Here is a 121,896-nt window from a genome sequence, read left to right as displayed (position 1 = left end):
GAAGAATCAACTACTTGAGATCAACTGGCAGCAGTTACTCAAGGAGAAAGTTTAGAAAGTTAATAAAGGAAAAAGCAAACACAAGGAGGAAGTTGTTACGTGGCATTCAATGGCCTGAAACAAAATGTGCATGGACTGCGGAATGGAAAATCGGTCTCCCCTGTAAACCTTCACCCGATCACAGCAAAACAGGCGCCAGTTAAGTCGACTGGGATGGCAGGTGGTGCGAGTCTGTATTTGTATCGTGTGCCGTGTGTGTGGTGCAATTCTGGATGCTTTCGCTCCAGACACCAATGAGGAACACATTAAAACTTTGAAAAGTTCAGTGTATCGAACACAAGAGTCATACTTGCAAAATTATTTATTTACATTTTAAGCTCATGTTCAAATCTTTCTAAGACAGAAGGGCCAAGATAAACGATAGGAAGCCAATATGCATCTATCCGAATCTTTATCTGAACAAAATTCAAGAGTGACTTTAGGCAAACTCAGCTTACCCCTTAGACTCTCCGTCATGAAGAAGAAAATGTCCCCGTAAATCATGTGGTCATAATGGCACTCCCCGATAAGAACAAATTTAATTGAGATCATTCAAAACCGAGAAGTAAAAAGCTAACTTTGATCATTTGTTATTCAACAACCGCTGGTAGGCCATAAAACCAAAATTACTTTACAATGTTGAGGTGGTCAAGCAGGCCTAAAGCTAGCACAAGGATAAGCTTTACTTATGGAATGACCCGGTTTGGGAGACAGTCACTGGTTTTTGGCTTTAGTTGTATAATTATATCATCCCCTTGAGGCATTATACGCAATCTACTCAAAACACGGCTTCCTTAATACTCTTACAAAGCTCTTAGCTTTGCCCGGATTGGGAATACCTTTAAGATGCTGGCAATAACAATACCTTTCTCTTTTTCTTCCTCTGATGAAAATAAAAGAGGAGTCAATCATAAGAATCACAAAAATAAATTCATCTTCCACATTTAAAAAGCAAAGTCCATCATAAAGCCCTATTCAGTCTTTAAAAATAGTTCAACACAATACCTGCCTTGGGTCCTGGTGCATTATTGAAATAACTCCACCTGTAAGATTTCTTCTATCCCCAGAAAGCCTATGACATAGTAATGTATTTGTGTAAAACTTCTTAAAAGTTAAATATGTATGCAATGCATCTGAAGCTTCCAGGAAGGATTCAGACTTATGACAATTTTTGAAATCTGGATTTAGGAAAAGTGTCATAAAAAATAATCAAAATACTGTGGTCAGGGCTGTCGTTCCTCGTCTACTCCTACTTAAACATCTGAGCGGAAGCGCCCAGGCTGCTAAGAAGTACAGGAAGGCAAAGTAGAATTATGTCTCTTTTACTTCCAATGTTTGCCTATAAAGCATTATCATCACAAAGGCAACCTTTATCCCCTTTCCGTGAAATGAAGATCCTGTCTGCCAGGGCTATTTTAGATAATTGTCCTTAAGAAGTTAAAAATAAAAAGAAAGAAAAGGAAAACGTTAAAAACAAGACAAAAACAAAAAAAAAACACACAAACAAACCTAGTGCTTTTAATAAACAAACAGCTAAATGTCTCAGACATACAACTTGCAATTATAGAGTTGCTATTTAATCACTGAAAGCGCACACTAAGCATTTAACATTTTAAACTTAAGTCTTTGAAAACCTGTAGACTATCTCACAGATTGTAGCTCTCAGTCTAGTCTACTGCCGCACAGGGTGAATTCCACCTTGATAGCAATTAGCAGGCCGATCCCTTATGCCCAATCTTTAAGTGGAGAAAAGAAATAAAGCACATTGGTTAAAGAGCTCTGGCGGTGCAGAGGTTAAAGCACTTGGCTGCCAAAAGGTCAGTGGTTTGAAGCCCACCAGCTACATCGAGGGAGAAGCCCTGCTCATCTATTTCCATAAAGATTTACAGCCCTTAATAATTTATGAATTATGAAGGGTTCATGAGGTAGGGGGCAGTGGGGAGGGAGGGGGAAAATGAGCAGCAGATATTAAGGGCTCAAGTAGAAGGCAAATGTTTTGAGAATGATGATGGCAACAAATGTACATATGTTCTTGACATAATGTATGTATGTATGGAGTGTGATAAGAATTTTATGCACCCCAATAAAATGATTAAATAAAAGAAAAAAAGAAGAGAAATAAAAGCAAAAACGGAGGCAGTTCTACTCTTCCTGTAGGGTTGCCATGAGACAGAACTGAACCAATGGCAGTGGGGTTTATGTTGGTTAAGTTAACTTCCATTTGCACAGGGATTGATCTTGGATAAAAAGCTTTTAAATGTAGTAAAAAACTTCTTATAAAATCATATTTACAATCACTGTACAATATTCTATACATAAACACAAGTTTGTAGGAAATAAGCAAATTTAAACTATAGCTTTCATAATAAATGACAACCAGTGTGATCACATGCTAAGCCAGCTATGTGATAAATATGCTGGGCAATCACTGAATAAGTTGCAGCATAGCACATAAATCCTCCATAGATGCTCAGTTTTATTTTTGTTCAGAGCCAAAGCCTAGCAGTTTTAAGATTAAAAAATTCTGGTAAAGCGAATGCCATGCAAATAGTTGGGTTTAGGAGGAATATTTACATTGGAGAAGAAGATTTAGGGAGACATGATAGTGGGTACATTTTAAAATGTCATTATAATGATGAAAACTATTTTTTCGAGGGGAAAGCAGGATGTTTAGATAATACAAGTTGTCTCCAAAATGAGAAGTTCAACACCGGGGTGACCTCTCAGAACTATGAATGCTGCCTGAGCAGAGCTTAGAGCACGTTGGCCTGCCCCAAAGATGTCGGAGGCTCCCTGACGGGGTTTAGTTTGAGGCTGGGTTTCTGTCGTTGTCTGACCCAGTTGGCAGTTTGCCATCCGTCCCTGCTCAGAAAGCAGGGCTTAATTCTCTCGTTAGATCTCAGGTCAACAGATGGCAGGGCCTTCCTCGAATGCGTCAAAGTGGGACTTTCTAATCCAAGTCCTTTCCTAAAACGCCAGGTAGGTGGGTGGTCTCAGAGAGCTTTGTTCGAGTTCTGATCTGTCAGGTTCTCCACCGACTTCTGACTGAAGTAGTCTAGAAGCTGAGACAGTTCAGTGTCACCCCCCCCCCACCCCGTGAGAAGCGGTCCACAACTAGATCGCCTGGTTTCTCTAGGTCTCCAAGTCTTGCAGCTGCAGACTTTCCCTATTGCTCGGCTTACTGAGTGTATTTGAGTTTTTCTCCTGTGCCAGGTTTCCGCCTTACGCAGGTTCTGTCTCCTGCAGGTTTTACTGTGCTTGGAAACAAAAGGTTAGTCAATCACCAATGTCTGTTGTGCGCTAAAGCCCTGGTCTGACACTGCATGGAAGTTCCACTGGGCCCTGCTTTACTGTAGGTGCCATGCCAATGCTCACCTCCGTTAGAGCTTCCATGGCACAGAGGATAAGTGTGCAGGTCTTCTTCTACATTAACACAAACAATAACAATAAAATACCTCTCCCATTAATAACAAGAAGTTCTTCATTCTAAATAAGTGTTTCCCCAGAGGTTAAATTCATTGTGCAGAAATAACAGTTCTACTATGGCTGGACATACTTCAGACAGACAGATAAGGTCACTGCAGTTTGTGCATTTCACATATTTAGAGAGGTCCTACAGTAGTTCAGGAGTACAGGTGAAGAATTGTTCCCTGAGTTCTCGAGATAACCCCAAAGGTTAAGTTCATGGACTTTTAGTGATAAAACACCCCCCCCCCCACATGGTTTGCACCTCTCGCTCCAAAAAGTAGCTGTTTTCCTGCAAAGTAGATTTTTGTAGTGTTTTCCCTACATCTCAGATGCTTTCAGACGGTGGCTTTCTAAAACATCCCTTTGATAACAACTCCCAAGTTGGGGAAGAAAAGGCTGTCCCAAGCAAGGAAAGCTGTGAAACTGGTCAGCAGTGCAGTGGAGTCAATCAGTGACCTCTGTAGAGTCTCACCTCCAGGGCAGTAATACTGTCATTGAAGTTAGAAGCTGAGTTCATATTACAAACACATTTTGCTGACTTCAGTGGTTCACCATTAGCTCCATTTCCTTTTCTTAAGAGTTTACTGATTGAGTCACAGAATGAAGACTATTAAATTCAAACGGCGTTTCAGTATTTACATGTACGGGGCACCTACATTTGGTTTTTAAATAAATAAAGTTTCTAATTGGATTAGAAACGTAAATACCTGGAACCTACATGTAGATGTGTTCATAGCAACCATTTAAAAAACTTTTATCCAGAACTAGGGTTTTAAGATTCTTGGATAGTTTTCATATATTTGCCTTCTTGGCATCAGCATGTTGAAAGAAAGCGAGAGTTTAAGAATAATTTAAGCAAAGAAGTGACTATTTGTTCAAAACATGTTTGAGAGATGCCAATCCTTTGCTGGCAGGTTTAGGTTAGACTTACTTTTAAGCCATTAAAGGTTGGGGGAGGGGTGTGAACAGTGAGGGGGTTTGTGAGAATGCACTGAACGCTCCATCCATTTCACTAAAGTGCACAAGTGCTCTTTGGCGCGGCTATGACCTCAGAGGAGGTGCAGAAGTCAGCGGCGCTGGTGTCAGGCTCCTGACTATATTACTGAGGCTGGCAATCTTCTCTTCTAGGAGGTAATTCTTCTTCTCTGCTGTTTTCTGCCGCTGTTCAGTCATTTCCAGAGCTTTCAACAACTGGGCATTTTCAACATACAAATCCTTCACCATCGCATCTGCATTAGTGTTCTTGCAGAGCTGGAAACAGAACCAGAAACATCTTGACTCCATTTCTGTTCATTCTGCTTGTAAGCTTAAGCTCGGACATAAAGACAGTTGTCTATCAAGGCCAAGGGTTTCTGTTCATTGCATTCTTTTATTTACAGTAGTTTTAACATCGGCACTGGCATCAGGGGTACAATAAGAGCAAATTCATTTTTAGCCCCCAAAGTGTTTCTTTGTACAACATGTCTGTAGAAGTTACTGATAAAACAGATTGATAAATAAGGGGTCAAAATTGGAATTTTCCCCACCTATATGAATTAGATGTTTTATCCTTACTCAATCTTAATTTTCTAAAAAAATATCAAAATACTTATACAGCTTAAGTTTCTGAGGTACACAGTGTGAACTACGTTTAAATCTGCTCTTAACAGCAGATGCTTGGTCTTCCCATTTATAATATACAGCCCACTGATTATTCCCAAATGTGGCTCATGTATTTTAACAGAGATATTCGAGTAGTTACTTTATTTAATTCTTCCTCTTTTGCACAGTGCCTTACTATCCCAATCTTATGATTAGAATATCTGTATATTCTAAATTAGAGTATATAATACTTCTATAGAATATATAGGTCTATGGAGATATACAAGTATATTAGAATAGTCTAAGTTGGGGTAACAGAACTTGTCAGCAGACCTTGGCATCATTTTATTGTTGCTTCTGTGGTAAATAGCATCTTCGAATCCTTTCCCTCATCGTATTCCGACTCACGCGATTCTCCCAGACTCCCTGCCTTGGCGTCAACTCCGACTCTGAGCAGCCCCCCCCCCCCCACCCGGGGGGAGTTCCAGAGACTCGTACAAGAGCAGAAAGTCTCCTCCTTCTCCTGTGGAAGCTGATGGCTGTTATAACTACTGACCTTGTGGTTAACAGCCCCATGGATAATCACTATTTACCAGGACGCCTGCCCCCAGGTGATCTAAAAGCAGGCAGAATATCTAAAAGTGTAAAAAGTTAAAGGAATCAAGAGCAACTTGAAGAGTTGCTAATTAACTGATTAGCATTTTAAAGAGCAAGGATCCGGACTGAGACTCTCTGAAGCCCAGAAAGTAAGGGACTGGCAGGTGCAAGCCCCTAACAACACCTCTGACCCTACCAAGGATGGGACACTTCCGACACAGCTTCTCTCCCCTCCCCTCCCTTCCTTTCCTTCACAAACCCTCCGGTGGCTCCTCAGCACCCACAGAAGGAAACTCGCTCATACACAAGGCCTCGCTCGCTCGCTCTTCTGGCTCTCCCCGACAGCAGGCTTTGCCACTATGAGAGCGGTGCTACGACCACGGCCCCAAATGCCCACCCCACACGTCTGCACGGGTCCGAACGTCAACTCTCAAGACCCAATTGAAGAAGCCTTCCAGAATATTCCTGGGTGGGATTAAGACTCTCTTCTCTGTGATCCCTTCTAAAGAAATCTCAAGGGGAAAACCCTATTCTCTGGGTTTTTGAATGTACCACTGGCCAAATGCTTGGCCCCTGGGGTGTGTTGCTAGAATGTGCGTAGCTTCTCCCTAGAGAAAGGGACTCTGTTATGTCCACTGCTGCAGCTCCAGTTCCTAGAGCAGCCCCTGACACGAGGTGTCAAATGAGCAGATGAAGGACGGAGGGAACGAGTGCTTATTGAACAAGACTTCCCATTGCTCTCCAATTTGGGTGTTAAAATACAGGACAAAGAAAAGATCCTGCCTACCTCTGCATTCAGATTCTCCTGAGATGGATTAATCTTAGGTTTCTTGTACCTTGCAAACCAATTTCCACCTCCCTCCTCGCTAGTCCATTTCCATTTCTGCAGAATTTACCCAACTCTTCTGGAGGGAGCCTTCCTACCTGTGTACTTGGTGGACATGTAACTGATTTCCAAACGCTAAATGTAGCCTGCCTGCTACCACTTGGTAAGCACACTCCGGCTGCTCGGTGGTCTTTGAAATTGCAGTGCAGACTGCCGATTCTAAGTGTGTGCGCGTGTTTTGTTTTGTTCTTGAAGTCTGGCTATAGTTGTAAGGTACTTGCTGAGGTTGTCACAGGAAGGCTAAAGTTCCATCTATCACTATTACTATTTTTCCTGTCTATTTAAATAGGAACGTTTCCTGACTTGGGCCAAGCCCTCCCACCCCTCTGCAACGGTAAATATTAAATTTGAGCCGTGGAAGCGTCACTAGAAAGGCTTTAGAACTATGTGAGGCGTTGCTGTTAGCAAACACAGTTTCAATTGTGAAAAACAAACACACACACAAACAAACGTCTTAAAATAACTTGGAGGGAAAATGATGTAGAACACAGAATTCATATTTCGAGGAGAGTGGGCGAGCGAGTTCTAAGTCGGGCAGGCATTAGCAGAATTGGCCTTTATTAGTCGCCGTGCTAATGGCAGTAAAGGAATGGTAGAGAGGGGTGAACAGTGGAAGGTGGAGTGGGTGGGCAGAGATGATCAGGGAGGCTCACTTGTTCTTTAAGCTGATTCACTTTCTCCTGGAGAAGCCTTTTCACCAATTTCAGTTTCTGTTCAATTTCCATCATTCGTTCTTCCATGACTGTTACCACTTGCTCCTGGTTTCCCTGAAGAGAAGGGGGAAAAGGGTGTTATCCTTTAAAAATCAAGTCACACTGAGAAACACCAGGTGTATCTATTCCCCCTAAGATGCTTAGAGACAGGCGAGCAAATGCTTTGTCTTTGAGTGACTTCTGATGACATGGGATTACTGGATGCACATGTTAGAAAAGCGATTCTATTCAACAAGGAGTCAAAGACAACAAAAACAAAACACAGAAAGCCAACCCCCAAGGTATCTTACCTTTGTTACCAACGTCTTGAGAAAAAGCAAAATTCTTAATGCCCATTATTTAATACCAACTTGTACTTCCAGTAAAATGGGCACCCAAAGTAAATAAAAAGGTGGTTTTCCCTCATTTGCCTGTGATTTGGGTTTTTGCAATACTGTGGGCCTCCCGACAACGAAACAAAGACGGAGTTTTCAGGATCGCCTAATATGTCCGGGCAACTCGCAGGTGCGCGTCTGATGCCCGCTGCACAGGCTAGTTGCCGTAAGGGGTGTGCGCAGCTTCCTTGACACAATCAGCGCTTTCTGCCGGCGATTCCAGTCGTCTGTTTCCCAATTTGACTTGTCAGTGGGAAACAAACATCTGGCTTGGAGGATGGGTTTATCATCGGAATAGATTTAAAATTAAAGATCTCCTCCCGGCAAACAGCTCTAAATAAAACAACGGGGCAGGAAAAGCACCCCAGGCTTTCCTTCCTCCCCTCTGCACACAGCAGTGGTGGATTAAGGGGCACAGGCTCTCGGAGGGCAGCCAGGCCTCCAGAGGGCTGACAGTGGGGCTGCCTGCCCTGCCCCGACAGGGTCCAATAGGTTTCGCAAATGTTTAAACAAAGCGCAAAAGTTAATAGCATAACTTGTCTTTACAATATTCTTAAAAAGGTATCCTTTAAAAAGCAAGCAAATGTGAGCTGAAAGTCAGCATGTTTGGACATTAAGAAGTGCCAATCATAAAGGAAAAAAGAAATCACATGACTAATTTAAAGACAAAATTTGTAGTAGACAAGAATCTAGGCTCTGAGAATATTCAGTTTTTCAAAAATCCCCGTATTTTAAAAAATACAATGGTTTATTAAAGTTCAAATGTAAACGGAAAGTACCCAATTTCCACACGCTAAAAAAAAAAGAGTAAAAAACCAAAACAAACAATGTAAAAATGAATGTGAATTCGAAGAACATGAAACATGGCAAAAACATGGGAAGAAGAGGAAGGACAAAAGCAGTCATATATTTAAAATTTATTTTATTGTTCATCAAAAATTTATTTTCCCATCAAAAAGTATTGTACAATGTATACAAAACAGTATAAATAGTCTGAACTTCAAATTCCATATATAAAAGCAAAATCTTTTTTAAAAATAGTTACAGCATAGGGAATGAGAAAATAGAAGACATCCTTTCAAGATTTCCAGATACACACTTTAAAAAGTATAAATAAAATGATTTGTAACAAGCTTAAATTTGTGAATTCGATTCACAAAAATCTGTCATTTCTACGTCAATAAATAGGAGACATAATACTGCAAAGGCTTAACAATAGTAAAATAATTTAAAAGAGCACTTGATTCCAAAACATTTTCTCAGCTTATGTCTCTGCATTTGTGTGTGTGTGTGCGTGTGCACGTGTGTGCATTTGAGTATCTGCCAGGGTAAGAAATGCCATCAACAGAAGCCCAATTTTCACAGGTGCCCAATCCTTCTGTAGGAATCTGCATGCACTGCTCGCTGCTCCGGTAGCAAGGCCTAGAGAAAGAAGGCAAGTGGTACACTTCACCCTGATGTCGAGATTGTGTGGGGGAAGAGTCTAAATGCACACATTTATAATGCCAACAATCGTTACTTGAACATACGTAATGCCACACGAGCAAGCAAAGCAACAGAAAAGCAAAAGGAATCACATCCGTCCACACACACAGACACTGTGCAGGTTCCAACACTATCCTGTAATCTTCCCACTGGGTGGCTCACGAAGGACCGGGGCCAGGAGAGCCTGCGGGTGGCATTCTGGAGTGCAATCCACAGACCACCTTGTCACCTGGCTGGAGGATTATGTTTTAGTCGGAAAAGGTTTTGTGTCTCTAACCCTGAACCAACAGGACTCAAGGGACGTATATATTCATTGTTAAACATTGATGGCTGGGCTGGGAAGAGAAACTTTTGAAAATAGCAGTGTGGCAGGGGAGAGCAATGGGGAGAATCCTGGCTAAATCATTTGGTTTGGGACATCCATCAATAACCGAGGTTGGTCAAGGTTTCAGATTTTCCTTATATAACCCTTTTAAAAGTTTTCATTAGAATGGCAGTATCATGACAATGCATAGCTATGCAGAAGGAGAAGACTGTGAATTCGCAAAGCCACTTTGAGCAGACTTGGAGAATGGGGTGGGGGCGGGAGGTAGGAAATTCCTAACAGACCTTTACTTAGCAGCAAGGCATTTGAAAACAGGAGAACATTCAAATATTGAATTTACATAAAACTTTCCAAATGTATTTAGAATTCAGAAAAATCAATTTAGAATTTTGTAACTAGTACGTTTTTGAATTTCTAAATTTGGATAAATTAAATGGCAGGAGCATAGAGTTAATTTAAGACTTCTAAAATTTGATCATGAATGAACAAAGAAAGTTAACTTGAAATATGAGGTAAGATAAGACCGAGTGTGACAGTGAGCACGGATAATGTGAATTCAAAGGGAAGGGAATAAAGATCTTTATTTTCTAAAAAAAAAAAACCCCCAAAACAAAACAAAACCAGGGCTTTCAAATGAGATAATTGAAAACAAAATTTAATTTAACCTATGCCCATGGAAACATTTCTCTGACTGCACATTCTACTTTATTTAAGAGTTGTGAAAAGTCTCTCCTTATGAATTCCAAAGAACTCAGCAGGCTACTCCTGGCTGGTACAGGAAAACCAAAGATGCTTTGCACGCCCAAATGGTCCTGCTGCTTCTTCACCTATTACATGTGTAGGAGGAGCCTCAGCACGCTTAGACGGGGAGAGCGCAACAGTAGCACGGCAGGAGAAAAGTGGCATTGCGGTTCTGTGGAGCTGTCATACTGTAAGGGAGTAACTCTCTGATAAGATATTTAGGTTCTTTGCCCCCATTTTTGAACCAGCATACTTTGCAAATAAACAAGTAAAACCCCCCAAAAAAACCCGGCCAGGCAACTCATTGGATGTAAGTTTAGTACTGAAGAACAAAGGAGCGCCATACCTGTGGAGAGCTGGTTTCGGAGGTCCTGTTTCCAAGTTCCTCCTGCAGGTGCTGGTTGATCTTCTCTGCCTGAAGCAGCTGGTGTCGAAGCTGCAGAAACTGCTCCCTGGGCACCGTCGGACACGCTTGCTGCTGGACCCGCTGCAGACCCCACACAGGAGGGGCTGGACTAAGCATCCCAGTGGACCTCAGGGGCTGCATCTGAAGGACAAGGGCAAGGACAAGGCCCGGTAAGCTTTGGTACCTTTCGTCAGAGAGCTGTTCTTGCAGGGGTCAAGCAGGGAGTAATGAAGTCTATGAATTCACAGCTGGTAACTCGGACACTGGACAGGATATGACCCCGAGTCAGATGTAACCTGAAGAGTCAGTTTGCTTAGGAGAGAATAGCATTCACGGGGAGGCATTCCTTCATAACAGTTGCAGACTTAAAAAGTAGCTCTTCCTTGGTCTGAAATGACTCTAAGGCATGCGGCTCGTGATGTCAATGGTGCTGGTGCTGTCAGCTACTGCCATCGAGTTGCTTCTGCCTCGGACGGCAGTGCAGAAGTTTCCTACAACGTTATCTAGGCTGCAGGGCTTATGGGAGCAGATGCCCAGGGCTCTTCTCCCTTGGCGCCACAGGGCAGTTCAATCAGCCAACCTTCCCGTTAGCAGTTGACCGCTCCACAAAGGTGCTACCGAGGTGCCTTCACGATACACAGGAGGGCTGCAAAAAGTTTGTGGAAACCTTCTATTATCTTTTCATTTCATCCTTCCACGAACTTTTTGAAGCCCTTTGCACACATCTTAATACCACTTATCCCTTATTCTTTTTGAAAAATTATTTTATTCTTTATTTTTTTAAACGGGTTGAGGTAGGAAAGTTAAGCGAGAAAGTGGTCATCACACTTTAGGGGCTTGTCACTTAAAGAAGCAAATGCTTAATGCCAACCTATCTCCCAGCCCCGCCCGCACCTGTAACGGTTTCAGAGAACCTTGTCTTACATCTAAAAATAGTTGAACCGGCCTTAGTTTATCACGGTGCAGTTCTACCCATAAATAAAGTAGAATACGACAGGCAATTCCAGACTATCTGGGAATATAAGTCCATAGACGCATTCGTTCAAGACCACGACAAAAACGGAACATGTATGAACATGCCCATCAGAGTTGGGGTACCGAAAGGGAGCAAGCACACTTTGCCTTTTGACCCGTCAGAAGCATGCCCCTCCCACCTGTCCACACAGTCAGCACACACGGCTCACAGGAAAACATGCAACAAACACGACCGAGGACTACAGGCAAGAGGAAGCATGTCAAGCTTTCGAGAAGGGTCAAAGGCCCTTCACGTCACGGCACAACGGAAAGGAAGCTTTTTCATGAAACGGCAGAGCCAATATCCATTTCCTTAAATCTGAATTTCCGAGGGGGGCCATCACCTGCTTTAAAAATCACTTCTGGTTGAAGATCTAAAAACCCACCACTTTATTCTCAGCAACAGACGAGGGAGACGCACACGCCCTAATTTCTTATCAGATAATTCTCCCCACACAGAGGATAATTCACCTTTAGTATGCTTTCCATACTGAAAAATATTCTGTGGGAAACATAAACGGAGGCACATTCCGCAGTCCAACTGAAAATGAATGCTGGCTCTGACCTTAAGTACTTATTGTGATAATCAGTAGAAATGAATAAATGAACAAGAAGTTTCATGAGATGTCTGCATGCGATGAAAGTTCATTGAAAAGAATGCTCTACCTTCACACACTATCTCGGGCAGAGAACTGCGCCCTTCTCTGCGCGTTCCGACCACTGAGGTCTAGGTACAGGTTAGCCACAGGCAAGAAAAACAAAAGAAAATCACAGGAGTTACAAGCAGAGGAAGAAAAGTCCGAGTTATGAAAGGAGAAAAAGCAGTCCCGCTTGGGTCTATTGCTTCCAGGAGGAAGAATGCTCTCGTGAGACCGAGAGAGTAGGAGGGACTAGCATCGACCTTTCTTTGCATTTAAATTTTGCAGAAAAAATGTCTTACACCTCTAATTCTGCACCTGCTTCCTCACGCACTGTAATCTGGTTAGGTTGTGAGCTTACCGCAGTTTTCTTCCACCCATCTCAACCGACTCGTTTAGAAGCTTCCAGATCCAGTATGGGTTGGACCTGACACTCGCGCCTTTGGCACTTGGAGGTGTGGGATAAGTTACTAGATATTTCTTGGTTGTTCATGAGTTTGAGCTATTGTTTGGCACAGAGATCTGTCAGCAGGCTTGAGAATGGCTGATCGAGTCTATAATCTTTTTTCAGTGTGCAAATGATTTATGCATTCCTTCACATGGTTGAAAAGTCCCTGACATGGGCGTCCAATTCTGGCTTGAGGTCTTTGACTTTCTAGCCCAGTGATTCGGGATCTTTGGCTACCCTTGGCTATGTATTCCACGTGGCCAGTGACTTTTAAACTGGTACACAGGGGTGAGGGGAGACCCTCTCCATAAGGAAGCACATCCAAGGTCACGGTAAAATGGAATTAAGTGAGAATGGAGTGTTCCCACCAAGCTGTGGAAGCTCCCTTGTGACACCAGGCAAGAATCACCTGGAAAGCTTTTCTCAAACGTCCTGCTTCCCAAGGTTCGAATGGAGGAACGTCTCCCTGCCTGCCCACCGCTCTTCATCAGAGCCAGGTGGGAATCCTTGCCAGACTGAGCACAGCCCTTGCCCGCCAGTGAAACGGGCATGCAAAAAGTAAAAGCCACTGTGGACTCCGCCCCTGCCCCCTAAACGGCCACAAATTGGCCTAATCTATAGATATAACACAAACCCAAACCCGACTGTGTCACTACATACAGAGTTAATGACCCAGCCTTGCTTCCGAATGGTAGGGCCGTTACAGTAGATGGTGCGCGTTGCTCTTTTCAGAGAAAAAACTTAACTCACTGCCAGCAAGTCGATTCCGACTCACCTTGACCGCAAAGGACAGGTGGAACTGCCCCTGTGGGTTTTTGAGTATGCAGCTCGTTAGGGGAGGAGAAAGCCCCACCACCGTCCTCCTCAGCTTTCTTTCCAGAGGCGCAGTTATGCTTTCTCCCTTAGCGGTGCAGCTCCGGTGCCAAGAACACAATCTCACCCGTCCTTTGGCAATATTGACTACCAGCTTACGGAGAGAAATTACAGGGGGAAACAGCTGGCCATGCAAACTGGGGCTGGAGAGGAGGAGGCCTTGGAGACTAGCCAGAGCAGGTGGGAGGAGAAGTGGGCCTGTCGTGAGAGCATCTGGAAAGGCTCTGGCAGTGATGAAGTACACCCTGCTACTCTTCAATTTGGACTACACATTGTTGGGCTTGGCTCCAGTTATCTTACCCATTAGAGTATATAATTACTTCATCATAAAAGCATATCTACACCAACACCGCTCACGGCTCAAGGCTTTGAACACATGTATTATACACTGTCAGAAAGTGAAAAAAAAAAAAAGAGGCCTGAATCTCACTATTTATAGTCTTACTAATCTCCCCATTAGTGGATAAATTACACATGTAATCCACTGAATTCTCAGTGGTCATTTAAATGCCAGCATAATGTCTGCCCATATTTCAGTATATGTGCTGCCGAAGCGAGCACAATGTCTGCCCATATTTCATATTTAAAACCAAGCATCTATTTAATGCCACTTTTGTACGTATTCAGCTTCAAATGAGAAAACAGAAATCTCTCTTCCTTGTTATAGTCCTGGCTTCAAAATACACACATACACAGTATTTTTAAGAGCACATTTTATACCCATGCTTCTCTACCTTATGTAAATTTCACAATTCACTAAGTATTCCATCATTAGCTCACTAATATTTTCATCTGCTTAAAGCAAAGTATCTCAATGAAGCTTTTAGTCATTAATGATTTGTACATGCTTTATATCCCATAACCGCACCCAGTGTTCACGAAGCAGTTTGTCCAAGCTAACACGCCCAGCATACCTAGTTTTGAATTTATCAGCTATGACTCTTAAAGGCAGTTCTGAGTTACAATGTAGTAAGGAGCACTTTAAAATAAGACTTCCAAATGCTAATGCTCTCACATTCCTGGCTGGACTTCCTAATTCCAGAGGTTGCTGGAGAGGAAGTGAGAGTGGCCCGCCCCTCCCCTTCCCCAGAACAATGTAGGAGACATCAGGGCAGCCACAGGGGTGGCCTGTCCCTTGGTCAGGATTAGATTGAGTCCCTGACATCTGAATCTGCTTCAGGTTCAGGCCTTTGCATTTAAAAATAATCAACCTTCTTCCTTCCTCTGTAAATCCGTATGGTTTCCTACGACTGGAAATAAGCAAAAACATCTTTGTAAGATACACCAAGGAATTCAGCTTGGCAATTAAGATTTTCCACATTTTTCACAACAGGAATTCAGTGCCATGTCTAGCCTCTTCCAACAAACGGTCCATTCACGGATCAACATTTTCCTAATAACTAAGGTTGATTGCTTAAAAACATACCCCCATCAGCTGCTCATCCAGTTTGACTTGCTTCTGTTTTAGCCCTTCAGTTTCCAAATGAATTATTTCTAATTCTTGTTCAAGGGAATTTACTTGACTGACCTGTTGGAAAAAAATATTTCCTTATAAACAAAACGAAAGCAACCGAATTGCTCTCGAACTTTACATGTTCACACATTTGTGATATCAGAAATCTAAACTCTTGGAGGAAAACCAAGTTAATTCAGTGATGGAAAACAAAAAGCAATAGAATTTAGAACATAGGTTGCCAAACAGGTTGGGCCTATCACCCCCTTTTCAGAAAAATAAAATAAACAAATTGTGGCTGCTGGCAATGAAAGCCTTCTGTCCTTGAGGCCATATTCCAGGATCCAGGGGGGGCTTCTGCATTTGCAGCTACCCTGGATCCTTCCGGTGTGCCCTAGGGGCTGGACCGTCCACTTTGGGAAACAATGACTTGGAGCATTGCTTCCACTTAATTCTACCTTCACCTATTGCCATTGAGTTGATTCCAACACACGCTGACCCCAAGTATTTTAGAACAGAACTGTGTTCCATGGGGTTTTTAGAACTGAGACTTGTTAGAAGCAAACCACCAACCTTTCAAGCTAGTTGCCCGGTACTTGGCTGTCTGTGATAATCAGAGACTACTTACACATACATAATCTAGTTTTTTAAAAAAATATTTTATTAGGGACTCATACAACTCTTATCACAATCCATACACACATCAATTGTATAAAGCACATCTGTACATTCTTTGCCCTCTCATTTTCAAGGCATTTGCTCTCCACTTAAGCCCTTTGCATCAGGTCCTCTTTTTCCCCCTCCCTCATGAGCCCTTGATAACTTATAAATTATTTTGTCATATCTATAATCTAGTTTAATCATCAATTCTCACATAGAACAATTTCTCAAGGGATCTGTCTTTGAACTTTAATGCACTCACTGTAAGACAGACATTTTACACAGTAAGCGAGTATATACGCCTGTACCCACATGCACACCTATATGTATAATGTTCTACGCAGCTTCAGGTGGTGTAGTGGTTATGTGTTGGGCTGTGATTCCCACAGTCGGCAGTTTGAAACCACCATGCAGCAAAGGCAAGGCTTTCTACTCCCTTAGTTACAGTCCCAGAAACCCACAGGGCACCGCTACCAATCAGCATTGGCTCGGTGGCAGTGAGTTTAGTGGGATGCCACTAAAAGAAAAAGTTTTAAGAACTAATATCTATCTTTACTATAAGTCATGCACTCTGACATTGCCTAGTATGTACTACTAATTTAAAAATACTGATGTTTCATTACATCTATTTTATGATATACTACTCTAAATCTGATATGGGAAAATCCGTCATAAGACAAAAGTTCAAAGATTCAAAGTCATAAAACCTTTTGCAACTTTAAAGATGAAATTTGAAGGTGTTAGGAGTGTCCATTTGGGGGACTGTCTTCACAGCAAAAAGTATTCGGTGACCCAGGGGACACTGGAACTCAGCCTCTTGCTAAGTGGAAAGCGTGGCACCTGCTGGACGTATTCCAGAACGCTGGTACTTGCCTCTATCAGAGTCACAGCCCGAGGAGGGTGCTGAGCACTGCAGTCGTTGCAGGTGCACCTGAGGTCCGCGCTACTGAAACGCCCGCAGCTGGACGGACGCTCTTCTTTGAGCGGTCGCGCGAAGGCAGACTCGTGGCATCTCAGTGCCCCAACACGGCTAGCCTGCCTACTGCCCACGCCCGCAGCAGCTGCCGAAATATGTATTTGTAAGTAATATCTAAGCTTTTAAATTACAAAAGTAATGTTGTCTACCCTTCTCAGAAAATAAAGTCATATGCGATGTTAGCCAAATCTGTTAATTCTTGAAGCCTGCCTTCCTGCATTTCAAAAGATACTTTGAGGTAAAGGCAGCGCTAACGTGGCCGGGTGTAACCCGGATGGCTGAGGCCGAGAGCAAGGTTTCACTGGCGCGCCTGACCCGCCTCTGGGCCTCAGCCGTGCCAGGGGCTGTGCCAGGGGCTGTGCCAGGGGCTTCGCCGGGCCCGGCCCAGTGTGCGGGCGGGTGGGCGCCTCTGCTCTGACGTGAGAGCACGAATGAGGGCAGTATCTCAGCCCGTGCCTGGACAGCCTCAGCGATCAGTCCGAGCTCAAAAGGAGACAAGTAAAGTACCAACAGCCCCCAGTGTAACTCTGATCCAGGACTCTAACTTCACGGGAAAAGCATGGAAAGCAAACCGAGTTCCACTACAGAAATCCAACCACACGGTAGCCAGCTTCCACGATGGCCTCAGGGGCCCCTACCTGCGGCTAGCCACACTCTTGTGCAGCCCGCCCACGTCATGCCACAGGCAGTCTGGGACCAACAGAATGCAGCAGAATGAGGGGGCTTCAAAAAGTTTGTGGAAAAATTCCATCTCTGAAATTTTCCACAAACTTCGGGAAGTCCCCTCTTATATGATTTCTAAGAAGATTAGGTGGGATACAGCACTTCAACTATCATCTTGGTCTTCTGGCCTGGTTAGTGTCTCTTTCTCTCGTCACCCACTCTCCAGGAAGCCAGCCATCCTCGACGGGGGAAAGGCCCGGCTGGGGAGGAAGCGGCATCAGCCAGCAAAGATCCGAAGGCTCCCTCTCACAGCCACGATGCTGAGGTTGGCAGTGGGTCATGCAGCCACGGGGAAGCCTGCAGATCTTGCAATCTAAGTGGACGACTAAGAACCACCCCGCCAAGCTGCTTCTGAGTTGCAGACTCATAATTCTTGAGGTGATGAACAGTAAGATTCCTAACATGAGGGACATGTATATAGTATTTACTATCTTCCCAAAGAGCAGTCGTGGTGGCACGGTACTCACATGCCTGGCTACCGAGAGGGCAGTCGTTTGAACCCACGTGTTGCTTTACGTGAAAAAGACGTGGCAGTTGGCTTGTGTAGAGATTCACAGCCTTGGAGACCCTCTGGAAGTTCTACCCTGCCCCATTGGGTCATTATGAGTTGAAATCTACTCAATGCAATTGGCTTTGTGGTATCTTTAAAACAAAACAAAGAGCCCTGTAATACTAATGGTGATTTTAAAACTTCATTAAAAAATCTTTATGAAGCCATTACTCCAAAAGAATGCTAAAATGCCATTTTAACAAGGTTACAAACGCACGAAGAGAGAATCAAAATGCGCCCTTGTATTCATTCCCTGGTGGAAATACGCCAGGGTGCAGCACAGTGAGCACAGAGGAGCGCAGTGAGCCTAGAGAACTCACCTTCCTGTTAGGAGCGCATTCTTCCTGAACCGGATCACTCTCTCTCTTTAAGCGCCCCTTCTCGTGCTCTATGGGTTTCACAGTACCTGATGGGTTTAGAAGTTTTTGGTGCTTTGGGGGAAGAAAATTGGATTCCAGTTGACGGACCTAATACAAATAAATGCAAATAGTTGAAATGCTAATATAGTCACCCAATCAGAAAGACAATCAAGAAACCTAAGAAAAGAATGAATTCAACACGGGTTCTGTTGAAGTACTACCCTTTTCATTCCAGCTAAATCTGCCAATTCTTGAAGACTACCTCTCTGGGTTTCAAAAGGTCCTTCCTAGATTAACATATTTCTAATCTGGTTAGGTCTAGCTAAAAAAAAAAATCAACCCCCTTACTGAAGGGTTGTGGGGAGGAGATGAGTCACTCAGGGTGCAGGGTAGCAACGATGAAACATATAACTTTCCCCTAGTTCTTAAATGCTTCCTTCTCCCCTCCCCCCATCCACTATCATGATCCCAATTCTACCATACAAATCTGGCTAGACCAGAGGATGTACACGGGTACAGATAGGAACTGGGAACACAGGGAATCCAGGACAGATGATCCCTTCAGGACCAGTGGTGAGAGTGGTGATGCCTGGAGGGTGGAGGGAATGTGGGGTGGAAAGGGGGGACCAACTATAAGAATCTACGTATAGCCTCCTCCCTGGGGGATGGACAGCAGAGAAGAGGGCGGGGGAGACGTTGGACAGTGAAACCTATGACAAAATAATAATTTATGAATTATGAAGGGTTCATGAAGGAGGGGGAAGCGGGGAGGGAGGGTAAAAAATAAGGAGCCAATATTAAGGGCTCAAATAGAAGGCAAATGTTTTGAGAAGGATGATGGCAACAAATGTACATATGTGCTTGACACAATGGATGTATGTATGGTTTGTGATAAGAATTGTGTGAGCCCCCAATAAAATTATTTTTTTTAAAAAGTCAAATGAAAACATAAACAAAGAACCCCAATGCTGTAAGGACAAGATAATGAAGAAAGGAGTTCTGGTTCTTACCCTGGACCCAGACTCTAGACTCAAGGATGTGGTGTGGATGTCAAGAACCCAGACACAGTCTGTCTGGGCACCTTTGCTCTCACATGAATAAGACTTCTGGACAGTGAAGGAGGTACCATTCTCATCTATTCTATTATGGGCTATTCACACCTGAACTAAAGCAAGTGTCTCAACTATGTTCCATGGGGCCAGGGACCAGGTCTTCCTTGTTCACTACTGCCTCTTCAGTGACAGCAGCCTCTCTGACACACAGTAGGTCTCCTCCAGGAATATGTGTGACCTTCAAAGTTAGAATTCCTCTCAAAAGAGGTGCGTAAGCATCGGTCAACTACTTGGGAGAGGTAAAGGGAATTTAAGCATCATCCTTTTTGTTGTTGGAAAAGATACCTTTAAAGACCACTTTAAACTTCAAATGCTAGTCTTTAAAAAGGGGGCCCCCTTTTCTCAAAGGAGCCCTAGTGGCACTGTGGGTTAGGCATTGGGCTGCTAACCACAAGGCTAGTATTCAAACCCACCAACCACTCCATGGGAGAAAAATGAGGCTGTCTATTATGTTAAATATTTACTGCCTCTCCACTGACACTGAGTTGATTCCAATGCATAGCGATCCCCGAGGACAGTGTAGAATCAGTCACCCCTTTGGGTTTCTTGCAGTGTTTTCCTTGACTTCTATTTTGTCACATCTTTACAGGATCAGATAGCCCCATCTTTCTCCCAATGGATGATGGGTGAGTGCAAACCACTGCTCTTGCTGGCAGCCGCTGAAAGCATAATCCACGAAGCCATCAGCGCTCCTTTGCATAGTCTCAGAATCCCCACCTAGGGTCACTATGAGTCAGAGTCGGCTTGATGACAGTGCCTTTTCTCACACAGGGAGTCCCCGGGTGGTGCGTATGGAAAGTACACTAGACTGCTGTCCAGCAGGTGGAAGGTTTGAAACTACCCAAAAGACCATCAAAAGAAAGGTATGGCTAACAGAACGTGCATGAATTATATTTTTGATGTGAAGCCCAATAGATGACAATATAAAAATGCTTATACAAATGAAAAAGTATTTCATAAGCACAACATAAATCTATATGTATGCGAATGACAAATTCTATATTCTCAACACAAGTCTACCATGAAACTGTTTCAGTCATATCAGACGAATCATTTTCAAACGACGCCAGCACGTGCTACCTTCTCGCGGGAGTGCGTGAGTTCCGCGTTGGTGCTCCGCACCCCAGTCTGCAGTCTCTCATTCTCTTGCGACAGCTGCTCCTCATTCACCAAATGATCCAACTTGTCCCAAGACAGTCTTTTCTGCTGGCTGTGGAACCCGGAGGGGTGTGTGGTTATTTCTGGGGCTCTGTTCTTAAGAGAGAATTGCAGGGTAAAGTTTTGAAAACAAGCAGGTGGGTAATTACTGGCTTGAGAAAAATTTACCTAGTGATAACAAATTCTTAGCATCATTTGATCTCCTTCTTTCTCTTCTAGTGGGAGTACAAGAATGTCAATAAAGCAATAGAGTTTCATTAAAAAAAAATCTCTACTGGATGAAGAAGAGTTTTCAGCAGCAAAAAAGATTCTAGAGCAAGTTCCAGTTCCATACAGGACCCAAGTGCACCCAGACTGGTGACATGAAAAACTCGCTGCTTCTCGCGAGACTGTTTTGAGCCCCGGGCACGACTCCTTTGGTTAGCAGAGGGCGCGGGGAGCTCGGACATGGCTGCAGACTTGAACGGTTTCCTAAGATATGCCTCACTCTCACCGGGTAACTGGGACTTAAGTTTAGGAATATATTTTAAGCTACCAAATGTGGCCTTTTTTAAATCTGGAAAGTGCACAATAAACAAGAAAGGTAACAGTTCCTAAGTCTGTCTTCCCAGTTGAAACATCACAAAGGAGAACGGCGGTCAGCTCGAGGAAGATGTCAGCCCAGAAGTAATTTTGGAAATGCAAACAGCTCTCAGTGAAAATAAACTACAGTTAAAGAAAACCAAGTAACTGAATTATTGACTACTCTTATTAAAGGACAAAATCTTAAGATCTATCCCAAGGATGGATGATACCCATGCCACTGTGTTGAATTTATTTGAGAAGCGATTAAGCAGCATTGTGATAAGTAAGACACCCCTGCAGAACATCACCATAATGGGTTAGCTAGCTGACACTTACCTAGCACTCCCTGGACTTTCTGGTATGGTCACATAGCCCATCTGGTAACAATGGACTACCTCCTGAAAGTCAGTACTATTGTGTGATGACATAGCTTGCCTTTTCATAGAAGTTTTACTTTTTTTCTGCTTTGGTATGTGTGCATACCTGTTGATTTCTTGCAATGTTTCCTTAACTTCTAATTTGTTAGGGATACATGAATGTTGTATCTGCTATCACGTAACTGGGAAAACGTATTTATTTATATTACTACAAAACTCATTTTAGTATGGTCTTCTAACGCTCTGTCAAAAAAAAAAAATACAACCAAACAAACCAGAAAACCTTGCCGCTGCAGCGGTAGTGAATGATTTAATGTGGCTCTTCTAGCTGAAAGTCTCTAACTCTCACCTAAGGACCATTCCCTGCACCTGGTAAGAAGGTGGGGAAGATAATGATAAGGTTTACCTGTGAGTAATTTCAAACAGGATTCTCCAGAATGCCATCCTGCTTGGTATAAAATGAGCCCACTGAGAAAGGGGAGGGGTCTCATTATCAGCAAGAGTCCTCTGGACCTGAGATCCCCATGCAGGGAACAGAGGGGCGGACTTATAACCCATAGATGAAGTAAAGTTGAGTTCTTGTGCGTAGAAGGCTGGCTTGCTGGGTGGGGTACCTCTGGGCACTTAATTAGGGAAGGTGAGCTTGCTGGCCACTGGGAATGGAACTGAGTGCCTTTAGGCTAAGGCTCACTGGAGTAAGGTGCCTCTGGGCACCTAATTCAGGGAACTGCATCTACTGCCCCACAGAGCTTGGGCTGAATGTCTCTGGTTGAGGCTCACAGCAGAGCGGTATGCCCCTTTGGCATTTATTAGCAGACCTGAAAGACCTATGCAACACACCTTTAGTATTTCCCACTGGCGTTGCGAACTGGAAGTGAACTGCTTGTTCACTTCCTTAATAAACACTTTAATCAATAATTTTGTTTGTGAGTTCTGTGTCGCCATTGTAATGAATATTAGAATTAACTGAACCAACCAAACGACTATAGTTCTGTTTCTCTAAATGTCGAAACAGGGAACTCTAACCTCTTGTTGCACAAGTTATAAAAATGGTTAACTTGGATTGTGTCAACTAGAGTGGGTGCAAGCATGTCGGTGTACTATAAAAGTCATATTTTGACCTAGGTAATGGTGTCTCTCTCTCACTGTCAAATCAATGCTGACTAATCGTGAGCCTATAATAGGACAGAGCAGAACTGCCCCCAGGTTTTCTAAGGCTATAAATTTTTATGAACGTAGACTTCAATCTCTTTCCCTTGCAAGTAGACTCGGATAGACCGTTCTAGTTAGCAGATGAGCACCTGACCAATGTGCAATGAGGGACCCTCTTATCCAACACATACGTAAAATAGCACATCTTAGGAAAACACTTTTAAGTTACAGAATGATTTAAATCCTGAAAATGCTTACAAAAAATTAAGAAAGGCAACTACTCTATAACCCTCCTGTCTTTTAAGGGGAAACACTGAAAGGAGCAATGTGTATTTGTATATATGTTTATTCATAGATACAGGTAAAAGGACTAAGTTATACTCTTAAAACTTACATACCCTATTACATATATTATACCCCAATAAAAAGGAGGTTACCTTGTTGCCAGCATTCTGAAGTTGCTTATGTAAAGACATCACTTCTTGCTTTAAGGTCTCCTTTTCCTGCTGGGTTACCCGGAGGTCAGAGTTGATCCGGGACATTTGCAGATGCACATTCTGCAGAGTATCTTCTAAACTTTGAACCTGCAACACAAGAATAATTTTACACTATTACCCAAATCTTCCTGGTCTCACCTGCAGCATGTCCGGGAATGAATGGGTAGAATGCCAAGGTCCCGTGCCCCTCCCCACAGTCCCTTTTGTTTTTACTTATTAAACCCAGCTTTCTTTTCAGAAGCTCGGGGGGAACCTAAGGATAGTATGGGCGTTTATAGGCTAACCAATCATATTTAGGGCGACGTCGAATGATGCCTGGAGCAGCGGGTGGTCATGGGGGGGGATTACCAACGATGTTTTGCAGAACCAGCAGGTACCACTGGCACCACAGAAAAGGCCTGAGTGATTTCACAGAAGTTATATTTCAGCCTGTGGTGATGGTTTGTAAAGGAACTCTTCATTAACGAGAAAACTACATTGCATCCTTGTAGAATCCTAGTGCATACTATTATCTGGTAAGTTATATAAGCTTCAATTCTTTTAAAAATGTACATCTAAAAGAGGAAGCTTGATAGAGAGTTCAATGATAGGGCATAAACTTGCCTTAGAAAACCCTATTTCTAAATTAGGATCCATTTTTTATATGCTTTTCTCAAGCTTTTAAAAATAACTTAATCTCATCATTCCTAAACGGTCAGGTAAACATTACTATCTCACCAGCCTATCAACGTGCCGCAAATGAAACATTGTTATTTCACCAGCCTATCAACGTGCCTCAAATGAAGCATTGTTATTTCACCAGCCTATCAACGTGCCTCAAATGTTCATCAAACTGACAGAACCATCTTTCTCCTGGACCTCTTTCCCCTGGAACAGCTGTGCCGCAGGGACTTGTGCTGGCAGACAGACAGACTGACTGTGAAGAGGAGACAGAATTGCCACAGACCTTCCCCTGAGAAGCCACCAGCTGGGATTTAAGGCTTTCATTCTGGTGCTCCCAAGACTTCTGCTCCTGCTGCAGAGCAGCGATTCTGGGCTCCAGGAGACTTGATTGAGCCAGCTGTGTGAGGAAGAGGACCGTGTTAACAGAGCAAGTTTCCAAACATCTCCAGCCCGGCTTAAATGCCTCTACTTGTCCTGCTGAGACCCCGCTAGTGCCTTGGGGGACAGAGCAAAGTGACAGAAAGGAGAGAACTTCCTTTGACTCCCTGTTCCATCTCTCTCTCTACACACATGCACACACTCCTTAATATTTGTATAAGGTGGGAGCTGGTGGGCTGAAAAGCACCAGGAAGTTCAGGAACGTATGTACCTTAATAAGAGCATACGGCATGCTCATGAAGGTAGGAAGGAGGGGAGGGATTAAATTATAGAAAAACTGCTATTCTATGAACTGCATTTCAGATTATTAAACAGAATACCCTATATACTCACGTATAAGCCAGGCACCTCATTTTACCACAAAAAATGGGGGCTTTTTCAGCAGAAAAAATGTGCTGAAGAACATATCTGATCGGAGCACACGGGAGCAGATGAAGGGGCAGGAGGAGAGAGTGGAGCACAGCCTGGCCCACCAGGCCGTGAGGATGATGTTCCTGCGTAGAGCAGCCAGTCCACAGAGAGAACAACATGGCTGGCCGTACTATGAGACATGATGCCCCTCAGTGACTAAGGGCGATACAGGGGACAGCACCGGAGACACAGTGTGGGAATTGCACCTGACCTGATCCCACCACACCGAGGCAAAGCACTGGAGGAGTGCAGCGGAACAGCAAGGGAATGGAGTGGCAAGGTCCCCAGGGAATGCTGAAAGTGGACTTTGGGGCCAGGGCGTGGTGCCCCAACAGACTGGACTGGAAAACACTCCTAAAGGCCAAGAAACGATCCTTGAACTAAAAAAAAAAAAAAAAAAGTGCTGAAAACTTGGCTTATACTTGAGTATTTACAGCACTCATATCATTTGCATTGCATGTAAGCAACAGTGACATATATCAGTAGCGTCATACATATATGAAGTGCTGTGGTCATTAAAATGAGACAGACTGCATTTTGGTATTTAATATAATTATTAGACAATGAATTTAGATTCCTGTCACAATCTTGGCCTCGGGAACTCTGGGGTCATGTCCTGCCAGCCAAAATGCTGTCCAGGAGCCGAAGGAATAAGTAGGCTCATAGGGCCAATGCTCAGTAGTGGTAAAAGTCTTACTTGTTTTTCCTACCTTATCAATGCAGCTCCTCAGTTCTTGACTCAGTGCTTCCTTTTCCTCCAGCAGCTGTTCACTGAAGCTCAGGGCACTAGAAACCTTTTGCTGGAAGTCCGAGAGCTCGGGGCATCGGTGCAGCTGGAAGAGAAAACAAACGAGCCCGCCCATCAAATCTCAAGTTGTATTTACAAAGAGGTATTCATAAACAGGACATCTTCATGCCTGCTGTTTGCTCCCTATCTGCAGATACTTCAGATGACAAATTAGCCCTAACAGGATGTCCCCTGCTGGATTCTCCCAGCTCCCGCTGGAAGGCTGAAGCATCCGCTCAGAGATTCAACCAGATAAGACGTTGTCCTCTCCACCTGCCCTGGCTAAAAAGGGGTCCTAAATGATCATTTTACCTTCAGGGTACAATAATAACATACTGCCACACTACCATCAGCTTACCCTGTGCACACAGCATAGTGTTTTCACCCTGCTTTTTAACTAGAAATTCATTTTCAAAATCCTCATCAAGACTTCAGAAGTGTATGAATCTCATGGTATGCACTGACGCCAGGACACGGTTAAAGATAAAAACTATCAGTGCTTTTTAGTTGGTTTTATGTTCCTTGCCCTTTGGAAGATGCCTAGATTGACTCGACAGTAAAATGTTGCTGAGGTTAAACACACTGGCTCCCTCCTCCCGTGGAAAACAAAGCCTGTTTCCGTTCCTTTTCAGCAACAACCTTGGTCCTACTGACCTACTGAGCCGAATAATCCTTCCTGGTGCCTACACACGGTAGGAGTCCCAGCACCATCCTGGCTTGTTGCCCACCGGCTTGCTGCTAGTTGTTGTGGAGTCAGCTCTGAGGCAAAGCACTGAATGCACAGCCGACTGAAACAATGGCTGGCCCTATGCAACTACAGTCGGAGGTAGGCTTGACTCCACCACTGCGGATAGGGTGTCGTCTCACTGAGGGTGTCTCTCATCTTTATCTGACCCGCTAGTTTACCAAACACAGCATCCTTTTCTGGTGACTGGTCTTTCCTGACAACATGTCCAAAGTAAGAGAGCTGAAGTTTCCCTTCTAAGGAGCACTCTGGCTGGCTACGAGAACCAGTTTCAAAATACAGCACTACAAAATATACAAAGGAGAACAACAAAACCAAGCTCACTGCCACTGCGTCCGTGCTGACTCAGAGGGACTCCATAGAGCAGGCAGAACGGTCCCTGTGCATTTCTGAGACCGCAGGAAGCCCATCTTTCTCCTGTGGAGCGGCTGCTGGTTCTGAACTGCTGACCTTGCAGTTAGCAGCCCAACTCAGAACCATCACACCACCAGGACCCATCACGAGGCATAATAAGAGACAGAGACACTGAGAATCTTAAACCATGTTACTAGAGTAAGGTTTATATGACTTAATCAGTGATATACACATCAGGCAGACCATACAGACTAAATGGCACACAATCCTGCCTGCGTGCTGCACTGTCCCAGCTGAGAACCGCTGCTTTCCAAAGACTGACTGTTTCGCACACTTGTAAACCCTTCCTAAGCTGTTTGACTTCCTCCATTTTACTTGACTGTCACATTTTCACCTCTCTTTATGGTCATCTCTCTACGTCCTGCAATCTCTCACATGTAAGTTCAAGAACAGCGTAACAAAGTAGACTTTACGGGTGGCATCTTGTCTTCAACTGCCAATGAATCCAGATGCCTTACAGACCAAACGAGTCAGGAAAGTGGGGGCAATGGATTTTAAAGTCTCTGGCACTGGTTTGATTCAGGGCCTTCTTTACCCACCACTCTAAAGCATGGTCTTATTTGGGGAGCCTACCACCTGGCTTGTGATTTCTGCTGATGTTCTTGTGCTTCATTTCACTGTAATAGATAAATCCATCAGAATGCTTTGTGAACTACAAATCACACTTCCTAGTGCCAAACTCCACGGCAGCAATAGTGAGCCCACACGCTCCTACCCTTGTGGTCCATCCAAGAGCTCATGCATCTGATGAAGTAACTTCCCACCAAAGGCAGGAAGAACTCAAGTTTTCCCCCCTCACCATTCATACCACTATTTCTATAAAGAGTGTGCCTGAACGAGGTGGTGAATAATGTTCTTCTCATCTTTTTACTCCCAGCTCCATCGCTTTTCTTCTCTTCTCCTGCTTCATGAGAAAACAAGGCACACATTTCTCAAGCGATGGGTTGGGAATTCATCATTCTCAGAGGCTGAGCAACAAAGGCTTTCAAAATATAAAGGGAATAAAACCATGCCCATGTTCATCAGAGTATACTTGATAAGAACAGCTTTGGAACATTTATATGCTACACAAGCATCCCATTGGTCCTAACGTCTGGCATATTTATATGGAACAGATACCTTCTTTAGTTAAGGCAGAACAAATTTCATTTTGCATAAAAGTATTAAATGTAAAAAAAATTACATTATTTGAAAACATTACAGGACGATGCATATGAGGTGGTACGTACCCACTCCCCGCAACCCCCTCCCCAAATGGAGAAAAACTCTGCAAGGTGGAGCTTTTGTAGTATGCATTTTTCCCACCAGGCAAGCATGCGGCAACTCTCTGAATCAGTGCACCCAGTGGCATCGCATGGGAAGGTTCTCTCTGGTCACAGTGAATTTTTTCGTAAAAGTTTTGCTAGAACCTCGCGTTTTGTTTTGGGTTTTTTCCGTGTGTGATGGCTGATTTAAGGAACAGCGTGCAGCTGTGAAATGTTGTTTCCTGCTCAGGAAAAGTGCTGCAGAAACTGCTGTGATGTTGAACACAGCTTACAAAGACAGTGCTGTGGGGAAAACTCAAGTATACAAATGTTTTTCTTGTTTCAAAAAAGGTGAAATGTTGATTGAGGGCAAACGTCATCTGGACCTCCATCAACTTCCTGAACAGATGAAAACATCGACTTGCAGTTTGTTCCACCAGGTCAGACTATTAATCAAGCTTTCTATTTAGAAGTTCTGAAAAAACTGCACAACAAAGAGTGACATAAAAAGGTCTGATTTGTGGCAGATGGGGAACTGATTTTGCCAGCATGACAATGCACCTGCTCATCAGCCATCTCATGGTCCAGTTTTTGGCAAAAAACAGCATGGCTCTCTTGCACCACACCCGACCTAGCTGATCTCGCTCCATGTGACTTTTTTTTTGTTGATGCAAAAGAAAAGGGGCAGGAAAGGACAGTGCTTTGATGACCTAGAGGAGGTGAAGGAAAAAATCGAGGGAGGTGCTGTCAGCCATCCAAACAGATTAGTTTGAAAAATGTTTCCAAGAATTAAATCTCAGATTTGACAAATAAATGTATTGAGAGTAATGGAGAGTACTTTGAAGGTGATAAGGTTGTTTCATAAAAAAAAAAAAAAAAGTTTAATACATAACTTTGAAAAAAAATTCCAGTTTATTTTTGGGTACCCTCTTGTATATTTTAAGGTGAACCCTCTTTTATAATTAAGATTAACTTTTTGCTGGGAACTTAATTTGCTGTGTAAAGTATCTACTGAAAATGTAGTAAAATATTATTTAAAAACCAAAACCTTTGCTTGAAATTTTGAAATAGAATCCTTCAAACCAAATTCATTAAGTGAGGCAGCATCTTTGATAATGTTCTAGAAATAGCCAATTAGAGAGATTAATACCACAGCCACCACAATAGACTCCCACCATTGGCCATGAAGGTTGCGCAGGGCCAGCCAATGTTTCCTTCTGCTACACATAAGGTTGCTATGAGTGGGAGCCAACCCCACAGCAACTAACAAGCTCCTGGTGGCTAGTGAGCAAAGCGGGGATGGTGCTAGAGACTTAGAGGGACCAGCTTCGCCCGTGCCTCACAACCCTGAACAGAGTACGGAAGAACAAGAAGTCCCCACTTCTTAGACACACGTCGGTTACTCTGTCACCTGACTGGGAAAAAGGAAGCTCAAGGTGGCAGATCGATTCTCTCCTATAGGGTCACGATGAGCTGGAACTGGCACAATGCGATTTCAAGGAGACCTGGTGGTGCAGTGGTTAAGCACACTGACTGCTGACCAAAAGGCAGATGGTTCAGAGCCACCAGCTGCTCTGTGAGAGGAAGAAGCGTCCGTCTGCCTTCACAAAAAGGAGCAGCTAAGGTCAGGGCCTAAGTGGGGAGCAAACGTTCTGAGAACGATGGGGCAGCGAATGTACAGATGTGCTTCACACAACGGATGCATGTAAGGATTGCGATAAGAGTTGTAAGAGCCCCCAATAATAAAAGGGTTTAAAAAACCCCAACCCAACAGCCTTGGACACCCTCCAGAGCTGCTCTCCTCTGTTCTTCAGGACCCTGACATGAGTCAGAACTGACTGGATGACAATGGGTTTGGGAGAAGCAAATCAAACAAGTTTCTTAAGCTTAAGTGGTGTGATTTCCACCCGAGAAAAGAATGTTAGAGTCAGAAACAGAAGTAGGTGACTTTAACAGCATTGAGAGAATTAACTACCGAAGCCGCACAAAGATCTCTGTGTTTCGCGTTACAGGGCTCAGTAAACAGGATGTTTGGTGGCTAGAAAATCAACCATTTCTGTTTCCTGAGCACCCGGTAAGCAACAAATGGCCTTACTTGCTTCATCTTTTCCAGCTCATCTTTGAGGAGGAGGTTTTCCTGTGCCACAACATGGGTCTGCATTTTGACTTCCGAAAGTTCTGCCTCCAGGGACGAGACTAAAGTGGAAGACTACGAGAAAAAGAAAAACCCAAACAATGGATATATTCATTTAGCTGGGGGAAACTGACCTGCTCAGAAAAACAAGTATTAAGGAAACACCAAAACAGATTCAATAGCACTCTGTTTTATGACCATTTGTTCAATACTCAAGGGAGTTAACCAAAGCTAACTTTTTAGACTCAACCTAATTGGCACGGCCATGATTTTTAAGGTAGTTTTTGCCGCTTCCTCCACTGTGAAGTTATTATTGCTCTCTCTGTAGTTCGCAAACTTAGCAGAGATACATTCAAACTTCCCCCCAACTTCTGCCCATTCTTTTAGTGTATCTTGTGGAATTTGTTTACAAGTTGTTGCTGTAGTGTTTCTCTAATGATAATTTTCCATTTTCTCTTTTCTTTGAATATCAGTTATAATTCTTCTGTAAGAAAGCACAGATTTTTAATAAAGACCGGCAATAAAAAAGAAAGAAGTCATTCTTCTTCCATTTTATTCAATCAAGGTTTATATCAATGTGGATTCACAGATATCTTAATCTACATTTAAAGTTTAATCTTTATTTTACACTGTACTATCATATTTGTATTGCTCAAACGGCACCAGCTTTGACCCCTGGAGGCCCCTTCAGATTGTAGCCTGCCCTTTAGACATGCTCCATTTATTATCATCGCCTCCTTACTTCTTTCAGTTAAGGAACTCTGACGGTATGGTGGGTACACGGTGGGTTGCTACTGCCAGGTCCACAGTTCAAAACCACCAGCTGCTTCACAGGAAAAAGATGGGTCTGTACTCTTAGAAACCCACAGGGGGCAGCTCCACCTTGCTCTCTAGGGTTGCGATGAGTTGGCACCGACTGACGCGATGACAGTGAGTTTGGTTTGGGTTTACTTTCCATTCCTATGAAATGTTCTAGTTTCATCTTGCATTTTCTCTGTCCAACCCTGGAATCAATCACGTTTCCAAGAAATCCTGGTTCCTTTTATGAGAATGGCATTCAGAAACCAAGGTGCCTTCATGACTGCTGCCAGAACCTTGTTTTGAGGCTTTCCAGTGGACAGAAGGAGGAGGACACACACACGTGTGCACACCCCTACGCTGGCGGTGCAGTGGGGGAAGATGCCGGACTGCTAACCCACTGATCCCGAAAGAGGAGGTTGGCTGCTCTGGGAAAGCCATGCAGTCTCGGAAACCCGAGGAGCAGGCCCTGCTGTCCATGATTTTATGAGTCAGAATGGAGTTGGTGCCCATGGGTTAACTTCCACCCCCACACGTCTACATTTCTCTATCGACTTAAACCATGCATTTATCCTGATGCTCTGGATTCCAATTCAAGACCACAGGCTCACTTTAGCTTTCTCGCTTTCCTTATTTGTAACACCTTTCTCCAAAAGTGGCACATTAAGTTCTTCTGGTTGACAATAGACAAGACTTCAAAAAATTTGTGGAAAAATGAAATCAGAAGATAATGTAATTTTCCCACAGACTTTTTGAAGTCCCCTTACATCTACCGTATACATTCGAGTATAAGCCGAGTTTTTCAGTATATTTTTAAGGCCGTTTGTGTGGTAAAATTTTAGGTGCCTCGGTGGATATTTGGGTCAGCTTCTACTTGAGTGTATACGGTACTTATTTGCTTAACTCCAGTAGTCACATAAAGTAGTTTCAGAGATGCTAACGTATACTCACATGAGAAATTTATTTACTGACTAGAATATAGTATGTATGCGTGTGTATTTTTGCAATATTTTGCCATTAAAATGGTTTGCGATGTTTTGCCGTTAAAAACAATACTGGATTGAATAACCTTCTGCATATGAATTTTCACACTGTTGGGGTGTTGCCTTCAGAGTTGGGGAGAGAGACAAAAACAACTCAGAGAGTTATCCCCACCAGTATCCAGTTAGGTACTACTTTCCAATTGCTTAAATAATCTCTCCTTCCCCAATCTTGTATAGTGTGTTTATATTCTCCACTTAGGAGGCAGTTAGATTCGTATGTGACTATTTCTGTCTCATTTGGGATCCGCCCACATTTTGATTGTCCGTTGTGGGCGTCTGGCGGTATGTGAGGCCCTGCTGTGCTCCCAGGTATCTGGACTAAAGGGAAAGCTGTACTACAGGTGTGTGGCTTTCTTCCTCACCCTCTCCACCCTACGCCCACACTCCTGTTTTCCTTTCCCACCCATCCCCCCACAGCCAAATAATCCCTTTAAATCCTGGTTCACTGTTCCTTCACATCTTTCACCAAATTCCTTCACATCTTACGTCACACGGAAGGCAGTATATGAAAAGGCACATTGCAGTTTGCGGTTTGCACTTCACACTGTCTTGGAGAGCTCCCCCTCTGCGCACACAGGCGTAGTACTCCGTGGCATGGTGGACCATCATTCACTCACTCACTCACTCACTCCCTAAGCATGGGCATCTCGGTGGTATGCGGTATTTTGCCGTTAAAAACAATACTGGATTGAATGACCTTCTGCATGTGATTTGCACACTGCTGGAGGGTTACCTGCAGAGTGATTTCTAGGACTACTGTCTGGGATGAAAGTACACACGTTGTTTTCTCAGGCAATGCCAAAGTCTCCTCAGTAGGATTCCACTAGTTTGCAGTCCCACCTGGAATGGAATGGCAGTGCCTAATTTCCCACAGTCTCATCAACAGGATGTATCGCCAGAGTTCAAAAATTTACCAGTCTCGCAGGTGAGGCATGGCTATCTCAGTGTGGCTTTTTATCTAATACATGTGTGACTTTGCAAGTTTCCATTTAGAGGTTTGAAGCCCACTTTAATATCTTCTATTTCCCCCCGAATTGTCCAGGTGTTTCCTGTCCCCTCTCTTGTTACATGGTTTTTGGTCCCATGAGCCTCAATTTTTAAGAGTCCCTCATTTAACAGGGATATTCGTTATTTGTTTGTGGTATATGTCACAGGTATTTTTTTTACGGTGTAGTATCTTTCGGCATTGTTTATAATATTTTTCATCATGCAAAATCTTCTCTAATATTTATGTACTTTAATGTTTAAGAAATGCTATGTGCTTATCATGTATTCTATTTTCTAGCCTCGAGATTCTCAATCTTAGTGAGGAAACTACTGTCTACACCACGCAAGGCTAAAGGGGAAATTTACCGGTGTTTTCTTCCAGCACTGACGTCGCTTTATTTTTATACTTGGACTCCACATCCACTCGGGGGAATTCTTATGGAAGAGACATAGATGCCTTCTCACCTCTTTTAAAATGACACTACAGCTGTCCCAGCACCATTTATTAAAAAGCCTTTCTCTTGCTCTGTGAGAGTTGAGAAGCTACGTTGTTTTACCAAGTTTCCATACATGTTTTGATCTAATTCTAGGCTTTCTCTGCTGATCTGTTTAGTCACCTGCCAGTACTGCATGGTTTGAGTTATGGCGGCTGTATGTGTTAGAAATTTAACTTTCTATGTAGGCATTTCTTCTATTTTTGGGAACTCGAGAAAAAGAAAACAGGATGATGGCAACCCATACCTGTACTTTACAATGCTCCAGCTCTTTGTTCAGCCCAGACGTTTCTGGTTCCCACTGCTGCAGCACAGCGTTGCCCGGCCCCGCTTCCTTCTGGCACAGCGCTGCGGACAGACGCTGATGAAGCCTTTGCACCTCTTCCTGACTGTGAGCGTTCCTTTGGAGAAGCTCGGTATTTTCCAAGTCCAACTGTCGGTTTTTGGCTTTTAACTCTGAAATCTAATTAAAATGGGAATACGTCTTAAAAACTAGTTACCCACTCTGCTAAAACACAGATTTAGACATGGATTGTTTTATCTCCTTTCTGTATAGTTTTAGTAACAGAAACACATGCTCGTTATTACAAATTCGATCCATTTGGAAGTGTATGAAGAAGGATGAAAAATCAATCCTATAATATGCACTCTTCACAGCTGAGATCTACCTCTCCAGTTCTTTTTTTCTCTGCATGTACAAAAACCCACACATACACGTTTTTCTTAACAAAAAGTTAGGTCATTTTCCTGTTTGGCCAACCTATTTTACCCACTTATAATGCCTATAGATGTTTTTCTTTCCAAGTCAATACTAGTTCTGAAAGGACTACATAATTTTTTTAATGGCCAGTCAGTATTTCACTGCATCAAGAGGTTTCATTTATCTATTCCTACATTGATAGACACAAAGGTATTTTATTTTTTTCATTTTCATTATGAGTAAACAAAGCACAAATTTGGAAAATACCTCTACACCTGACAGCATCTCGTTTTTTAAGATCATTTCTTTTAAAAAAATCATTTTATTGGGGCTCGTATAACTCTTATCACAATCCATACATAGAATCATTTCTTAGTGGGACAGCTGGGCTAGAAAATATGTACATATGTTACAATTTTGATGGCTATTGCCAAAATGGCTTTCCCACAAGTGGTGTCAATTTATAATCCTATCATTGTATGAATTCCTTCTTTCTCATATCCTTTCTAATACAAGTTACTCCCCCCCATTTGATAGGTGAAAAATAGAAATTCATAGTTTGCACGTCCTCAATCACTAATGACATTCATCACATTTTCAAATGTTGTATTTTTTTTCCTGACTGACCTACTTACATTGACTGCCCATTTTTCAATTGGATTTGTCATTAATTTCTAAGAATATGAACTATATTTTGGATGTTAACCGCTTTTCCATATCAAGTCTTGAAATGCTCTTTTCCCTACTATGCCCTTATTCTTTGACTATTTCAGACTGATTCTTAATTAGATCTTATGAGATTATGAAGATAGGGTGCTGAATATGTCTGTAAACTGAGATACTGACTAGTAGGGATCCTCTATCTGTGAAACTCTGTCCTTAACTTTCTGGTTTCCACCATGGTGATGAAGGCGGGGGAGCTGCCATTTAACGTGACTCCTTTAAGCAGGATGAATGCCCCTGAGACGTCTTATTTCTGACCTTTCTACTCTTCCACCAGATGGCATGAGGGATAGTCAGTTTCATAGGTCTGCTCTGGCCTAGCTATAAAGCATGTATTGAGTCCTCGTGGTCTAGAAATAATATAGACATAATTTAAGAGAAAAAGAAACCTACTTTGGGGTCAGCATGAGATGGATTTCTATTTTAAAACTCAAGATTTACAACTTTACCAGTATGTGCCATGTTTTATCCTACTAGCACATTCCATAAAACTTAAAATTTCCAGTAAAAAAGCAAATTTTATCGCACAGTGAATACCCAAGTGTGCCATGTAGTTCCCTTGGCCGTGACACTGTGCTAGAGCGATGTCTGGCTTTTCCTCTGCACTGAAAGGCACATTCATCCTTCCAAATGTATCCAAAAGGCCAGCACATCTTAAAAAGATTTTTTTAAAAGAGCAAATTTTAGAATAAAGAAATATTAAATATCCCCTTACCTGATTCTTTAAATTTTCAACCATCTTCTGAATGATATCTTTTTCCTTTTTTACAGCCTCTATTTTTTTCCTAAAGGGATACAGAAATTATCATTTAAAAGTCAGGCTTTAAAAGTTGAATGGGAGAGTAGAGGGTGAGTGGGTTGGAAACGGGGAACTGATTACAAGGATCCACATGTGACCTCCTCCCTGGGAGATGGACAGCAGAGAAGTGGGGGAAGGAGACTCCGGATAGTGCAAGATATGACAAAATAACAATCTATAAATTATCAAGGGCTCATGAGGGAGGGGGTAACGGGGAGGGAGGGGGAAAAAAGAGGACCTTATGCAAAGGGCTTAAGTGGAGAGCAAATGCTTTGAAAATGATTAGGGCAAAGAATGTACGGATGTGCTTTACACAATTGATGTATGTATATGTATGGATTGTGATAAGAGTTGTATGAGCCCCTAATAAAATGTTTAAAAAAAGGTATCAAAAAAAGTTGAAGCAAAACTGTCTTAGGCCTTTAAGTATATATCTTACCACATTTCTTCCTGAGATCCATTTAATTCCCCTAATTTCAGGTTAGAAGCGCTATCTTCTTCATTTAAACTGGTCATTTCACTTCTCAAAATAGAATTCTCCTCTTGAAGCTTCTCAGATTCATATCTGAAGCACGGAGATTTAAAAAAAAGGGGAAAAAGTCAACAAGGCAGTCATCTGGCATTTTTGGAAAACACTTTCTAGTGACTTCCAATAAAGCAAGTACGCCATGCCAGTTAAAAAGAAAAGTCTAAATTAGCAGTCTCTCCGTACTTAGCAACCCGGCTACGCCATATTGACTCACTTCATTTGGGAAGAATGCCACTAACAGGTGTGAAGCAAGTGAGCTGAGAAAGTTGAGCGTGGAGACAGCAAGCCTCCTCTGTTGGCTTCCTCAGCGGCCAGCACGCGGCTCTGAGCAAGGTCCCCAACTCCTCAGTCTCGAGGCCCGCCTACGGGGACTTGATATAGCCGTCTCACCACGCATTACAAAGATGCACAGCTCTAACTTTAGATCTCAAGGGCCCCGGGAAAAAGACATTTTACTACATAAATCAAAAACCATACTGAAACATGTACACTGATGGCTACTTGGAATGTTTTCATTTTATTCTACTTTGACTTTTAGACTGAAATAGGTCAGACGCATGGGAAGAAAAATTTAGTTAGTATTAAATTAGGTTTGTTTGCTGTCATTCAGATTCTTCAGACGTGGCAATACTTTCTAATTTAAACGAAATACCATGTGCTTTGGACTAATGCGATCGTGTTAGTGGTTCGAGCTCTATTTGACTTTATTCTTTAAGCACAGCGGTTGAAATCTAGCCACTCCTCCATAAAGTTATACATCCTAAGATAACTGTCCACTGCTTGCAGGATCCCGGCACCTATTTCAAACGATGTCAGTGGAAAATGGTAGCCACAAACCACGTTTTCTCTGTCCTGACACAGAGCTCTTATCTACCAACGCAGTTAATCACACACAAAAGGCAGTCACACTTCCGCGTCCCTGAAATGAGACAAAGGTCTAATGTTTAGCTAAAAGGAAACGCACCAACTATTCATCCAAATGAAGTAAGCGCTAGCACAGTGGAAGGCCCGGATGGGTCGGAGGGTAAGCCGCAAACCCTCGCCATCCTGAACTGTCCGACCGGGGGTGCACGGTGCACATCCCACTGGGACGGGGCGCCTCCGTGTTCAGGCGACACGGGGTCGGAGGGAGCTAGGGGCCGCGCTCGGCTCCAACACTAACAGGTTAGTTCGCCAGGCTCAGCAAGCAGCGCAAGTTAGGGTTTGTGAGGTGTCCGTGAGATTCCCGGCTTGGACGGCACATACATTACCTCAGAAGCTCAACTTTTTGCTGCATTTCGCTGCATGTGGTTTGCAAGTCAAGCATGGCTGACTTCAGCTCTTCCTCCTGCTCTCCTTGACGAGGCGCGGCTCTCTGCTTTCCTAGAGTCGCCACTCTGGCCCTCAACCTTCTAGTCAGCTCCTGCAGCTTGTTCTTCTCCAGCTCCAGCTCCGCTATGGCGGCCTGCCGCGCCTGCGCCCGTGGCTGCTCGGCCTGCGTCTGGGCTGTTCCTTGCGGCGCTCTCCTTTCCCCCCAGAGTGGCGCGAGCTCTGGCTCAGGGGACCCGTGTCCGCCTGCGTGCTCTTCTTCAACACCAGGCGCCGTGCGCTCCTCTAGAGCCTGGTTCAAGTCACATCCCTTTGCCCCAGGTTCGACCTGCGTGCTCTCTACGTGGCCTTCCCACAGGGAGCCGCCGTCACACGGCGGCTGCACTGAGCTTCCATGCAGCTTCTCGAGCTTTCCTTGAAGCCTCAAAACCAGAACTGCCAGCTCCTCGTTTTCTCCTTTGATGTCATCGTAACTCTTTTCCAGGCTAAGGAACGTCTCGGTCACGTCCCCAGCTTTCTTGAGCTCTTCCTGAAGCCGGACCACTTCGGAAGTGAGGTCTTTGTTCGTTTCTAGTGCTTCCTCGTAGTGGCTCGCCATCACTCGCAGCTCCTCCTGAAGGCAGCCATTGGCCCTGTTCGCTTCTTCATATAACAACTTATACTTGGGAGAAGCCTCTGGGATTCTCGCAAGCATCTTCAGTTTCTTTTTCAGTACCGAAATATCAAAAAGAAGGTCCTGTTTCTTTTCAGAAGCTCGCTCACAGTCGGCACGCAAGGCTGTTAGCTGGTCCTGAAGCTGACTCACCTGAATCTTTAGGTCCCAGGACACAGTCCTGGTCTCTTCACTATTTTCAAGCTCTGAGAGACTCTCTATTGATTCTTCAGACTCTATTCTGGCCTCCTGCCTCGGAGGGGAACTGGTGTCTGTACTTCCCAGGTCCCGGGTCTCCTCATCTTGCAAGTCACTCAGGACACGCCACTTGGTTACACCTTCCATTCGCTTCGTTCTATTTTGCAGTACACACGGCTCTGTTTGTCCCAGGGAATTTCCTAAAAATTCAGTACTTGATTCATCTAAACAGGAAGATATTACTGATCCAGGCTCTAATCTTTGCAGCTTTTTCTGCAACCGAGAAATTTCGGCCGCCATCGTCACATTCTCCTTTACGGCTCGCTCATGAGCTCTCTGCAGGCTCAAGAGGACATCTCCATTTTCTTCCAGCAGCTGCTTCCCTTGCTGCAGCAGGGACAGGGCACCGTTTCCGTCAGCCTCCCTCCCTCCCATTGCCTGGCAGCCACTCTCCAGCCTGCAGGGAGGAGAGGCTGCCAGCTGCACTTCCTTTAGTTTCATCTCCAGCCTGGCGATTTCTGCGTGCATCTCGGTCCTCTCTTGATCTGCTCTCTCACAGGTCACTCTGTGCATCTTCTCCGCAGTCAGCAGCTTCACGACCAGTTCCTGTCTGTCCTGCTCATGTTTCATCTCTAGAGTCTCATGCTGCTGGCCGGCCCACTGCTCCGAGGCCCCTGCCTGGCCCAGGACCTGTGTGCAGTGTTTCAGCTCTCTCTCGTGATTGCTCTTCAACTCAAGTATCTGGTTGGCCAGTAGACTTTGCTGATTTGCAGACACATTTTTCAGATCCTCCAGGTCTCTGAGTAGCTGCTCTTTCTCGACAACCATACTACTCAGATGTGCTTCATGTGTCTTCTCCAGCATCTCTCTCTCCTGGGCCAGGACCAGAGCGACGGCCTTCTCTCTTTGAAGAGTCTCTTTCAGCTTCTCCTGGGCTTCGGCACACTCCTGGGTGAGCTCGTCCTTCTCAAACTCCCACTGGGCTTTCTCTTCCCGTTGTTGTTCAAGCAGCTCCTGGAGCTGCTGGCGGCAGCCCTCCTCCAGGCTCTGCAGTGCGTCTTCGTATCTCTCGGTGACTTTCTGGCAATCCGCCTGAAACTGGGCTTCTAACTGAGAGGTTCTTCTATTATACTCAGTTTCCATTTTTTCCCTAAATGTGGTCAACATACAGCATTACTGATACAGTCGCCAACTCCGTAAGCAAACAAAAAAAACATTTTACCATGCACAGAAGAGGCTGCTAACCAAGCCATTTAAGTACTTTCTAACCACTGGCTTGACGTATTCCTATGTGATTCATAGGCGCTGGGACTGGATCTCATCGAGAGAGCTCGGACTGCAACCATCACTAACTTAGGAGACACGTGCCTGCTCTCTGCACGGAGGGGGTGAGATGGAGAAACCAACTCCTTGGGCATATTCCTGAGATATATTTCCAGGAATTTTAAGCTAAAACTTAAATTGGTGTTTCATAATCAATGATAATATGCATATTAACCTAGCCCATCACTTAGGAAATATGTAAAGTTCCTTAATTTTAATTAAGTGATTAAGATAACAGCATCCTTAATAAGTAGGATATTAGTCATATAAGCCCTACATATTGACAGATTCATTTTGTTTTTGCATCTTACTTAATCATACTTTTAAAAGTTTTACTGGCACAGAATCCACATCTCATGATTCCATTTCTTACTTAATAATACTTATAATAATATTGAGTACTTATTAAATAAGATACTTATATATGCTTACTTAATAGAATTGCGTTAACTGAGTGTGAAACACCAATGTTCCCAAATGTACCTCAGGCCTTGAGCAGGACTGCAAACAGGTTTGAACCAGTCACGGCCGATGAAATGAGATGGGACACATCCCCAAATTCTTCAAGCTTAGGTGACGTGGAAGAGTAACCTGACGGGGAAACTCCGGGTTGTAGCCCCGGAATGGAAGACTCCGAAGAGACGCAGTGAGCCCTTTCACAGGCTGATGCCGGAGCCTGGATTGTTGCTAGAACTGTGGAGCGCTAACTACATTCACAACAGGGTGGTCCCCCTTCAGCAGGCCAGTGCGGCTTCTGATCGCCAACAAGAGGTCTGCTGGTGGTCACCTGCCTTAGTTTTGAAGAGGGAGGATGAGTTTCCAGTAGAGTGTCACCTGTACGTCTTCCTGCCTGATTACTGTTCTAGTTCACTCACATTCTACAAATCTGGATCCATTTCAGGGTTACTTTGCTGGCTGGGAGTGAACCTAGAACTGGCTTGAGGCCCTAGTTTCCCACGAGGAAGGCAAGTACAAGATGCTGCTTCATGACTCTGGGAGGACACAGAGCACTCCCAGAATCCATCTTATAAACAGTCTTTCTCAGAAAACAACAGGACTGAACTAGGAAGGAACTATGTGTGGGACAGTCTTATCCTTACTGGTGCCTTAAAAGACATGGTGAGTCATGATGCAGCAAGTACTTCCTTTTGTAAAAAGCAACAACCAAAGCAACGTTTCAATTAACCCCAAGTAGGCGTATGGCTAAATAATAGCAACAGCACGTGACTGGAACGTCTAGTGTCCGCGAGCTGCTGCCCCAGGCTGCTCCAATCCCTCCTTTCCTTACCTCCCCTCTCGAAGTTCCCTGCGGTGCTTTTCCAAGAGCTCCTTTTGCAGCGCCTCTTTCTCAAGAGCATGCTTCTCCACCAGGCTCTTCAGCTGCTCCTGGTGAACTTGCTCTAGTTCCTGAGTTAAGTCTCTCACCTGCTCTTCTGCCCAGGCGCCATCGTGAATGAATCCTTCCCGTTCTCGGTTAAAGCTTTCCTCTACCTGCTCCAGCCTAGCCTTGAGCTCTACTTCATGTTCCAGTCTCAGCTTCTCCTGCAGATGGGTCTGTTCTTCGTCAAACTGCCGTTGCAGTTGGCTTTTCTCCTCCTGGTGTCTGCAGGTAGTCTCGTGCTGTGTCTCCTTTAGCGCCACTGCCTGTTCCTGAAGTTCGGTGATTTCATTTTTAAGGCCACTGATGTGCTTCTCCAAGGCGTGCACTTCACCCTCACACTCTTGTCTCATGCGCTCCTGCTCCTTTCTACAGGTCACCTTGGTTTCATCTAGCTGTTTTTCATAATGGCGGACCTAAAGTTAAAAAGTGAAAACACAACAAGATGATTTAACCCATAGGGTGCGGAGTAGCAAGCATTTTTTTCTTTAAGATTCTCTTCTGTTTTCCCATTTCGTTTTAAAAATCAACTTCATTAAAGAAAAATTAAGTTGGATAAGCTTTCTTTTTAAATTAGGCTGCATTTTATTAGTTTCTGGACATCCGTATTAAAAATTGAGTGGATCTTCAAACATACCATTTGTCTTCCAGTGCATCCTTTCCAACAGTGAGCATAAGGGTGTAAAACAATTAAATTCAAATATTTACTGGATACCTCTTGGGCCTCATGGGAACACACAGTGGGTAAGACATAGTCCCTGCCGTGAAGGCACAGGATAGACGTGGTTATTCTAACGACAAACAAGGATACGACACAAGGCCGAGTATAAAAATAGAAGGCATGAAAAAAGATAAAAAGCTACAATGTAAAATGGGAGCTCAACGGAGAGGAAAACCACATTTGGTTGAGGAAATTCCCAACAGTTTCATGACAGACGCGGCCTTTGATATACACGCTGAGTGGGAGTAGATTTCCAAGAAGGATGAGGTTGAGCAAAGATAGGGTAGCACAGGAGGACGGGCTCTGATGGAGCCTTATTTGGCAGGAGGCTAAGTTAACTCAAACGGATGGTGACAGAAAGCTGGACGGGTAAGTAGAGGAGCTGGAAGCCCACGCGTCACAGCCTGTATCGAACTCAGTAGCTAGCGCGGTCTCAAAGGCACGAATCCACAGCAGCTACCTAGATGCAAGCTTGAGTATTAGGAGTTCATCAGGTTCGCCATGATAGCATGGCCTCTAAGAGTCAAATTTCACATTGGCCAGAGCTGACGGTATTACGAATCGGGGAAATCTTCTCCCAGGAGGACCAGGCCTCTCACAGCCCACAGGACCAGTCTAAGGGAGTGGCTCTGGGTGGCTACTAGACAGGACATCACACTGTGAGGAATAAACACTGGGAATGCCCTACCGGCAAACGCCCATTCCAACCCAACTTGAGACTGGAAGGGCAAGGGACTTACTTTCTCTTCAATCTCCAGTCTCAGGCAACACACATCCCTGTGGTGTTGTTCTTTCAGCTGTTCAATCACCAGCTCCGCCTCAATGCTCATATTCAGGGGGCTGCAATCTTCCGAACCACGCCCTGGAAACACGGGGACCCACGGACTCAGTAATACAACCTGGCCTTTGACGGGGACATCGAGTTAAACTAAGAAAGAATTAGTCACCTAAATTGCTCCAGATGTGATTTACAATGAATCCGTGGCTGTTCAGTCGATTCCCACTTAGAGAGAATCCCGCCACAGAAGGGAATTGCTCCACAGGGTTTTCATTGCTATTGTCTCGCTGCCTGGAAGCTAATCTCTAGAGAAGCACATCTTCGGCTCCTTCTGTGGTGTCACTAGGTGGACTCAAGCCAGAGCCAATCTTTAGATCAGTAGCTGAGCGTAAGGCATGTCTGCTCCCCAGAGCCCTCTCAAGGGTGAGGGCAAGCAAACAGAAAGGAACGGGAACAGAGCCTTCCCTGCAGGATTCCTTCCTTTCGCCACATCACAACACAATCCCTCTTTTGGAACAGCAGGTAGGCAGAGGTCGATATGAAACTGCTGCTTAAAGAAGACCCCTAAGTGAAAATGCCACATGATGAGGTCATTTGGTGAAACCAGCCAGTCATTGGCCTGTCCAACAGCACTAAGTGACAAGTCAGTAACAGGGTCATGGGCCACGGGCCATGGGGATGGAAGGCCGGCAACATACTTGCTGCTCTGTCTAAAAGACTTCCCTTCCCAGGGCAAGAGAGCTAATGTTCCACTCAACATTCCAGTTACCTAGGCATTGTAATACATTTTTTTTTATGATGTGGAAGGAACTATATCATAAATTACCATCTAAATTTAAAAACAGGGTATGGGTTAGGGACCTGGTTATAGGCAGTTTATGCATGAGTTCACTTCTGTAACTCCCCTTGATGACGTCTAAGAGGGACACTGGTTGAAATGTGAAGCCTCTACTGGGAGCTGACCTAGTGTAGAGACACAATGATCATGTGTAGCAGTATGTAGAAACTAGACCAGTGGGGAAAGGCACAAAGCTGCTGCAGGTGGGTGGTGCTGAGGGGACACTTTCAGATGGACAAAGAGACTCTTCTTGGACTGGGACCGACAGTTCACACTGGCGGTCTTACTCTGACCTCTCTCTTCCTCTACGAGACACCTGGGTTATGGGCCACCCATGATGGTGCAGCTTCACCCCAGTACTCTCTCATTAATGAAGAAGCCTCCGAGTTATATCACCAGTTGGACTCCATCCTTAGACTACAATCAGTGAGTCAAGAGCCAGAGAAAAGGCCTTAAGGCTTCTGCCTTCCTCCTCCCCAATCTCTTATTTCATAGTAAAACAGGAGAGGAGGGATCAGCCACCCTGCAAAAACTTATGTAACTACTGGTCAGTCGGGAAAACTATTGGTAACAGAGAAACCTGGTTGGAAGCCCTAATGCGGGTTTCTGAAATGGAAACTCAGTACACCCGAGGAAAAAGGCAGGCTGCCAGGAAGGAGGAAAAGGAGTCTTGGTGAATGGAGGCGAGGTCTCAGCAACTCTACCTTCTGACCGCCCGCTCAAACTCTTCCTCAAAGGCACAGGGAGCCAGGCCTCAGTCCTCCATTATCTTACTGTTCTGCAGAAGCGCCACTGACACTCAGCAGAGCCAGCACAAGAAACCAGTTAGGGGTTCTGTGGTTTCTGGCTGGCCCACTTTCCAAAACTATTTTCATACCAGCTACACACTCTTAGAAAGGGAGGATTCAGCAAGAACTCATGCCTAAATTCTAACACTCCAAAGGCCTGGAGTCTCAGATTTGTAACCAATTTTGTTGTTGGTGGTTTGTTTTGTTTAAAAACTGAGCAAATACCCTTGTGGCTTGATTTTTCCATTCCTTTGGTGAAGCTCATCAAAATCAGATGGAAATATTTTCATGACAACTTCAAGGACAAACTGAAAACAAGACCTCAAGCAAAACAAATCAAGAACATTCGATTGGCAATTTTTTTTTTCCTTGCTTGCTAAAATTTTGCAGTCTAACATTCAACCATAGTTCTCAAGACAAAGGCCAATGGCAGGGATTCTGGAAGGTGGTTGGTGTTTAAAGATATTTACCCTGGTCAGGCTCAATGCCACCGCCGGTACCTCCCAGCTCTTCCGCTAGGGAGCTCTTCCCGGGGACGCTGAGGACTCTGCCTTGTGCCCGGTACTCCTCCAGCTCTGACTGCAGTTCATCCACTTGGTCTTGTAACACCTGGGATGGAAAAGCCAACACAGGGCATTGTTGAACCTCTGTGCTGAAAGGACACCGTCCATTTACATGAAGTGTCTGGAAGAAGTAAGTCTATGGGGCGGCACGGAGAGACTTGGTTTCGGAGCACGGGGACACAGCAAAGATCACAGTTGAGGAACAAGACTTGCTTTCTGGATCCTGAAAATGTCCCCGAATGGCTTTAGGTGACAGTTGCATAACGGTACCTATGAGGAGGCCTCAAGAAGTTCCTGGACAAAATGCCATCATCATGGAAGTCCATTGTTTGCACGAACTTTTTGAAGGCCCTTTATACAATGACCTTTGAAAGGCTGAAGTGTACAGTCAGCAAAGCTGTGGGGCAAAAAGAGGTGGGCAGAATTGGTGCCTTGGGTTGGGAAGAGCTGACAGAGTTCTATGAAGGGACACGTAGGAAAGCAGTTCTATGTGATCAGAGTCAAAAGTTCATTGGAAAAAACAGCAGCAATGTTTAATTTCCTGTCTCAAGATGCAAGCCCACATTTGCTGAAAAAGCAGGCAGCGAGAAACCACATGAAAAGGCGTGGTTTCCTTGTCTCTCGTCAATGGCAATTGTCGTGGAAAGCAGTTGGAATTCAGTGCTACTTACCTTGTTAAAACAAGAGAGTGTTTGCTCTTTGGGAGAGGGGGGTACAAAACCCACATGGCTAAAGTCTGGGGAAGTGCTTTTTAAAATGAAGCCAAAACAAGCTGCCAGCATGGAGTCAATTCCTGCTCAGAACGACCCTGTCAGGACAGAGTAGACCTGCCCTGGGGGGCTACCAAGACCATAACTCTTCACAAGAGAGAAAACCTCATCGTTCATTCTCTTGAGAAGCAGGTGGCTTTGAACTGCTGACTGTGTGTTACCAGCCCAACACGGAACCGACTAACTCCCAGGGCTCCTCTTCACAACGAGAGGTTCTTGTTAATTACAAGCCTATTTTGTCCTCCTGGGAGGCATTTGCCACCTCCAGCCTGGCTGGGTGGTTTCTGTCGCCCTGGCATCTTGCCAAGCCAGTAAAGGATGGCTGTGGAGAGGGGAGGGGGAAATGTCCAATCCTAGAAGAAGCCCATTAAACAGGGCCACACTTTCTCCCACTGGGAATAAAACTCTATTTTCCCTCCAAACACTTGCAGGTTCTGACCTAGATAAAGAAGACTTACAGGCAGTTTGCACGATTCCTTAATACTGTGGTTCTCAACCTGTGGGTCACGACCTCTTTGGGGATCGAATGACCCTTTCACAGGGGTCACCTGATTCATAACAGGAGCAAAATGACAGTTATGAAGTAGCAACAGAAATAATTTTATGCTTGGGGGGTCACCACAACATGAGTAAACTTAAAGAGTTTAGGAAGGTTGAGAAGCACTGCCCTAGTACCTCAGGGTATTGAGTCATGACATTAATAGCTAATGTCTGAGCCAGTGCCTCCTAAGGGCCTGGCACTGTTGTACACGTTACTCAGATTATTCACTCACTGAATCTCCCCAACAGCCCTTCTCAACGGACTCTGGGTTTTTCCGTGTTAAAGATGAGGAGCCGAGGCCCGCACAGATCAAGCGGCTCGCGCACAGCCCCGTGGCTGGGGAACGGCGGTGAGGGGCCACCACTTACCCGGCACTGCTGCTCGTATTGGTGCCTCAGCTGTGCCAGCCTCTCTTCTTGCAGAAAGAACTCAGCACTGCTGGGATCAAGGTCACCAAACTAGAAAGAGAAAAGGCAAGGCTGTCATCTCCCCTCCCTTATCCCTCTCTGACCTGTAACATGCCCTTGGGCCCATAGCTGGCCCAGCTTCCTCATGAGTCTGAGAGGAGTGTGACACTTCTGCCAAAGCAGCGCCGGGTGGAGAGCATGCAGAGCAGTTTTCCAAAGTGGGCAATGCCACCCCCTGGAAGCTCCCCACATTTTATCCAGGTTTATGGGCTATGAGACAAAGATGTTTAATTGCCGGGGGGTGGGGGGCACTGAATAATATTGTTTCTGGAAAGGGAGTTTGAGAAGCTACGTGCTAGCGTGCCAGGCTCAGCCACGCCAGGACCAGGAAGCTGTGCTTCCCAGTGCCGTGCGGCTGTTTCCCTCCACCCAGCGACCACATCACCCTTCCTTAGCTACGTCCCACAGCTCCTCCGGGAAGTGTCCCCAGTGCTCTTGGGCTGCACACCAGGAGAGCAGGTTGAAACAGACTTACCTTCTCTGCTAACACGTTGTCCAAATTCCTCTGCAGTCTGTTGGTCAGATGTTCATATTCTGCCAACTTCTCTGCGCTCTCCACAAGTTCCTTTTCCAGACGACTGTTTTCCTGGACACATTAAATTGACGTGGATGGAAAAATAAACAAACGTCTGTACCAGCTGAGAGCAAGCACACGCCAGTGCTTAAGGGCGCAGATTCGCCCATCCCCAGGAGCTCCATGGGCGTAGGAGACCAAAGTAAACATGAAATCTGATATCGATCTGAGAACCCCAAACCTGCCTCTTTTTTCGAGGCTGTCAAATTGTACTCTGTCCACTAGCATAGGAACCCTGGCAGCCACGTGTGGGCCAGGGAGCACTTGAAATCTATTTGGGACAAAGTAAATAGGCAGTGCACACTAGGTTTCAAATAGTACAAAAATGCAAAACATTTTTTCTATTGTTTGACTACATGTCAAAAATGGTAACATTTTGGCAATACTGGGTGAGATCAACAGTTTGAAATTAATTTCACTTGTTTCTTTCCAGCTCTTTAATGTGGCTATTCACAAATCTGATTATCTATGTGGCTTACATATGTTTCTGCGGAACAGCACTTTCGTAGAACATTTAACGACATGAAATACGTTCTTAAATAGATTGTCAAGGAGAACTAATGATAAAATCCAGGAACAGGAATGGGAGTAGCGAAACCAGGAGGGTGGGGAGAGGAGGGAGGATCGCTTGACGGACACATAACTGCACCCCTACACCGAGAGGGAAGAACAACAGAAACTGGGGGAAGGGGGACAGCAGATGGTGTGAGATAAGACAATTATAATGTATAATTGATCAAGGGGCCACGAGGATGGAGGGGAGTGGAGTGGAAGAAGAGGAGCTGACACCAAGGGCTCCATAGAAAATAAATTCTAGAAAATGATGATGGCAACATATGTACAAATGTGCTTGGTACGATTGATGTCTGGATTGTTATAAGAGCCCTCAATAAAATGTTTGTTTTCAATACTTTGTTCAGCTGACAGCAAAAAAAGAACTCAGAAGAAACTTTATAAAATTGAGTAACTATAGCCAATTTCTAGTTCATTTGGTTTACAGTTAATTTATACATTTATTTTGGCTTTAAATATCTAAAAGCTACATTGTAAGTTGTTCATAAATTTTTATGTTAATGGAATGCATGATTTTCTCCCACCAGGTTTTACTCCTCTTAACTTTTTCTTAGGAATTAGGTAAAAGTTTACAGACCAGATCAGTGCTCCCTTCAAACAATCATTTCATTGCTTGCAAGCCCCACAATATAGCAACACGTATCCCTTTCCTTCCCTATTTCCTGTCCCTCGTCCTTTCTTTCCTAACCCTTCTGAACTCTGTCCTGGGGTTAATGCTTCTTTGATCTCAAATGGTTTATTATTCTAAGGTGTGTGTATTTCCCTAATGTTATCGATTCCTTCGTTAGCCTGTCCTTTGGCTGAAAATTGAACTTTGGGGCTGAGTTCCTTCGTAAGGGTCTTAGTCTTGGGAGTTTCAGCAGTCTCTGTCTGACCAGTAACATTGGTCTTGATGATTTTGAGGCCTGTTCTACGTTTTCCCTCCCACTTATGCATGACTGCTAATGTAATTCCTTTCAGATCAGTGAGTAGCGGTAGCTGGTACCACCTTCTGGTCAAAGAGTTGCGGAGACTGATGTCCACGGGCCAGTTCACTAGTTCACGGGACTAATAGTTTCTATGTGTCGTTAATGTTCTTCACTTCTCTTTCCTCCAAGCAGGGAGAGATCATAGTTTCATCTGAGGTGGCTGCTCATGAGCTCTGAAGACCCCAAATGCTACTCATCAAAGTGGGATGTCGAACAATGTCTTTGTGGACTCAAAAAAAATTTTTTTTAATTTAAAAGTTTGTCTAAGGGCGTGGGAAGGACTACAAAAAAGTTCATGGAAAAATTCCATTACCTTTCAATTCCATTTTCCCACAAACTTCTTGAAGCCCCTTCACCGAGCACTGTTCAGTCTGATTTTGACACACATTTGTACAAAAGTATACTTGAGTACAACTAGAGACATGCCAATTCTTTGACATATTTTCTTCTCCAGTGTTACAGACTGACTAGAAGAACATTAAAGTGTATTGTGCCAAAGGAATATAAAGCCAGTGTATTTTTAATGCATCCTCGTTCACACTCTCACATAGCAATATGGAGTGAAAAAATAATGTATTTGAAACATTAAGAAAAAAAAAACCCATCTTCCTCTCCAAATGCCAACTCTACAACTCGAATCATTGAAAGTACATCTAAGTTCAGATGTGGAAACAGTAAGGAACAATCAGTGTGTGCTGGATGAACACTATGCCGGGACTCTGGAAACAGACACGGCGGGCAGTGTTACTGACCACACGGACTACCCGAGCTGGGCCCGAGGAGGGAGACAGACAGACAGGGAGACAGACAGGGATGGCACCTCCGTAAGACAACAGGAAATGCACTACTAGCTCTGTGTGCGGAGCGTCTGGGGACCCGGTGGGTGGGCAGTGTGCTGGAGCGGAGGTGCGCGGGGCTAGGTTGCTGGTACGAGGTGACACGAGAAAGGGGTGATGATGAGCCCCCTGGGGTGTCAACGTGTTTTCCCAGCCAGCATTCTATGTGATTTCAGGGAGGCAACTCGGGCAGCCATGCTGTTGCTGAGTTGATTCCAATTAAGGAGACCCCATGGACAAAGAGCAGTCTGCCCCATCGGCTTTTCCAGGCTGTGATCCGGGGAAGCAGATCACCGGGCCTATCTTTCAAGGCACCTTTGGGTGGGGCCAAAGCACCCACATTTCCCTTAGTAGCTGAGCGCTTCACCTGTGGGAGCCCTGGGAGCCATAGGGATGCTATCTACTGGACGGAGGGCAGAGGGAGGGAAGGACGGGCTAAGATCGGCGGGTTTCTAGGCTTATTTCGGAGCATGTGGAAACGGGGAGAAAAGGGATAAGGGCGAGAGATCCCTGAGCACCGTGGGTCTTAGGAGACCGATAACGTCGCCCCAGTGAAGGCGACTGCGGATTTTCGTCTGTGACAAACAGCGCACGGCACTGATGCAGATGGGGGAGAAGAGGCAGGAGAGTCTGCAGTTTGCTGGCTAGCGAGACAATGAGCTCAGCTTCTGACGGGTGGCATTTCAAGAACCTTTCATCGAAGCTACAAAAGAGAACATCTCACCTGTTTTTCTTACTTTCCAGACACTGCAGACGTAGCATCTCGCTCCATCCCCACATCAACCCCACGGGGTCCTCATCATTAGGGGCCCTTTTGTGCACTTGTAACCAGGGCTGGTAAGTTGCTCCAGGTGTGATCGTAAGTGGTTGTTGGCGCTGGTATTGGAAACAGGCAGTCTGGCCTGCATCATATAACCTGGCACCAGAGTGCGGTCAACAGAAGGACCGCTCCCCCTCAACTGAGGCAGAAGGAAAGGTGGGAGGGTGTATCAGGAGAGAGGCTCATTTGGAGGCAGAAAGAAGCAAAGGTGACTGCTTGTCTGTGGCGGGAAGTGAGGCCATCTGGTAAGCACTGGGGGCGGGCTGCTGGAGCCACAGCTGGGGGGAATAGGGAGAGGCTCCCAGGTGCCAAACAGCCCAGAGGCCTCAGAACACCTTCAGGGGTAAGTGGAACAAGGTGCTCTACTCAACGCAGTTGGCAAATCAGAAGCCTGGATACCCCTAAAATCCAGATCCTAGCAGGTGCCTTGTCTCGGCTGTGGTCCAGCTGACAAACTTGAAGGAACAGGTGGACGGAGCCCGTGCACACATGCCCTCCTGACACTCCAGGTGTTCCACGTTAACCCGTGGAACACAGACTACAGAGCGCCCAGGATTCTTACCTTTAATGAGAGGGTGAGGCGGTCCCGGATGTAGTTTTCTTCCGTTTTTGCCTTTTCGATTTCCTGTTCGAGTTCTAAACGCTGCTTGCCGACCTGCTGCAGGAGCTGCTCTCTCTCCTTCCGGAGCTCATTCTTCAAGGCTGCTATTCGCTCCTTGTACTCTTCCTCCAGTTTCCTGTGGGGAGGGCCGACCAAGACAGCGCCATCAGCTCCCCCAGATCGGCGCCCCAAATGGAAAGACAAGTGCAAAGGATCCTGAAAAATGACTGCACACGGCCTGCTTTTCTTTGGGTTCGGACCACACAGAAAACACTGCAGTTTGGTGAGGCCAAGCAGGCAGGAAGCACCCGCCCACCAGGGTGCGGGATGGGAAGGCCCTACGCCGACCAGGCACACCTGAGGTTGTGCTCATTGCGCCGCTCGATGGCCGCGTGGTGATCGTCCACCTCCGTGGCCATTAGAGACTTGAGCTTCTCGGCCTTATCCAGATCCGACCGCAGCTTCTCTTTTTCTCTGACCACCTGATCGACTCGCTCCCTAGAATCAGAAACAAACGGAGTGAAAGGAAGACGATTTCTTTCTTTTTTTTTTAAAATCGTTTTATTGGGGGGGCTCATACAACTCTTATCACAATCCATACATGCATCCATTGTGTAAAGCACATTTGTACATTCACTGCCCTCATCATTCTCAAAATATATGCTCTCCACTTAAGCCCCTGGCATCAGCTCCTCATTTTTCCCCTCCCTCCCCGCTCCCTCATGAACCCTTGATAATTTATAAATTATTATTTTGTCATATTTTGCATTGTCCGACGTCTTCCTTCACCCACTTTTGTGTTGTCCCTCCCCCAGGGAGGGGGTTATACAAGGTAGATCCTTGTAATCGGTTCCCCTTTTCTAACAAAGCCCACAGGGAAGAAGCACCCCAGCCTGTGTGATCACGAGGTGTCAAAGGGGATCAGGTATCAGGCATCATCAGAACAAAAAAATCTTATCATAGTGAATGAGGGGAGTGCGTAGTGGAGACCCAAAGCCCATTTTCAGGACACTGGACATCCCCTTACAGAAGGGTCTTGGGGAGGAGACCAGTCAGTCAGGGTGCGATGTAGCAACGCTGAAAAATACAACTCTCCTCTAGTTCCTAAATGCTTCCTCCCTCCCTCCTCCCCCAACAATCATGATCCCAATCCTAGCAAGTCTGGCTAGACCAGAGGATGTACATTGGTACAGATAGGAACTGGAAACACAGGGAATCCAGGGCGGATGATCCCTTCAGGACCAGTGGTGTAAGTGGCTATACTGGGAGGGTAGAGGAAGGCTATTTCTAAGCAACGAGTAGATCCAAAAGAGCTCTCACCTGACGAGCTTCAGCACAAAAGCAAAACGAAGACAACCAAAGCCCTCATGAAGCAGGAACGTGAGAAGGCAGTCCACAGCTCCCTTCAAAAGCCTACTCGCAAATCTAAGCTCTACCTCATTGTCCTACAGTGGAAGACGTATGTATTACTTAGAAGTAATAAGAAATTAGCCATATTTGCATAGAGGCTGGGAGAGTGTTTGTCACAGGCATCGGCTGGAACTGCTGGACCATGAGGAAAGGGACAGAGCAGCGAACAGGCTGCTGGACTCACAGCAAATGCCGGATCTCCGCCTTAAAGCTGGCCAGCGCCGCCTGGTGAATGCTGTTCTTGGTGACCAAAAGTTCATTTTCAAAAGCCAGGGTCAACTCCATCAAGTTGACATTTCCATCAAGACTGAAATCCAAGGCCTAGAAATCAAAGCGAGGCATAAGTTTAAGACAATTACACATTCCATCCTCTGAAAGCAGGAAAGCTCACAACATTCAGATAACAATTTACGGTCAAATGACTGGGCTGATCACATTTTAGTGATTGCTTAGTGTGATTGTGAAGGTTTATTGTGCCAACTTGGCCGATGGAAACTTCTGGGATTAAATGAAGAGCGGAGAGATAAATGGCTCAGCAAGCCTGGCCTTTCTTGTCTCTTGTTCTCTGCTGGCCGGATCAGTGTGTGGCAGCCTTAGCTAGTTCTTTGCCTCAGCTGGCAAGGCTCACTTCCTGCAAGACATCCCTGAGGAGAAGCCACTTGGACCTTCCCCAATGCAGCCCTGGGTGCTGGAGCAGCCACGTGGAGACCCCTGCCAGCACTGAGATGCTGACACGCTCACTGATTCCACTTTCCTCCTGCAGTCGGCATCATTGAGTGTGTTTTGTGAGATTGAGGAGGACTTTGTAGAATTGGTTTCGGCCATATGGGCTAATGTCAAACTTATGGGCTTGGACTAGACTGGGTTGGGATGCTTAATGTAGAATTACCCTTTATATAAAACTCTCTCTTAAAAAATATGAGCATTTATGAACTTTGTTTCTCTAGTCTACCCAGACTAATAAACTTAGGAAGAGTGTTTATATTCTAGAACATGTCTAAGTTCTCTGTATGGAAACAATATAAATGTATTTGTATGTTTGTTAAAAACCATATCAAACACTGTAAGTAAACTGAGAAGTATAATTCTAATCTTCCAACAAGAGAGCGAATCAGAGCCTTTATCCTTGTCAATGGTTTGGGACATAATAACATGGAAGCCAGTCTGCAAGAGGTTCTGAAATCATTGAGGAAAAAATCAAATAAAATCGCAGCGTTTTCAAAGAAACGGGAGCTTTGTCACTCTTCCCCGACTTGTCATTGTGGAAGTCTTCTAGATGCCACACCTTCAGGATCTCCTGGCTGTTCTCAATGCCTTCTTCCTGCCAGGTGTCAAGGATTCTCTCCACCGACGCAAAGCCCATCCCATCATCCAAGCAGGAAAAGACCCGGAAGCCAATGGTACTTGTCATTGCCGACAGGGTTGTGGTGCGCCGTCCACTCTCATCAAAAGACTGAAGGAAGACAGAGAATTGAGCAAGATTAGCTCAGTCCAGGCATTCCAATAAGAAGTTGGCCAAGGGTAGAACAAATCAGTCCAACCCACAATGAGCAGCAGGCACGTTTCCATAATACACACTGCTGGAAAAAGGAGTCTGGCTCCTTCAATCTCTCCTAAATGGACCAGGAATGCAAAGTTTATCAGAAACAACTGGATTGTTAGAGAGATGAGATATGTCCCTGTTCCACATAAGGATTTTCAAGACCCACAGATGACACTAAGAGGTAAAATTCGTGGCTTTTCCACACTGTAATTTACGGTCTTTTCTCAAACCCAACTTTCCCTTCCCAGTGGTTTAGTCTTTTATCCCCTTCAATTTTCTTCTTTCCTTTTAAATATTTTGCTCCAGATAACAACTTCATGGAAAACGATCCCCTGAGTTCTAGAGTCGACACACAAAGAAGCTGCTTCCTGCTCTTTCTTACCTGCACGGAGAGGTGCCTTTTCAACCGTCTATATGGAGTAGATGCCGATGGTGTAAGAGACTTTCCATTTTTGAACAGGCCGTAGAAAAACTCTTCTACACTCATGGTACCATCAGGCTCAAGGTTATGGAAGACATCCTCCAGCATCTGGAAAAGGAAAACCACACACAGCGTGAGCCTTTCCCTCACAGTAACTCCAATGGCATATGTGGTTAATAGAAACCAGCATCCTTACTGATTCCAGGCACCCGGAGGTGGGTGGGGAGGGGGAGGTGGGTGGGGAGGGGGAGGTGGGTGGGGAGGGGAAGGGGGAGGGGAGGGGGGTGGGGAGGGGAGGGGGGTAGGGAGTGGGGGGGGGACCTTTCACTGAGTTTATTCATTCCCCTTTCCAGAAATGGCATGTCCTTTTCACTCGCGCAAACTACATCAAAGTCAGTTTTCAACATCTTTGTGGTCTCATCAGTTTAGCAATGATCAGTCTGTTTTCTCTTTCACTCACACTCCTAGGACAGGTAACTAGACAGGTAAATAGAAAATGCACCCCTCCTACATTCAGGGGGCTCACTCTCAACGAAGGCTGTTCAGATGTGTCTCTAGGATCAGTGGACGGCTATAGACAAGGTTCCTCGAGAACACACTTGCCTTAGTCTCCAGGTTGTGAAGAAGAAGGGCGGGGAGTCCAACTGAAAGAGTGGCTTCCAAGGGGATCTGCTGGGCCAATTAGATTCAAGCCAGAAAGGCCAGCACAGGTGTGGAGGCTGTTTGGGGGACTCCCAGTGGATAATGCTGACAGGGTTCTCAAAGGGCACAGGATGATTATGGGGCTTCTTAGAAAGAAATTTTAAGAAGATAGAAAATTCCATTGGTGAGAAAAAGAAAATGCTAGGAGAATTGCACCATGAACTTGAGGTTCATTACGACAGTGCATCTGCTCATTCTCTGAGTGTTGCCAGGCCTGCCCTGCAAGAACCGTGTTTGACACCTCATGCACCCCGTCCTTCAGCTCTGATCTCACCCCTTCTGACTGCTCTCTTGTTCCTCAAACTCAAAGGACATTTAGCGTGAGTCCTTTGCGATGCCTAGACTACTATCTTGGTGTGGTGTGTCTCAGAGTGTGGGATTCTTTGGGGAAGGCTGGGAGATGGAATCACTACTTTCAGGAGTATACAGACCTAGATGGGAGGGATGTTGGGAAGTAACACATTTTGATGTTTTTGGTTCATTCATTTTGTAACAATACTTTTGGACTTACCCTCATACACAGTGTTGTTGCATGCTACTCTTAGACACAAAAAAGATTTCTGTATATACTCGTGTAGAATCAGAGTTTTAAGCACATTTTTAATGCAGTTTTGTGGTAAAATTAGGTGCCTTGGCTGATATTCAGGTCGGCTTACACTCAAGTATATACAGTACTTAAAAATATATAAAGACATAGCTCCCCAGCATTGAGAGACCAGAAATTAGTTGGATATCCTTTAAGCCTTTTTTACTGTGGCGACTTGCAGGGTAATTTTGCTTATGCTGAGATTTGAAATGGGTATGTTGGCACAGCAGTTTGGCCTGGGACGGATGGCAAAGATGTAAGAGTTTGGCTCTGAAGCCCATTGGAACAACGCTTCATGCACATCCTCTTTCAAGACGATTGCTACAATTACCATCACCTTGTAATTGTTGATCTTACTCTTTATGTGTTTCAGGAATTTCTTTTATCTCAAAAGCTCCCTCCCTACACCCCAATTAGCATTCAATAGAAAACATGTGTCTTTTTTTTCTTCTTTTTTTATACTACTTTCTCTGGAGGGGGCTTTAGGATACCCTGAGACAAGAAAACCATTCTAAAGAATGAATCTTTGGAAAAAGCAAAAGTTACTAATAGTGAATCTTATGATCAAACCACGAAAGTGATATGTGGGGAAAAATTCTGAGATCCCAAGATCCCTCAGCTCCCTTCCTTGTTCTCATAAACCAAAAGAACGCTTTTTTAGAGGAATGCTTTCAGGACCACCAAATTAGAAATTACGGTAAAATTCAGCTGTGCTGATTGGAGTTAACAAGCTAATGTATGAGAATCGACTTGATGGCAGTGGGCTTGGTTTTTCAGTTAATCTCAGATAAACACTTTTTGGCTAAATCAATGCGCAGCCCCCAGATGGCCTAAAGGCCAATCATCTGATCTCTTCCAAGTAGTGGAGCAGCTGAGTCGTGTCATTGATTTTAGAAGGGGGAGAGGGCAAGGGGTGAAGAGAAGGATATGGGTCCAGAAGAGAGTGGATAGGCAGAGATTGGTTAGAAAGAACTCTGGTTAAATGACTATTGGGGCGCCCCGGCAAAAGCAATTCTCTAGAATTGTGGGAGGAAAGTTTTAGTCCCCATGATACCAGCCAGGCCTTTGGGTGGCTGGTTTCCCAGTGTGTGAGTTGGGAACCCAGATATCCAGAGGCCAGGAGGTGGGATAAATCAATGCGAGAGGATATCTTAAAAACACTAGATGCAGCAGGGAAGGAGATCAGAAGAACGGGATGGTTCTGGGCAACCTCACTCAATGTTTTGGTCAAAGACTCAACAGATGGGGGAAACGTGGGGACCAGCTTTTCAAACTCCTCTGGAAAGCAGACTAGCTGCATCCATGCTGACTGGGGAAACCCTTGAGTCTAATGCTGGGAGATAACCTTTTGACCTTGAATAGAACGATCCTGTGAAGCTGTCATGAACCCAAATATGTTTAGCCCAATGATAAAGGGCATTTTCCTTGAGCAAAGCACACTGAGCAGAATTAACTGTAGCGTTTAAAGCGACCCCAGTTCATCTACAGGCCAGCTGAGAACTTCAGAGGGGCCGAGAGGATAAATTAGCAGGGATAAAACAACATGACCAGCAACCGTGAGGTGAGATATGTAACCGAAGTCAATGAGGCCAAACAAGTATGGGTGCATGAGCAGAAACTAGCTGCTTCTCACCGGCAGTCAAATGGAACCAAATCTTGTAATTTCAAAGTCTCCTACATTTAAAAATCTTCCAATTTTTGAAATGTTGGGTGGGCTAAATAAAATAGCCCTTGGGCTGGGTTTGGCCTCTAGGCACTAGGCCTGCCCCCTGCCTGCAGTGTCCTCTCTCCTAGAGAGCAGCTCTATCCGGGGCAGTAAGCCAGTGGGCTGTTTCTCTTTCATGGAGGCAGCAGTGGGCAATGATGACCTCACTGTCCTGTCTGTAAATGAGGAGTGACTCAGACTCAGACTCACACTGCTGTCTGTGGAAAACCTCTGCGATCCCAAGTTATATGTTGATGAGGTCATCTTGAACGCTCAGCTCCTTTGTGGTCTAGACTGAGTGAAACAGAGAACTAGAGAATTTCATGATTTTTCTTTTTTTAAAAAGGGGGAAACTACTAAGTAAAAGCTAATATCCAATGACATAAAAAAAAAAGTCAGCCTAAGATGTAAGGAAAATAACTAAATGTGCTACTTCTTGCCCTGGATTTTGGAAATGGCTCCACAAGAAAATACGACTTCCCCACAAATGCCTCCTGTCTATTCCAAAGAATTAGTTCTAGATAAATAACCCAAGTTTGTGTAATATTTCTTGGCAAAAACAACCCAAGGTTCTTTTCATGGCACCAGCTTGTAATTTAGGAGGGTGACTTTAATCTTTTGAGTCAACAACCACCACTGGCAAAAAGTATTACCCCTCAGCCGTGCCAAAGACAATCAAGGGCACAAATGCCAAAGAGGAGGAAGAAAGTATTTGTGTTCACCAGGCCACTTGGAAGCTGATGATAATAAAATTCTTTTGCCACTTATCCCCTGAGGAAGCAGACAGAACGATTCAAATATTATCTTCCAAGATTCCTAAAGGCTACAACTCTGGCTCCAATTCTTGTTTTAAAAGACTTGGAATTATATTCTTTTATTTCAAAACTACTCACCCTTCCAGTTGCCTCTCTTAATTTTTCAGAACATATGAAAGTGTCTTACTAAGAAGGTAGAGATGAGTAGGGGCTTCTTCAAGACTTTCTTTTGTGCTTTTGAAAATCACTAACCTCCTTCATTTTCTCATGAGTACAATATAAAGACGACTACTTGGCTGGGTTTCCCGATCCTAAGTCTCCTCACGTCCGTATGTCCAGTAAGAGCTCAGCTCGTCCTCTGCACACGGTTTTCCCCCCTTGTCTGTTGCTCAACCTCCTTAAGAAGCCAGATGAGAAACTCATGAGCCTTCCAACTCAACGCAGATGTGCTGAGCTCTTCGCTTATTCTTCTCTCCTCACTTTGCCCACATTCGCTCCATCAACACCACCGTCATAAAAGCCCCCATCTCACAGCTGCACTGAGCGAGCGTCTGATCCTCTCTCACGGGGCACCACACTCAGTTCACTGACAGCACCGGGAAGGGGCTCAGAAAGTGTCTCTGATCACCACTTTTTATGCGGTTGTTCCCACAACACAATGTGAACTCAAACACAGAATCTTCCTGGCTGACATCCTTGGAGACAAGAGCAAACGGAGCCCCTCGACTGTGCCAGCGGCTAATGGCCTTGGCATTGGGGGTCTGAGGCCATCGGAGGCCCCCTGATAGAAAGGGTGGACAACCAACTGCTGCAAAGCAAGCTCTTGGACACTGGTGGGGGCTGTGCTACGCCGACGCACATGGAGTCGCCGGGGCAGGAACTGACTCGAAGATCGCAATGTGCGCGTGCGTGTGTGTGTTTAAAACACGAGAAGCTTCAGGAAGCCACAATATGGCTATTCGTAGGCACAGATGGGCAGTGTACCAATGGCCATGCCTTGTATTCCTGAACAGAAAACCCCGGGAGGTTACCTCTCCATCGACGTTCTGTAAACCGTACTGCTCGCACAGAGAGACCAGCTTCTTCCGGTTCAGGTGGCCGTCGCGGGTGATCCCCAGGTCTTCACACACCTCCTGCAGCTTCTCTTCCATCCAGTCTTGGGGCGCGGAAGGCCCATTTTGAGAGGCGTTCAGGTCATCCGGGTTCCAAAATCGTAACTGGCCTGAAACAAAGGCATGGATTGTGTTGTCTCCGCAGGAACTGCAAAGAGGGAGCGCCTGCTCTCCAAGGAAAACGTCCCTTGGGAAGGGAGGTACACGGCTAAGAAACAAAGGCTATAAAGGCTCATTCTGTCCGGGTTTGGTCCCGGAGTTCAAATGAAAGGCAGCCCCTGGTTTAGAGCGACAGCAAACACACACTGCTGACCATCGCTTGTGCTGCCCTGCACCAGCGTCTACGCTTTGTTCCAACGGCATCGAAGGAGGCAGAGTGAACCTCAGAGGGGCTGGGTGAGAACTGTTCCAGGCAGCTTTAAACCCCAGTCTCAGCTATAGCTACCAGTCTCCATTATCTCCATTTTCTTTCTAGAAAAGAGCTGCTATTTCTGAGAATTCGCCTACTCAGAAGTCTTCCAGACGCAAGCATTCTGATTTACAGAAGCCAAGCAATCCGACAGAAAGCATGATTACAAGCCGGACGCGCCTCACTATTCACATGGTGAGGAGAAACTCTGTTCGAAGAGGTACACAATTTCAACTTGCTAATTGAAGAGTAAGAACTGCATCTTTATCTTCCATTAAATGTGCCTGCCTACTCTCTCCTTAAGTGTTTTCCTTCATATAGTAGAGATGGTGCAAAGTCGTCACTTAAACATGAGCTCATTATTGCTACCCTAGGTTAGCCTGACAGAACCTTGCAGCGTTGAGAAGAACACAGCCATTTGCTGACAGAAACGAAACCAATCACCACTGTGCTGTCCAGGCTGAGAGCTGGAGACCACAGGACACTGCCGGCTCGGAAAGGCTGGGAAGCAGTCTCTCAGTACCACACTGCCATCTGGTGGCCACCGAGTCAATGCAGCGGGGCTTAATCCAGCTGACCCTGTTCAAAGCACACGTTCTAAAAAGATGGCGGCATCATCACCGGATGGTGCGGTTCATGACGTAGGTGCTCACCAAAGGACTGACAGTTCAAAGGTGCCTTCGAAGAAAGGCTGGCAATCTATTTCTGTAAACTCGGCCACTGCAAACTTATAGAGCACAGTTCCTCTGACACGTGGGGGTGGGAGGGTCCCCGAAAGTTGGAATCTACAGGGCTGTAACTAATTACTTAGTTCAGGATTGTTCACACACTAATTTAAAAGCCTAAATAGGAAAGCGATTATCCTGTGGATGGAAGTCTGCATCTCAGTCACCACCTCTTGCATTATGCTAAATGCTCACTCATATTTGACCACCGGAGTTGACGGCGATTTGAACGGCTTTTTTGTAGTTTCTGCGGTTACTTCTATAGTTAATTCCCAGCTGGTTTCCAGCCCAGAAGGCTCTGGGCCCGGCTGGAAGACACGGCGGGGGGGTGGGTGGGTATGGAGACACCCTAAGTGCTTACCTTCTGCTTCGTACTCCTCGCTGTGCCGAGTCTTCCAGTGCTGAAGGAGGCAAGAGGAGAAGGTGAGTGTCCCAGAACTATCCGGAAAGAGCGCCTAGGTTCTCCCAGAGCAGGCCACTGCTGGGCTCTGAAGCAGGTTGTTTTTGCCACACAGAAAACACCAGAAGGCCATTACCGAAAAAATATGTAAGTTCAAACCCTCAGGACTACTAATGAGAGTAGCTATACCAGGAGGGAAAGAGGAAGGTGGGGGGAGAAAGTGGGAATTGATCACAATGATCTACATATAACCCCCTCCCAGGGGAATGGACAACCGAAAAATGTGGTGAAGAGAGACAGCAGTTGGTGTAAGACATGAAAAAATATAAATTATCAAGAGGTTACATATGCGTTTGACACAATGGATGTATGTATGGAGTGATAAGAACTGTATGAGCCCCCAATAAAATGATTTTTAAAAATTATCAAGAGTTCATGAGAGAGGGTAGGTGGAGGAAGGGGGAAATGAGCTGATACCAAGGGCTCAAATTGAAAGAAAATGTCTTGAAAATGATGTTTGCAACATATGTACAAAGGTGCTTGACCCGCTGGATGGATGGATGGATGGTTTCGAGAGCTGTACAAGCCCCCAATAAAATGATTTTTCAAATAATTTTTAGAAATATGTAAGTTCAATGTTCAAATGCATCACACTGCTATTACAACAAAATGCTATTCACAAAAATGGCATCTATGGAAACTAGATAGCGCACAGTATGATTCTTTTGGTTTACATTGTGATTTTATCGTTTCTACATAAGGATATATCTCCCACCTGTGGGGTGAGGGAGGGGGAGGTGTGGGGGGTAAATAGGCCTCAATGAATTTTCCTTCATTGGTTACAAGCACAATCCAACTGCTTCTGTGACTTCCTGACGGCCAATGAGTGGATTGCAACTCACAGGGACCCTACCGGGCGGAGCAAAACTGCCTCTGAGTTCCCCAGGCTGTAATCCTCGATGGGAGTAGAAAGCCTGGCCTTCTCCTGAAGTTACTGTAATTTCAGTCTGCCGCCCCGGCAGTTACCAGCCAAGCACATACGCGCTCAGCCATTTGGAGTTCGAAACAATCCTAAAACCTTCACTGACAGAAGCAGGGGTTCTCCGCCTTCCTCGTGCTGCGACCCTTTAATGCAGCTCCGTATGTGCGGTGACCCCCAGCCACACGTTTATTTTTGTTGCTACTTCATCACTGTCAGTTTGCTACTGTTATGAATTGAGCAACTCCTGTGAAAGGGTCAATCGACCCCCAAAGGGGTCGCGACCCACAGGTTGAGAACAGCTGTGGACAAACGCCTGCCTATCCCTCCACACGGAATCTCCTCATCCAAGAGCAAATGATTTAATGCAAATACTACTTCAGCACCCAAGAGGTGCAAAATTTATTGTAGGGTTTTATGAGCTATTTAAGACCCAAGTTGGTCATAAGGAAATTTAATCCTTAAATTTTATAAGCATTACATTTTAATGCTTAAACTGATAAGCAAATTGGTCAAAAAAATATGTGCTGCTGGATCCAACACAAAAGAGAAGCCCAACTGGTACATAGAGATGTGAAAATATAACACACACACACAACTTCAAAAAGCCCTTGGGAACAGTTCTGAATGCATATAAAGATGTTCATTATATTTACTCATTCAATTTTCAGTTCACCTTAAAATAGTAAGCAGTTAATTCAGAACAGCCAGATGCTACAACTTAGTGTTTCCAGTATCTTGGGGGGTCTTTGGGGATGGGGTGAGGTCAGTTTTTCCCTGTGACTCTTTCAGGAGCCGTACCCCTAACAGCATCTGAGCATGCCTCAAGGAGATGGCAGCATGTGTGTCTGGCTCCAAATCCCCGTTTACTTACTAGCCCGAGGCTGGGGACATATCTGCACCTTTTTCTCCTGGGTTTCTCCATTTGTATAATGGAAACTGGAGCACCACAATGGCGCTGAGTTGTGATAAAGTGCTCGGACTTGTGTCTGGCATATGCAATCAGCACTATCAAAATCTTTGTTGGGCCTGTGTCTATACTCATTTTATACATGCCGATTTTTCCCCCATTACCAAGTTTAAATGTAAACATTAATTTAGGTAGACCAATTTAGGAAATTATCATTCGGATGACTTTAGTAAGACACAGGCATGGCTCCGACCAGATGTGTATCAAGCATAAAGCAGGTAATTCACATAGTGGAAGGCAGACAGATACGGGAGGGATCCAACAGCAGTCATCAAAAGTCTACCTTAAAATCAAAGAGTTATTTTATTCCTATTAAATTAGAAAACTGTCTGAAAGACAACCACCCCTTCTCTTGTCAGAGGTGTCACTTAAAGTGGGGTCCGGTCCGATACTGCCTATTGGTAGCAATATAAAGATCCCGTTCGTAAAGAAAATGGCTGCGTGTTTCAAAACTCATAAAAGTGTTGTTTGACCCAATGATTTCGCAAGGCAATAAAACAGGAACGGGGGGAAAAGAGCCGTGTGCACAGATGTGTGCACTGTAGCACTTTCTGAAACAGTAAATCACTGAACACAATTTCAGCGTTCAACAATGGGGCATAAAGTATTATGATACGGCATAATGTAGTCATTAAAAGCACAATTAAAAAAGCACGTCTGACCATGGAAAAACAGCTACTGAAACGTTATGCTTATCACTGCAAAAACATGTTTACACAATGAAACAAAGGCTGGAAGGAAACATCATAAAATCAGGGGCATTTCAGTGAGGGCCTACGGGAGACCATTTCATTTCTCTTGCTGTTATAAATGTTGTCTAGGCAACACGAATAGGCACAGCTTTCAATACTGTGTTTCCCACCTGCCCTAAAATGGTCACTCAGGTAATGTCCTGTGTGTGTGTGACCTGGGGGTGGAGATGGGGGGAGAAGGGAAGAAGCCATCCCCCTTGGGTATGTACCTCTCTGCACCATCTGGAAGGTCTGCTTGCTGGGGGCCTGATGGAGAGAGCTTGGTGGAAAGCCTGCATGCTGCTGTGGAGGGGTGCCCTGTGGATGCCGGTGCCTCTGCACTTACTGGAGTGTAGACAGACTGGGAGCATTAGGGACCGAGACCAACCCTAACTGAAGACAGCTCAACCAAACAAAGTGCATTGAGTCGGGTCCAGCCTATGGCCATCCACGTGCTACAGAGTAGATCGGCTGCTCCACAGGGGTGCCTTGGCGGCCACCGTGCAGGAAACAAATGGCCCAGGCTTCTATGGCACTGATGGGCGACTTCCAACCACTAGACTTCAGGAGAGCTGAACATAAAGCATCGGTATGGTACGGCCTTCTAAACCTGGGCAGCACCACAGCTTAAATGGCTTCACTTTCACTGTGAAGGCAAGTGGAGGTGGCTAGGTAAGAGGTCACTTCAACGAGTTCCAATCTCTGGAGGTACCACTTTGTCGGGCATCTCCAGTGATGGGTTATAAGAAACAGTGTGGAGGAGAGAAGTAAGCTGGCCAAATTTTGATTTCAGGACCTCCTCAACTGGAGATGGACTTCAGCACCCACACAGATGCTAGTCTTCTCGCTAGCCTGCACCAAGGGGTCTGTTCCTTTAACTTCAGGGAGGTAAGCACGCGGCAGTGGACATTTGTGATTAAATTGCAACTTCAGGGGGGTATGGAGGGTGGGCGCTGGGAGGGGAAGCTTCAATTCATTCATAGCTCATTTATTTTCATTCTCACTGCCTGGAGCCAGTGGTTCCAATTAAAAAGCAGAGGGAGAGGGAGGGGAAGGCAGGTTAGAAGGTTGGGGGGGGGTGGTTTAGATTATTTGGCTGCAGTACTGGGGCAATGAAGGGAGGCATTGCCGCTGGATGACAGACACAGATCAAGCCCAGCACTTGAAGAGGGATCATCAAGGAAATCTCTGGGAAAGGCGGGGGTGGGGTGGGGGAGAGATGGAGACAAGGAAGGGCCAGTAATCGCTGGGAACGGTTCTTAATACTTAATTCAAGAGAAAGAAAGTTTCATCTCTCCCTTTGACATTTCAGACAGGCTCTCACTGAAGGAAGACTAGATAGTAATAAATTCTAAAAATAAGTTCATACTGTGGGACTTTACTGACTCACACTTGCAGGGCAAAAACTGCTGCTGGCTGGTGAAGCCCAGGGGTCTAGGGGAGGCACTGCCAGGGTGAACTCTGACTCTACCCCTGTCTGCAAAGTGGGGCTGAGTCACCCACCTGCTGACCTCATAGGCAGGGGGGCACAGGCCCTGCGGTTGGGAAGTGTTCACTCTTACTTCAGCCGGAACAATGGAGTGGCTCCGGGCTCGGACCCCAGAGCTGAACTCTTGTGATCATTTTCAGGATCAAGTTTCACCACCTGTGATAACTTGGGCGGGGTAACCTAACCGCTACGTGCCTCGGTTTCCCCAGGGAGAAGTAAATAATGACGGTTCCAAGCTCCCCGAGTGTGCCTCAGATTTGCAAAACTTCATGTGCCGCCAATTGAGTGACAAGTTGCTTGTGAGCCGCAGCCCTTGGGTGTGAAAACTAGTCCAGGGCAGCCGGAGAGCTGGGCAGAGCACACCAGGGCGGGTTCCAAGAACAGTCCTGGAAGAGACTCACTTTAAAAACTACAGCTTTGAGCCGGCTGGGTGTGGGGCTGAAGCACAGTTTGATTTAATTTAGAAGCCAGCCTGGTATGTGCTCCGCCCCCACTTCTGAGGGCTCTGTGGGGTGGGGGTGGGGGCCAGCAGCTGGCAGGGGCTTCCTGAGCTTCCTCATTACCATGCCAAGTGTGCTGGTGACCAGCCCATGGAGAGCTCCCAGCCTGCAGGGTTGCTACAGAAGGCAGCCCAGCCCCTCAGGCAGACAAAGGAAGCCTTGCATCTCAATGTCCTTTGTGGTAGGGGTTCCAGTTGTCCTACAGCTGGACAAGGGTGCCCCGCACACGTCGGCCCCGTGCGCAGCGGCACCGCTTTTTGGAATGCTTTCTTTGGAGGGCCACCTGCTTTGCTGGACCGCAGAGCAGATGGCCGGAGCCCCTCCAAGGCCGGGCCAGCATCTGCAGTCCAAGGGCCGGGTGCGATCCCTGCTCACAATAGCACACACACTGCCCCCAACCACCATCTGCTCTCCCGCAGACCTTTGCTCCCCAGAATGTATGGCTAACGAACACAATTATCGGGGCGATTATGGGGCACGCGGGAGAGCCTCTCCCAGCAGAGCTTGCTAAGCTGATGTCTACGTCTGCCGTCTCAGCGTATGAAGCAGGTTTTTGTTTGTTTGTTTTGTTTGTTTGATTTTAAGGGTAAAATCTTGCAAGCTGTGAAAAGAAGAAGGAAATGTGTTCAAATAAGATATCCCCAAACAAACAGAGTCAGATGCACATTTTTAAAGAGCTGCCCAGTCCTGCTGTGCACAGCTGGGAGCGAGGCCCACCACCACCTAGCTAAGCTCTAGCTTTCTCAGATGAAGAGAGAAGTCAGTTTACGTATGATCCAAATGTTGCTGTTGTTGTTGGGGGCCATACGGAAATTTCAACTCAGAGTGACCCCAGGTCGAAGAGGAACTTGTCCCCTTGGCTTTTCTTGGCTGTCATCTTCTTGAATGCGGGTCCCCAGGCCTTGCTCCCACAGGGCTGGTGGGTAGATTGCATCAGCCACCGCCTCTGTAAAGTTAGGGTCAACTCTCCCCGCGCCCAGAGCCAGGGCTCCTCCATCAGCATGTAAGGACTTATTAAACACGGCCTCCACGGTGCATCTCACTCACGGTGCTAAGTGTTTGTAGATCCTGTCCTCGAGTCTGGGACGGGAAGCGCCGTGTGCCCAGCAGGGCTGGCTGTGTTCCCAGGGTGAGGCACTTCCTAGGACTGCGGTCCACTTCCTGCAGGCCTGCCTTTGAAGGCCAACCCAGGCAATGAAGGGCTCTGAGCTCTGGGTCCTGAATCCCGGGACCAGCTGTTCAGATGCAGGATGGGCATGACCAGCATTAGTTGCTTTAGGTCTCAAAACTATGCATAACAGGGCATCCTAATATGGGTTTGGGGAAACCCAAAACAAACTCACTGCCCTCTAGTCAATTAGAGGTACACATAGAGAAGGACAGTCCCCTGTGGGTTTCCAAGGTCTTAATCTTGATGAGACCGGAAAGCCTCATCTTTGTTCCACAGAGTGGCTAGCAGCTTGGAACTGCCAACCTTGCAGTTAGCAACCCCATGCATAATCTGCTATGTCACTGGGATAAGAAGCAGTAATGTACAACTTTTCAACGCATATTCTGCTATATTGCCAAAAAACCTTTCATATGACAGTATGAGGAAATGCTGAATTTAAAAGAGTTTTAGTCTTAAGCCTCTTTTCCCAGCAATGATTCAGGATTGCTTTCGGTTCACTGGATTTTAAATCCTCAAAGGAAATTTGGGGAGAGTATACGGTATGTATACACAAATAACAGACCATTTGCCATTTCACATTTTTAAGCCGTAACATTAATTGCAATCATCATGCTGTGTAACCATGACTACTACCTGTTTTCAGATTGTTCTGTCACCTGGAAAAAGGAATTTTTAAATACATCCTGCTCATGGCGTCCTGCTTAGCAGAGTTACTCATCAGGTATCTATCGGTTGGGTCACTTAATCAATTATTGCCTTTTTAGTTGGAAATATTTATGAGCATACAAAGGGTTACTATCACCATTAAAGTTAACTTGCTAAATTTGAATTTGCTTTCTGCTCCTGCTGCATTCTGGCAGTGCGCATCAGTGTGGAGACACAGGGTTGCTGAGAGTCAGAACTGACTTGATGGCTTGAAGGTAGAGGGCAGGGCTGGCTTCCAAGGGCCTCTCCTTCCAGGACCCAGAAGCCTGACCATCTGTATGTGCTCGGATAAGAGACAATGCGCTCGTGCTTAAGGGCCATTTTATATCACTTTCAAGTGAACTACTGTATCTTGAAGGAGTGTCTCATCTCTGGAAATAGCCAGATAAGAAGCCTTCTTCTCTTTCTTATATCTTAAGGAAGTTTGCTCCAGAACTAAAGAGTGACTTGATCCAATGCCAATAGATAGCTCATAAAGTTTCACTGCAAAGTTATGGGTGTATGGAAAGCAACATGAGGGGGGAAACAGCCAGTTTCACACTTCTAGAAGAATCTGGATTTCATGGAGGGCCGTCAATGCCATTTCTTGTTTTCTCATTTCTTAACTGTGGACAGCCAGTGCTGTGTGTCCTCCCAGCCCACCAGAAAGCCCGATTTGCTTGTTCAGTTTGAGGCTCCCACTAGTCCCTCAGGCTCTCAGTTAAACTGCAGCGTGAAAGCCTGAGGTATTGGCTTACACCACTGTTGTCTACTGCTGAAGAAACAATTGTTTCAGCCCCTTGCCCTTGATCAAATCTTACTAGACCCGATAAATTCCCTGTGGAGGAAAACCGTCAACAAGGTGTCCTCTGTCTTCAACCAGGGCAAAAGCAAAGTGGCCCTGCCCCAATTGTATTAATTGTCCGACCTTTCCTCCCAGGTCTGCGTAATATAGGGTGGAATTGAGAATCGGTTAGTTTCCCCTTCCACCTACACTCAGCAGAAACCTGAGTGGGGAAGTCAGAGCATCCCAGCAAGCACTGCATGTAAAAGCCATCTTCACGAAATAAACAAAACGTTCCTCCACTGAACCCAGTATCTCCCTTCTTTCTGTTAATGACCGAAACAAAGCAATAACAAGGATGATCCAAACCTCCTCACGAATCACCTCAGGTCGGAAGCAAGAATGCGCCCTTTGTTGGCCTGGATTAGTCCAGAATTGAATGTCCCACTGACTCGCCTTCAGTGAAAATGATGCCATGAAAACAGAAAAAGGGCCACTTTGGCTCGCTCCCACCCTCGATGAGAGGGCAGAGTCCCAGGGGCTCCATTTGTCAGATAAACACACGAAATTGGACAGGGAAGGCACACTTCAGCCCTACGGTGGGACCCAGCTGTCACTTGTGAATTAGCACATCCCCCTCCTGGGCTCTCCAGTGAAATTGCAGAATGCCCATTTCAGTACTGAGCGTTTAGCAAGACTGCAGAGCGTTTCCCTGCGGAATGGCTTGACTGCCTTGCAAACTAAAGTTGGTAGGGGAGGGCATGCATCACGGCCACGTTAGTATGCCGTGCCCCCTTTCTGCAGTGAAGAGTGTGATTGCCAGGTAAAGCGCTGTGGGTGAGGGCAGAACGGAGAGGATTACAATGTTCAGGATTTATGTTAGGGCTGTAACATACCTCAACCAAAGTACAACACGAGCCTCATTTAACAAGCAAACAAAAAAGCTACCAGCCTGGCAGCAAGGTTTAGTCTCCTACACCCTATTGCAGGGAGCGAGGCCCAGGCGGCGAACACCTGTATTCCCACTGGACAAAGTGGGCCCTGTCCATGGGGGGTCATCACAACGGTGGTCCATGGACAGTCTCAGGACTGGATCCAAGTCACTTATAACTAGTGAGGCCTGAAGATTCATGTGGTAGTTCCATTAGAAACGAATGTCATGGCTTCAAAATGATTCTATGACAGCACCGCAGTCCCTGCCCCGCATGTCAGCACTGCAGTCCCTGCCCCGCGTGTCGGTGTCCCCTTGGTAGGGCAGGCTTACGGGTAGCTGCTGGAAACTGCCTTAGCATGTGCTTCCCCGGTAAGGACATAGAAAGAAATGTCCTGAATCACTCTCCCAGGAGTCGGGAAAGAATCCTATTCAAACTCTCACAACTTCTGCTGCTTCAAAATAGCCCTACAAGAAAAGGAAGGAGGAATTTTCATCTTCTATCTTCCTAGAAAGAAGGGACGCACTCTGGAACAGCTTGAATAGGTGCTTGTGACATGAAGCCATCCCACTGTCTGCTCCAAGTCCTCCAAGACGTGGAATTATTTCTTGATCTACCCTAGAGCTATAATTAGGCTCCCGTTTACATAGTGGCAGCCAGGCTTCCCCTCCATTTAACTTCCAACAAAAGGTTTGGATCCTCTTATTGTCTTCTTAAAAAAACAAACCAAAAACACTCTAAAGTCATTTTAAGAAAGACCAGCAGGGGAAACCGAGACTCCTCCAATCTTCCCCTCAGACCACCAAGGAAACCAGGGGCCACCTTGCCCCGGACTCTTCCATAAGCAACGTGCACAGCTGGGGAGACCCAGCCCCAGTGCCTCCATCAAGTTTGTCTGGGGACACTGAGGTGTGTGGTCAGCCACCACCTACACACAGCATCCAGGGACAGGAGACAAAAGAACCCCAGGCAGGTAAAGTGTGGGGTGGAGGGCAGAAGAAAGCAACAAATACAGATTCCAAACTCCTTGTAAGGAATTCCTGACAGATTCCCAGTGACTGCCCAGGTGGGGGCCTCCATGCTCTCCCCTTCTCTAGAATGCGCATCACTGGGTGGCACCCAGGAGAGTTAGCTGCTTCTGTGAAAGGGACAGGCATCTCTAAAGTGACAGATAGTTGCCCCTGGAACATGCTAAATTGGAAACTGGCAAGGAAGCAGGACTGTGATCCTGATCTAACAGGACACACATTGAAAAAAGGAGACCACTAGGTGATATGCATCAGCGAGGCAGCAAGGGTGACATGAGGACCACAGTTACCACACAGAAGTGCTAGCTGTCCATTCTGCAGTTACTATGCCCATCCACAATGTCACAGAGGAAGCTAGGTAAACTTACTACCAGGGGGTCAATTCTGACTCCCAGCCACCCTAAGCAGGGTTTCTTATGGGAGCAGGGCAGCCTCCAATTTCTACTGAGAAGCAGCTGGGGGCTTTGAACTACTAACCTGGCAGTTAGCTGTCAAACAGTTACCCAGCAGTACTACCAGGGCTACCTCATATGAAATTATTAATCTTATAAAGAGATACTTCAACTACAACCTGATAAGTTCAAATGACTGACTAACACATGTGCGTACACACATTCTCTCTCTCCAAAACCAAACCCACTGCATTATTTTGATGGCAGAAGGCAACTGACTGAGCCTTGGGAGTATAAATCGGGTCAAAGGAGTTCCCTGCTACTCCTGGAGAGTCTCTGTGCAAGGCACAGCAGGCTATCAGAGTTGCCAGGAGGAGTGACTCAGGGAACAGAAATGGAAACAAATGACCCCCCCAGGCCTCGATGTGCAGCTCTCTGAGGGTCTGTAACCACGATGTCTTCTAGGCAGAGCATCAAGAGGTCACAGCTGGAGCTTGCCAGAGCAGGCATGAGAAGCTGTAGGGTGCCGGGGTGAAATGGGGCCCTCAAAGCGTCCGTTCAGGTAGACCTGTGCAACAAGACTTTGTCCACACTCAGGTCTCAAGTACTACCTGTGTTTATACACAAAACCAAAGCCTCCTTTCTTAAATTGAAAATCTTCATGGGAGTCAATCGATCAGATCAAGGATAGGAGAAACACAGGTCAGCTCTGTTCAAGTTCCAGGGCATTCTCAGGTGGTGATTAGAGACCAGAGAATGAAAATATAAGTTCTTAATTTGATTTCTTATCACCAAATAATAATGCACGGGGTATTGAAAAAATGGTTAGGGGAATGATATATTAGATTTTAAAGTCTTTTCCAGACAACAAAGGCTTACCCTGTAAAGTACTGAGGCATTTGAACCATTTTTTCATAGAGCAGTGGCTCAGATGCACTGCACACTACCCAGGGCTATGAGAAGACCGTGTGCAATAAAAAGGATCCCCTGCCCTACAGCGAGATAAATATATCAACATTGTGCTCACTGGAGTACGCAAATGACTTGCCCCTCTAAAGTTGTCTATGTAAATAGAGAGAGAGAGAGAGAGAAAGAGAAAGAGAGAGAGAGAATGAATATGAGTGAGTGGGTGTGGTTTTCAGGGTTGGGAGATCTCTAGGTAGCCTCTCCAAGGGCCCCTGAAGGGCCACTGACCTGGGCTGTGCCCCCAGAGGAGAAGTAGCCTCTGCCCCATTGACCCAGCCCAGGGCGTGTGCTGTCTGCAGCAGCATCTATCTGCCTCCTGTGTCTCAAGTGCTCCTGCAGTCACTGCCCGCCTCTCCTGGGACCACAGGGACGGCTCCTGTGGTTTCCATTTCTCCCCCTCTCCAGTTGCGTTGCTTTCTCCCACCACGTTTCTGCGCCTTCCTGTCCTCCGCTGTGAGGCTGGGGGCGCCTTCCTTAACACACAGTGCAAACATGGTCGGATTGGCATGTCAGCCGGGTACTTCTAATGTTCAGTGTGACTTCTGCTCCACACTTGGGATTTTCCCAGTTATCTTTTGGGTTTGCGGCTGTTTCGGAAAGCTGGAGATAGTCGATATCTACTCACTGGGGACAATACTGGGAATAAGCTTCCCGTAGCTTCAGAAGCTGACGTGAGTTTAGCAGCAATCTCCTTTCCTCTCTCCACACACTACACACACGCGCACACGCACACACACGCACACAGCAACCTACGATCCACAGACAACTATGCAGAAGCTGAGCAACTTTGGCCCTTTCTCAGTTTATATTAGTATCTGAGATATTTCCAGCCATTCTTCAGCTGGGATTTGCAAGAAATATTTAGAGTGTGCTCAGCACGGCACTTTCAATCCTGCTCTATAAATGGGCTGTGGCTCAACGAGCCGCGAGGAGGGAAAAAAGACGCTGCTGCTCCCTCCGCGTGACTGGTGGATTATGGCAGTGTGCAGAATGAAAGCCAGGGACAAGGGAGGGCAGGCCAACCTCCGAATGCCTGAGAACACGGCACGCCGATGTGGCTGTACCAGTGAGAAGCCCGGCAACTGCCCTTGCTCGGTATCCAGAGGCGCAGAGCAAACTTCACACTTGCCTTGCCCCACCGCAAAAGACAAGATGCAGGCTCTCAAAATGCCGTCCACGCATTCTTCCATGTCTTACCTGTCACGGATGCTGTGTTGTAGAATGTGGGGAATGGGAATAGATGAGCCTTTTATACAACTAAAAATGACAGTGTTGTGGAGAGCAGAGACTCCCCCCAAAGAGCCAGAAGGTAACTGGAAATAACTGAATTTCAAAATGGATAAGCATAGAGCATGCATGGACATGTCTAAAAATGGAAACAGGTGAAAACATCCAAACCGAAAGGTTGACCATGCGACCATATCCAAAAGGCAGGCAGGAAACAGTAACGTCAGCCAGTGGCTGGCCCGGCTCATTCCACAACGCCCTGGGTTGTCCTGTCCCTGTGGCCCAATGACAGGGGCCTCCACGCCATGATCAAGATGAATGTGCCCATCCGAGTACTTACGTCATTGCAGTCGCTGGCTGTGATGTGTGAAGGCCGAGCTTCCTCATTCAGCGGCTCAATCACTGTCACCTCGTCAAACTCCTCCACAGATTCTTGAAACTCTGGAAGGGACCTTCGTCCATAACGCTTCCCACCTCTGACATATTTGGGCTGAGCTTCTGGGGAGCAGTCTGGCCAAGGAGATAAGAGTTGAAGCCACATTACATGGTGATCTCACTCCTTAGCTGGCGCAGCCTCTTATACCTACCCCCAAAGAAGCCACGGCCATTTGTTAGCTGTGTGGAAAGTGGGCGTTATCAGAGGGGGATTGGGTCAGGTCCAGAGCAGAGCTGCTAATTCTGGGTTTCTAGCATCTGGAGCAAATGCCCAGCATCTGTCCATAAAGGCGCTTTGCAGTGGGAACAAGAAGGAGCTGACTAAGTGCATACTTAAGATCAGGACAGAAGGGAGAGGTCCTCTTTCCCCGAGGTTTGACATACTGACATGGAATTCTTAAACAATGACGCTAACAGGAACACCAGATCCCACTGTAAGGTTAGTGTCCACACCCATGCATCTGCAACACACCCTTCTCTTATCTGAATGAGTCCTTGGTTAACCATTCCCCTTGCTGATCTGTCAGACAAGCGGGAGGATGGAATAAAGCAACACAGTGGATTCTGAACAGTGAATGACAGCTAGTCTCTCATATGAAACCTGACCTTAAGATCTCATTACCAAATTAAGAACTGGAGATGAACCTAGCAAACGAGAGCCCCCATGAGGAAAATGGTGCATCATGGGCTTCAGTGTTGTACTTTTTCAATAAAAGGAGTATGCAGAAGGGATGAATCATCTCTTGACCTTAAAGAAGGAGATCAGGTCTTTGCCATTAACACAGCTCTGGCTCACCATGCACTACCACCAAAGCTGCCACCACCACTGCCACCGCTGCCGCCACCACCACCTCAGACTAAGCTTCATCTACAATGAGTAGCTTCAAAGCAATACAATAAATACTTCACTCTGTTCAAGTGCCTTTTAAGAACTGTTTTAGCACCGTGCCCAGTACTAGGAGAATAGTACATGCTAGTCAAATACAGAAGACTGGCTATGCTTGGACGTCCGTTGTCTCACCACCTACTCACAGACCTATTGTCTCTGTAGAGAACACCCGGTGTGTGCTGCTTAAACGTGACAATCTGCACAACAGGTGTCTGAACTCAGACACGTAGATGCTTACAGGAGGCATGTACACACACCCTCAGATTGACGGCGGCTGCCTGGAGAAGTGAAGGGACAAAACCCTTCCCTGTCATCACTGAAACCATGATAGCAAAGGGGGCGAGCCAGTTTCGGCCAACCACGCTCTCTCCTCTCTACAAGCTCAGGTTTCACTCCATTCACAAATGTGATCAGAAACATCCAGAAAACCGACAGGAAGGCTCAGAGTGAAGTATTTATGCTGACTGTCTCACTTCTAGCGATATTTAGATCCAGCCTTTAAAAAGAAGCCCCAGCCAAGTCGTTTTATTAGGTCGAGTGATTCTTTTACAGAAAGTTTTTAAGCATACAAAATTGATATTGAAAATCGCATGCATATTTGAAAGTACCTTTTATCAGAAGCGAGTGTGTCAGCTTGTGAGCATTCAGGAGTGGCTCAGACACCCGAGCTCCTTGTTGGCAGCTGACACCCACCGATGCTAGTCAGATAAGAGGCAATGCAGAACCATTCTTAATTCATTATGCAGGCTTACATCTTAGTGGCATACACGATACACCATTAGTGACTACGAGAGCTCAGAAAAGAGAAAAGTTCTGAACTCCAAAAAGGGAGCATGGATTGTCAAGTGTGGGAGAGTGTCATGGCCTGTGGTAGCCAGGGCAAAGGGACCCTGCCACACAGACCTCCCACCCTTGCTCAGGGGAGAGAGGGGCACAGGTTAACGTGGGGGGAGCCGGGGGCACTAATTCTTCCTGGGTTGGTTATGGCTGGTGCGGCACAACTGGAGCAGACCTGAGCTCTGACAACTGGGGGAGCGGAACAGGAAAAAGTGCAGTCCACAGGCCTCGACGGGGACTTGGCAGGGGCACAGGGAGCCCTTTCAGGACCACAGTGCAGGAGACGGGCTTACTGCCAGGACTGTGGAGAGGGCACTTCACTCAGAGCAGTAGGACAGGCTGCCATCTTTGAGCAGGGCACCCTGGCTTCTGACTCACTGGGGGAAAGGCTTGGTTGCTATGCTACAAGAACACTGCCCCTGTTTTCTACGACGGGGTTACAGAGCTAGCTGAGCACCAACTCACCATGTTCCCAGTTCTGGCTATTGTTGGGGTCCCCACATTGTACAGATTAAGGTCCATTCTGGCTTCACTTTATTGGCAATGACCAAACCAGGAAGAACTGGTTGAAGTCCTGGCAAAAGGGCCTCTCTTACAAAAACCACTGTGATTTAATCCCAAACCCACCTGTGAACGAAATGGTTATCTACATGGTTAGTACTAAACATACCACACAGTATATCGAGCAGTGATGGATTTGAAACACTGTTTTTTTTTTCTAAGCAATAGAAATTAATAGACTGTGAAACATAGAGATTCTGTTTTTTGGTTTACGTACTTATTTTTTCATTGGTGGCACAGTGGGTTTTGTGTTGGGCTGCTAACCACAAGGTCAGCAGTTCAAACTCACCAGCTGTGCCGAAAGAGAAAGATGAGGCTGCCTGCTCCTGTAAAGTGTTACAATCTTGGAAACCCACAGAGGCAGTTCTATTCTGTCCTACAGGTTTTTGTTCATTTTGTTTATTCTTCATGCACTTAGAGGATATAGGAGTGTTATGAGTCAGATTTAACTCGATGGCAGAGTTTGGTTTTGGAAGGAAGTTTTTTGGGTATGTTTTAATAACCAATTTTGAGTAAACATCATTCACATAGTATACATACATTACAAAGTCATTTTCTAGAAAAATTGACTGATAATCTTTCAGGAATAAAGGCATTAATTAGGATGCACACAGGAAGCACAGGTATTAAGGTTTCCTCATCACTGAATCTCCAAACCCTCTATATGACCAATAAGGGATCAGCATCATCATACTGTACAAACAATTCCCACTGACGGTCAGGGCCACACATCCTTCTTCTACTTTAAGCATTTGCTCAAATGATGAGAGGGGGAGAGACACACAGACCCAGAGAGGGTCTCTGTGGTCAACAACCATTGTTTTGTTGTTGTTGTTAAGCACTTGAAAACTGATTCCCACTGCACACACACATTTTTTTCTTGGTCTCTTGGTTTTCAAGCCTGTTCCTGGGGTTACTTGGGGTACTGGTTCAGAAAATCGCATTGATAGACCGCATCTTCTCTAGTTTCTTAGCTAGGGAATTCCACTAGCTCTTCAGCTATTAAGTTACACTTATTTATTAATTTCATCCTAGTTTCAAATATGAGAAGAATTCAGATGAAATTACAGGATGAGACTTACGAGATATTTGAAGAAGAATTAGGTGATGCAGCTTTCCACCTGCTCTGCATCCTCCTACCCACCTGTCCTCACCTCCCTGGACATGGACCCCAACTGGTCCTATGCTCCTGCTGGCTCCTGCTGCCCTGCTGGTGGTGCCAAGTGTGCCTAGGGCTGCATCTGCCAAGGGGCGTCAGACAAGGGCGGCTGCTGTGGCTGACGGGGAGGGTCTTGCCCAGATGTAAATGCTGACCTGTACAGAGCCTGAGTTTTATTTCTCACACAGTCCTAAGTGTTTGCTTGGTTTCTTTTCTCTACAAAACATTTGAATGTCAATAATAAAGTTTGATGATGAGGAAGAATTACATATTAAATTACATATTTCAAGGAAAGTTGTCAATGAAGCCATGGAGGCTAGCTGGTTACACACTGAGCTGCCAATCATGAGGTCAGTGGTTCAAATGCATTAGTCACCCTGAAGGCTCTAGAAGACTTAAGGGTTTGGAAATCCAAAGGGCTAGTAGTTCTCTGTGCCACGGAGTCACTGTGAATTAGAACCAATGACATGGCATGAGTTGCTCTTTGTGGTACAAGAGGCTGTGCAGGATGCAGAGACTACACGCTGACCAGAACATGGCTTGAGTGGAATATAAAAAGAACACTCAAAGGGCACATACATGAAGGTGTGAGAGCAATTTAAAGTGTTAAAAAAAAGACTTCATAGCAATTTTCATAAATATTTTGAAGATCTAAACTTTTCTTCAAATTATGCAGCAGGCATATTTCAGAACACATTTGAACCTATAGCCGTCCATGGATAATCCATGTCAAATGATTCAGAGGCGAGGTTGACTCCATGCTTCTTTATAAGAAACATTCTAACTGTCCAAAGTTTCTATGCACAGGTGGAGACGTTGTGTCATAACAAGACTGGAAAAGACCTATTTTGAATTTCAGAACATTTGAGTTTCTATGTATTGTACCAAACTCATGACTAGTCAGTTGGTTACCACTCATAGCGACCCTGTAGAACAGAGTAGAACTTCTCCTGTGGGCTTCTGAGGCTGCAAATCCCTCTGGAAACAGAACAGCCTCATCTTTCTCTTGTCAAGCAGCAGGTGAGCTTGAATGGCTGACCTTGGCTAGCAGTATAACACACAGCCCACTATACTATCAGGGCATTATTGTTATTGTACAGTAACTTTTACTTCTGGCTCCCATTTAAGAGAACTAATTGGAACTGCCTGCTGTTCGGTTCCTAATAAAGGCGAAGTGATACTTGGGGAAAATTCCAAGCTCATGGAATTTGCACTGTTGAACTATATCTTTGGATCAGAGCACACCATGTGAAGGATAAGCTGACCTAAATATTTAGTACAGCACAAACTACCTTAAATAAAGCCAGTGCGTACTTTCTCTACCTCAGGCTAGCTAACACCACATTAAAATATCCTGATTATTTTATTGGCGAGCAGTGGTGTGTGGGTATATGGGCACATGTCCTGTATCTCAAAAACTAGAGCTAAGAGGGGGAAACTGGTGCCATTTTTTGGAATCAGCAAGTCACATATGCCCAGAAACAAGCTGAACATCTGAGGTGCCAAAATGTATGTGAGCCAGATAATGACTGAGCCCAGCAGAAGGGAGCCGTGGGAGAGCTGGTGGGGTCAGAATAGGGTAAAGACGGGCGGAGGTGGAGGCTGGAGGCATGTTGGACCCCCCTGCCTTATGGCCTTGGGCTGGTTTGAAGCTGTAGTCTCTTTCTCCCTACTGAAGGCAGAGGAGGTCAGAGATGTCCTCTAAGCCATTCCTTCAGGGGAGTTAAGATTTGAGGATGTAAAGATGCCAAAGGGTGGGCTGGGAGTTGGAAGCAGACAAGGGCACAGGAGGAGAGGCCGACAGAAAATGAACAAACTCATCCAAGGAAAGCCTTCTGCCATTATCCACCATCCCCTTTCCTTCCCGGTGTGCTTGCTGTGTCCACAGAGGATCCGGGGACAGCAGCCCAGGACCTTCCTCACAACAGTTGCTCCTGGGGCCCCCAGCCCCAGGCTCAGCAAGGACTTCTCTGGAAGCTCCCACGAGGTCCAGATGGTCAACGCAGGCTTTTAAGTCTTCTGTTGTTGCCATTCAGTGACGGAATTTTCGGTGGAGTCTCTGTATCACCACCGCCAGTTTCTGATGCTTTTTCCAGAACATGGGGCCTTCTGAACACCAAGGGATGGGGGGCGGTTTCCTGATTAGCGCTGGCTGTGAGGGGAAGGTTAGCAGCCTCACTCCGCCCTCAAAGAGGGCGATTGGCCTGACTTGATGATTTTTCTAAACTTGAAAACAAGTGAAAATTAGTCAACAGCAAAAATCTTCGAGCTGAGAATGATCCTATGGTTGCTTTCCCAGCTTCTCACAGGAGGATCAGTCTGCCGTGCCCTCTTGGTAAGACCTGCATCTTGAACCACCACTTTGGGGAAGAAGATGAAGGTGGCAGAGATCTCTCTTCCACGTACCTGCCTCCTCCCTGTTGGTCCAGGCTCAGCTCAAAACACATCTCTTTTAAGTAACCTCTTAGCTCAGCTTTCTTCACGGAAGCCTCTCGCCTGTAACCGGAGCGCAGTGGTACCGTCTACCGCTCCCACTTTATAACGGTCATGTTACGTGTCAGGAAGAGCTACCAGCGCAGACACTTCCCCAGGGAGCAGGGCTCCAGGGAAAGAGCCGGGCTTTGGAATCACATGGACTTCGGTCCGAGCACTCAGTTCTTACCCAAATCAGTGACACAACCTCTCAAAGGCTCCTCTCCTTAAGGGGGGGGGGGGGGGGGCGGCGGCAACACCGAGCTCAGCCACTCTGGTCTCGCACCTGGAGATGCTGTGGGGTCAGTAGCAGCTCTGAGGCTGGCGGGCCCGAGCGGGACCCTGCACGGAGTCTCATGTGCACAAAGCCAGGAGGCGGGAGAGTCTGACAGCACGTAGTCCCTTCACAAGTTCCCCGGCCTCCTTTGTGAGAAGTAGTAAGAGCGGTGGCATGCACTTAATGACGTGATCCAGTTCATCATCTCCGATCTCCTTCCTGCTCCAATTTCCTCTGCCTCGCTAGTCTCCTCTCCCTTCAATGAGCGTGAAGGGCATACCAATCCTCAAAGAGACTCTGCAGAAAACTGTGGAAAGTAACTTAAAATATCACATAACTCTCAAGGAAACGCTTTCATTACCCAGTCTTATCAGCCTTATTTAATTTTAAATAATACGAGTATATTTTGCGCATCTATTTTTAAAGATTGTGTCTTTGTATGCTTAGTGAACTTGTCAGAACAGTACGGATTCCTCCATACCAGTTTAATAGCTGCTTAGTCTTTAATTGCTCAGATACATTGTAAATTGCCTAAACAACATACTGCCAACGTTTTGTACTTGTTAAGAAATTTCCCCCACTATTTAAAATGACTAGCCTTATACCCACACCATTGTGCACATTCATAATTATTTGTAAATGGAGCATACATCTGAAATTGGTAATGCAGGGGCAGTGTATTATTTAATGTGGCTCTTCTAGTCAAAGTCTCTATCATCCGCCAAACGACCTTTCCCTCCATAGGTCTGCTAAGAAGGTGGTAGTAGACACTGACAGGATTCATCTGTGGATCACTGTCCATGGGACTCCCTGGAGGGCCATCCTGCTGTGTATAAAATGAGCCCTTTGAGAAGCAGCAGGAGGGATCTCATTACTAGCAAGAGCCAGGAATGGAGGGTGTATTCTGAGCCTGAAATTCCTGACAGCAAACTGCTGGACCCAGAAGACAGCTGGGTGTCTTCTGATTCCCATCTCTGATGGCTATACCATCAGAGAGGCAGTGACCGAACAAGTAGCCAAAGCATGGAAGACAGTGATGGACTTCTCAACCCAAGGACAAGGAAATAGGACTGCTTTTTAAGCTGACTTGTGGAGTGGGGTTCCTCTGGGCACTAATTGGGGAAGCTGAACTTGCTGACCTAAAAAAGTGGAGCTGAGTGCCTTCAGGCTGAAGTTTACTGCAGTGGGTATCTCTGGACACTTAATTCGGGGAGCTAAATTCGTTGGCCCACAGAGCTTAAGCTGAATGAATACCTTCGGGTTGCGTCTTGTAGCAGAGTGGGATGCCCTATGGGCATCTATTAGATGTTAGAGACATAACCCTGAGCATTTTTCACTGGCATTGCAACGTGTTAACTACCTCCTCCATCCTTTAATCATGTATTTTGTCTGTGCGTCGATGGATATTAATTAGAAGCTAGGGGTCAGTGAATATTAAGACTTCAAAGGTTAGGCAAAGGGATTGTAACAGTTCTTAGTGCCTACTGTCTTAATTACTTCTAGACAGAGCCTATCATTGTACCTGCCCTTCAAGGGGGCAGGAGTTTCTCCAGTCTCTCCAGATTCATAAATACTACACTCTTTGGTTGCTGGTGGTTGCTGGTGGAGGTCTAACAGCCTAGTTAGTCACTCCCAGAGATGCCACTGCCCATGAAAGAGCTGCAGTGTCAGTCAGTAAGACCCTCTGACATCCATGTGCCTGTAACTTTCGGAGAAAATGTGTGTGCCTCACTGTTAACATTACACAGACGCCCAGGGAGCAGGAGCTTCTTAACTCACGCAACTGAGAAAGCAAGAGAAGCCCCTTGGGCCGTCTGTGTATTATCAATCGTCATGGAGTCCGTCCCAATTCCTGATGCCCCATGTGCGTCAGGGTAAAACTGCGCACGTGTATTTTAATTTATTGCTGTTGAATATGTAAACAGCAGAGCATGTACTACTTCACAACCGTCCCTACTGTACCCGCTGGCGACATCGTTTGCATTCTTCAAGTTGGGCAGCGTTCTCAGCCTCCTCTGCGGAGTGGTTTCTCCCTCGCTGATAGAACCGCACTGCCCCCGAGGGCCCCATCTATCCTCCCAAGTTGTCACTTTGATCCCATGTATCTTTAAAAAGGCATAATGCTCAAGGTGAGATCATTTTCACTAGTAAAGCTAAGTTTTTGTATCACTTTAAATGATTTGTAAGAGATATTTTTGGCTTCAAGCTTTGGTTTAAGATGCTTTTTAAAGAGTATCTCAGGGCCATAGTTTCCGGGGTTCGTCTAACTTTCATGGCTCCAGGGTCGCAGGGGTCCATGATAACATGAATTTCTGTTCTACATTTCCTCCTATTGGTCATGAACCTTCTGTAGAATCTTTGATCAAAATGCTCAGTAATGGTCCCCCCCGCACCCTCCAGTTTTTCTGGTCTCATGACAAGGCCACCGCAGTAGTTCAGGGAGGCAATTTGGTACAGTCCTGTTCTTCCTCCCCAGCCTCCTCTCTCCTCCAGGCTAAGAGACCAATTGTTGTGCCGGGGATTGCCACTTGAAAGCCTTCTGACCTCAGGCAAGTTGCAAGTAACTAGGAGGTAGAACAAAAGCAGTAAAAGCATGATTGGGGCAAGTAATAAAGACGGCTTATTAAACCATGACCCTAAACCTTCAAATCAGGTAACCAAATCCCCTGAGGTGTTTGGTTACATAAGCAGCCTTGGCAGTTACTTTTCTTTTTGTTTGTTTTGGTTAAAAATATGTTGATCATGACTTTTGCCAATTCAACTTATATAATTTATTGATAGCTCCAATGATAATTGGCTATGTAACCTTACCCTTAATCATTGTGATATTCCAATGACCATTAAAACTCTATAGGGTTTCCAATGGGGCTGATATTTTGGGAAATAGATCATAGGGCTTTCGGAGTGCCTCTTATGGGCTTGAACTGACAACCAAATCTGTTAAACACCTGCAGTCAAACTTGAAGCTAAAGGTGTTTGTGGGAGTTACATAATCTGGTGCCAACTTGAGAATATTAAGAGTGAAGGGGCGGAGTCTAGCCTGTCCATCAGGTCACAGCCAATGAGGCCTCTGTGTGGGCATGGCCTTCTCCTGAGGATTCTGGGAACTCTTAACCTCTTCCCTGGAGGTGGAACACACACACTCTGTTTTGTCTTCCTGCTAACAAAGCCACATGGAGCTACACTGATGCAGCCCGAGCCCTGGAACTGGAGGAGCCACATGGAGACCCAAGTCAGCGCTGAGATGCTTCCATCATCACTGGATCCACAAGGCCTTCCACACCCACTGGCCTGGGATCTTCCTGCATTCAGCATCATGCATGGCTGCGTGCATCTGAAGAGGAATTTATGGACTAGTATTAACATATGGGGTAATATCAGACATACGGACCTGATCTGGACTGGGATATTTTCTTAATGTACAATTGCTCTTTGATATAAAGGTCTCTCTTACACACATGAGGTTCCCTGGGTTTGTTTCTCTAGTCATCCCAGACTAACACAGTGTTAAACCTTTGCACCATGAAGGAACTCCATCTTTGCATAATAACCCATTGCCATAGCAATTGCAACTCATAGGACAGGGTAGAACTGCTTCCCAGGATTCCTGAGGACATCAATCTTCATAGTAGACAGTCCCCATCTTCCTCTGACAGAGCAGCGGGAGGATCTGAACCAATGACTTGTGATGAAGCAGCCCAACTCAATCCCCGGAACCCTCGGGGATCTTGTGTGTCCAACACTTCCTACAGCAGGGGCCTCCTCCAGACGTCAGCATCTGCTTCAAGGCCCATGAATGCAGTTTCCAACACAAATCTTCAAACACTGCAAGTCAGGATCTCACCCTAGGCTGGGTCCCAGGACATATGCTAAGAAAGGGAAAAGGTGTCCCCTTATTGTATTTCCAGTGTCCCTCTGGTCCCTCCCCCCAGTACAAGGAACAAAATGATATTTAGGGCAGTTTCTGTAAGTAGAAATGTTGGTTACAAAAATATTACACCCCCTCCCCACAAAAAAATCTGTGCAGAAACAATGCCTCACCTTATTTCCCTAATAATTTGGCTTCTTCAAACCTGGTCTTCCTCACCAAGGGGCAGCATTGATTGTGAACCATATCAGGGAAAGAGAGGGCCTTCTGCCTTATGCTATCACCTACCGAGCAGAAATCTAATGCACGAGGCGCCCAGCAAGGACAGACTCTCTGGAGAGCAGACTCGAGAGACGTGTCGACCCCGTGTAGTTTAGAGGTGGTGCCAGCAGTCCCACGACAGAACCCTACCCTCCAAAGCTGCAGCCAACAGGAAACACAGCTAATGCTTCCTCTTGTTGCTGGAGAAATCGTTCCAAATTAAAGCGCAGAGAGAGGTGTACCACTGACCAAGCTAATCATGTGGCATTCCCAAGGATTCCTCTACCCCACAATCCATTTTCTAAAACTTAGCAGGGTTTTCTAGTATTATTATTTGTTTAGAGGGAAAAATCCTCTGAAGAATCTTAGATCCATAAATAACACAGCTTAAAAGAATGCTGAAAGAACCAAGTCCATACTGCGTGTCTTAAAACACACAACATCCTGTACCCCGGGAAGTCATAAACAGCTGAGTCTAGGACTATGGAAATATAATTCCTTTAATTCCATCTCCTCTCGACTTCCATGAGGGCTGTGTTACTGTAGTATTTTGATTAGAGGGAAATGAAAATACACTGAACATTTGTCCTTAGGATGCAAATATTCACAGTGTCAACTTATGGGGATAAAGCCTTCAGGCCATGAAGCTGGTTTGCATGGGTGTAGATAATGCCGTTACAGAGATCCTGCCACAGGAAACTGGCAGCTCCTCTGGCCACTTGTCATTCAGGCACTAGGCGATGACACTATCAAATCTTGGGGCTGAGACTTAAGAATCCCCCAACGCACCCACTTTTATAAATGAGATGAACAAAGACCTCAGTGGTGGTTGCTTATGAGGCCACTCAATGAGAGGGCAGAGGCAGGAGTGGGATGCAGGTTTTTGGCTCTAGGTTCAAGGTCTTGCCTCCATCTGCCCTATGGTGCATGTTGGTTACATGTTGGGCTGCTAACCTCAAGACCAGCATCTGAAAGCACCAGCCACTCCACAGGAGAAAGACCAGGCTTTCTCCACCAGTGATAAAGCACTTGGCTGCTAACCAAAAGGTTGGTGGTTTGAATCTATCAGCTGATCCATGGGAGAAAGACAGGCAGTTGGCTTTGGTAAAGACTGTAGTGTTGGAAACCCTCTGGGCAGGTCTATTCTGTCCGACAGGGTTGCTAAGAATCAGAATCACAATGGTTATGGGATTTCTTTCCAAGTCTACCAACACCATTTAATTTAAAAGGCAGAACGAAAATCCCATAGTCCTGGCCCCTTATGGTAAATGGTGAATTGAGTGCTAAGCAGCCAAATAGTACGAGGATGCGGGAGCAGGTCGCTCTGCACTACTGGTGGATGAAAATTCACGCTTGCTCCTTCTTACTGGCTCTGACTGGGCTGTAGGTCCAACTGAGGATGGGGTTTGCCCCAGCTCATCCACCTGGGGGCTCCCATCTTCAAACGAAAGCCTCTGAATCCCGTCTCTGGGGGACAGTGCTAGTCTAGCCTCCTCTCCTGTCACTCTGTGTGAAACGACTTTAGTTAAGGGAAGTCCCTCTTTGGTCTTCAATTTGCTCATCAATGAAACGTCCTCTCCAGCCCTATGGTCTTAATATCACAACATGGTATAACTGTAATCAACATGGCTGAATTGCACACTTAAAGATCATTACATCTTAAAAAATGATTATGATGTTCATTTCACCACCATAAAATGTTTTAAAATGCTACGGGCTACGGTTTAAGGAACAGTTGTCCTAAAGGGAGGAGAGAAGTGCATTCAGGTGGCCTCACGACACGTGTACTGTTTTGAGTCCAGCCCCTTTGGTCTCTTGCCAGCCAAACCCGACAGCCTGTGGGGCAAGGGGCACACTGTAGAGTTGGGGGGAGAATGCTTGAGCGGAAAGAATTGCACGATCCCAGGAACAACTGCGAGGGCCCAGGAAAGATGGGTGAGAGGCAGAAACAGCAGGCAATGTGGGAGGAGGGGTGACTCACTGCTGCAGATTAGGTAAGGCTCTCGTGGGCACAGGCTCAACTCAGTCCCAGAGCTATCGTGCCAGGACCCTTGAAAGAAGCCACATAAATGCTACCAGTGTGTCCTTTGCTGCTTCATTACACCAATTTGGGCAGCACGGTAACAAAGATGTGCTGCCGAGGATGGAGCACACGGCGACGCCATAAAATCCTTCTGTGTGGTGTCCGGGCAGACGTGTCCCAATGGTGGTTTCTGCCCGCACAGCAGTGAGGTTCACACGTGACTGTGAAGCCACCATCTGGAGCTGGCAATGTAAACTGCTCCTTCTGGGCGGCTACCTGCCGTGGGGCAGCCACTGTCTGCTACATCCTCTTGTGTGGCTCCCGGCACTGCACAACCACAGGGGCGATGCTCACATCTGCAGTCATCAAACTCTGCACATCGCATGACAACTCTCTGGCAGGTGGCAGTAAAGGTGTTGATGAAAAGGCAGTAGAGGGATCCTCTGGACTATTGGCAGGGGCGCCCGTTCCCAAACGTGCACGAGGGCACATTATCAGCACACGAAAGGGCACTGCTGAGGTTATGCTTCCATCGCCGGCGCTCAGATTAATGAAAACGTCTGCCGGTGCCAATGCCACCGGAGCACTATTGGGCATCCCAGGTCTTGTAATATTGTTCTTCAGATGAAAGATAACCTTTAAAAAGTAAAAGTACCCCCAACATGTGAGGGAATAAAAATCCACCGCTGGCAGGATCACCCACAGAAAGAGACCTGCTTGTCTAAAGCATGTACAGAATGCAGGAGCCTCCCTGCACAGCTCCCTGGGAGCTTCCAGAGGACTCTGGATAACCCGAGAGTAGAGAATTCCCACCTAGGAGTGGTGGCCGTTGTCAAGACTGGGGGTCTCCAACTAGAATCCACTGCAGCCATATACCCAGAGCATTTTACAAGCCAGTTCAAATAATTAGATCACGGGAAGGATAAGAAATGAACTCCCATCTGTGCCTCATCTAATAGGTCACACTGAATGACTCGTGGTGGCAAAACACGATGATGTCGCTTCAGTCTCAAAGCTGGACTGTTTTTGGATGTTCTCGTTTTTCTAAAATCAGGCCGGCTGAGGCATCGTTCACACACAGTACATTTCACCCTTTTAGTTCGCAGTTCTATGAGTTGGGAAAACGCATGTCCTCACCGCCACAAACAAGGTATCAATCATTCCATACTCCTGAAATTCCTTTAATAGGCCTCGCCACTGATCGGATCAAACTAGAAAATATCATAACACAAATTTCCACATTGTTCGCACTTCCCTCAAATATTTACATAGTTCATTGATTCTCAAACATTTTTTCTCCACACAATCTGAACACTCTAATGTCAATGCTTTCTAAAGAGCGGCATTGTACCATCATAATTGGTAATTATATACTTTAAAACTGAAGTACATGAAGTAACACTGCCTTATCGTCAATGGCGCCTTAAACATGGAGCACAACACTGCGTCTTTTACTTCAGAGCACGCATTGATTCCTGCACTTTGAACTTCCTGCCAGGCCTTGGGGATACAAAGAGGCACAGCGCGGGTCTCAAGAATTACCACGTAAATTGGGAGGCAGAAAAGCAATTATAATAAAAGAATGCCTGCAGCAGAGGGCTCTCCACTTACTGGATGACTTAAAATTATTTCTAGACCGTTTTTCTTTCAGACACTTGCTCAAAATTTGCATCCTTCCGCAAAATCCCAGCATCTAATCTAGTTTACACAGGAAAGATGGATGAAACAAGCACCCTTCAGCTTCATTCTACTCCCTCTGAGACTGAGTTATTGCCACATTCTCTGACATATCGCCTAGGAACGAATCAATTATTTATTCCATAACAGTGTTACAGTGGGGAAGTCTCATTGTGGTGTTCAACAGCTGCAAGGCTTGGATGATGATATCAAAAGAAGAGTCACTGAAAAAAAACAACAAAAACTACTCCGTCTAAGAAAGACAGACACCCCCCACCCCCACCTGCCATCTTCCTAGAGAAGCTCACGGAGGCCAGACTCTCCCTGGTAACGTTTTACAGGTGAACACAGAGAAGAGAAGGGGTGTCCTTACCTGGCTCTTGAAAGTGTTCTTCATCTGGCAGCGTTCTAGACAAGATGAGTATGAGCGCTTCTTTAAACTGATCAAAATGGACCTAAAAATAAATTTTAAAATAAATTTAAAATCATTCCCTTAGCTTTAAGAATGCAAATCCCGTTACCAGAACCATTTGCCCAAATGCTGACAAGCTCGAAACGAGTCTTACCTTGTTTCTTGGATTTTTATTTTCCCTTAATTTCTTAACAGTATAGAAAACAATGTATGTGATACCTCGATACTTTGTGTTATAAACATAATATAAATATCAATATTTATTCAGCCCCTGAAGGAAAATATTATAGATAAAAACCATCTTTATGAACTTGGGGGTAAAATATGTTTTGAACTCTCACTAAAAAAACCTCTCCCTCCTTTCACTAAAAAAAAAAGAAGAAGAAGAAAAAGGTAAGACATCAGGGAGCACTTCTCAAGTAAATAAACCACAGAACAGCGTCCTGCAGATGCTTTTATCTATAAAGGAATACGGTATCATCTGAGGATGAATTGAATATAGTCCTGCCAGAGGCGGGTATGCAATATTTATCTCCCAAACCCCATCAATCTGTGATTCTATAAACAAGCAAAAATCAATAGCAAACACAAAGGATAAGAGAGTTGTGGGAAGCATTTTTAAGAATTCTTAAAAATAAAATTGTCGACTGATAATTTAATAAGTACTTGGATGGAAATGGGGTGTTATTTTCATTTAATGGTAAAACAGCTTTCTTAACGGCCAAGTATATTGTTCTATAATCTTAAATTTCTGGTGATGTTACCAAAGAACAGGAAGGAGAGAGCTTTTACCCCACTGTAGTTCTATTCAATAATGTTACCTCTCTACACAGAACCTTGTTAAAGGATTTAAAACAAAGTTGGCAAATTTGTCAAATTTCCACTGCTTTGGGTCTCCTTGGAAGCCATCACACAATACTGCCTAAACATTTCAATAAGAAACCCAAAGGCCCAAACCCATGGCTACAACGGAGATTTTAACTTTCAATGACTCTATAAATTGAGCTGACAGATAAAAACCACTTGTGAATTAAATTTGGAAAGGCAACAAGCCTTTATCTAAACAATGGAGGGAGACTCATCAATGAAGGGGCTTCAAAACGTTTGTGGAAAATTGAATTAAATGATAATGGAATATTTCCATGAATCTTTTGAAGCCCTTTCATAATGTTTTTATTCAGGCAAATCAAACAAACAACAAAAACAGGAAAGCATTAAGATTCATAAGTCATAAAATTGTATATGCCTGTAATATGCCCTAAATAAACATGATTACTCTACCACATTAGTCTTGGTTAACTGAAGTTCCTATGCAAACCCTATTTCTTTAAAAATCAACATGCTCTACGGTGCCAGAGCAAAAGTCTGTGGAGGGAGGATGGGAACAGAGGGGCTAGGGTGCTATGGCCAATGAAAGGGTTAAAAGTGTTCCGAGCAGGCAGGGCTAATTAGGCTTCACAGCTGATGACTGGCTGAGACATCTAGGAAAAGTGGTGACTGGAAGGCCGTACTATGGTTCTGGATCAGGGGTGGCCTGCGGGCACCTGGGCAAGGCCACCTTTCTAACCTGCCAGTTCACAAACACCACACACCCAACTGCTTCTTCCCCTCAAACGTAGAGGCTTAACTGAGGCCTACTACTCCTTACCAAATGCATTCTTTTTGCTCAGAAAAAGCAGGGTGTGTGTGTGGGGGGGGGAGGGTTGGTTGGGGTGGGCGTGGGGGGTGCTAAGAGTTTGTGCTCTGGACCAGGTTGGTCTAGCTTCTAATCCTGACTCAGCCGCTTATTTTCTGGTGCAATTTTGGCTGTATCACAGGAACTTCTTCAAGCTTTAGTTTGTTGATCTGTGAAAAGGAATATCTATCAACCGAGGTTTAGTATTCAATCAACAATTATTTGGGTACCTGCTTTGTGCCAGGCACTGTCCTAGGTCATGATGCTATAGAACCAAAGAACCGAAGCCAATGTCACTGCCATCAGGAGGATTCTGACTCGCGGCAGCCCTGTAGGACACCGGAGAACTGCTCCCTGGGGTTTCTGAGTCTGGTCATCATTCTACAAGAGGGTCTCATCTTTCTCCTGCAGAGCAACTGGGGGTTCAAACTACTGACCCTGCAGCTACCCACCCAATGCTTAAACTCTTCCATGTCTCCAGGAAGCGCATGCCCTTGGGAAATGCAAGAATGATTCAGCTACTGGGATAATACCAGTCCATGAATGTTCTCATTTCCGGAGTTCATGGGTGCTGCAAAGAGCTAACGCGGCTGCTAAGTGAAAAGTTGGAGGTTCAAGTCCACCGAAAGCATCTTGAAAGGCCTGATGATCGACTTGTGAAAATGCAGCCAAATGGAGCATGTTTTCACTCTGACACACATGTGGTCACCATGAGATAGAGTCAACTCAAATGTAAGTGGGCACGCTATTTATACATCATCACCTCCTCAAATGCCCTGGACTTGAACAGAGACCTAGAAATTGGTAGTTGATAGTAGTATCAGGCCTAGTCATGGGCCACCACCCATTTTTTGGTTTGTTGTACTATGATAGCTTGTGTCTTACTATGATGCTTGAAGCTACGCCACCAGTATCTTAAATGCCACCAGGGGCTCCAGCGTCATGTTCAGAAAATCTGTAATGAAAGCCTTCTGAAGAACACTAGAACGTTGTCTGGTACAGTGCTGGAAGATTCCTTTCTCTGGTTGCTAGGCTCATGGTTTACCACGGTGGCTGCAACAGTGGGCTCAGAGAAAGGAATGCCTACTAGTTCCATTCTGGGATACGCAGCTCAGAGCCTTCTTGATGGCACCTAACAACAAGGGAAATGGGAGTAGCCAGTGCCACACCTTTCACAGATGGCAAACTAAAAAACTGGGCCATCTTTTCAAGCAAAGCAACTAGCCATGGGAGTGACCAAAATGACCAAAGCATAGAATTGGAGGGATGGGAGGAAGAAAGTCTGGAATAGATGTCTCCCCCAGAAGTTGCGTGGTTACCCACCCCCCAAAACCAAACCACGGCCATCTAGTTGATTCCGACTCATCGGGACACTCGACAAGGTTTCTGAGAACAGCCAGCCCTCTCTCTCGCCTGTGGTAGGTTTGAACCGCCAACCACGGGGTTAAGCAGTCTAACACTTACCCCACAGTTGCCCAGCAGCAGGGCAGTGGGTCCAGTTTGCTGTATTCAGGGACTCTGAAAGCCTGGGTTTCTCCGCTCTCTTAGACCGTTAGGAGACTGGAACTAAAGGAGCCTCAGTCTCCCTTGCCAGAGTTTGAGTGACACGGTGAGGCGCTCCTGTTATCAAAGGATAACATCCTCCACACTTGACCCCGTGGGTCTCCATTGGGTCTTCTGAAGATAAACATTTTGGTAGAAGTAATTGCAGAGTCCTTCTTATGAATCTGGTTCTGACACAGCTCAATCTAGTAAATTTTAGCCATGAAGGGTGGGTGTGACTCCAGTTTGCCCACTTCTGGAAAGATGACAAAGATGCCTGTATCTAGAACTCAATCCTATGCAGTTTCTATGGGACCTAGGCATCCCTCCATGAGGGCACATAAGAAATGTAAACCTTTAGAAAGTGTAGAAACTTTTCATCGAAGGACGTTTCTTATCTCACAACCTCATTTATCCAGAGCAGGGCAGGTAGCCATAAAATCGCAGTGGTGGAGCTCAGGCAAGTCTTGTGAAGCCCATGTCCTCTGCTCAGAGCAAAATGCCAAGGCGCTCACTCGGGCCTCTTTCTCTTCCTCGCCTTGGTTAGGGTACGCTCCAAGTATGCTACCTCCCAGCGACAGATGAGGAGCAGCACGTGAAAGACAGGGGACTCCAAGGTTAGCATAAGAGTCATGGTTGACACAGTGGGGTAGACGGGACATTAAACATGTCTCCCCAAAACAAAAACCAAGAATAATTTTTTTATTAAGCCTTGCGAGCACAAGGTCTCAAAAAATTAGTTTCTGACTCAGAAGTGTTCCTCTCCATGGAAATCTTTAGTAAAAGGCAAAAGACATATGATCTGAAGAGAAACCAGAGTACCAAGAATAGTTTTTTTTAATAATTCAAAAACATAACACCTGTTAAAAGCATTGTCAAGCATTCAAGGTGCTAGTGATGAGGAAGAAAGCACATGGCATGCACTCGACAATCAAAGATCCTGGGTGCCGTTTGGTGTTGGGACAAGGATCTGATGTTGCTCACTTAATCTGAGGTTACCCTTTGAATAATATGAAGAGTAAAGAATCAAGATCCTTTGACCATGAGCAACCTAGCTATAAGTATACTCTTTGAGACAACAAGCCCTTTTTTAAAAGCTGCAGTCCCCCCTGTGGTTTACCTTTTTTTTCTTTTTTTCTTTTTAAGTTTGCCACTACATGGGCTAAGACGCTCAGAGAAAAATTGCTTTACCATTGATTTGAATAAGAGATGGACAGGGGTATTATGGTAACCTCATTCTTTCTTGTACATTTGAATCTTCCAGCACCCCACTGAGACAGGCAAGGCAAGTATGCTTCTTAGGAACTGAGGGAGGGGAGTTTCAGGAAGCCAAGTGTGTTGTCAAGGTGGTGTGTCCCAGAGGCCATGGGGCCTTCTAAATGGACTCCGAATTGCCTTCCCTAAACCAGTGTCACTCGTGGCCTGCCCGCCCAGGAGAATGCAACAGGTACCAAGGCATCAAAAGAAACACAGCTCTGTCCTCACGGAGGCGATCAGCTTTAGATTCCGGACAGCCGAAGACCAAGGAGGAGAAGAGAAGAGGAAATTTTGTTAGAACCATAAAGTTGAATAGGGTAGTACAACCAGAATGCTCCTTAGAGGCAAGGATGGCAAGAAGTCTCACCTATTTGGGGCATGTTGTCAGGTGAGAGCAGTCCCTGGAGCAGGACATGCTGCTTGGTGAAGCAGAGGGGCAGCACAAAAGACCAGGCCCTCAGGAGATGGACGGACACCGGGGCTGCAGCCATGGGCTCAAGCACAGGAACAACTGTGAGGCTGGCGCAGGACCTGGCAGTGCTTTGTTCTGTGGTCCATAGGACTGCTGTGGGTTGGAACGGACTCTACAACACCAACAATTCAGACACAGTAGGTGCCTTCAGAGAGATTAAAAGCAAGCTGGGAGAGAGCTGTGGGAGGCAAACATTTCTCGGTCTCCCTCTCGGCTGGCAGGAGGAAAGCGGGACCAGTCTGACGACATTTGCATGCTCTAGGGACCCACAGAGAGAGGTTCAAGGTTTCCAAGTGGGTATGTCACAGAAGTCACAATCGGGGGAAAAGGTAACCCCACCCCCAAAGCCTAGACACGATGGCAGTGAGGGCTGCACAGCATGATGGACAAAACCCATGCCACTAAATTCTGCAAGTAAAAACCGATATCTGACTATCTATGTGATATATAGATCTCTTTCCTACAATAAAACAATACTCAACATGATCACTAACTCGGGGAGGGTATCATTCTTCATAATCCAATAATATCTAGCTAGCTAATTTCTCCACCAAAATAATAAATAATAATAACAGTATTAATAACAAGATAATAAATAATAATAACAAAAGTCTCGCCAGCTGAGCAAAACAATTGAGGCAGCTTTAAGCCTAACACAGATCTGTATTTTTCTTCCTGCAAAAGCACGCAGGCACTAGCCCCTCCGCTCACAGCAGTCAATTCACGGCTTCCAAGAAGACCCTTCTCTGACGGAGGCAGGTGACTGCGATTTCCCGGCAGTGCTCGTGAATGCTGATGCGGTGGAGAAGCCCCTGAGGACCCGGCCCAGAACCAAAACACGCTCATACATGCCCTGGACTGTGCAGCGACCGCGCTTCGGCATCAGCAGGCGCAGAAAGTTCACTAACTGGAATTTTAAAGTACCCTTTCTTTCCTCTGGCGGAGCTTTACTATTGTATCACTTCAAGTTTAGAGATCCTCAATGGAGCTTTACTATTGTATCACTTCAAGTTTAAAGATCGTCACAAAGATACAACGCAATTAACTCTCACAAGGTAACACGGTGGCTGCTGCTTGCAGTGCTCGCCCAGCTTGGCACCTTCCTCATTTGAATAACCAGCTTGGCATCTTCCTCATTTGAATAATTATTGCTGCCATTCATTTTACAAGCGCCCCATCCCCTACATGCCTCAAAGGGCAGTCGGAGGCACTGGGAAAATTACATGACTGACTGAAAACACACATGACATTTAAACTCAGTTAACAGAAGACTAACCAAGCCTGATATTCTTTGTCATGTGTCTCTATCACTTAATAGAAACTTACCTCATCTTTTTTCCTCTCCACATGTCACATGCATGCTTTAAACACACACACAGCTCACTTGCTGGAAGCAAGAATTTTAAGTGCCACAGAAGAAACCAATGCTATTTCGAAACACACACACACACACACACACCCCACAACCCCCCAGCCCAACTACCACCCCTCGGGAGAATGAGGAACCAGACATTGCATAAAAGCACCTCATGCAATCAAGAGATCAATCATATAGTTTCCTCATGTGTACAGGCAATAATTTACACAGGTCCCAGGTGGGAAAACTCATGCCAATGTTCAAAAAGGTGAGTTTATTAAACAAGATAAAGGCCTATGTAACTAGGCTTAATCAATTTTAAAACATTAAGTGTTAGTTGAACAGATGTGAAAATACAGACTTAGAAAAGGGCCTGGCTATATGGTCAATGTACAGGAGAGTAATGTTTATGACATTATGTAAAGAGAAATGACATATTCTAACAAAGAGATGTAATTCCACAATTAAAGGCATAGTTGTGAGATGTTTTATAATAAAAAAAAGGATTACTGTATCTTCGTAGTTTCTACTATGGACAGCAAGGAGCACAACAAAGGGTATTTTTAAAAGATAGGCTTTTATCATCTACCGGGAAGAGATTTTGGGATATAAAGCTGTACTCAAAGGCTGGTCCAAGAAGCTCTGCCCTATAGATATAAATGGAAGGGACTCTTGGCTTCACAGTGAGGCTTGTAGCAAATCTCAACTCTGCTTTAATGGGCTTTCTCAGAAAATCACTACTGGGAAGTCATCACTTATGAAAGACCCACTCTGGGCATTTAAGGGGCAAGGAGTGGGTCATACAGCAAGACACAGCAGTTAACTGTGTGCCAGACCCCATGAAACACTATGATGCCTTTGAGACCCACACTTGCAGTTACCCTCATCACAGCCTTGCGAGGAGGGCACAATTTTCCTAGGACACGGAGGCTCAGTGTATTTCAGAGAATATGCCCAGCCATACGGCTACAGAATGGCAGAGTCTTCCTGCTATGTAGGTCTAACTTCAAAGACTGTGCTCTATCTAACAGCATATTTTCTTTACCAGAAGAAAGGGGCTTAGAGACAGGGGAGAAGATGAGATTGGTTCAGGTCGTTCTGGAATTTGAAGAGGCTGCGGATTCAAACTCATGGATTCAAGCACAGGGAAGGATCACAGGGAGTGAGGAGCCGCCTCAAGCCGGTTGTCTGACTTTGAACAAGTCACCACTGCTTCTGAAGTTCTGGGTCTCTCCTCCAAACAGCAGAATCCTGAAGCCTCCAAAGACCTCTGCATACCCTCCATCCAGACAAGACGTCCCTCATCAGAGTATCAGTGCAATACGGGAGCCAAGTAGCGAGCACTCCTGACTTATCTTCCTCTTCTCTGGCTAAAGAGATGTCACCATGGAGAGAAAGTAGGAACAGACAGGGCTAGTTAGGTTTGGCCCCACCTCCTGTGAAGGGTACAGAGCCTCTCAATAGCTCCTCTCTCTTCCCTTGCTTCCCATCACACCAAACACCTCTGAGGCTCAAGACTGTACCCTTAAGCTTTACAGTGCATTTGACCCAAAGTTGTTAACATAGGATAGAAGCAAGTCTCCCAGGCTCCTAATCAGGTCTTCTGGTCTACAAACGAGGAACACCACAGATTCTTACTTCAAGTCAATCTCAAGTGGGATTTTTGTAACAGAGTCACAAGGCCAGCATGGGAATCAGAAAAATCACCATCGCTACTTCAGATTCAACTGTGGTTACACAGGAGGACAAAGCAGTTTCAGGCTACAGCAGTGTTTCCAAAAGTGGGCCATGCTGCCTCCTGGTTGTGCGTGTGTGACGCTCCGGAACGATTTAGGAGGCTGCAGAGGCAGATACCTCCACTTTAGGCTGGTTCCTGGGCTACACGACAACTGTTTTCATTGTCTGGGGAGTGCTGAGTAATATTCCTCCCCACCCCCAAAAAAAGGGGACAGTGGGCCAAAGGCGTTTGAGAACCCATGCACCCAAGGCATGCTATGAGAAAGGTTTCCATCAATCCTTTTAATATCTTCATTTGGCCTGGGGTCATTAATATGAAACACGATCACGATCGTGGGGTAGGTATAAGTAGGCATTATTTTATGATCAAGCGTATTGTGGCACACAGAATAAAAGTAAATCATAATTGCCAAAAAGCACTTCTCTATTTCTGATTTACTCTTCAAATAATTCAAATGCAGAAACCTTTAACAGAATTTAATGATTTGGAAACACACAAACAATTTACCTTTTAATCATGACATTTGAAAAAGAACCCAAAGATTTAAAAATAAAAGGCGGGGAAAGTGGAGCTAAATTATATATTTATACAGATGTCATATTTTAATATTAGATACTGCCAAATGCCTTTGATGTCCAAGGTCCACACAAAGTAGGGGCCTCCTTGGGAGCCAATGGTGAATCTCCTGCCAGGTGCCTTGATCTGCTGCTTCTCAAGCATGCCAAGCACATAAGGTACTTCCTCCTATAAATCCATATTAACCAACAGAACATAAAAGAACTCTTCAGAATCAAAGGTAATCTTGTCTGAAAGTTGATATATGCCATAAGAAACAAAAAGGTATTTTAAAAACTGGTATTACTAAAAGCCTCAACACCACTATGGTTATGATCTGTATGTCTCAGTTTTACAAAAGAGAGAGGCTCGCAGAAGGATTTCATTGTTAAAATATGCAAAATACTGCGAGGGTAGAGGCAGGGTAGGTTGGAAAGAGGGAACTGATTACAAGGATCTACATATAACCTCTTCCCCGGGGGACGGAAAAGCAGAAAAGTGGGTGAAGGGAGACATCGGACAGTGCAAGATATGACAAAATAATAATGTATAAATTATCAAGGGTTCATGAGGGAGGATAGAGCGGGGAGGGAGGGGAAAATGAGAAGTTGATGCCAGGGGCTTAGGTGGAGAGCAAATGTTTTGAGAATGAGGGCAATGAATGTACAAATGTGCTTTACACAATTGATGTATGTATGGATTGTGATAAGTTATATGAGCCCCTAATAAAATGATGAAAGAATATGCAAAATAGGAAGCATTGACAAATGGTATCAATTGCTTGGATAAAAACTTGGTTCAACAGAAGAGGCTAACATGGTTTCCTTTCACAAGTTCTTAGAGTATATGCTGACAGTACTATTCATTGGCTAGTTACATTATCCATTTCCAATGAGACAATAAACCCTTTACTGGCCTGAGGAGCCCCTGGTCTTGGGATTTTAAGTGGTTAACAACTACATGAAGGAACTATTTTAGTAACCTAGTAGAAAACCCATAAGTAATGTTCTCTTTCCTTCACATCAGGGATTTACAATTGTCCTGGATTGAAGCCCAGCATTGTCTGGTTAGCCTCCATGTTGTGATATGATGTAATTGTCCTCCACTTTACATGTTGCAAATCTTTATCTCTCTGTTACTGAGGCAGGATTAGTGTAGGGCATCTTGAGTCACAGACTTACAAGAGAGACTTACCCAACCCCCAATCTTGCTTGGGTCCCACTTTCATCTTACAAGAGATAAAATGAGAGAGAAATGGGTAGGGGGAAAGAAACCTCATCACCACCAAGAAGAGCTGGGAGCACAGCATAGCCTCTGGCCCTGGGATACCTGCACAAAGAACCTCCTAGACCCGGGGAAGAGGCCAAGACACATGGACATTTCCGAGGAGTACCAGGCCCACTGTTGTGGAAAGGAGACGAAGACCTTCCCGCAGACATGACAGACAGAGAAAGCCTTCCCGAGGGCTGACAGCCGGAATCCAGACTTCATGCCTCCTAAACCTGGAAGATTAAATGTCTTTGTCAAAGCCGCCCACTGTGGTTTTACTGCTGTGGGAGTTCTAGATAACTAAGGCCACAAACTTCAGGCATGTCAAACACTTGCATAGTAACCAATGTGCTAAGAGACCATGGCTTCAAGTTATAAAGCAAGTACACACAGATGAGCGGAAGCATGATTTGGGGGAGATATGGCCTATGGGTAGAGTGCATGAAAAGGGCTAATCAATGTGGGTTACTTTCCTTAACAACAGTCTAAAGAAACATTAGGCTTTTAAAAGGTGAACAAGTTATTGAAGATTGATTTTTAACACGAAATAGGTCTTCTTCTTTTTAGTTGTGGGGACAATGCTTTTTCTCTTCTTTTACTTTTCAGAAAAAATCTATTAATTCAATCCAATTCCAAAATAGGAAGTTTGGGAGTTTTTTGGGTTTTTTTTAAAGCATATATTCTTTTAAGATTTAAAAAGCAAAATTCAAGGCACACAAGACTTAAAACACAGTTTATAGCCACAGCAAATATCCAAGAGCTGATGGACACGAATGCATCTAAAAGCCAATTTAATGAAAATTTTTAATTTACAGTGAAATATAAATAAGTCATACTATAAGGTTGGCAGAATTCACTTTATACAGGACACACGAATACGTATTTGTGGAATTAATGGATGGATGAATATAATATGTCATGCTACTTTTCTTTCTCCTTTTTATTTTTTTCATAAATCATTTTACTGGGGGGGGGTCTTACAGCTCTTATAACAATCCATACATCCATTAAATCAAGCACATGTGTACATGTTGCCATCATCCTTTCCAAAACATTCTCTTTCTGCTTGAACCCTTGGTATCAGCTTCCCTCCCCCCTCCCCTCCCACCCCTTTTAAAAATTAAACAAAATTGTTAACTGTTATAACTCTCTATAAATCTGAAGGGGCTTCAAAGAAGTCACAGGACAACAGAATGAAAAGATAATGAAATACTTTTATGAACTTTTTGAAGCCCCCTTGGACTTTCTGAAAAGATGACTAGCCTTAAAAATGAGTTTTCATTCTAAAGCTTACACTTACCCACCCAATACACCAAGGTGCTCGTAACTTGGGTTCCTCTAGCAAATGCTAAGGAATTTCCTCCTTGTGAGTTAAAGCAATAGCCGGCATACAGAATCATAACAGCATATGGCCCCATTTATGCCATCATCTGAGGAGAATAATTCAGCTTCATAAAAAATGCAAATTTAACTACTTAGTGCATTAATTCATGCCAGGCTCTGCTCTCAAGACAACCGCCAGAGATTTCCCACATGCAATCAATATGCACACATCTATTTAACTTTTATCACTGGTTCACAAAGTCAATATCATGCTATAGCCCACTTAGGTATTCATTATTCACAGGCAAACAGAAATGTAAGAAGCAGGCTGGCGGAGTCAGGTCATTAACAAATCAGTCGGTAACTGTTCCCCGGTTTTAGTCTGTCACCTAAGGGCCACGATGTGCCACATCTGGAGAGCTCACCTGCTGCCACGGTGTGGTCCGTTCACAGCAGAGGAGTCCACATCCACACTGATTCTCACACACCGTCCATGGAAACCCTCAGTGGCATTATGTCTTCTCAGGCTCGTGTGAGCCCTGAAACAGCCCCACCCCTGCTACCCTTCCTCAGACACCACCGGCCTGAGGTGCCAAGCACCAGGCTGGGAACACAATTCTTTCCTCTCCCCACAGCATCGGAGAGTGAGGTCTAACTCTAAAACATCTGGGTGTCTTACTGGGAGGAACTAATGGCCTGGTCTTCCTAACTCCCTCAGTTCCTTCCAAATTAATATTTTTTAGAATGTCATAGGGAACCTGTGCATTCCCAAGGTGGGCTAAGTGGTGGGCTCCTAACTGGAAAGGCAGCTGTTCAAAACCACGGGCCTCTCAATAGATGAAGGACGAGGCTGTCTGCTCCCACAGCGGTTGACAGAAAAAGTGAAACGAACGGAAGTCTCAGAAACCACAAGGAACAGCTGTCTGTCTGAGGACGTCATAAGTGTCGGACGCGACTCGGTGGCTGCGGGCATGTGTATTCCCGAGCAGCTCGTCCACTCAGAAGTCACAAACTGTGGTCTCTGCCTTTGCAGACTGCACCGTTGTTTGGTTTTGTTTTAACAGTAACAGCCCTATTTAACATCAGGTTCATAGGATCGAGCTCCCGAGAACTCCATTCTGTGGACCTTTACTTCAGAACGATAGCTCGTCAAGTGTCAGGTTAGAGAGCTAATGCTCCACACGGTATCTGAGGCCGCCCAGCAATCTTTTCAAGGAAGAGACTGAAAACAAAACGAAAGAACAGGAAGTCCAGTTACTGGAACAAACTTACGCTCCAGGGCTGCGTTTCGTCAGCTTGCACTTGATAGACCCATTATCCACAGAGTGTCAGCAAAGACGGCGACGGAGCTCAGAAAGGACTGTCCTTACCTCTCTCCCCTCAATTCCAAAACCATTAACGGGAAACTCAAAGCCCAGCACAGTCTACTGTTAGTGGTCATTATGAGAATGGAAGGAAAGCTCGGGCAGACAAATAAAGGATCCCACTATCAGCAAGAGACAAGACGAGCCCTTCTCTCCCTCTTACTCAGCGAGGGGGAGAGCGTGGCGGCAGTCAGACACAGAAGTGACCCTTAGGCCACACGCCCGCCCCTGCTGGAAGTAAGGCCAGGTTGAGCTCACTTACCCTCCTGCCTTACTTCTGCAGGAGAGGGTTTAATGAATACTTCACCCCAGAAACACAGGAACAGCTTTACCAGGAGGAAATGTTCCAACAGAGCCCACGGTTCCATGAATAGCAGTTTTCCTGCCACAGTTCCCTTCTCTCCCATGACAGTCACACCCCTCCCTCCAGCGACGGACGGGCACTCTATCGAACGACCCACAGAGAAGGTGAGACACCCCACTGCGGATTTAGAGCCTCTCTTCACTCTCCGAGCTCTTGGGAAATGTTGGCAGGCAGCCCTGGGAGGCCCTTTTCCCTCTCCAAGATGCTCAGAGCAAACTGCAGCGCAGGGTCACGCCCATGACTTTCACCTTTCTACCCGGCACACGGTCAGGATGTTAGAAGCAAGTTGCAGCCCATGTGATAGGCCCCACCCCGGCACCCTACTCCCCCCCACCCTTCTTCCCCCGTCCTTACCCTGCCCAAGAGGTTGTCCTGAAGCAGCGTCTCCTGTAACACCGGGGCCACCTCCTCCAAGCTCAACATGTGGCAGAGATCGGTGAGTTCCTCCTGTCCCAGGGACCCGGTGCCCGTCGTGTCAAAACTGTCAAACAGCTCCTTGAGTCGGGCCTCATGCTGGTCTTGCTCCACCTCATCCATCCCATAGCCCACCACGCTCACCTGTGCAGGGCGGGAGACAAGGACAGGTTGTAGCATGCCAATCCTCCTGCAGCCACCTCTTGGCACACTCTCCCCACCTCTGGGCCCCTGACAGTGCCTGTAGGGCTCTGGTGCCCTGGTTGCCCGAGAGCTGGCCTTCCAAAGGAGCAGCACAAGAGGTAACCCCGTACTGGCCACAGCAGGCCTGCTCCCTGCCCTCCCCAACTCAGGCCCAGCACGTAGAGCCCCCCACGCTCTCACTCCGGGGCACACGCCCAATGGAGTCACAGGTCCAGTTTAGTTACCGGGTTGAAGGACTCAGTGAGACGTTCGTTGGTTCGTTCGTTCCTCAGAAGTAGGCAGACCCCCTCCTGGTGCCCGGCCCTCAGAAGGCCAGTGTATACAAGTCACGTCTGGGTGCAATCTCCCAGGGCATCAAGAAAGACAACTGATTGTTCAAATGAACTGATCGTTAGTGCCGAACGGCTGTGCTGCCAGAGCCTCCGTTTCAGGCAGCGAGCTCCAGAGGGCCTGCCCAGATGCTACAACCTAGAGGCTTGGCAGATCCATGCTTTGTACTTCCTTCGGCCCAGACTAGAGGTCCCCCACCCCCATAACAGTTACAGCAGAAGGCACTGGATAAGCACCTTTGATGCACAACCCCCTGTTTACATGAGACCAAACACCTTTCACAGGAGTTCCTCAAGAAACAACTCAATTAGCTTCGAGGGTGCAATTACATGAGGTGTGACGGGAAGAGTATTCCCTGAAGCTCACTGGAGGCCCCGGGAGTCTTAGGTAATGCTTAGTTGCCTAGAGAAAAGGGAAAACACTCCTCCAACCTTCCAGACAGTGAGGCCAGAAGGAGCCATACATTGCCCGGTACAATGTAGACCATCTCACCCCTCCTTTCCATCTGGCTAGTCTACCTCCCGACTCCCTGACCCACCCCAGCCTCGCTTTTCCATTTTGTTAACAACATGAAATCATCAAAAATTCTCAGCAACATTTTTGCTATAAGTAGACATCATAAAATTCTAAGCACTTTATGCTTTGTTTTTAAAATACAGTCTCTCTCTGTGTGTGTGTGTGTGTGTGTGCACGCATGCCCTTTACAGAGAGTTTATTTTTAAAGCACCAGGTCTCTTGGTAAAAGCCTGACAATTCATTTCAGGGGGCATCTTTCACCATGATGCAACAGATGCCACACAGAATACATACCCTTGAGATAGTGACTCAGTCATCTGACACAAGACTGCTAGCACAGGCTCTTAACTTACAGAAAGCAGTGCTCCTCCGTGAACCAAACCCTAAGTGAGAAAACTCTCCAACTCAGAACTGATGCTCCACAGAGTAGATCATGACAACATGGAAACATGGGAACTAAGAGGCTGAACACAGTCAGAACTGCACATTAAAGAGCTCGCCACAACAAAGCTGTTCTAACCAATCACAGTGATCGACATATAAGCCCCTCCCAGGGAGACGAACAACAGAAAAGTGGGTGAAGGGAGACAGCAGTGTAAGACATGAAAAAAAATAATAATTTATAAATTATCAAAGGTTCATGAGGGAGGGAGGAAAGGGGAAATGAGCTGATACCAAGGACTCAAGTAGAAAAAAAATGGTTTGAAAATGATGGCAACATATACACAAATGTGTCTGACACAATGGAAGGATATATGGATTGGGATAAGAGTTGTAAGAGCCAATAAAATGATTTAAAAAAACCAGACAAACAAAGCTGTTCTGACTAGCGTTTGTTTTCTTCCTCTAGACAACTGTTCACAACATGACAGGCCCACATGGTGCCATGGCCTTCCCAAGGGCTTCATCAAAACAAGGTGGATTCAGAAGAGTAAAACCAGCAGCTGTGCCATGAAACCGGACGTTCACTGTGGTCACCATTACAGGGAAGCGGCACAGTCTGGTGCAGGATCCTCACCTTGAACTGGTCCTTTCTCCGCCTCATTATCTGCTTCTTTATTACTAAGGTGCTGCTGGCTCTGGCTGTCTTCCCAGGGTTGGTCTGTTGGGTTAACTAATCACCATGTAAATGTTTGCAAAATACGCTGAGAGTGCTATATAAACACCAAAGCACCAGAGAAGCAACACCAAGGTGTTGTGCAAAGCGAGAGCTAGGAATTCAGACAAGGCCAGGGTGGGGCTAATGAGATTCCTTCTCTTAGAGCTGCCCGTTAACCCGCAACGAAGACCTGCTGAGACTCTCTCCAAGACACGCTGGTGGTTCAGTGTGGCCACAGTGCTCAATGCCCCAGATTTCCACTCTCCGCGGGGCTGTATAATCTGACCAGCCTCATCAAAGTCAGCGACTCTGCTTTTGCTTGACTTTGCATATCCCTTTTTTAAAAACCTCAAAAGTGAAAGACTTCTAACACATCCCCTTTTGTAAAAATCTATTTAAGGGGTGAGGATGTTTCCATCACAACCAGTGAAAGAGAGGGTGATAAAAGTCACAGCGTACTGAGAAGTTCTGATCCCATCTGCAGCTTTGAAGGTGACAGGCTATCCCGCACCTCTCTATGGAAAGCCATTGGCTTTTGGATAAATCAAACCTCTTTCCTTTTTTAAAAATCTATCTATGTCCTCTCCCTCCATTCTAAGATACTGTGCTTAGGAAAACATTCTTTAGACTGAAGGGGTTAAAAAAAAAGGCTGATGGTGAATACCCAGAAGATGTCACACGTGGTGACAAGCTGTCAGTGCTCATCTGGCACTGAAGGCATTTCTGCTGGTTGGTATTAAGTCGCAAATGTTCATCAGTCATTTCATGTGCAAGAATTTTTTTCCTGCTTTCTTGGTGAAAATTTCTTGACGAACAAGGGCCACATTTTCTATTTCTTTTCTCTCTTTCCCGAAGTTCATGGGACATTTAATGCTTCACACCAGGTGCTCAGTGAACACCATGACCATGAGCCTGAGCCCATTTCTGAGCCTCTAGAAATGAGCCCAGGAAGCTTCCTGAAATGCAGCTCCACTCCTCCTCAGCCACCACCATTTTCCAAAGGGCCATTTCATCCGTAGATGAAAACCAGGAAGCAGAAAGCAACATCCACTGCCCAACTGCACCACAGGGCATTGATGAAATTGAATTCAGGGAGTTCGTCCTCAGGCCCATGGATTCCGGGCCTTTAACAGCATGGGTGTTGCTGTTACAGGAGGTCATGTGGACTGAGAATCTGTATGAAAACATGTCCCCAACACCTCCTCTTGCTACAGAATGAGAACAATGCCCATCTGGAAGGGCTGTTAAATGTGGTGACCAGGTGAGAGTGGCTAATCCCAGAGAGAGTTGACAAATTGAGAAAACAACCAATTAAACATCAAAGGTTTACAAGGAGGGGCAAATTGAAGAAGAGTAACTTACAAGCAATCCACCACCACAGAGCTACACTAGAAACAAAGCAGAAGTGGAGCACCCAAGGTCAGAGCTCAAGTACAGGCAAGGAAGCAATTGTGTATATTAAAAAAGCATCACATTCTCCCAGGATAATCACAGCAAGGAATGGCCAGTGCTTCCTAGGCCTTTTAAGGCAGGCTTTAGAAAAAAAAACAAAACAAAAACCTTAATCTCCAACAAAAGCAGAAAGACTGAAAGTAGTAGTTTATTTGGCCTATACTACATACTCCACACACAGAACCTCGCTCTCACCTTCCCAGTTCTTCGAAGCAGATGTGGAAATTGGAGCTGACTCACATGGGTGAAGAGTGGAGATATGAATAATGAATGGTCCGACTCTAAGTCCTGCTATTTTCAATACCGTGCATACACATTGAACACATGAACGTAACCACTGAAGTCCCACCAGATGAGTACTCCTCCCCTCGCCACCCTTGTGTGTTAGCTAATTTAGCAGTATCAAGTACTGGACTACTCAACAGCCCGGAGCGCAGGAAAGCTCCATTCCTTGAGCACTGTTCTTCCTTGCTCCCTCTCTAGACGCAGGCAGTCAATCTTCCTAGGCGGTGCTGGCTTACCCAATAAGGTAATCTACAGTGAGCAATTCCCACACTTCAAAGATGTTGCTTCTAGGTCTGGTTGCTATCTGCCTTTCCCCTAACCCCACAGCACCTTCCTTCAGAACCAGGGCCCCTTGTCAAGTCTACAGTCTGGACAGAGATGAATTACTCACTATGGTGGCACAGGCTTACTCATGCTTACCCACTACTAAGTAGCTGGTGTTGTCCAACAGTGAAAAACATGTGCAACTGTTCACTACAGATGAGTAAGTAAGCACAAGTAAGCCTGTGCTTACCTTGCTTATTGGGTCATCTGCCCCTGACTATAGGCCATTTTCTTTTTCCTTAAGGAGCTTTGGGGCTCAGGGTATGACAGAAATAAAGTTTAATGTTTTCTTCTCCATTAGGTTTTTCTGTTTGGTTCTTGTGTTTTCGTGTCTTTCTCTTTTTTTTAAATCATTTTATTAGGGGCTCATACAACTCTTATCCCAGCCCATACATACATACATCAATTGTGTAAAGCACATCTGTACATTCATTGCCCTCATCATTCTCAAAACATTTGCTCTCCACGTAAGCCCCTATCATCAGCCCCCTTTTCTCCCATTCCTCCCTGCTCCCCACTCCTTCATGAGCCCTTGATAATTTATAAATTATTATTTTGTCATATCTTACACTGTCCGACATCTCCCTTGACCTACTTTTCTGTTTTCCATTCCCCAGGGAGGAGGTTATATGTAGATCCTTGTAATGTTCCCCCTTTCCACGCCACCCTCCCGGTATTGCCACTCTCACCACTGGTCCTGAAGGGATGATCCGTCCTGGATTCCCTGTGTTTCCAGTTCCTATCTGTACCAGTGTACATCCTCTGGTCTAGCTAGATTTGTAAGGTAGAATTGGGTCATGATGGGGGGTGGGGCAGGGAGCATTTAGGAACTAGAGGAAAGTTGTATGTTTCATCGTTGCTACCCTGCACCCTGACTGGCTGGTCTCCTCCCTGTGACCCTTCCATAAGGGGGTGTACAGTTGCCTACAGATTGGCGTTGGGTCTCCACTCCCCCTCATTCACAATGATATTTTTTTTTTCTGATGATGCCTGATACCTGATCACTTTGACACCTCGTGATCTCAAAGGCTGGTGTGCTTCTTCCATATAGTCTTTGTTGCTTCTCAGCTAGATGGCCGCTTGTTTATCTTCAAGCCATTAAGACCCCAGACGCTATACCTTTTGATAGCTGGGCACCATCAGTTTTCTTCACCACATTTTCTTGTGCACCCGCTTTGTCTTCACCGATTATGTCGGGAAGGTGAGCATCATGGAATGCCAGGTTAATAGAACAAAGTATTCTTGCATTGAAGGTGTACTTGAGTGGAGGTCCAATGCTCATCTGCTACCTTAATACTAAATCTAAACATATATGTATATAGATCTATGTCCACATCCTCATATTTATTTACATATGTACATGCCTTTATTTAGACTTCTATAAATGCCCTTTGCCTCCTAACTCTTTCCTCTATTTCATTTTAGTTTCCTCTTGTCCCACTATCATGCTCAGTCTTCATTTGGGTTTCAATTTTTCCTCTTGGTTACATTACCCTCAGTCATGCCCTACCAGGCCTCCTACACCCTCCTCACCACTGATTTGGATCACTTGTTGTTCCCTTGTCCCTGGATTTGTTAACACCACTATCTTTCCCCCCACCTTCCCTTCTCTGTTGCCACCCCTCACCCCACCCCCCGACTGTTGGTCCTATTGTTTTCTCCTCCAGATTGTTCATCCAGCTTATCTTATTTAGACAGACCTGTGGAGATAATGCCATGCACTAAAACAAGACAGAGCAAAACCAAGCAACAAAAGAAAATAAAACAACAACAACACCAAAAAGCCAATGACAAAAACAAAACACAAGAAGAAAGAAAAGCTTGTAGTTAGTTCAAAGACTGTTCGTTGGCCTTTAGGAGTGTTTTCCAGTCAAGTCTGATGGGGCGCCAAGCCCTGGCCCCAAAGTCTATTCTTGGTATTCCCCGGGGACCTCATTTCTCTGTTCCCCTTGCTGTTCCGTTGTATGCCCTTAGTATTTTGCCTCACTGTGGTGGGATCAGATCGGGCACAATTCCCACACTGTGTCTCCAGTGTTGTCCTCTGTAGGGCTATGGGTCAATGAGGGATGTCATGTCGCATAGTGGGGCAGGCCATATGGTCTTCTCTGAGGATTGGCTGCTCTGAACAGGAATATCGTCCTCAAGGCTTGGTGGGCCAGGTGTTTTTGTTTCTTGTTTGTACTTTATATGACTTTCTGTATATGAGATCCATGATAGGGAAATTTATAGAAACCGTCACTGGATTGATAATGACCTACGGCAATGGTTCTCAACCTTCTTAATGCTGCGACCCTTTCATACATTTCCTCATGTTGTGGTGATCCCAACCATAAAATTATTTTCATTGCTACTTCATAACTGTAATTTTGCTACTGGTATGATTCAGGCAACCCCTGTGAAAGGGTTAGGTGACCCCAAAGGGGTCATGACCCACAGGTTGGGAACCACTGACCTACGGACATGACAGGGGAGGCAGGGGAGTGGAACAGGAAGTTAACAGCAATGAATACATGAAAGAAAAAACAGTTCTAAAATTGTGATAATGCTGCAGAACTCTTCTTAATATGACCAAACTATTAAATTGTGTGATGTGTGAATTATATGCCAATGAAACTATTAAAAATGATCCTGAAGTGTCTCAAAGCTTAACTGTTAATTTTTCTTCCCAGAATAAATACGAGGGGGTGGCAAAGAGTTAGGGGGTAATATTCCACAACCTTTCCACTCAATTTCCCCAAACTTATTGAAGCCCTCTCATACTTCTGTCTAATTTGTGATATTCTATGCTTTCCAGACAAAACTGAATTAGCACCCACCACTGAGCGATTAACAAAACTGAGTTTTGAGTGATGCAATTTCACTGATAGGTTAATTCCAACTCATTGCCACATTAAGGGCTACAGAAGAACTGCCCCCATAGGGTCCCCTAAGCTGTGTTCTCTGTAGGAGCAGGTCACCAGGTCTTCTCTCCCCGGAAAGGCTGGCCTGCCTATTCCAACAGTGTTCATAGTAGAGCACTTAACCACTGGACTACCAACTCCCTTTTGAACGGTGAATCTCCAGATGGCTAAGGACAATTCCAGTTTCCTCAAGCCTGACACCCACCCCAGGGGTCGCTCCTTGACCTCCCCAATCAAGTTTTCAGAAGCCTGAGTCCTCGTGGAATGAAAGAGAAATTGTATGGTGGGCAATGTTTGGGAGCATTAAACAAACCGAAAAACTGAACTCACTGCCATCAAGTCGATGCCGATTCATAGCGACCCTACAGGACAGGGTAGAACTGCCCTGGTGAGTTTCCGAGACCACAACTCTTGATGGGAGTAGAAAGCTGCTGGTTTCCAACTGCTGACCTGGCAATTAGCAGTCCCACTTGTAACCACTACACCACCAGGGTTCCTGAAGACCTAAGCAGCGGTGGTTAAAGAGGAGACAGAGGCACAGAACTGTTCATCACTTACCACCCATACATAATGAGAACCTCTGGATGAGCTCTTTCCTTCCAAAAACTCAAAACAAGGCTGCCAAACTGCTGCACACCCCGATGGGTCCCCACTATCGACCACTCAGCAGCGCCCCGGCTGGAGGAAGGACAGTGACGACTGGGAGACATTGGTGAGGTGCACCCATAACAATGAAGTTGCCAACATGAGACCAGCATGAAGGGAGTCTGTGAACTGGCGAACTCTCCCGCGTCCAGCTATAGAAAGGAGCTTGTAGGAATGGCATCGCAGCCAAAGGGGACGTCTGTGCTACACGGGAGTGAAAAGGGGGCAAAGTCTGGCCAGGGAAAACAAAATAATCAAGGAGCACAATGCCAGTGCTCCTCGCCCAGGCCTTTTATTCCCTCTCCAGATGGTCTAGCAGCTGAGCGGCTCCACTGCATGTCTGTATCTCCCTCGCAGCTCAGCCCTCACAATAGATGCTTCCCAACCTGCAATGACCACCAAGTGACGAATTGAGTTATTTATAACTGAAGTGATGAACACGGACAAACCCTGCGTTGGCAAAGCATTGCATCCGCGCCTTTAGTTCTCACCATTTGGCAAGGGGCTGCTTGAAAAAATCAATGAACAAATAACAATGTTCCTTTCTTCTTCTCTTCTGCAAACACGGTAATCTGCTGCAAGCATCTCCAGGCTTACAATTTAGGGCTGATTTTAATAAAAAGGAAATGATGACAAGAATAAATTAATTTTACCACAAGCTTAACAGAAAAACAAAAGTTTCCATTTACATGTTTATATAGGAGAATGTATCTGCCAGAAATCACTGTCCTTTAGTAAACCGATGTCTGTCAGAGCCTCCGCTCTGCTCTGACAGCACCTCACTGTTAGCTGGACACCAAAAGTACAATAACACCATAAAGAAAATTTTGACATAAAAAATAAGGCAAACCTCGGCTTTTCCACACGCAGGGAAACCCCCTATGTAAAAATTTAGAAAGAAAATAGCAACCTTTGCTAACATTTATGAGGACACAAATAGCCTTTTCATTGTATGCCCTGACCAATGTAGCAAACCTATGCTTTTGTTAAACCTAATAAGTAGTCGGATACAACTCTATCAAACAGATAACGACAGGTAGCTGGAGGGATCAAGCCATAAGCCCAGCACAGGATGGATTCAATAAGCAGGAAATTGGCTACAAAGTAAAATCACAAACCTGAAAACAGAGTTGCATGTGTGTTACTTTCTCTTTCAAAAGAGAATGATTATAACAACTTTAACTTCTGGAATCATATTTACTCAAATTCATTTAGGATGCCTACACCGATTACATAGGGTATGAATAAAGAGCTTCTCTTTCCACAAATAGTATTTCCCCAGTTTTATTTGTTAAATGAGCATTAGGGCAAAGATGCTAATTTTTTCCTCCAGAAACTTGAATGATCAATTGCCATGTAAATTACATGCTTCCTAAATGCGAAGACATTGCTCAGCTGCACAATCCTATACTTGTAAAAATTAGAAAATAGAAATATGATAAAATATATATTTTTGCAAGCTTCATTTAGTCTCTACCCAAGCCTCTGCCCAACAGATGCAAGTTCAATAGCCAGAATTAAAACCACGTTATTTATTGGCTTATAAATCCATTGGCAGCTATAAAAATAGCTTCTGAAAAGGCATTAGGGTGCTTTTGAATCCCTCAAAGACATTCCGGCCAAATTTATGAACCCTTCATCAAAGTAAGGGTGATAAACTGTCTTTTCACTGTCAGCCGAAAATGAAAGCATCAGGACTGGTGGATTATTACTTTGCAAAGTCATTTGCAGTGGCATTTAAAACAACTTATTTGAACAACCTTGGCTCATGATAAGCGTATTGCCTATTAAATTAAGATAAGTTGATTTAGAGTTCTTTGGAGCACTATTCTCCCCCCTCCGTGGGAGTTAACATGTTTTGATATTAAAGATCATTACATATCTAAAATGAAAAAGAAAGGAAAAAAAAGAAACCCGGGTGATTCTGAGCAAGTGTATCTATTAAAATGACTGATTTTTTATTGGGGGCTCTTGCAACTATTATAACAATCCAGACATCAATTGTATCAAGCACATTTGTACATATGTTGCCATCATTCTTTTCTAGACATTTACTTTCTATTGAGGCGGTGGTATCAGCTCCTCTTTCTCTCCCGCCCCCTTAAGATCCTGGAGATTTTAATGAACAGACTGCAGATGAAGGGGCTTCCTCTCTGCGACCTCCTGCGAAGGCTTGGCCTATGTTGGCAGCATCTTTCCTGAAGTCCAACTCAAGGTCAAGGCCTACCCTTCATCTACAGCGCTGTCCAAAATGCTTCCCTCTTAAGAATCATCAGAGAACAGGCAGAAATAAACAAGCCTGCAAACCACCTCCCCGGCAGTTTCCTTCACCTCCCGGAGGGCGGGCGCTGACAGCAGTGAGGGGACCACAGCGAAGTCCTTCTTCAGGAAGGCTGCAGTGCCACAAGCTGCCTCAGCCCACTGCAACTCCAGAGCGCGACTCCAGGTCAGCCACCAATGCGCCTCCCCCCTTAGAGAAGACTCACCATATCCCCGTGCAGCGTGTCAAGCATCAGGAAATGCAAAAACTAGAGTTTAAAGGACCCCTACTGAAAATCATCCAAGGGCCAGCAGGCTTCTGACCCTAAACAACTACCATTTCGTTACAAGAGGCATCTAAGCATGTCCTGATTGAATAAACCCAGGAGTTCAGCTCCGAAGTCAACACACTTAGCCCGGGCCTGGAATTTCCCCAGCACCCAGAGAGGATGTTTCGCAGCGAAGAAGAGCAGATCACATGTTAAGTTGTTCAGAAAACAGAAAGGTACACGGTAGGGCCATCTTTCCAGCAGCCCCTGTTTAATCTGCACCTTTGGTTAAGGTTAACCTAGTGAGTTAAAAAGGAAGAAGCCCCTTTCCAGCGCTTGTCTCCCCGAACCCCACCCGCTTCGGTCTCTCAAGTTAACCCAAGAGCTGTGCACAAGCGCGGTTTCCATCCTCTTTCTGCCGAGCGGTCTGGAGCCCAGAAGTCTCCGCACACTTGCAGGCCTCCGGTCTGGAAGTGCGGCCCAGGACGCACAGTCCCTGCACCCCGGACGCCTTCCAAACCCCCCACCCCAGGCGGGGCCCCTGGGGTTCCCCAGGCAGGTGTCTTTTCAAGAGCTGCTCACTCACAAGGCTGCCTGAGTGGCACCAGCGAGCAGATCACCCTTTCTCCCCGCGACCCCGCCTTTCGGGGCTAAGCCCCCCCCCCCGGACCCAGGACAGTAGCGGCTTTCAGTTGGGGACTGGTCTGGGTGGGGGCCCAGATGCCCGGCCGCGGTGGCGCTCCGAAGTTGGAGGTGCAGCCCGCGGGCGGGCGCGGACCCCTGCGCTGCACCCCACGTCCGCCCACCCCCGTCGCCCCAGCGCCCGCGCGGGGTCACCGGGCTGCGCGCTCTGGGCCCCGCCGCTGCGCCTACCTTGCGTCGGCCTCTCGGAGCGCCCGCTCAGCCGCCCGCCCGCCTGCCTCCGGCGCTCTGCAAAGCCAAGGGGGGCGCTCGGTCAGGGCTCCGCGCGCCCGACCCTACGTAGCCGCCGGCGCTGCGGTCTCGAGCGGGCGTCCCTCCCAAAGACGCGACAGGGGACCCTGGAGCGCGTCATTTCCATAAGTAAGGATCCCGCGCGGACAAAGCGTGGCTCCGGGGGCGGCGAGCAGCGGCGCGCCGCCCCCCGCCCCGGCCCGCCCCCGGCCCGCCGCTCCGCCTCCACGGCCGCCCCTCCCGGCCGGGGCCCCAGCTGCCCGGGGCCGCTCCCCTCGCCCAGCCCGCGGGGACCGCGGGCGCCCAGCCCCGGGGCGGGAAAGGGAAGCCCCCGCCGGACCCCGGTCAGGGGCCCCCTCGAACTTGCAGGGCCTCCCCCGCGCCCCCAGAGCACATGTCAGGAGTACCGGCGACGAGGGGCTCGCTTACCGCGTCGCGGGGGGTCAGGCGCCCGGCGCCGCCGCGGGGACCATGACCGCGAGCGCCCTCCGGGCTCGGCGGCGGGGGCGGGGTGGGGTGGGGTCTCCGAGCCCAGCGTGCTCTGCTCGCGCTCGGCCGCGGCCACCCGGAGCTCTGGATGCCGGGGAGGAAGGGCCGCGCCGCGCCGCGCCGCGCCGGGGGAGGAGCCAGGGCGACGCGGGCCCGGGCTCAGCGGCTCCGCCTCCGCTGCCGAGGGAGGAGCTCCGGGCGCGCCGGGGGCCCCACGGCGTCTCCCCACCAGGCGCTCGAAGCCCCCGGTCCCCGGCTGCTGGGGTCGCCGGGGCCAGGAGGAGTCCAGTTCCCACTGGGCTGCTGCGTAACGCCGGGGCAGCCGCCTCGGGGATTTGAACTTGGAACCCTCGGAACTCAGAGGCGCGTGGGAAGGCCGCCCTGAGGTCACCGCCCGGCTAAGGTTAACACGTGCGCCCCGCGATCCCCCAGCCTGCCGGCTTCCCTTTTTAGCAAGCCTGGGAGGGGGGATCTGGACTCCTCTCGTGCTCGCAGGCCTGTAGAGGGAAGGGCCCGGGAGGCAGAGGGGTTCTCGAGATGACAAGGAACCGTCTGCAGCGAAGGCGACCCTCCCACCAGGTCTAGCCTGACGTCTGCTGCACCTGCGCGCTCGCGCCTCATTGACACCTGCCCCGCTGGGTGGCACATCCACCCTTAACCCATCTATCTACACGCGACGGAAACTCCTTGGAGTTGGTAGTTCTCAGGCCAACCGTTACTCTAGTTCAGGAAGCTTCCTCCTAGCCCTACCCCAATGCTGTCCCAAGTCCCCGCCTTCCGCAGTCAACAGAGCACGCCAGTTCCAGGGCCGGAGGAGGCAGCTGCTTCCGCCTTCCCCACCCCTACCCCCACCCCCAGCTGCAGGGTGAAATGTGCTCTTGAAGGCGCTGCCCCATTCACTCTAAGCCGCAAGTCTGGTTGTTTCAGCAAGAAACTGGAAACAATTCCCCAGCTACTGGGAGGACTCTGGGTCTTCAAGAAGGAAACGAACAGTTACTGAGAATCTGCCATGAGCCGGAGACTACAGAGCTCCACGGAAATTCTTCTTCCTCGCGTGACCCTAAGAGGCAGACATTACTACTCTGCCCACTTTGCAAGTGGGGAACCTTAAGGATCTCGCTCAGCAACCGCACAGCCTACTTGGTCCTTGGCAGCGAGCGCGGGCATCGCAAAGCCGAAGATGCAGAGGGTACAATAGTACAGAACTATTTTAAGGACACGCCGATGAGCGCTTGTGAACTGATGTTGCTGAAGCAGGTCTATGGATTGTGTGAATGCCAATGTCCTGGTTGCGATGTTGTGTGCCCTCCAATCGGTTCCGACTCCAGGTGACCAGAACAGAGAAGCCCTGCCCCAGAGGATTTCCGCGCTGAAATCTTCATGGACGCGGAGCACCAGGCCTTCCCTCCCCTGCAGGGCCTTGGGCGGGGCGGGCTCCCACTGCTGCCCCTTAAGTAACCATCTGTAACCATCATTGCTTCACTAGGACTCCTTCCTGGTTGTGACAGTGCGCTACAGTTAGGCAAGATGTAACCATTAGGGGAAATTGGGTAAAGGGTGTACAGGATCTCAATTTTCTCACAGTTGCAGATAAAATTTACAATGATCTCAAAAGGAAGTGATTGCGAAGACTCTATTTTAAAACACTGTGCCTGGAAAGTAAGGAAGAGGCGAGGTTTCTATCTCTCTTCTTAACACTCCCCTGTCCGCACTCACTCATCCACTTTATAGTTGGCTGTTTAGTCCCAGAGTAACTGCACATGACACAGGCACATACACAGGCATTGATCATGGACAGGCTGCCGACCCTATGGCCAGGAAACTCACATGCTGCACCTGATAAACAAGAGGAGACTGTTCATTCCCTGGAGCCCCGCACAGCCAACGCTTCTATAAGTAAGAATGGTCACTGTGTCCAGCCAGGTCTTTCAGATCAGGCCCTAGATTCCCTTACTGGCATTCAAAGACCTGTTTTACTGATGTAAATATATGTGTCCCCAGCCAACCCACCCTCTTTCCCCTTTGTGCATGTGTGCCTCTAAATATTTCATCTCGGGTGTTTTGGTCCTAACACACCTGGTTTGCCTTTCTTCTTTGTCCACTGTTCTTATTTGGTCAAGAATTAAGAGCAGGCCAGGAAGAGGTTCTTGAACCCATGCCTTTTGGAGTTCAGAGGCTGAGCATTTAGGTGCTTTCCAAAGACTTGGTACTCACATGGAGAAGGGATTTTTTTGAAGTCCATTTTATTGACATATAATTCACCTATTATACAATTCATTCACAGCGAGAAGACTTGCACACTTAGCATCACAATCAATTTTAGAACATTTTCTTCGTTCTTGTACTCATTGTTATTGGCTCCCAATTTTCCCCCAACCTCCCCTGCCATACCCCAAAGGAATCTTTCATCTAGTTACTGTCTCTATAGATTTATCTATCCTGGATTTCATATACAGAAAAACATTTTTAACACCCCCCCCCAAACTAACAACAGTAACAAAGTAAAACAGATGAAAACCTCAATTGAAAAGAAAGCAGCAAATATTAAAAATGAGGACAAGTTTTAAATGGATCAAAAGGGAGATCAAATGATACAGTATTAAATGTTAACCTACCCCTCAGGACCAGCGGTGACACCACTGTCACCAGGAGGGAAGGGGGGGTAGAAAGGGAGAACCGATCTCGGGGATCTACATATAACCTCCGCTCTGGGGAATGGGCAACAGGAAAGTGGGTGAGGGGAGACACCGGGCAGTGTAAGATAAGATAAAATAATAATTTATAAATTATTAAGGGTTCATGAGGGAGGGGGGAACAGGGAGAGAGGAGGAGGGTGAAAAAGGAAAATGAGCTGATTCCAGGAACCCAAGCGGAAGGCTAATTTTGAGAATGATGAGGACAACGAATGTATAAGGGTGCTTTTACTCAATTGATGTATGTATGGATTGTGATAAGAGTTGTATGAACCCCAATAAAATGATTAAAGAAATTTTTTTAACCTAACTGCATCTGCAGTAATCCACTTTCCAGGTGTGCTTCAGGATAGCAAGGCTGCCCACATCCCTGGTCTATGGTCAGAGGGGACTCACCTGAGGCTTCGTCCATGGGGATTTCCCCATCACTGTATTATTATTTTAAAGCGAAATAACTTTTAATTAGGCCAAAGGGAGATCAAATGGTAAGATGTTACATTTTAACCCAACTCCATCTGCTATGATTGACTTTACAGTGCCCTCTGTCTGATTCCAGGGCTATTCTGGGATGCTGCTTGTGTCTGATTTTCCCTTTTGGAAGCTTCCCTTTTCATGAGGCTGCATTCTGGAGATTTCTACTGTTCCAAAGGCTGTTAAGAACCACAGCACTGTTACAACAGCTTCATTCCAAATAGGAGGGATGGCGTTTTATTTCAAAAAGCATTTTGCTGTCCTTTGCCCTCTCTCACCCTCTCTTAAGCACCTCTCACTGCCATCACCCACACCAGCCCGCTCGCAACGACCCTACAGGACAGGGTAAAACTGCCCCTGTGAGTCTCTCAGGCTGGCACCCTTTATGGGAGTAGAAAGTCCTCTTTCTCCCCTGGAGTGTCTGGTGGTTTCAACCTTGAGGATCACAGCCCAACGTGTAACTACTATGCCACCAGGGATCCTTCTTAAGCTTGTAGTGACTAGGAAGTGATACCGTTGCTTTTTTAAAAAGGACTTCAGAATGGAAAATGGCATGACATATTTTTCCTTAAGAAAAATTATGTGTAAGCCTTTTCTTGACTTTTTATAGTCAAGTAGTGTGCTAGGCAGGGTTCTCTACGGAAACAAAACCAGGACACTAATGGATAGATAGATAGATAGATAGATAGATAGATAGATAGATAGATAGATAGATAGATAGATCTATACAGCGAGAAGTAATATAACAGCTAATTAGTCCACACAGCAGTACAGAGGGCTCAGTTCAACTCACTTTCATAGAACAGTTAATATACTGGAAGTCCTTCAACTCACATTAGCTGCCAGGTCCAAGGTCAAGGAAGCAGACAGTAGAATCTTCCCTGAGGCAAGGCAGGCAGAGCCAGCCCGCAGGCAGCTCTGGAGCTTAGGGAAGCAGGTCCTGAGCTTGACAGGATACACCAGCCTCAAGCTCAAGCAGTGTATGCACCAGCAGTGTGGTGAAACAGGTCTCAAAGCAAGCTTACAGGATCCATGGGTTGGCTTGGCCGACAGGCAGTGTAGCACACAGGTTGAGGCAGAGAGCTAGCTAAAGCAGCAGCATGCTGGTCTGATCACCAGAGAGTAAGAGGGAGATGGGGTACCAGCTATCTTTATTTTGGTTGTCCTCCAGTCAACCGATCTGATTAAACTCTGCCCACATGTTCCTTTGGGCCTAGTTGGCACAATAAATCTAATTGTCACAAGTAGAATGTAGTCTCATACAATATTTATCCTTTCCTGATTGACTAGTTTCTCTAAGCGAAATGTCCTCCAGGTTCCCCATGTTTTGAAGTCTTTTACAGATTAATCCTTATTCTTTCATATTGCATAGTATTCCATTATGCATGTATATCATAGTCTATCCATTCATCTGTTGAAAGACACTTACCTTGTTTCCATCTTTTTGGTATTGTAAATAGTGCAGCATTTAATATGGGTGTGTCAGAGATTGTTTTAAAATAGTGCTGTGCAGTAGAAATGTGTCACATGTATAAATTGTTTTTCTACTAGCCACTTTAAAAAGTAAAGACAAGATGAACCAGGCAGGGTGCAGGGTAGCAACGATGAAGCATATAACTTTCCTCTAATTCTTGAAGGCTCCCCCCCCCACCCCCACTATCATGATCCCAATACTACCTTGCAAATCTGGCTAGACCAGAGGATGTACATTGGTACAGATAGCAACTGGAAACATAGGGAGTCCAGGACAGATGACTGCTCCAGGACCAGTGATGAAAGTAGCGATACCTGGAGGGTGGAGAGAATGTGGGATAGAAAGCAGGAACTGATTACAGGAATCTACATATAGCCTCCTCCCTGGGGTATGGACAACAGAGAAGAGGGCAGGGGGAGACGTCAGACAGTGTAATATATGACAAAATAATAATAATATATGAATGATGAAGGGTTCATGGGGTGGAGGGGAGTGGGGAGGGAGGGGGGAAATGAGCAGCATATATTAAGGGCTCAAGTAGAAGGCAAATGTTTTGAGAATGATGATGGCAACAAATGTACATATGTTCTTGACACAATGGATATATGTATGGATTGTGATAAGAATTGTACGAGCCCCCAATAAAATGATTTTAAAAAAATAAATAAAAAGTAAAGACAATAAAATTAATTTTTGTAATATGTCTTATTTAACCTATGCCTCAAATATTACTTTTTCAACATGTAATCAATATAAAAATACTTATAAGGTAATAAACCTTTTTATATAAAAGTTTTATTGACATATTTTACACATTCCAATATATCCATTTACATACAATTCTCTTGTGCAATCCCATCTGTTGGGGTTATTCAATCACTGATGCTATCCGATCCACTTTCCCCTCCCCCACCTCCTCTGTGCCCTCAGAGGACCACCTCTCATCACTGTCTCTGAGGGCCATACATCTTGACCTTAATGTATCAAGCAATCCTGAATATACAAATGAGCATGTAAATATAATGTGATCAATGAGGTGAAACACATAAAAACCTTATTAGGAAGGGGAGGAAATGTTGAAGAACTAGAGGATAGTTGTGTGGTTCATCAGTGTCACCCCGCACGCTAGGTCTATCATCTGTTCTGTGTGGCCCTTCTGAGAGGGACTGTCCAATCTTGCAGTTGTATTTTGGGTCTCCATTACATCCACGTCCCTTCCCTTCTAATCAGTTGCCTGTTTTTCAACTTCTGATTCCTTGACACCTCATGATCACACACACAGTGTGGTATGCTTCTACTGGGTGGGCTTTGTTGTTTCCCTGCTAGATGGCCACTTGTTTAATTACAAGCCTTTAAGACTCCAGGTGCTATATCGTTTGCTAACTGGGCACCATTGGCCTTCTTCAGCACATTTACTTATGCACCCTTTTTGTCTTCAGCAGTTGTGTCAGGAAGGAGAGCATCATACAGTGCCACATTATTAGAACCAACCATTCTTGTACTGAGGCAAGATTTAAGTAGAGGTCTCAAAGTCCATCTGCAAGCAGTCCCACCCCCTCCTACCTCATTGTTGTGTTTGATAGTAAACCTTTTTATCCCTTGTCCCAAAACTTTGAAGCCTGCTGTGTATTCAGTTTGCAGCACATGTCAATTCAGACTTAGTCACCTGTGACTAGTGGCAACAGTCGGGTAGAACAGTGCTGGAACATGAGCAGCACACTCTCTTAACCGAATTCCCTTGTTGTTGAAAAGAACCTGGGCTTCAGAGAGCCTTAGTGAGATGCTCAAGACCACACATTGGATTCTCAGTCTCCTGGGTCCAGGACCTTCCATTCCAACACTGTCCTCCAGTGAAAGTTCAGAGTTGACCCAAAGTACTGACTCAGAATAAGTTAGACAGTCTTTATAAATATTGAAACACACACATACACCCTCCAAACCCAGTAGACCCCCAAAAGTATTTTTTTTAATTTTCAGGATAAAATAACCCAGTGTTTCAGTATTTAGAAGTGACCTGTTAATGCCTACCCAACAGCTCTCCTGTCTTCTACTGGGCTATAGCATTACGGCAGCCTCACTTACCACCTCAGAGCAGGTTCAAACTGCCAACCTTTCAGCTAGTAGTTGGGTGCTTAAGCGTGTGTGCCACCCAGAACTGGCTTTCAGTGGACTCAGCTCATACATTATAACATAATGCAGATAGTCTGATCTATCGTCTTCTTGAAAAGTAAGTGCAAATGCTTCTTTTTGTGGAAATCTTAACTACCAATGCAGGTGGTAGTTAGCTCTATGGGGGTGGTGTGTGTGTGTGTGTGTGTGTGTGTGTGTGTGTGTGTGTTGGGGGAAGGGCTGTATCAACACTTGCCATTTCCCCCCTGAAACTCCTAACACTTGGAAATTTGTCATAGGAGCGTTTTCTCATCTGCAGCGCAAACACTTTTCAGCAGGAATTTAGCTGAAGCTGAAATCACCATCTGGCATCTCAGATTGAACCCCGTTCTTTGTGTGCCAAGAACTTCTTCTCTTGGCAATGATGTTGACTGTGATCTTTCGAAAACGTTCCTTGAGTTGGCAGTCTTGACTGAACAGAGCAAGCAGCCTGTCTTGGAATTTAGAGAGGGGTGTGCTGAGCAAAGTCGTTGAGCCTCAGGAAGGAAAGTGCAGGGTGAAAAGTTGAAGCTTAGTTTGGAAACACCAGAAACCACCAGACCTTAAAAAAAAAAAATTAAACCCAAACCACCAGGATGGTTGTGGGTGGGGTGGGTACAGATGCAAAAGCTCAGCGACATAGAAGCAGCATAACACGCAGCTCATGGGGGTAGTTAGGGGTGTGTGTGTCTGTGTGTGCACGCATGCATGTGTGTGGATGATGGGAGATACATTAGAATCAATAAATGGTATTTAAACACAAACTAAGAAGTCCAAACCAGTGACCCTGGAGCGGATTCCAGTACATGATGACCTCATGCGTGCCGTAGGGTGTTCAATGGCTATGATCTATTGGAAGGCGGTTGCCAGGCCTTTCTTCCAAGGTACTTCTGGATGATTGAGAAGTTGAGTGTTTAACCGCTTGTCCCACCCAAGGGCTCCTATACAAGCTCTTGCCAGGTGCAAGGAGAGAACCTCCTTGCTACAGAGACGGCGTGGAAAGATGTGGCTGTTCTCTGAAAAGACTTAGTCTTGGGTGGAAACCTGCTGGCATTGTTCTACCCTGTCCAGTCGGCCTGCTGTGAGTTGGAATTGATTCAACGGCGATGGGTTGGAGCTTGGGGGTTTCTGGAGACAAAGGATGAATCAGAAAATGTCTCCATCCCCAGAGTACCCGGCACCCAATGGCTGGGAAAGGGCTAGGGGAACATGATGTGGTAGAACACGAGGCCTGCTCCCCGAAGGAGGGTAGTTGGCACTGCAGCTGCCGGGTTCTCTGGGGACCCTTTCCCCATGCTGTGTGCTCCACTGTGCTTGGATGACTGCCCATGTATGTGATTCTCACGTCAGTGGCCGCCCTCTTGGTGTACATCAGCAGGGGCAGAAAAGGCTTGTGAGTGTCCTTGTGGGAGTAAGACAGCCCAGCCCCTTAGAACAGGCATACATTAATGACCAGAGGGTCCCTGTGGAAACCGAGCTACTCTGTGTGGGGCTTTAACTAACATTCACCTGATCTTTCCTCCATCCTTCATTTGCTTCCCAGTCTCTTCTGGAACAGTTCCTTCATAAAACACTTCCCAGTAGATTCTCCTATGAGAGTCTATTTCGGAGAACCTGACCGGAAACAACAGGCAGGGTAAGAATATAAACAAAATGCTATCTGAGTTCAGAAGTGATTCGTTCTAACTAGAGAGCAAGGGAGTTTCCATACGGGGAAGGGGTATTTGAGAATGGTCTCAAAGGATAATTTAGGTTTTGCCTAATGGATGGCTTTATGAAATGCCATGGTGCGTGCAGGAGACATGCCCGGGAATTGTGAAGGCCACTGGAGAGCGATTGGGATAAGGGTTGGTATAGGTCCACTGAAGAAGAGTCTGCAGTTTTGTGACAGGTTTCCTTTTTAAGCATTAGCAATCGGAGGCAATGGTAGGTTTTAAAACAGTGGTTCTCAACCTGTGGGTCGTGGCTCCTTTGGGGGGTCAAATGACCCTTTCACAGGGGTCACCCGATTCATAACATTAGCACAATTACAGTGATGAAGTAGCAACGAAAATAATTTTATGGTTGGAGGGGTGGGGGTGTCATCACAACATGAGGAACTGTATGAAAGGGTCGTGGTATTAGGAAGGTTGAGAACCACTGTTTTAAAGCAAGAAATCAAGGAGACACGTGATACACCTCTCTTTGGGGGAAATCTTTGAAAGAAAATATAAAAGGTGGGCTAGAGCAGTAAGAGAACATGGAGGCCAGTTAGGGGACCATTGCATTATGCCAGGACAGGATGGCGCAGGACTGCCTTAGGGTCTTTGATAGTTGGGTTGTGTGTCAAATTATGGTTGAGTCACAATTCTCAGTGGGTTGCCAGCTGAGCCCTAGCAACAACCCCTGCTGTGACCTAACATTGTGTAATCAACTCCACGCTGGGAGTGGCCAAGCAGTGGTGAACCGATTAGGGGAGAGTGCAGCTCTCTTACTCAGGTTACAGGGCTGATGCACTTGAAAGGAGATTCCCGAGGGGGTGTGGCTTCTTTCCTTTATAGATAGTTGCTTGCTTTTTGCTGGGTCTGGATCCTGGAGTTCTATCGGCCTCTAGTTCTTCGGATTTGAGCCAACAGCCTGCCATCACACCTGGCTGTCCTGGGAGTCATCAGTGGCCTGACATCTGACCTACCAACCGTGGATTCATTCCCCTCTACAGTTTTAAGTCTGGGCTGCTGGCCCTTGGATTCATCTGCCTCTGCAGTGTTCCCCTGCTGCTCCTGGTTCATCAGGTTCTGAAGCTATATGAGCCAGGAGAAGCCTCCAGCT

General features: G+C 45.9%; 1 protein-coding gene and 2 non-coding genes across 5 annotated transcripts; 1 reads left to right on the top strand and 2 right to left on the bottom strand.

The window, feature by feature from the left end:
* Nucleotides 1-346: 346 nt before the first annotated feature.
* Nucleotides 347-112,404, bottom strand: NIN (ninein). 3 transcript variants are annotated; one of them, XM_075531971.1, is made up of 31 exons: nucleotides 112,243-112,364; nucleotides 111,754-111,810; nucleotides 100,538-100,741; nucleotides 87,229-87,310; nucleotides 72,737-72,906; nucleotides 60,505-60,544; nucleotides 58,929-59,119; nucleotides 54,111-54,257; nucleotides 53,471-53,638; nucleotides 52,370-52,506; nucleotides 51,133-51,273; nucleotides 50,737-50,911; nucleotides 46,879-46,989; nucleotides 46,305-46,394; nucleotides 44,533-44,671; nucleotides 42,399-42,520; nucleotides 40,848-41,353; nucleotides 37,329-39,386; nucleotides 35,989-36,114; nucleotides 35,466-35,535; nucleotides 33,575-33,790; nucleotides 29,967-30,080; nucleotides 25,392-25,514; nucleotides 24,116-24,229; nucleotides 23,110-23,256; nucleotides 20,502-20,675; nucleotides 18,271-18,417; nucleotides 15,015-15,116; nucleotides 10,556-10,756; nucleotides 7,225-7,338; nucleotides 347-4,758 (listed from the first exon to the last, which is right to left on the bottom strand). In XM_075531971.1, exons 3-31 carry the CDS (start codon nucleotides 100,718-100,720, stop codon nucleotides 4,549-4,551), a joined length of 6,318 nt encoding a protein of 2,105 aa, XP_075388086.1. In that variant the 5' UTR covers nucleotides 100,721-100,741; nucleotides 111,754-111,810; nucleotides 112,243-112,364; the 3' UTR covers nucleotides 347-4,548. The 3 variants fall into 3 exon arrangements, with proteins under 3 accessions (XP_075388086.1, XP_075388088.1, XP_075388087.1); XM_075531973.1 differs by lacking the exon at nucleotides 111,754-111,810 and having other exon boundaries at nucleotides 112,243-112,404; XM_075531972.1 differs by lacking the exons at nucleotides 347-4,758; nucleotides 7,225-7,338; nucleotides 111,754-111,810 and adding an exon at nucleotides 8,619-9,080 and having other exon boundaries at nucleotides 112,243-112,375.
* Nucleotides 35,273-35,405, top strand: LOC142427138 (small nucleolar RNA SNORA22). The gene has a single exon (XR_012779955.1). It is a non-coding gene; the product is annotated as a small nucleolar RNA SNORA22 (small nucleolar RNA).
* LOC142426968 (U5 spliceosomal RNA) lies at nucleotides 91,193-91,306 on the bottom strand. Its single transcript, XR_012779818.1, has one exon. It is a non-coding gene; the product is annotated as a U5 spliceosomal RNA (small nuclear RNA).
* Nucleotides 112,405-121,896: the final 9,492 nt, after the last annotated feature.

The sequence above is a fragment of the Tenrec ecaudatus genome, chromosome 14 (assembly GCF_050624435.1).
Source record: "Tenrec ecaudatus isolate mTenEca1 chromosome 14, mTenEca1.hap1, whole genome shotgun sequence".
NCBI classification, from domain to species: Eukaryota; Metazoa; Chordata; class Mammalia; order Afrosoricida; family Tenrecidae; genus Tenrec; species Tenrec ecaudatus.
The sequence above is the reverse complement of the archived record's forward strand: the minus strand, read 5'-3'. Positions and strand labels throughout refer to the sequence as shown.

What these genes read in the sequence shown, in the direction of transcription:
- NIN (XM_075531973.1), bottom strand. Translation starts at nt 100,720, where the DNA reads ATGGATGAGGTGGAGCAAGACCAGCATGAGGCCCGACTCAAGGAGCTG. An exon ending in AGAACACTTTCAAGAGCCAG is followed by an intron (nt 72,907 to 87,228) that starts GTAAGGACACCC and finishes CTCCTTGGCCAG; the next exon opens with ACTGCTCCCCAGAAGCTCAG. An exon ending in TGAATCAGCTTAAAGAACAA is followed by an intron (nt 4,759 to 7,224) that starts GTGAGCCTCCCT and finishes TTCTGTTTCCAG; the next exon opens with CTCTGCAAGAACACTAATGC.